A 144,179-nucleotide genomic window follows, 5' to 3' on the forward strand; every position below is an offset into this window, starting at 1 on the left:
TGAATTTATATGGACACCAAGGGACCCGTATTATGAAACGGGTTCAGGTAGAGTATTATGAAGGTAGTAAGAAGTTGCTAAAGTATTAGATCAAGGGACACGTAATCCTAATGTTGATGCTGAACTGTAAACAGATGCAGTACGCTTACAATACATATTAATTAATAATGATGGAAACGGGTAGGCGGGTCGGTTGAACCGACAATAGTTTAGCACAGGTGCATTCTGTTCTATATGGCATGAAAATGTAATTGGGCCATTCCGTCCGAAACCAGCCAGAGGTGTAGATCGACCCTCTTAGATTTCGCTGAAAAAGTACAATACATGTAGAAGGAAAGCATGACAGAACAGGTCAGGGCATGTCAGCGCATGTCTGTCAGACAAAAAGGGGTAAAAAAGCGAAGAGAAACACTTGAACAAAGCAGAAAACAACCATCAAACTATTTCTAAACATACACACTCCTCTTATTCAAAAACAGTGCTCATCATAAATCCGTCCAGGACAATGCACACCATCCTCCATTTTTCTATTGCTACACTTTTTTCCAGTAACGGTCAATGCATTGCTACAGACACCTGAAACACTGCATGACGTCATCACATCCTGACTGAAGAAGACAGCGGCAAAGACAAAGACTCCTATTATTTATTGAATCGCAAAATTATTTCTTTTGTCCTACTCTTAATGATATTCATTCTTACATTAAAATTCAACAAAAAAGCACCGTGCATATTAGTGATTTTCACCCCAAAGGCTCATCATGGTCATTAGAATCACAAGACCAGTAAACTACCACTCCTCTTTGAAATAATAATTGTGACCACTCGACGTCATCACCAGGCTTATGTAACACATGACCCTTTCTATGCTGATACATTCGTTGTCTGAGGCTACACCTGCGAGCAAAAAGGCGCGAAAGCCTGGGGGAAAAGTTCCATTCGCGCTTGACGGAGGACTAGACACAACGCCACTACGGGAACATGATTGCACTCCTACTATATGAATGATTATTGCATTGCAGTTTAGAAAGACTATCACGAAAAGTCCATACTACACTCAACTATAATTTAGGAGCCTTAAAATTCTACTTTCTATGGAAACTATAATTGCCCTGTTACCTGGATCACTATTAATCAAGCGCTCCAATTTTTTCTCTCTTCCCATTTCAGCCATGTCATGCAGTGAAGCAGTCTCACATCCAAAACAATTAATTTACACTGAGGGTGGCGTGCTAGGAATTTCTGTCCTGCGCTCAGATGCAAGCATTTCTGCACAGATACCAATAACAGCTGACTTCCTCAACACACCGTGCTCCTAATTACATCTAACAAATAAAAAACATACGAACCCTCTTCTCACGAATTCAGCTGTACCATGCGACTTTCTTCTGCGTAAAATGGGTGAAAAATGGAAAGGGCAACAAAAAATTGTTCGCACTTGTGCTTGCATTGCAATGACTTCAAAAACCGAAGCATACGCTAATAAACTAAGAAAAAGACACCAATTTCTGCTATCAGATAATTTTTGCATTATGCTACTTACACAGCCGCATTGCCCTTGCGTAAAGTAAGCGCAGGACAAGGGCACACAAATTCCTTTAAGCGAGCAGGGAAAAGGCTTAAGACCTCAGGAATAATCCCAGAGTCAACACACATCGCTACGCGGCTAACACAAGATAACAACAACAAACTACTAGCGGCGGGTAAAATTGTAACAAGAAAGACACTAATAAACAAGCCCCAACATGCCATGATGACGTCACAAACCAGGAAAAAAGCACATATGCGCGCGCACACACAGCAGCTCAGGAATGCAGGTGCAGGAGAGGTGATCTATAGGAATTTCTCCTCCACGCTCAGATACCAGCATTTCTGCAGAAATACTTATAACTGGAAACAGCTTACTCCATCAACATATCGAGCACCCAACAAAACCAAACAAACAACACCACTTCCACTGATAGAACACTATTCAGCTTTTACCAGGAGGCTTTCTTCCGCGTAAAAGTAGAAAAATAAGAAAAGAGCAGCGAAAAATTACACGCACTTTTGCTCGCACAGCTATAAGAGAAAAAATAAAGTAACGAGGCACACGCTAATAAACTGTGACAAAGACAACCATTTCTGCTATCAGATAATTATTGCATAATGCTAAATACTTAATTGCATTGTCCCTGTGTCAAGAAAGCACAGAAAAAGGACACACACTTTTTCTTGAGCGAGCAGGGAAAGTCACTTCTTCTCGGACAGCTTAATACCATAAAGTCTGAATTTTTGCAAAGAAAACAGCGCTACGAACGTGACAGACACATACTAACAAACAAACAAACACTCCTATTCATTTCTACTGATAGAATTGGAGCTAAAGGCGTGAACCACACTACAAGAACAAAGCACACTGCTTCAGGAAAGCATATCAAATGCACTGCTACGGGACCGGCGTCGGGCACACATCAAATAGCCTGCCCAAAACAAAGACTTCACCAGGTTCGCGAGGCAATTCCATTAAAAACGCTCGGCCTATCCTACAGACAGCAATACAAACGTGACTACCCTTATTTTTTACATCACTATTTCACGCAATAGTACATAAATGTATCACTCGTGCCACACGAAAAGCAAACACATAGCACTTACTTGTGAAGTGGGGTCCCTGGTTCAGAAAAGCGCGCGCGCACACACACAGACACACACTCACATTTTCACACTCACAAACACAACGTCTATTTTCACAACCACATCAATTCATATTATTCCTCAAGTCAATAATTAACCTACCATCGTGAAAAGACTGTGCAGACATGTACGCGAACGCAAAAGAATAGGTCTTAGCACGGAACGAAGAGTCTTCGTTCCGGATCTAATAGGATATCGTCACTCGGCAGGCGCGAACCAAAAAAAGAAAGGAATGCATGTTCGCTATACATCCAAGAGAAAATGGTGCCGCGCTTTTGCGCAGCAGCTATGGTACAGAAGGGAATTCACTTCTTTTCGCTTTTATTTCCTTGCACCCTTATATTTTGCAAGAATACTATAGAGTGGAACGGGTAGATGTGAACATCATTCGCTACACACTGTAGCTCTCATCATTTTTAAACCAAACCAAACAAAAATGATGAGAGCTACAGTGTGTAGCAAATGATGTTCACATTTACCCGTTCCACTCTATCGTATTCTTGCCAAATATAGGCGTATGGGTGCAAGGAAATAAAAGCAAAAAGTGAATTCCCTTCTGTACCATAACTGCTGCGCAAAAGCGCGGCACCATTTTCTCTTGGATGTATAGCGAACATGCATTCCTTTCTTTTTTTGGTTCGCGCCTGCCGAGTGACGATATCCTATTACATCCGGATCGAAGACCTATTCTTTTGCGTTCGCGTACATGTCTGTTACGTCTTTTGACGATGGTAGGATAATTATTGACCTGAGGAATAATATGGATTTACGTGGTTGTGAAAATAGACTGTGTTTGTGAGTGTGAAAATGTGAGTGTGTGTCTGTGTGTTTGCGCGCGCGCGTGCGCTTTTCTGAACCAGGGACCCCACTTGACAAGTAAGTGCTATGTGTTTGCCTTTTCGTGTGACACGAGTGATACATTTATGTACTATTGCGTGAAATAGTGGTACAAAAAAGGGGTAGTCGCGTTTGCATTGTAGGATAGGCCGAGCGTTTTTAATGGAATTGCCTCGCGAACCTGGTGAAATCTTTGTTTTGGGCAGGCTATTTTATGAGAGCCCGACGCCGGACCTGTTACGGTGCATTTGACATGCTTTCCTGAAGCAGTGTGCTTTGTTCTTGTAGTGTAGTTCGCGCCGTTAGCTCCAATTCTATCAGTGGAAACGAATAGGAGTGTTCGTTTGTTTGTTAGTATGTGTCTGTCACGTTCGTAGCGCTGTTCAAGCTTTGTTTTCTTTGCAAAAATTCAGACTTTATGGTATTAAGCTGTCCGAGTAGAAGTGACTTTCCCTTCTCGCTTACGGGATGTGTGTCCTTTTTCTGTGCTTTCTTCACGCAGGGACGATGCAATTAAGTATTTAGCATGATGCAATAATTATCTGATAGCAGAAATGTGTGTCTTTGTCACAGTTTATTAGCGTGTGCCTCGTTATTTTATTTTTTTCTCTTATAGCTCCGCGAGCAAAAGTGCGTGTAATTTTTCCCTTCTCTTTCCTTATTTTCTCTACTTTTACGCAGAAGAAAGCTTCATGGTAAAAGCTGAACAGTCTCCTATCAGAGGAAGTGAGGTTGTTTGTTTGATTTTGTTGGGTGCTCGATATGTTGATGAAGTAAGCAGTGCTTAATCTTGCAGTTATGGGTTTTTAACCCGAAATGCTGGTATCTGAGCACGGAGTAGAAATTCCTATATTTCTCTGCTCCCTAAGAAAATTTGTACGTCGTTTTCCGAGCAAACCGCGTTTAGTTTACGCATCCGACGTCGCGTGTCTGGACTTGTTTGGTAGTGTCTTTCTTGCTGCAATTTTACCCGCCGCTAGCGCCTTGTTGTTGTTATCTTGTGCTAGCAGCGTAGCGATGTGTGGTGACTCTGCTATTATTCCTGAGGTCTTAAGCCTTTTCCTTGCTCGCTTAAAGGAATCCGAATTTATGTGCCCTTGTCCTGTGCTTTCGCTACGCAAGGTCTTTTTCTTAGTTTATTAGCGTATGCTTGGGCTTTTGAAGTCATTGCAATTCAAGCACAAGTGCGCACAATTTTTTGTTGCCCTTTCCCTTTTTCACCGATTTTACGCAGAAGAAAGTCGCATGGTACAGCTGAATTCGTGAGGAGGGTTTGTATGTTTTTGTTTGTTAGATGTAATTAGGAGCGCGGCCTGTTAAGCAAGTCAGCTGTTACTGGTATTTGTGCAGAAATGCTTGCATCTGAGCGCAGGTCAGAGATTCCTAGCCCGCCAACCTCACTGTAAATTGATTATTTTGGATGTGAGACTGCTTCACTGCATGACAAGGCTGAATGGAAAGGGAGAAAAAATTGAAGCGCTCCATTAATGGTGATCCAGGTAATAGGGCAATTATAGTTTCCATAGAATTTTAGGGCTCCTAAATTATAGTTGAGTGTAGTTTTTGTGATAGTCTTTCTAAACTGCAATGCAATAATCATTAGTATAGTAGGAATGCAATCATGTTCCCGTAACGGCGTTCTGTCTAGTCCTCAGTCGAGCGCGTATGGAACTTTGCCCCCCAGGCTTTCGCGCGTTTTTGCTCGCAGGTGTCCTCAGACAATGAGTATATGAGCATAGAAAGGGTCATGTATTACATAAGCCTGGTGTTAATGTTGAGTGATCTCACTTATTATTTTAAAGAGCAGTGGTAGTTTACTGGTGTTGTGATCCTAATGACCATGATGAGCATTTGGGGTGAAAATTGCTAATATGCACGGCGCGTTTTTGTTGAATTTTAATGTAAGAATGAATATCATTAATAGTAGGACAAACGAAATAATCTTGCGATTAAATAAATAGTAGGAGTCTGCCCTACTGAAAAATCCTATATGTAGATCCTCATGTGATGTTATTGGGTATAGGACCTATAAGTGGTGTAGGTACCACAGGAGTTATAGGTTTTATAGGAGCAATATAGGTATTACAGGAGATGTAGGACCTGCGTCTCCTATATGATCTGTACACTGCGTGTATGGGGACACGGTATGAAATATGGCTGTGGCGATACATGCATACATATGCAATGAACAAAAATAATAAGAGAGGAGTACAATAAAATACCATCTACCCATTATTTATTAATACCATTCACAATTTTTTACATTCAAGGACACAGCTGTAAAGGCTTGCACTGCCGTGGAGCAGATGACGGAGTTGCATGGGTGAGGCGTATGCCTCATCTGTTTCACAGTAAACACAAATCAGTGTAGAGCTCTGCAACGTACTTTGACGCGACTTACTTGATGTCTTTCAACATTTCCGTGACGTATCTGTTCATTTTCCAACGTCGTGTGTGTGCTGGCTCATCTGCGTTGTTCACGAAAATCGACCCGTGAAAAGCATCTGAAATTCACAAATTCGTCGTAAGTAGCAGGGCCACTGGAGCATCACATGTGATATCTTCACCCTGATAAGCGTTGGAGGTTTACCAATAGGGACACTGAGCTAACACATAGAAATAAGTAATAGGAATCACAAGGGTAATATTCACACTGAGAGCATAAAGTAGGAGGAACCCACATGCTGCAAAGGATACTGAACAAAAAGCACGAAACATGACAAGCTGGCACGCAACTAACCTTTACTTCACCAAATCTAAGGGCTTCTGGACGTATCTTCCAACACGCACACAAGAAAGCACGTCCAGGCGTCACCTGTAGAGCAAAATAACACATCCACAGCAGTTCGGTGCACGAGAGGAGCCCAGAGCCACAACGAAACGCGAAAATCCGGATGCGAGCACAAACGCGTCCGACCTCAACGAACTTTGCAAGCGAAATGGACGCCAGAGCTCCAGAGCTCTGCCTGGTGGCGGCGGTGGAAGGGAAGGAAGATGCACGCTGTTCAGGCGCTCCTCGCACTATGGCATGAGAACGGAAAGTCGCGCGAAGACGGGACTAATACTATCGGAAAGAGGACGCTTTCCCCGTCAAAAAGAGACCTCAATTGCCTTTCTACGCCAACAAAAACCCGATATCGAGAAAAATGCCCCTGGTCCTATGTATAAGAGGGCCGCCGTTGCCACGGTGTCCTAACTCGGGAACAGAGAGGGATAGACAGGTGCCGCAAGTTTCTATGCGTTGCCTATGTCGAGTGCGTTTATCCATTAGAAGGAACTTCGCATCCGCCGCGGGCTTGGAACCTGAAAACGGAGACAAAGTCAGGAAATGGTGGTCGGTGTCAGGAATTTCGAGAATGACGCCTTAACCGCTGGAAATAGACTGGTGGTTTGAATGCGAAAGTTGTAGAGCAGAGAACAGAGCACATGCACACAAAATTTCGACTGAATCGGACGTCGGGTATGCGAGTTGAGATTCCGAACAGTGGGAAGCGTTTCAGAGTTGCGCTAGCCAGACTGGTCGCCTCGTCATACTCTTAAGCCGATATCGCGAGAACGGAACCTCGCGCGTCTACGGGATCAACGCTGTTCGAAAGAGCACATCGAGACTGTCACAACGAAGGGAAACACGACCATGTCGCAGCAAGAGGAACGTTTTGGGGGGAAAAAGCCGTCGGTCCCATGTACGAGAGGCCAGTAAACGCGGGAACCTGTAACTCGAGAACCGCTAAAGTCGGAAAAGTGTGGTAAATTTTACCACGTGCACCGCGTCGATAACAGTATGCTCTCCAAAGGTACATCATGTCCGACGCGAGCTTATTTCCGAAAAAGGGCCCCGAAGTTCGAAAAAACGGCGTTTCTAACGCGTCTCCTCGTACAACTTCTAAACCACTAGAGATCAGCTGCTAGTGTGATTTGAGCGATCGTAGAGCTATTCCAGACCTGTTCGGACCTAAATTAACGGGGCGAGAGGTACGGGACTTTGGAGGTGTCGGAAGCACCGGCGGCGGCCTTGAATTTCCAAATACCTCGGCAACTGTAAGGATTTCTCACAAGCCACGAGCATGCAGGCGAAGGGGGAAGAAACGGGAATTCGTCACAAAAACCCGCGTCCCGATATGACAGCTGCAGGCCGAGATATTAGACCCGGAAACCCATCGACCGACAAAGCAATATCGCTGGATGGGGTTCAAGAACCATTGGACGCCAAGTACTGTAATATGCCAAATGTATGCATGGAACGCACGCATCATTTTATGTTTGATGTTTGGTCGATCAATAATGGAATTGTATGTATGTTCCAAAAATGAATCGAACATCAGTTATTTTAAGCTCCAGCTTAAAATAACTGATGAAACACCCCCCCCATATCAGCCCTCCTAAAATCAATATAAAATTTTTACATGTAAAAATTTTATATTGATTTTAGGAGGGCTGATATGGTGTTCTTGCACGTTCTTACTTGTTTCAGGGTTTCAGGGACTTATAACTGGTCGACAAAGGATGACTCCTATGTGGCCGTATGTGACCCTGTATGACTCCTGCATGGTCTACATATAGGACCCGTGTAACTCCTACATCCTCAATGTAGGAACTTATGGGCCCTGCATGGTCCTACATGACTCCTGCATGGGCTCATTTAGGATCCCATAATGGCCTACACAGGCGTTATATAGGACCTTATGGCTCCTACATGACTCCTGCATGGACTCGTATAGGATCCCATAATGACCTACACAGGAGTTATATAGGTTCCTAAATAACCCATAAGGATCCTGTAGCATCCTATATAATTTTACACAGGACCTATATGAATTACTTATGGGTTTTTGCCGCTGCCTTCTTCAGACAGGATGTGATGACGTCACGCAGTGTTTCAGGTGTCTGTAGCAATGCATTGACCGTTACTGGAAAAAAGTGTAGCAATAGAAAAATGGAGGATGGTGTGCATTGTTCTGGATGCATTTATGATTAGCACTGTTTTTGAATAAGAGGAGTGTGTGTGTTTAGAAATAGTTGGATGCTGGCTTTCCACTTTGTTCAAGTGTTTCTCTTCGCTTTTTTCCCCTTTTTTGTCTGACGAACATGCGGTGACATGCCCTGACCTGTTCTGTCATGCTTTCCTTCTGCATGTAGTTTTTTTCTCTTTTGACAAGGAACATTCTTGTCTTGACGATAGTGCTACACTGAATGGGAGTAGTGCTAGAACGATTCTTAATAATTTTGCGATTCATTTAGTTCAGAGAGTAACCGCAAGGAGGACAGTCTCATTTAGTAAGACTTTGGAATGAAATACTTAATTCCTATAATCACCTCTCATGTGTGGTGTCTTTTCTGCAATACTTTTTCTGTTTCCTATGCAATCGTTATAGCAGAATAAAAGAAATAATCTTGGGATCGTGATTCAATAAATAACAGGTCCCCTGTCTAGAGTGTATGCGTCCTTGAGCCACGCAGGTGCATGCTTGGGTGATGACGTCGTGCCGCGGCTCTATTGTTTCAGGTGGACCTTATCCAATTGAGCATTAGTGAAAAAAAAAACAGTGTAGCACTGAGAGTGTAGGCTGACGTCACGACCAATGAGCAAGGCCTGCAGGGGGCGCAAGGATTCACTTTTCTCTTAGACATTGGCGGGTACGGTCGTGTTACTTCTCACTTGTGGTCGCCGCAGGTGGCGCTAGGAGCGCGCAGAGGGCACGCATGCGTAGCACCCGTAGAGTGGCGCCTGCATCAGGCTCCCACAGCTCCCCATAGAGCCCATAGTTTGAGATAATTCAGGCAACATTGGACATGCAACCAATGAAAATGAACTATGATGCCTACCTTTCGGCCAATCAGGAGTCTCTCAGTTTGGCTCGCCTTTCGGCCCGGTACTGGCCAGTACTGGCTACCATCGGCTTTTACTTTTACTGGTTTTCATGCCCGACGCTTGTTATTCCGTATTCCAGAACAACTAGGCAAATTTTTGACAAAATACACACTTATTTGAAACATCGTACTGATTCAATAGCTTGACACAAATATTCACCGTGCCTACAGAGTCCAAATCGTTGCGCTCGTTGACCAAGTTCGAACTCGAAAAACACACACACACTCTAGTCCCAGAAGTGAGCGACGCTCACACGATTTCACGGTGAGCATCTCCTTTCGTTGGTTGCAGTGCGAAGGTTTCAACGAAGCGGGCAATACTTGTCGCACGGACACCGAATCCTGTCTCCGTTGTGGCTGAATTTGAAAATGCGACGGCGCTCACAAGTGTTCCTCAGGCGTCAGCTCAGCACTCAATTCCAGTTCTGAATTCGAGAGAATGTTCGTACGTAGGATACTTGTGTCGGGGAAACATCACAACACGCGCTGAGTCACTTTGACAAACAAACAAATCTGGGACTTCTCTTTGAACAATGCCATCATACCGTGGTGTCAACTGACATCGTCGAGACGCGAGACGCCGCTGCCACTTCTCTCCCTTCCCTTCTCGTAACTGCCCGCCAGACAGGCAGCCCGCGAAAGAATGCTCTTTTGAAACGTTGCCAACCAATAGCGGAGCGCGCAATGTCCTTCGGCCAATGGGTATCAACTATGATGCCTGACGGAGTAATACCACGTGTTTATGACGTGCAAACATTTTTTTAGAGCCGCGAAGAGGGGGAGCTGTGGGGGCCTGCCTGCATCAGTTGGCCGCTGGCTCTCGTAGGGAGAAAACGTGGGGCCGGCCGCTCCGTCGTCCCCGCTCTGCGTCACTTGATCCCTGGCTGTCGTCGGGATCGGACGCTCCGTCGCCGCGGGGGGAAAAGGTGAGTGATTTGGCGTGCCCGATGTTTGCGCGTTGTTTTACCGCGCTCGTGTTAAGCCTTTTCTCGCATGTTCGCTGTACGCGCATGCTTAGACTCGTTTAGCAGTGACCCGTAGCGTACCAAGGCTGTTGACTCACGTTTAGCGTTGTGACCCTAGCGTTTTGTGGTTGTCGCCTTGTGTTAGCTGTTGAGCTTCGTAGGTGGTGACACTGTGGTTAGGCCTAACCGGTCGCCTTTTCCCCGATGTGTACTATTTTCTTTGTGCTGTATAGCAGTAGCGATTAGGCCTTTTGCACGCGCTCTGGCATGCCTATACTTGTTGAACAGTGTTGCCATTTTTACTTGACGCTAGTATCTTGTTGTTCTGTCTCTCTCTCTCTTACACGCTTATCCACATGACGGAGGTGCCATCTCGTGTGGTGTCTGATGCTTGCCACCTTCCTCTACAACCGTCGTGCCCAACGTTGCCCAGTCACTGCACCGGTCGTCCAGATGGCGTCGCTGATTTTCAAATAAATTATTTGCCACTGTCTGCTCCCTTTCTGTTTAGTTTTTTTTTCTACAACCCGAGTTTTACATAGAAAATCCACGACAGGTATTGCATCGAGTTAGATTTTGCACTATTTTAATTTGTTTAACTTTAATTTTAAAAAGCAAAATAATTTAAAGTAATTTTAACAATCATTCCCAGCATAATCTTCTCTGCGCATGAAACGTTACGTCTGGGAACCATAGTTTGCCCTGACCTTCCACAGCATGCCAGACATCATAGCGGTGCTTTATTCCCTCATCATCGCCTTTATGCCCACGTGCCTGTCAGTAGGCGCCTTTACATGAAGGCGACATAAGTCGACTGGGCGGGATAGGTCGATCTCCCCTCTCAATGTAAACCCGCCTCCATCGACCTAAAGGGGACGTCGACGCAGCAGAAATAAGTTGCAACGTTGGGGTAGACAACATGGCCCTTGCCATGTAAACCGGAAAAGTCGACTCTGCCGACGGTTTCCGCTACGTCACAACCGCATCTGCCACCGTGCTCCGCCCGCAACATGGTGACGGACACGGTTGACATTGGTTGGCATGCAATGCAGTCAAAACAAGACTCGTTCCAGGTGTACATTTATTGACTGGGCCGTTGGTAGAAGGCTTTAATGTTTATGGGCGCAGTAAAGGAAGTCACACACTGATAAAACAGTATGCAATTGCAAAGTGACCACTCTAGTGCCTTGGCGGCGCTGTCATTGGCTGAGTCGACTGAATTGTCCGGCGGATTAAGGCGCATCGCTTCCTGCCATGTAAACCGCCCCAAGTCGATCTTTAAGATTCCGTCGGATGAAGGCTAGGGTGTGATTAGCATTCGAGATTATTTTATCAATTTGGTTATTCCATGTTAAATCCATTGAAAGATGCACGCCGAGGTACTTGTAAGTACTAGAGGGCGTTAAGGGGGTGTTGTTAAAGGAGTACAGAGGGCCATCTAAAAAAAAATCAGATTAAAACATCTGATGAAAGTGTGTGTGTGTCATTATACCGAATAGCGCAAAAGGTTTTGATGTGTGCAATTTGTTTCCCAGAAAAAAAACTCACATAAACATAGCTCCGCTCGTTCACCCTTAACTCGCCACTCCAGCTATAACGAGGATGAGGAAGTATGATGCCACGTCACCGATGACGGTATAAGGAGAACTCGTTCTGGTTCGCCGGTCAGTGGGGTGCTAGTTGGGTTTCATAGGACAGATGCTTGCCAAAGCCGTGCTGATAGGAGAAGAAGAAGTTGTTGCACTCAAGGAAGTTAACCATGAGCGAGTAAAGTATGTTCTCGAGGACCTTACATGGAATGCTAGTTAAGGATATAGGACGATAGCTACTTGGGGATGACCGGTCACTGGACTTGTGGATAGGAATGACCCTTGCTAGCTTCCAGTCCGCAGGCAGAGTCCCTTCGTTTAATGATTGAGTAAATATGCAGGACAAAATGATGCTCGAGATTTTCTTTGTACAAGAGAGGATTTTAGCATTAATGGAGTCTGCCCCACCGCTCGTGGAGTGTTTTAAAGAGTCAATGACCTTAGTAATTTCGTTGGGCGTGATGGTTATGCTGGTCATAGGAGCATAGTTCTTTGGCGACATGCTGGGATGGATAGCTGAGCAACGTGTGGAGAAAACTGACGAGAAGAAGTTAGCAAAAGCGGAGGCACAATGCTCGGGTGGAATGAAAGCACCTGATTCGTTCCTAAGGCTAATTGAGCTTTCTTTGGGACGTTTCAAACAATTCCAAAATTTCCTAGAGTCGTTTACTAGTAAAGAAGGCAAATCAATGTTAAAGTATTTATGCTTTGCAAACTTTAATTCTGATGTATATTCACGGTTGGCTTCCGAGTATTTAGACCAAGCTTGAGTAGTTTTACTTTGTCTAGTGGTTCTAAACAGGCGTTTTTTCATGTTTAGCAGTTTGCCGAGACGTTTTGTGAACCAAGGTGCATGAGAGAAACACTTAATGCGGCCGTTAGGCATGTATAACTCCTCGAGGTGACGAAGTGTATCCCTGAACAACGCCCAGTTTTCCTCAACTGAGCGAGATGTGTACTGATTAAGAAAAGATGTATTGTACAGAGAAGTGAGGCCGCTGTTTATAGCGGAAAAGTTGGCTCTGTTATAGGCACTAATTAGTTTAGTGCTGTGTTTACGTGACAAAGGGCAATAAGAAGATATATTAAATAAAATTGCTTTGTGGTCGCTAAGGCCATCGAATACTGATAACTGAGATGTATCATCAGAGTGTGTTGTGAGCCCAAGGTCCAAGAGGGATTCAGTGTTTGATGCAACTCTACTAGGGTTCTCGACCATTGTGACAGACTAAAGGTTTGGCATACTTCAACGAAGTCTCGTGAGTCGCTGATGAGGTAATGACCGTTACAAGTAAGGCGGGTCCAGTCAATGGAAGGGTAGTCTCCATTTAAGAAAATGTGGTGTGACCGAAACCTAGCCCTGACTTCAGTCAACATTGACTGTAAGGCGACAGGAAAGCTTGTCGATTCAGTATCTGGAGGCCTATAGCAAGTACCGATAAGAACTGGTGGGAAATTTTTATCTAGCGTGATCCATATGGCTTCTAACGAGGAAGAAATGTCAACGAGTGATGGGAAAAGGTTCTCTTTGGCACATACCATGACCCCTCCCCATCGCTGATACGCCCTATCTCTGCGAAATAAGCGGTACCCCTGGAGTGGTCTGGATAGCTCATTGTCGGAGATAGCAGAGGACAACCAGGTTTCGATTAATGATAGTAGTATAGGGACGTTGTTAAATACAGACAATGTTAAACTCAGACATGGACCTCTGGGCCCTGCCCCTGAGCCCTCAGCGTATTTTCCCTGCGCGGCGCCTGTGCGGAGGGTTGTCCGCACGCTTATCGGCGAGGGGAGGGCTGCGTGCGCGTTTGCCCTCTCACATTTTTCGGCCTGGGCCAACTTCTTTCGTCATTTTTCAATCTGCTCCGACTTTTTTCGCGACTTTTTCCCGTGCGCGACAGGCGGCGCTCGCGTGGAGGGCTGCTGCGGTGGGCGGAGCGTGGCCGGAGGGTTGCGTGAGCGCTTACTCGCTCACATTTTTCAGTCTAGGCCGACTTATTACGTAATTTTTCAATCTGTGTCGATTTCAATCGTAATTTTTCCCCGCTACAACGGGTGTGCAGTAGGCTGTTTACATGCAAAGGATAGCCATACACAAAAGTACAAGTGAAAATATATTTATTAAAGTCATTAGTGTCGAGAATTATGTTATGACTCTGTGTGAAGGAGAAAAACTTAGCCAAAAAAATCTGATGCAATAACATTGAAGGGCTATCACAATTTTTCTTTATTAGTGATAATTACGCAAGTTTTCATTTAAGCAGAAGGGGTAGTACATTTTAATCAAAGAAGATATTTTTAATCAATGCGATTACAATCAAAATGAAAAGTTTTATTATAAAAACTATATCATTATTATATGTGACCACCATAGTGGAGTTTTAATTACAAAGGTCTGATATGTAACTTCAAGAACAATAGCTGGACCGATTTCTATAGTGGTTTTTTATTATTTTCTTCCAGCGCTGTGGGTGGCGCGCAGGTGAGGGGTTGTCCGGGTGCTTACAAGTAGGCCAACGGGCTCGGCGCACTTTAGGAATTAGCTAACTCTGAAATTAGCCGCAGGAATACCGCTGGTAGACTGAATAACACGGTCAGTCGGGGACATTTTTGGGGCGGGAACGGGACATTTCGGTGTGGAAGTTTCGGTGTACGGCCTTTTTTTTTCGGGGATATTGTTTCCTACAACCATTCTTCGCTGTCTCCGAAGGCAACGCCGATAGCTACTGTCACAATAATAATAATCCGAGGCTTTACGTCGCGAGACAACTGCGATCAGTTACGGTCATGAAACAGGTTCTCCGTTCATGGGCTTATCCCCTTTACTACATACTGAGCCTATACTGATATTATGACAATAACGTGAAGGTAATGACAATCCTATGAGCACGATATGGAGAAATGCAACGAAATAAAAGCAAGTTTCTCACAGACACGTAGCCGATTGACGTACTCTCACTGTGACTTCTCTGAGAGAAACATGCGACGCATATGACACGCTACTGCTATTTCCTTTTTATGTTCACTCCCAAAATCGAAAATTCTCTTTCCACACGCAAGGTCATCGAGTATGGCTTTAGAACAGGTTTGCTAGCCAATTTTAGATAGCTTTTAATTGTCACACCCAAGTACTCATAACGTTGTACTCGCGCGCTTTAGCCCGAAGAGGAAAAGCCAGTTCGCCGCGTGACTCAGAAGAGGCACCCGAACATATGTATGTATATCCAATATCTTGTACATCCTCGAAGGAGGAGCAGCAGTCGCCAAGTAAAGATGCTCCAGAGCAGTCGTGTGTTTTGAGCATCTAGACGAGTGAGAGGTTGTCTACACATTGAGCACGCGACCATTAGGATATCCCACGAAACGTTCGTCCTGAGTGTCAGCTGGATAGACGGCTTGGAGGGGACCTTGCCCCAGCATGATAAAGTTCCGAGGGGCAGTGGGGCAGACACTCAAGCCCCCACGTAGTTGTGTTAGTGTATATCACACAAACAAATGTCGTTGTCTAACAACGAAGTGTGGGGTTGGTATGACATTTCAGACGCGACGGAGCTACGGCAGACGAGGACAATGCGGAAAAGGGCGATGTGGTGCTCTTTCGTCCGTTCCGTACTGTCCTCGTCTGCCGTAGCTCTGTCGTGTCTAAATGCCGTTGATCACACATTTTCCGCGGCACCCTTTTTTTTTTCTTGTCGTGATGGGAAAGTTATGCATCAACTTGTACAACTTCAGGAAGATGAATTGCATTGTTGCATTTTTGGTGATACGATATGCCATGTAAAACAGTTGACATGGTTACAGAAATACCAAGTTTTTATTTTTATTTTACTAAGTTATTTAACTGACTAACTACTAACTCCCACGTTTTTGTGGCTTCATAAGAAGAACTATTAGCTGGGAAGCCACATATGTAAGGGCGCGTACATGTTCACTTGCAGGAGTCAAGGACGTTGGAGATGGAAGGAACTTTTCACGGAAGCTTTCCGAGATCATGCAATGCGAAAGACTGGAATACAGAAGGCTTTGGACAATAATTGCGGGAAGTTTTTTTTCAATTGAACTTCGAAAATTGCCAAGCGAACCTTACTTTTTTTTTTACAAAAATATGATGTCCTCCACAGATAACCGCAGACCCAACAAAGACTATGCACAGTATCGCAACAGAAATAGTCGAAAAAAAAAGTAAAAATGACGCTGTAGCCCCGCCTGCTTGATTTCCGCAGAGAACCGTACGTGAAATCTAAGTCTAGATGAGAAAGTGTCCCCGCCTTCATTTGTTTTGGCCCTTATGATAAGGACGGTTGTATTCTTTGTGATAAGAGGGTTGTCATCAGCATCAAGGTCAACGCGGCCAAAGGAAGGTAAAACTCTAGGTAAAACCACGGGTAAAACGAAAATCGGGAACACTTCTCCCTCTTCCCTCAAATACCGCGGGCTTTTATTTATGACAATCAAGCTGGCGGGGCTAAAGCCGAGTTTGTACTAATTTTGGGGGGTCCTGTCGTTATCCCCTGGAGAATTTCATATTTCTGTGAAAAAGTGAGGTTCACTTGGCAATTTTCAAAGTTTATTTGAAAAATAAAAATAGATTAATTATTAGATAATTAATAGAAAAAATTTGGTAACGTGTCCGATGCTGCTACCGCTACTTTCCGGCTACTTTAGTGGGCAAGACAAAAGAAGTAACTCGTATTCCACGCCATTTCACTTCGACAAGGCAGTATCCGTGTCACAATCCGGCATGACTAAAGTGATATTTTCTAATTTCTGTACGCTCTCATTCTGCCTATAATAAAGTTCAGAGCTGGTATCGACATTTTTCATGCTTGTTGTTCCTGCATAAAACAATATTTTATTGCCTAAGCGTTCTGTGGGCTCTACTCATCATGGTTACACGTTCGTCATAAAAAAATATCATACGAGGCAGCTTGGCAGTAGAGCCGGTACATATTTCCTTCCGGTAGCGGTACCGCGCTACGTTTCGGAATGAGTAGCGGCGTTTCAGAGGAGTAGCGAATAGCGGTACTCCGCTACCTAACTGCCGACCGAAGGGATAGGGTGCAGGGCACACCCAACGGAGAATAATGAAACTCCTCAGCACAAAATTCAGCCAAACGGACACAATATAACCGTACGATCAACAACAATACACGCGGCAGGAACCTGCGTATACGGAATCACGCAGGGGGCCAACGTTTCGTAAGTCAGGGAGGTCAGAGAACAACAATACACGCGGCAGGAACCTGCGTATACGGAATCACGCAGGGGGCCAACGTTTCGTAAGTCAGGGAGGTCAGAGAACCGCTACGTGATCACGTGATCAGCACATAGGAACCTGTGCCATCTTTCGGCAACCTCTTGCAACGCGAAGCTGCCGCTGGTTTCAAACGCGTACGGCAGATGGCGCTAGTCACCACATTTTCTGCGTTTCTGTGAATTTAGGTGTGCGATTTCGAACCACACTAGTTTATTTATTATTCTTTCATTTGCGATAAAACTTTGGACATCACTCCTGCTGATAATTACCCGCCCGCTGATCATATTTTCAGCCGAGAATAAGTACAGAATAGCCTTTTAGGGCAAGTGTAAAAGTAGCGTTTTTTTCTTAAATTTGATAGGCAATAATCAATTAATGACGCTTTACGCGAGTAAAAACGTTCTTGACTTTCCTTTGCATACTGTGCAACGTCACTTTGAAAAAAGATTGACAGCGCTATCTCTTTTCGTGTTCGCATCATCCTTGACTGAAAAACACCTAAAATGGAAGATATGGTCGTCCTTCTCGCTTTATAACGCCACAGCTGATCATCACATAAAAACACGAGCTCTTGGCTTAGCTTGCCCAAAGAACAAGCTTTCCAACGGTTCCAACACATTTCACGTAAGTTGCCGAGAAGCCGTGTAACCGTTGACTGAAAATGACACTTTTCGGGTGATGAGTGGGACCGTAGCCTTAACTCATAAAATAAGCTTTCACAAAATATTAATGATCCTCTTTGTAAACAAAGATTGATGTAACATGCCTCTAAATTTCTATTATCGATTCTTCTACAATTTTTTCCTTTGGGTGTCGGTGTTGTATAGAGTGTGGTCGTGTAAAAATCTCTTTGATTGCCAGCGCTGATTCCATGCGAAGATCCTTGTACGTAGTGTCTCCTTAGCAATCTTCAATCTAGTCATAAGCTGTTTTCGTTGCGCTGTGTAGAATACATTACAATGATGACAAAGAATACAATTATTATTTCAATTATATACTTGTTTCTTTCGATGAATTACAGTTCTATTCCAAACTCCGAAGTTTTCGTTTGTTGTCTTGATTGATGAATTCCGAAGACATGAAGTAATTTATTCTGATTATTGGGCACTTGAATCCAGCGTATGTTGTCGCCGTGTTTGTATTGCTTCAACAACTTGCACTTTGTTGCGACGAACTTGCGCAGTCTCTTATTGATGTTTCCTTTCTTTGTATGAAGATTCTTGAATGGCGTACAAGAGAGTATTAGATGAAAATCGTCCGGTGGTCCACCGCAATTGATATGTTTGTTGATTTTCAATAAGTGATGATACATCAGACCTTGCACAACAATATTGAACATCTGTTCATTCGACATCATTGCGCGAACTGATAGAACAAAAATAAGTGTGTAGAGGCTCTAGTGGAATATATCACGTGATAAGATTTTTTATGTACTTTCCATTTCAACCGTTAGGTGTAATTTCAACAAATCCGTAATGAATCGTGCGATATAGACTGCTTGTATATGATAATTTGATCTGATCGCTTTCTTGATTAATGTAATGCCCATTGCAATGATTACAATTGCGTTTGGTTTAGTGTATTTCAATTCTTCGTTAGCAAACCTCAAAAACTCCACCATCAATCCCAGTGGTCCTTCCGATGATGACGTGCAAATATTTTTATAACTATTGTAGATTCGGCATACAAGTTCTCGCATCTTGAATTCCATAATTTGCACCATATCTCCGAATACGACCAGGTCTGGGACGTATTGAAATGCATAGATAAATGAATCGTTTCGCTACTCCTCCTTTTCGAAGCAACTTTTTATGAGGTCCTCCCATGACCTATGGTAACGAGTACAAAATCCGTCCATCCCTTCAACGTATAGCAATTGTCTGTTCTGTTTTGTAGTGTGCCTCGACACTTAATTAAATCACATCGGTGCTAATTTTATTTATTAAAATTTTATTATCGCTTTTAGAATGTTCCACCTGTCGTGAGAATTACGAAATTCAATTTACAAAAAGATGTGATGTGTAAGGAAAAAACGTGTGCTTTCAATGATTCTACGTACAAGACAGCGCTAGAGACCCTCCTTCCCTAACTTGACTTGCGGGAGTCAGTTTTTGGCTTTGTATACCAAGATCATTGTTGGGTTCCTCTACTGCCTGCGGGTGTAACCTTAACGAATGTGTACGGGAACTCAGCTTCCCTCTCTCACTTCGTTTCCACAAGTGGGCCCTGAATGAAAAAGACATGTTTCTGTGATGTATATTTGCGCTGCGTGGTTACGAAAAATGTTTGCCTAAATTAATTACTGCTTTTGACTTTGTTTCAGATGATCACTCGATTGATATTAATAAAAATATTCTACTAGTTGGGAATGTATTTTTTAGCTGTGTGCGTTGATTTTCGCTGTAGCAAACACAATAATTTACATTTCAGATGAGTTGTTTGTGGCTTCTGCGTGTAGAACTTACTGTGCAAAGTTATCATAAAAATATGTAATTAAATTTGTTTCTCGTTTTCGAATTAGTATTGTTTCTATCACTGAATAAACTTGACTTTCACTCGATTGATATTTTGTGAGTTGAGAATAATGAATGCCTAATAGTTGTGTCTGATCTGAAATACATTAAATGCAACGTTTCTCGTTTTGGTTGAGTATTGTTTGCGCGGATAATATTTTCTCGTTTGCTTAGATAATGTTTCTCTAAAATTAGTTTGCACTGGCATAAAAGTCTATTCTTAGATTTTTTTGCGTGCTATTGTTTTTGATAGAATTCTCATTGTGTTCTTGAGAGTCGAATAATTCCAATGTCTATTTGCGATCAATAAAAATTTCGTCTCTGTACACCGGTCCTAAGAATATTTCCTTTTGGAGGAAAGAATGTGAAAAAGAGAGAGGATTTCCCCACCCCACAGATTGACAACAGGTTCTTCGCTTTGGGCTGTATAGAGGAAGAGAGTGACCCCACCGGGCTGCATAGAGGGAGAGAGTGACCCCACCGGGTCTCGAGTCTGGTTGTACTGTGTAAAGCATAGCTGTGCTGCGTGTTTGGATAGTTCTGTCAACGTAATGTTTATAGTGTCTGAGTAGGATGAAAATTCTATATTGTTAGCTCGCAAGGTTGATTTTATGATAGTTCAAAAGATATATTATTTCAATTTCAAATTGTAATGTTTGATAGTTTGTTTCGCTATTATTTTTCTGTGTGTTGTTTACATGTTGGCAGATGCATCGTTCAAAAACGTTTCTCTGCTATTCATCCGTGCATGTTTACCGTTTTGATTGATTCTTTTTCAATTATTTTCCTGCATGTGTCTGTTGTTTACCGTTGGTAGATGCACCGTTTAGAGTGTTTCTCTGCTATTCATCCGTGCGTGTTTCTTGTTTTGTTAGATTGTTCTTCAACTATTTATCCTTTGTGTACCTCTTGTTTACGTGTTGGATTTTGGCTCTCTATTAGCTCTTGATCTTGTTTCAGTAATATTTTCCTGTCTATTGTTTACACTTTGGCAGATGCGCCGTTTAGAGTGTTTCTTTGCTATTCAGCGTTAGCTCTGTGCTGTATTAAATTATTCATCATGTGCCGTTCAAAGTGTTTCTCTGCTATTCATCTGTGCATGTTGATCGTTTTGATAGATTCTTTTTCATTTATTTTCCTGCACGTGTCTGTTTTTTACATGTTGGATTGTGCATTGTTTTGGCTCTCTATTGATCGTTTTGTTTCTCATTATTTCCGTATGTCTATGCCGTTTACTTAATAAGAAATTGATTAATTGTGTAATGTTGGAACTTATCTTCCCTAATGCGCTCGAAAATGTTAATAACTGTCAGGCGTACGCCTCCCGTCTTCAACAAATCATGGCAGATATTATTAGGGCTGGTTGTTGGCTAGGAGCGTGCTATGCGGTGAAGTTCATTTTTTAATATATTTTCTGTGTTGATTTCATAAAACAAAGTAAGGTATGTAGTGTCTCTTAGAATGAAAATTGTAGGGGTTCGACTAGATTAAGTCACGAGGATGATTTTATGATAGTTAAAAATTATAGAATATTCTCCTCCTCTGTTGTTTTTGATTAAGAATATCTTCTTTGTAGTGTTATAGATTTGATTTCCTCTTGTGTTCGTGTCCCATGGTCTTCCATGTTCTCTGCTGTCCACATACATATATCGGCACTTGTAATTAAAGCTCCAGTATGGTGGTCATGTATAATAATGTTCGACTTTTTATAATAAAACTTTTAATTTTGATTGTAATCATATTGATTAAAAATATATTTTTTGATTAAATGTGTCATAGCGGAATATTAGCTGTTGTGCATGAAGTTACGTACATCTGTCAGAACTTTGTAATTAAAACTCCGCTAGAGTGCTCATGTTAGACTTTTATAATAAAACTTTAAATTTTGATACACGCACCACCTGAAAAAAATTGCGAACGAAGTCGTCCCAGAGTGAAAAAATCGCCAAAGATGTGGCCCGATGTTGTCAGTGTGCATGTCCCTACTTGCGCGCCGCATGAAAAAAATGCGAACGAATTCGGCCCAGGCTGAAAAATAGCCAAAGAAGTCGGTCCAGTGTGTACAACCATAAGTGTACGCTCAGCTCTTCAGCCAGCTGGTAAACACACGGACAGCCCCTCACCTGCGCACCGCCCACCGCGTGCTGAAAAAAAAATCGGTAGAGAAGTCGGCCCATACGGAAAAATCGCCAAAGAAGTCGCCCCAGGGCGCACCGAGCCCGTTGGCCTGCTGGTAAGCACCCGGACAACCCCTCACCTGCGCGCCACCCACCGCGCTGGAAGAAAATAATAAAAAAACACTAGAGAAATCGGTCCAGCTATTGTTTTTGAAGTTACATATCAGAACTTTGTAATTAAAACTCCACTATGGTGGTCACGTATAATAATGATATAGTTTTTATAATAAAACTTTTCATTTTGATTGTAATCGCATTGATTAAAAATATCTTCTTTGATTAAAATGTACTACCCCTTCTGCTTAAATGAAAACTTGCGTAATTATCACTAATAAAGAAAAATTGTGATAGCCCTTCAATGCTATTGCATCAGATTTTTTGGCTAAGTTTTTCTCCTTCACACAGAGTCATAACATAGTTCTCGACACTAATGACTTTATAAATACATTTTCACTTGACTTTTGTGTATGGCTATCCTTCGCATGTAAACAGCCTACTGCACAACCGTTGTAGCGGGGAGAAATTACGATTGAAATCGACACAGATTGAAAAATGACGAAAGAAGTCGGCCTAGGCTGAAAAATGTGAGCGAGTAAGCGCTCACGCAACCCTCTGGCCACGCTCCGCCCACCGCAGCAGCCCTCCACCCGAGCGCCGCCTGTCGCACACAGGAAAAAGTCGCAAAAAAAGTCGGAGCAGATTGAAAAATGACGAAAGAAGTTGGCCCAGGCCGAAAAATGTGAGAGGGCAAACGCGCACGCAGCCCTCCCCTCGCCGATAAGCGTGCGGACAACCCTCCGCAAAGACACCGCGCAGGGAAAATACGCTGAGGGCTCAGGGGCAGGGCCCAGAGATCCATGTCTGAGTTTAACATTGTCTGTATTTAACAACGTCCCTATACTACTAATGATAATACGTCACAAGACGTGGTGTGAACAAGGGCTTGTAGGTGGTCATGCTTTGGCACAATACTTCTTATGTTATTGTAGAGCACTGATATAAAAGGACGAGGTGAACCTGGTGGGGACGGTAAAATTGGATGGGGCGGTGAGAGAGCTGTTGCAGGTGAACTTTGCTGGGCTAGTTATAGGAGTTCTTTTACAGCGATAGACTGAGGCTCGAACACAAATGTCCTGCTCCCAATCAGTAACCTATCATGACGCAGTTTAAATGGGCATGATTGTGACTTTCCATATTCAACAAGGCGGCGGCGAGCTAAGCGAGTGGCTGCCGAAAAGTCATTTGCGATTTTTGGTGATTTTTGCGATTCATCATTTGCGGTCATTTGTGATTTTTTTGCGAAGAGCCTTTGAGCTTTGAGGCAGAAGTGACGACTTAATCTTTTAGTTTAAAAGAGCAGAACTTTGCAATAATAGGGCGGGGGCTAGTGTTGTTGAATTTTCCTAGGCGATGAACACGCTCGAAGTCTGCAGGGTTGCACGTGATGCCGAGATTATTATGACAGGTTTCGATCACCTTTGACTCACTTTCTGCCCATGACTCGTTGGGGGTGTCGGGTATGCCATAAAATACAGCATTCCATCGGCGAGAATTATCTTCTAGGTCGTTAATGCGGGCAGTAAGTGACTCAACACGAGAACAGTACTCGAACAGGAGGAACGAATGTCAGAAAGATCGGCTTGGATGGGGTCAACAAGAGTTGACTGGGTGGGCTGCGATCTCGCTCTCAACGGTTGTCAGTTTACTGGAAAGTACTAAGATAGCTTTATCGGTGTTTTTTTTTATTGGACTGCAAGAACTTAATGTCGGTCATAAGTGTATCTACGTTTTTGCTAAGATTTGTTAACATGTCAAGTGTACGTGACAGCTGTTCTTCCTGCGATTTGGTCATAGGGCCTGGGTTTAGTTCCACGTCACCACACTGCATGAGTAAACGTGCTAGGTAAGCTATAAATTCTAAGCACTTTGAAAAATATACATGGTGTGGGAAGGGCAGCAGCACAAGACATACATCATTGCTGCGGTAGTAGGTAACGCATGTACTCACCTGTAACATAGCGAGAAGACGGTAAGGAAACATGGTATGGCTGCTGAAACCGTTCCCACTTGCGAAGAAGATGTGGAAACAGTCTTTAGTAGAAAACGGTTGCGTTGACGTCATCGTTGTTTTGATGTACTTCGGTAGCTGGTTGGAGGACGAGTCGATGCAGATAACCGGCTCGTGTGGCTAGGTGTATGTCCTGTAGAGGGCAGTGTGGTCCGGGGGGTCACATCAGCCATCGCCAGCTAGGGTTAGAGGACATGGTCGAAGCGCATCAAACCAGGCTTTCTGTTCTTCATCATACACCTACGACTTTGTGTTGATATCCTGCGTGTACTCGATGTCTACTGCTGCTTTAGCTTACTCAATGAATGAACTAGTTAAATAACAATGCTAAGCAGGGAAAGTCTTGTGGACAATAGTTTGCAGATAAGCTGCTCGAATGAAGACACGGTTTACAGTTAGGTATTCATAGACTTGCAAATATATACATACAACTCCGATTAAGTTATCATGGCTTACCTGGTCAGAAAGGCCATTTCAACATCATCTTAAAATGCAGTATGCTTGGTAACACAAGTAGCACTGTGCTCCTTCGTGCAAACAGAGGGCATGCAAGTGAAGAGGAATGTTAAAGGAACTGTAAAGTGAAATTTGACCCCCCCCCCCTGTTTCTGTGTGCGACCTGGTAGTGTTTGCCTGTGTGATGCCTCACATAGAGCCTAAGCACTCAAAGCGGGTTAATTATTACACAACATAAATTAGAAAAATTTAATCGGACAGTAGGTTGCGCCCCGTAACAGCTAAAAAAGTCATGATGGGAGTACTCCTGTCACGTTATACCTAAGTAATACACAATGAACTTACGACCGGCTACTAATCTTCAATAAACACTACTTTTAGAATCGCAGGAATTACCGAGACAGTTATTCAAAATATCGAAGAAACAGTATACCAAAATACTGTCAGCGCGGTCAGCGCCCCCTGTCTTCTCTCCTCCCAACCATAGTGCACGGCGACGGCGTTTATTGCGGCCTTGCGAGGTTTGTGTACGCAAAAAAGTTCATTTCGTGCCGAAATTGAACAAAGCTTCACCTGAGACGATGCCAGGTATCTACTGTAATGTTCGGGGATACACCAAGTGTCCTCTTTCGACAAGGGACGTTGTGTACCACAAGATTCCAATGGAAAATGCACGGAAACGAAAGTTGTTGCAAGCGCTTGGTCAAGACATTCGGGAGCCACATCGTATTTGCTCAACCCATTTCTCTGACGACTCGTACGAAACGGTAGCAGCGGACGGTCGAAAACTACTCACACGGACGGCAGCCCCGACACCGGTGTTTCAACATGTGACGTCTGAGGATGCGAACACCAGTGCAGATGAGGTATGTATTTACCGATACACAGGAATAATACATATGTGTGGTTCACTTGAAATTCAAATCGATTTTTGTGATGCCTACGCTGCGTAATGTACCAAACGCAATATCCCCCTTCCCCTGGGGAGCCCTGAGCTCTCGCAGGAGAATATAAGTGTCAAATAAAATATGCGCTATAGATACTGACCGCATTCTTCATTCATATCAGCGACACAGGCTTCCATCGTGACTGACAAGAATGTGAAACTCAGAAGTAAAAGCGTGTCAACGCATGATTTACCGTCAACACCTCTCAACCTTTATCCAGTGATGAATTCAACACCTATTGTCCATACACACTCATGCTCACAGGTGGGTCAAGTTCTTGTTTCGTTTAACATTTTAACTTCTGCATGCCTTGCAGGTGCATGATATATGACAATATCTTCACCACTGCTGGAACCAGCCGTTGAGTCATTCTGGAAATCTGAAGACAACAGTTTTGAATGGCCTGCTGATACAAGTTTGCAGATACCAAAATCTCTTCTACTTTGCAGTGTTGTGCCCTCTGCTTCACCAGACCATTAGTAGTACATCAAATGTGCATCATATTCAGAACTTCCGGTGCATCTCACAAAGAGGCCACAGATGTTCGAGTCACGCTTATCACCACAAAAGCAGAGTGCCCAAGTGAATACAATTTAGCTTGGAAACGTCGGCCAGAAGTGAACAAGATGGCTGCAGGGAACATCCTGCTGTCCTGCACAATCCTTTTCAATGGGACCAGTGTAGCCAAGGTGTGAATTCATAGCGCCTTATGTTTTCACAGATTCAAATGACACCTTGTAGTATTTGCTGTTGACCAGTTCTGTGGTTACTCGAGCTAATTAATATTGAAGTCACCTCAACAGACCTCACCTACAACACCTACCAGAAAGGTCGCAGGCTCCATTTCGCGACACAGGTAGGATTATCAACTCACGGTCATGAGAGACTGAAACATCCAAATAACCTTACTGAATCACAAGCTTTCGAATGGAGTCTGTCCTTCAATAGGCATGATACAGACATACATGGTACATATATTTATACTGATGTACATTAGAGAAGGGGAACAAAGAAGGTAGTGAGGAGGAAATCCAAATTCTTGTTAGAAAGTATTCAGGGCATGAAAAAATAATACAAAACAAGGCACACAGGCTTTGCGTAGTTGAATTTTCTGTTACAATAATTCTATCTGCAACAATGTAAACATAACAGCATAACAACATAAAAGGTACACGTAGTAAAAGGTAAAAAGAACAAGCATGTACAATTGCAATATACAAATGTCATTCTCGGGAATGCTTAGTCGAAATGTAGTCCACATTAGGATCTTGTAACAGAGGGTTAAGAAAAAGCTTGAATCTGCGGTCAAGTTCCGTGCACTTGCTGAGCTAAACCCGTGGATGCAGCGTACTTGTAACCACCTTTACAGGTGTAGTTCCAATTCTGAGGGAAATGCAGAGCTTCTACTTAGCATGTGTCGGAGTATGAGCTTACGTATACAAATCAGCTGTCATTCAGGAAACAATGTATACAAGCTTCGAGATAATGTGTCTAGGTTTGACCTGGCACGCTTTCAACAGCCATAACAGCCATAAGGGACCATGTTTCCGTAGAAAGACCATAGGGAAGACACTTAGCCATGACCATACCTTATCTTCGCAGAGGACGAGGATCTTCGCTCGTGAGTGAAACATCAACAACTTGCAAAGATGTGAGCTACAGTGAAATACTAGCGGTCTGCAAAAGACCTGAGCCCGCACCAATGACTGCAATTGGACGGGTATAAGGGAAAACATGGGAAATTTATAATCAGAAATTGAGTAAGTGTTGCAAAGATGGATGTGCACAGACACAGAAAAGGTATAAAATTTTTGTCTACGACAGGGATGCCTCTGAAGAGAAGCCTCTCTTGATGCCATTGGCATGACCCCACCTAAGGCCTTCTTATACTGATAAAGTCATGAACACGAGATTTTTTATTTATGTATTTATTTATTTCTATTTTTCTGGTGCCCATGAACGGCCAGAGGGCCTCCCTAATGGTGCACCATACAAACAGTCAATACAAAGGAATGAGTTAAACCACCATAATTGCATAAAATAAAACAAAAACGAATACTACGACAAAGATAACACCATGTAGATGGCGAGGCAACAACTGGCCTTGCTTTGGACCCATCATGAAGAAGGCATCTAAGTTGGCGTACGACGCCAAATAAGATATCACTGGACAAATCAAAAACCCCCGAGATGGGAGTTATACACAATCTGAAGCCTCAAAGAAGGTGATCTCTCATAACTATTACCACATACCGTATTTTCACGCGTATTAGCCGCACCGCAGATAAGCCGCAGGCCTCGTTTTTGGATACATTTTGAAAATGTTTTTGCAGATAAGCCGCACTCGCAGATAAGCCGCGGGTAATACGACGAGACTGCTTTGTGCGCTAAACTAGTGATGCACAAACAAAATCAATAGAGACTCTCAACGCTCGTCGACGACGTACTCCCTGCCAGCTGCCCTGTTCTCGTACTGGTCCGCGACGTCAACGACTTTTAGTTTGAAGCCGCTGTCGTAGCTGTGCCTCCGCGTTGGAGCCATGCCTCACCTCTAACTGCCGTGCCCGTGTCCACGAATGCTGCTGCTCAGGTCAAATGAGAACTGACGCTTAGCTGACCACGTTTTATTCCGATGGCAGGTGTATTGAGCCCTTCCTGCCGACAAAGGAGACCGTAGGGAAGGCCATAAACCCTGTGGTCCACATTCCGTTGTCGGCATGATGTATAACAGAGGAGGTCAGTTCTAGTGTTCTACTAAGATCGGATTGTGCCCTTGTTGCGTGTTTTTTGCCGATTGATGAATTAGTGGTGTTCCATGAGACATTAATCACTGTTACCCCTTTTGTTAAAGCTGCGTGGGGGAATGTATTCGGAAGGTCAGACCACTCGAATGTGGACCCGCCCCTGTTCGGTATTGTTCGTGCACAAGCAGGGCGGTCCTGTTCCGAAAAAAATATGATGCACTGTCGGCCCTTTCGTGTAATCCGGGGTATGGGGAAAATACCAGGGAAAAATAGCCATCAGATAAGCCGCACCCGTGGATAAGCCGCAGAGCGTCCGCGACAAAAAAAAAATTCGCGCATAAGCCGCGGCTAATACGCGTGAAAATACGGTACATAAAATGTTTTGTGGGTTCTAGTGCTGCAATGTGGAACATAGAAATTGAGCGTTGATACGATCGCAGCTGAATCGATATATATCTATGTCGATATATAAATTGATTATAGGCAAGGTGATAGCCTATGTTCTCTTAGAGCTTATGAACTGGAACGTGTTTGTGGCAAACACCTGTGCACTGAATAGAATTAAAAAAGCATACATACATTGCGTTACTGGTTGGTGCGAAGTAGCACTTGCAAATTGATATGAACACAGTATGGAGATGTTCTCCTTCATTGTTTGCTTGTTTACTGCTATCACTTGTATGCTCATTCACAAACACAGTGATCAATAAAGCCACGTTACAAGCTTTGATGTCTGCAGAATGTATTTTACTGTGTAATGGCTGTCAGGTTATTCCAGAAGGGTATATGGCAGACCTGTATTGTTCATGAAAGGGATACTGTTATGATCAAGCAGTGTTCAAACCATCCAGTGTACTGCTGTCAAGATGGGAGGCATTCAATGCAGCGTACAAGCACCTGAAAGAAAAGTGAGAGCTTCATCTCAGTGAAAGCGAAAAAACATGCGCATGGTCAGACAGCATCTACTGCATCACACGTCAAAAAGGCAAAAACCTTTGTGTGCTTCAGAAGGAAAGTTTTACCTTATGGCATGTACAGCACATGCTTCGAGGACTTTTCTGCAGTACTTTCAGCTTTACTAATGGTCCCCAGAGCCACCTGGTAAACTGTTTGTAGGCAACGTACCGAAACTTCTTGCATGTACCATGGACAGCGTAAAATTATATGTAACTTTACTAATAACAAACCGAAGGCACACATGAGTGAACTCACTTGTTCACTTTGCTGTTCCTCTTAACAGCGTACTCGTCGCTTTCTCTCACGTAACAGTAGGATACCTGGAGCAACTCAGTCTTCAGCCACAGTATTTTAAAGTACATATTTCTTGAAATGCAACCGCTGCGCTGCTTCAGTAATGTCTCATTTCGCAGCAACAAAGGCATTCTTCTGCCGTCGGCATCGGCACGCATGTGCCACAAGGACACCTGAACCGAAACAGGAATGCCATATTTCCGCTGCGAGGTTCTCAACATTTTCATTACGCATGAAGAGTGTTTCCCACGGCGGCTGGGTGACTGCAATGACGGTAATTCATCCTCCGTCGACGATTCTGCGGATGATGTTGTGTCATACTGCGTCTACCGCGTGCACTCGTACGAAAAAACGTTTTGCGTGCGTGACTGCTGGACTATCGCAAGCTCGAGGGCATTCAAGTTTGGAAAAATCAACATCACACGACGTGGACCTCAAAGAACAAGGCGTTGCCTCAAAGCAACATGACGCATTCGTCACAGACCGGAAGGCGAACTAGAAAGGCGAGACTAGCCGTAGCCGACACGAGCCAACACAGTGTTGTGTCTGAGGGAGTACTGAGCTTTGCGCTCGAATGTAATCTTTGAAATTCGATTACTCAAAGAAAATAAAGGATTCAAAAAGAAATATTTCGTAACTGAGATGTACTCTTCTTAGGCTTTCATAAAATCATAAGGTTACCCTGGGTTGAAATTCACTTTACAGTTCCTTTAAGAAGCAAAGCAAAGAGGTGAGATAAGTTGTTGGGATCATCACCACCATCATTGTTCCAAAAGTTGTTCACCAATGTAACTGGTACAGGTGATGTGCTGGCCTTGCACTAGCCGAAGCCGAAATCTCCATTCTATCTTTCCTTAAAATCAAATCAGATCAATCAAGACCTCCCGCCGTAATCTGGACGGGAGGTCCAACGTCTCTATGACACTTACCACAGGTCAACAGGTCCCCGTCAGCCCTGCCAAACGACAACGGGTAGGGAGCCCTTCCTCTGGTGATCCCAACAACCCACAGATCGTGAATGTTCCCGATAACACCATGGACACTTCGGCACGGCCAGCTCCTCAGCAGACAGATGCGATGAACGATGGCAACCTTGCCACTTCACTTCATGACCCGTTCACCACTGTCACCTACAAGAAGAACCGAGCCGGCAGTATTCCCATACCGTTTCGACCAGCAACTACTGACTACTCCTTCTGGAAGGTGAATCCTTATGCGGTCGCTAGTGAGATACGCCTGCTAACCCAACAACAGGTTATGCACCACCGTTTCCACCGAGATGGTTCTCTCTTCGCCTCCGTACGGTCCGAAGCAGCCGCCCGCAACCTTTTGTCTGCTAAGTGCTTAGCTGGGATTCCGGTGATACCATCAATACCCCAATCATACGCCAGAAATATGGGCAAGATATATGATGTTCCAAGAGAGTATTCGAACGACGACCTCGTGCTCTACCTTAAAGGCGCAGGGGTTTTATCTGCACGGCGACAGGTTCGGCATTCCATAGCAGAACATGGCAGTGATGTGTTTACCCCGTTACGGAGCGCTATCCTGACTTTTGAACCTACAATCCGTCTTCCTCCCCGAATTGCCCTTGGGTTTCAGACCTTCACAGTGCAAGAGTACATAGAAGGCCCCATACAGTGTTATAACTGCCGACGATTTGGCCATATTGCACGAAATTGCCGAGGTTCTACACGGTGTGGCATCTGCGCCGGACCTCACCGGAGAACAGACTGCAACAATAAAAGAGAGCCAAAGTGTGCTAACTGCAAATCCAGCCATCCCGCATCATTTTCTTTATGTCCTGTCAAGACCGCCGCCACCAAAAGGCACCAAGACCGGACCCTACGACTTCCGTCTGACGCTCCTGGGGATGCTAGTGCCACAGTCCCGTCTCGTACAAACGCACAAGCATTTCCTGCACTACCCTCTCGATCTGCACCAGGTGAACGAGGGTCGCTGAACACAGTCGCGGCTACGCCTATCACAAGCCCACCGCCTCCTCGTCCATTAAGACAGATTACAAACACTTACGCCAGTGTGACGGAACCAGCACGCTCGAGGAGACAGTTACCCTCATCAGCCTCTCGATATATGCCTTCTCTGGGACTCTTCTCAGCGGTACTCGCTGCCCTTAAGGCCATTGTCTCTGCTTTCCCTGGTGCGTCGCAACTGCCCGAGGTTCAAGCGCTTCAGGCACTGGAGGCATTATCTTCGCATCAGCATGACGGAATTGTATAAAAAGGCCCTGGCTATGCAGTGGAATCCTCGAAGCCTGCGTAACAAGCTCCCAGATTTTAAATTACATCTACAACAGAACAAGATCCCTTTCATAGCTATATGCGAACACGGCATGGATTGTACACATCGTGTTAATGGATACACAATCTATCGCTCTCATCATTCCCCTGAGAGCAGAACAGCGCTACACGTTCGCAATGACCTCGTTGCTGCACCCATCGGGTCAGTTTGTCATCGCCTTATGATTACGTCACCTGCAGGATCCACCTTTGCCCCATGCTGTTAACGGTCGTCAGTATGTATATCCGTCCCGCGGTACAGGTCCCGTGGAGTGACCTCGAACGCTTACTTGGTTCTCTGGAAGCCCCAGCGCTTGTGCTGGGGGACTTCAATGCACATCACTCGGCCTGGGGAAGCCGAAGGACGGCCAGTAGGGGAAGGAGGTTGTTGGAGGCAATGGAGAATAATAACATATGCCTGCTGAACAACCGCAAGCCCACTTACATGCGATCCCCAACGTCACTTGATGTATTGGACCTCTCGTGGTGCTCAACCGACATAATTCGCCACTTGTCGTGCGCTACGGACGTCGACACTAGAGGTAGCGATCATTTTCCTCTATATATTTCGCACGACAGACTGCCCCTCTCAGCCACTGCTGGACTGATTTCTTTCACAAACTGGAGACGTTTTCGTGCGGGCCTCAGAACATCTGTGCACACCGGTATGTCCCCAGAGGCTCTCTCTCATACAATTACCCGCGGTATTCAGGACGCGGTGGTCATGTCTAAAAGGGTAACAGGCCATGTCGGCCATTCCCCAGCAATTAATCACCTTAGAGCATTACGTCGCCGAGCCGAAAGAACGGCTCGTCGGACAGGGCAACTTACGGACATTGTGGAATACCGCCGGATGAAAGCCAAAGTAACACGATAACTTAAGAACGAGGACAGGAACCGTTGGCGTAAGTTTTGCCACCACCTTTCACCGTTTGATCCGGCCACGAAGATCTGGCGGACAATCCGATCTCTGAAAGAGGCGCCCCCTCAAAAGAATCCTCTCGCGGCCTTGGCTATCGTTCAGCATGTAGACGAAAACACGCTTGCGACGGACTTCTGTGTGGTACTAACGACTCCGGCGGCTGCCTCGACCACGCCCCTACACCGCAGTGTTGTCCACTGTTTGACGGCTGAACTTCACCAAGACTGGCCCCGTCCCCCGGAAGTTATGGACCGCGACTTCACACTAATCGAGCTAAAGGCAGCGTTGAAGCTTGTGAACGCCGCCTCGTCCCCTGGGCCCGATAAAATCACCTATGCCGCCCTACGAAACCTTGACGGGCGGTCACTCCAAGCTCTCCTTCATGTCTATAATACGTCTTGGCAACAAGGATCTTTACCACATACATGCAAGGAGGCATTGGTTGTTCCCATCCTGAAACCAGGCAAGCCCCCAAATGCCTAATCCTCCTTTCGCCCGGTAAGCCTGACAAGCTGTATGGGGAAACTGATGGAGAGAATGGTTTTGCATCGCCTCGACTGGTGGCTTGAAAAACAACGTGCGTTCCCTCACGAAATGGCTGGATTTCGTCGCCACCGAAGCTCCATGGATCCAGTTCTCGACCTAGTCTCTACAGTTCAACATGCTCGAGCCCATCGACGGATCGTCCGATCGGTCTTCCTCGACATCAAGCGCGCATATGATACCGTCTCGCACATTTGTGTGCTGCACGCCTTGCGCTCGTTTGGAGTATCCGGTCGGCTCTTCATCTGGCTCCAAGGCTTCCTTACGGACCCAACTGTCGCTGTCCGTACGTCCCAAGGCCAAAGCCCTCAGCATCCTGTTCCTCAAGGAGTCCCCCAAGGAAGCATTCTCAGCCCGACACTCTTTAACGTGGTGATGGCCGGCCTACAATCAGTAATTCCTCGCAGTGTCGTTCTCCGTGTATGCAGATGACGTCGCCCTTTGGACAGTAGGAAAATCACGCCCGGCTCTCCAGCGCCGCCTGCCAGCTCGCTTTAAACAATATCCATACGTACCTCACGCACCTCGGGATGGACCTTTCACCCGAAAAGTGTGTCGAGCTCCCTTTCACGCGTAAAGCTATGGACAGTTTCCCTCTTTGGCTTGGTTTAAAGAAGCTTGAACCGGTACGCTTTCACCGCTTCCTTGGCGTGGTAATCGACTCGGACTTGCGCTGGGCTCGGCACATTAAACACCTTGAAACTGAAGTGCAGCGATGGCTCCCCGCAAATAAACATCTTTCTGGCTCAGGATGGGGCTGTGATCAGCGTTCCCTGCTCGCGGTTCACGCGGCATTGGTGAGGGCAACTGTGCTTTACAGCCTTCCTATTCTGCACAGGATATCAACAACTTCATTAAATACACTTCGGTCCCTGTTTGCTCGAAGCCTTCGTCGATGCCTCGGAGTTCCAAGAATGGCTGAAACACGGCAAGTACTGGCTGAAGCTGGTGAGCTCCCGATTGAAGTTCTCCGTGAACGGGAAACGGCTCGGCACTACCTCCGTTTGCGTGCTCACATTCCCCGCCACCCGCTACTCAGAAAAATTCGATACCGCCCTGAAAGCGACTTCTATCGAGTAGCGCAGAGGACACGCCAGACTCTCACTGGCTTCATAACTAAGGACACTATACCGCCGGACGCCCCCTGGTCTCTTCCGGTACCGCCCACTTTTGTACGCCTTCCTAACCTTCTGGAAAGAAGAGATCAGGTCCCCCCTCAAGTCCTCCGAGCCCATTTTCATGCTCTGGTAGACGAGAAGTTTTCTACGTTTACGGCAGCATATACTGACGGCGCATCCCGAAACAACAAGTCCGCCTCAGCATTCGTCATTCCACCCGAAGGCGTCGTGCACGGAAGACGCCTTTCACATCCAACCGCCTCCACAGCTGCGGAACTCTATGCCATCCTTTTCTTTCTACAACACATTGCTGATTTTACACCCCGGGAATGGGCAGTTTTACAGACTCCAAATCTGCGCTTCAAGCAATTGAAAATTTCGGCATACGAGGCACATCCGCACCCCTAGTCACAGACGTGTTAATGGCTTACCACACTATCTACGCCGCAGGCCACAGGCTAGTTCTCCAGTGGGTTCCAGCCCATTGTGGCGTCGTGGGGAACGAGCAGGCCGACCGCGCCGCAGAAGCAGCACTCTCGTATCGGAAACGGACCCGTATTGTTCTGCTGAGAGGAGACCGCCGTTCAATTCTGCGACGCCTAGTGACACCCCTCGCTTCCCGCCAACGGACAACCGACATTCTTCCCTCCTCTATGTTGAACAGAGGCACCACGAATGCACCATGAATGCACCACGCTCGCTTTCCGCATGCCACGAAACACCTCTCGTCAAGATGCTGCATTAATCCGCCGAATGCGCCTCGATGTGGCCTTTACAGCTCAGTGGCGTTACCGCTTGAGACAAGTTGAATCTCCCACCTGCTGCCACTGTGGCGCTCTTGAGGATCTGGAGCATATTCTTCTTCATTGCCCTCACTACGAACCTTCCCGAACCACACTCTCCGAGTCTCTTCGTCAGCTGGACTCTCGCCCTTTCTCCCTATCGAAATTGCTTGGTCCCTGGCCCAATCCAGCCCAGCAACGCTCTGCGCTCAAAGCTCTTCTGACATTTCTGGACACCATCGGACTTCAATCGTTATTGTGAAGGGGCTCGTTATTTTATTCCCCCCATTCCATCCAGCAATGGGGTAGAGTATCGCCTGTGGTGATGAAACTCCCCATTCTCCAAGGTCGCAAATAAAGTTGTTTTGTTGGTTGTTAATGCGTGTTATCTGGGAAGTGTCCAGTTCATTTTCTTGGAAATGGTTCACGGCTGCGGTGTGTGCGTTACTAATTATTGTCTTGCGACGTAAAGCCCCAAATTATTATTACACTTGACTGAGTTGTCATGGTGACCAGTAGTTGCACTTTGGTTTTAGTGTTGTGCTCTTGGTTAATAGCAGTTTTACTCAGATGTACTGGAGAACAGGATGAGAAAATAAAAATAGGAAAAAGCGATGTAGGAACTTACTTCTCTGGCAGCAGGAAGTAAGTAGTACTTCTGTGTCCTCTAGTACTGCGAGCTTGACAAGGTTGGAATATTCATGAACCGGAGCATTCCAGTGACTCATCGATGTTTGCTCCAGAGGAGAGGATTGCAGAACATAACAGGACATTCCCTAACGGTCTGTTCCGCACCCATGGCTGGCTATACCATGTCCTCTTTCCCCACAGACACAGGATGTAGTGGATGTAACATAGGTGCCCTTCAGAATATTCTATCTGTGTCAGTGCTCAGGCACATGGAACATTGTGAAAGCAGCTCCATCAACCAGGATTCTGCTACAATCAGCAACCGTTCGCCTCCTTTACACCTAGCAAATCAAACAAAACTTGCAGTGAACATTGAATTACTGTAGTTCTCACAAACCACCTGTACCTGTGTTTTAGCAATTAAGCATTCTGAGGACCTGAAGTTATTGTTCATTCCATAACATTCTTCTGTTTCTTAACCACATTCTTCCAGTATCAGTAATATCACGTGAATTTCTGGGCATAGGATTTTGCAAACTGTAAAGTACATTTCCCTCAGCTGTACATAACGGAATGCACCCTGCTGGAGACCTTTCGGCATACACGCCTTTTGAACTGTTAAAACGAAGTCTCCCTGTCTCTACTGAACATTTCTCAGCTGAACACGGTCAAGAACTCAGAGGGACGGAAACAGACAGCGTTAATCACTTCGCTACAGCGCTCACTACCGCCCTTTTCTGTTCTTTTGTCAGCTCTAGTCAGGAGATCGATTAGTATCCTACTCTAATAGTCTCAATCGCTCCAAGTACGTGGCCCTGCGACGTGGAATTAGTGATGTGCACCTTGCTCACGCTGTTCCGGCTGATTTCTATGTCAAAATTTGGGTAAGGACATTTCAACGCACGTGCGTGTTTCAGGGTTTGTTCACACGGAATGGCTTTTAACAAGGATTGTCTCCCACTCTGCTAACCCCTTGAAATACCATAACTAAAAAGTTAATAAAGTTTGAGTAATTAGTCATCCTGTAGCAACACACTTTTTTGAAATGGTATGTCTGTATAACTCAACTGCAAAAACGACATGTACAATGCTCCCATACCTGCTTTATAAACAACAGAGTTCGAGGTAACTCGTTACTGTAACTAAGTTTCTTTTTTTGGTAACTTGTAACTTAACTCTGTACTTTTGGTAACTTTCAGAGGAACACGTTCCTTTTTCAGGTAACTTTGCCAAAGTAACTTAAGTTAAGTTCAAAGTTACTTTTAAGTCGCTTTTCACTCGCGTCCACATATTTTCTTGCTTTGTCTCTGGTTCCTTCATGGTATTTTTTTCCATAAAACGTGATATTCAAGAAGTAAGAACCGCTGCTATTGAAATGAAGCTGAACCATTGTGCGCCCACAGGGAGTAAGATGTAAAGCGTTCGAATAGACCTCTACCAGAGAAACGTCATCATGACCTTGGTAGACAGACTGAAACCGAAACAAATCGGAAGGAGAGGGCTGGGCTCAACAAATGAGCTCTTGTTCTCTACCTCTCATTGAAAGAAAAGTAGGACCGAAGGTCGCGTCCCTTTCAGGGACCATCATAATCCCCTCAAGACCGTGGCTTTCGGGAGCGACCTTGTTCACTTCTAGCTTCGAGCGTAGTTCAATGGACCATTTCCATATTCGCGTCGCCCCTAGCGGCGGAATGTCGAACGTCGCGTCTTTCCCCCCAATAAACATGATGACGCTTTTCGGACTGGCACGTTGCGTGGGAAAGTAGCAAGAGAAGATTGGAAGATGAATGCGGAAAGAGTGCAAGCTCATTGTACTCATTACCAGTACAAAGGGTTGTCAAATGTAGACCTCAAACGTCCGCGTGACCTTGAAACCGATTATCTCTCCCCAATGAACATGACAGATGCCCGCAGGTGGGTCCATAGTGATGTTTTCCACTCAAAGATGGCGGACGCAAGGGCTGGGCATGCGCATACGGGTTGTCGGAAATTGTCTATTCTACCAAATTTATGGCGCTGTCAAACACTATGACGTCATTTGTTTACAAACAGGGAGGTCCATTGTTGGACATAAACGAAAACGATCTAAGCGTGTTGCACTCCTCCACAGGCAACTCAAGGTCTAACCCAACTGTTCACGCGCGCTGCACCTGCGTAATGCTATTTTGTGTCTTAAGTAACTTGGAAGTAACTGGTTCTTTTTCTAAGTAACTCAGTAACTGTCAGTTACATTTCAGGCTGAACAACTTCGTTATTAACGTAGTTACATTTTGCGCACGGTAACTTAACTTCTAACGAGTTCTTTTTGACGGGTAACTTCTCAATCTATGATAAAGAATCTGTACAGGATGAGAAAATGTCCAGTGATACCAGATTTCGTAAACGTTGCATGTTTCCCAGTGAACGAGAAAGAGATGTCGGGAACAATTAAAGCCTCTCCGCACTTATTTAATATTCTTTCTCTTTTTATACATTATTTGCTTTGTCGGGCACTACACTTTGAAAGTGAGTACGAATAAAGGAATACACACCGCGGTACACGGCAGTAGGTGCATTATTTTCTTATCCTCTGTCCCTGTGATAGAATGAAGAAAAAGATCGGGAACGGTGCGTGCATGAACTTCGAGTACCCAGTCGCGCATTTGTATTCGTCTCAGTAAATGCGATTTGCGGTATTTTATTTGGTGTTCAACATGGGACAAGTCATAGCGGGTAAGTTGATACCTATATATATTATATATTCGTCCCTTTGAGCTGGTGTAGAGACACATCAAAAGGACAAAGCAGAATAACAGCGTAATGATTGCGAAGTACCACTTGTTTGAGAGTATCTCCATCGGCCCCTTTCGACAGGCTTCCTGCGAGGGTGTGTTCATTAAGGTCAGCACATGAAGCACTCCATCACTTTTCTTCCGCACATCCTTCGTTTGCGTGTCCAGGATAACGTGCAGCGTGGTGACAAAAAAAAACATCGTGCGTCGTAGGCGAATGGAACTGCAGAATATTGTGCAGAATAGCATTTTCTAATCTCCTTAGTTTTTTCATGGTGACGTATTCATTAATTAGGTGTAATTAATTAGTTTCCTTTTTAATCGTTCGTCGTCGGGTCGAGATGTGAATTAGAAAGTTGTAAACTGATCTGGATTGGTCTTGTGTTGTGCTCTTTGCATGGTGTGTTCCTCAAACTCAAAGGAATGTTACCTCTTTCTAAAGTTGTACAGTTTGTTGAGAAAATAGCGTCGCAAATGTGCCTGTTCTGTTAAGCCTGTTCTGTTCTCTGGCGCTTCAACAGTGTGCTACAGCGTAGGCCTTGCATGTACCATGTGGCATGACGCGATGGCAACAAAGGCGCGCGCGTCACTTTCGTGGCTTTCAAGCGTACGGAAGATTTATTACATCCATTATATGCCGAGAAGCGACTTTCAGATCACAGCTCACCTGAGTGTTTCTCGGCACGCTCTACAACTTTCTAATTCACATCTTTATCCTACACTGCAAAAAATATTCCGTGAAAATAACGTGAAACTGCATCGCAGCTGTATTAATTGTGAGCACTGTGAAAAGAACGGGAAAGTGTTTTCGAGATATACGACACAAACTCGTGAAATTCACATGTCGCTGTATTCCTACATTACGTGTTCACCCCACCTAAAGATGAGACCATGTTCTTGTTGTTTAATGGTTCAGTGAAAAAAAAAAAACGTGAAAATGCATGGCAGCTGTATTATTTGTGAACACCGTGAAGAAGACGGGAAAGTGTTTTCGAGATATACGACACAAGCTCGTGAAATTGACATGTCGCTGTATGCCTACATCACGTGTTCACCTCATCTAAAGGATGAGACCGTGTTCTTGTTCTTTAATGGCTCCATGTAAGAAACGTAAACGCATCGCAGCTGTTTTAATTGTGAACACCGTGAAAAAGACGGGAAAGTGTTTTCGAGATATACGACACAAGCTCGTGAAATTTACATGTCGCTGTATTTCTACATCACGTGTTCGCCTCATCTGAAAGATGAGACCGTGTTCTTGCTGTTTAATGGTTCGCCGTTATTATGATGGGATACTGTACTATAGAAACATGCACCAGCCTGTAAAAATTACTGTGTATCATTTTATGGAATCGAAATGGAATGTTCGACCTGTATCATTATCACACACCACACCACACCACACCACATGTTCTGTGTTCACAAAACAATATATTCACTGAAGTGTACAGTGCAGTAGCTTTCTGAAGAACGGCAGCTTGCAACTGCTCCTGAAATCAGAACAAAAACATGAAATTAGGAACATTGAGTGTAAGGCATAAGAAGAGACAAGACATATTGATGTGTAAACTGAAGTGCCCAACACACAGTTTGAATCTGTGCACTTGAAAAAGCACGATGCACATGCGTAGACAAAGTGCGTGAAAGCACAGAAGTATGTCTGTTGTGCCTAACCCTGTAGTAGTCAGCTTATCCTAACTAACACATGTGAAAGGAGATGCAAGGAACAAGATCAAGACTCACAAATAGGGCATAGCACAATAGCAACATGGTGGCACAAATAGCAGAATGGTAAATGGTTAAGAGTATGAAATTTTGGGAAATGTGGACCAAATAGAAATAATCAGTACCAAATTGCAGACTAAGGAAGGGCTAAAGGGATACCTATCTTTCAGCTTTACCCCAGTTTGCAGAGGAGTGATAGAAGGCGAACAGGCATGCCACTTAATCTTGTTTACCATTGGGGGTGCCTTGTTCCTCTTTCATGGCTGATGTGTCCAAAACGGCTGCGAAATAAAAAGGAGGGCATTTTTTAACAATCCTAATTTTTCATGCTGTACCATGTCAGGTGCTTGACTGCCTTCCCAGCTTCATGGGCACGTCAGCCATCTGTTCATGAGTTAGATGAGCTGCTAGTTTTCTTCTGCCACCGGAACTGGCACAATAAAATTTCCAAACCTAGCTGTTCGTAAGTGAATGTATGATAAACCAGTTGCCGAATAGTGCCAGGTTGCCTACAGCAGCAGCGGGTTTTTCAGTATCTGTGAAACCACGGAATACAAAGACAGGAAAAAGAGACATTTGAAACACATGGCCGCAAAACTTATTGTCACCCCACGGTAACTATGAACAATAGAAGCATGAATACAGCAGAGTAGTTGTTGACTATGTGATAACTATTTATGATACGATGAGTGTAATACATAAGAATGCATACCATTGTAGGAATTCTAACAAACATTGGTAGCAGGTACTGCACATCGTAGTTGAAATACACTCTGAGCTGAAGCACCAATGGTTTCTCCACGCTCCTTGCAGTTAGCATTTTGGCGTTGTCCAAGGGAAGAACAATGCCTGAAAAGTGTAGCAGTGATGACCCTGTGAGAGAGAGATGTACTATAAATCTATTGGAGTGGCTGCAAATGCTTTGACAGCCCATGTTGCAGCTGCAGCACAGACTTTTGTTTTGTGACAGCATCCTTTCTTTCAGTTGCACAAAACAGAAATATGTGTTACATAAAGAAGAAGAAATGACCACTGCAAGGTGCCAATAGCAGGCAAAAAAGACTTGGAAATGGAAGCACTCATACCAATAGCAGAGGCGTGGTGTTGGGGGTGCGCAATCCACAGCTGTTGGCCCAGCTCTGTGCTATAGAGAAAGATTGTATACCTCACTCAGTATTACAAACAATTGAACAGTCATATAATAGTCATCAGACACAAGAAAATATGCAACATTAAACAGAAACTAAATATACCATAAAAACATAAACGTGAACAATCACAGTGTACTCATTACGTCCTACAAAATGTTTGTCTGCACTTTGCTATATCACTGACAGACAGGAAACAGGGACAATTGAGAAAATCGCCTGTGATTGCCTAGTTGCTGCCTTTAGAACTGCTTGTCTGAATTAAAGTTCATACACCCTGCACTGACACAACCTTCAGATGTCAATGATACTACATTGATCTTTCATATTTTCTTTTCCATGTGCGTCACCAACAAGTATGTCAATGATCACATTATCAGAGAAGAACTCTCAGAACTGTGTGGAACGAGGTGCAGACCTCGTAGTCTTTATTAAAATATGCGCAGACCAGCTTCAGCAAAAAGATATGTTGTCCTGGGCAGCCACTTTCATCATGGGTGCCGTATATATATATATATGCTGCAGCAACTTTCTTGTTTGCGGCTTCCATGCCAGTCTCCTTGGGTGCATGACACAAATATATTATGTATATATGAATGTATTTTAAAGTGCCTTTGATAATCATAAAGGTATACTTGAGGCAGTTTGCATTCACAGCACAGTACATACTCGTTTGCTGCTTGCTTCTTGTCTGTATATGCCCAGACCCTGTTTGGTAACAAAATAAAGAAAGAGATAAGGCCACAAAAGTATGAAAAAAGGGGCGTATACAAGAAGATACCTGAAAAGGACCCAAGCAGCACACTGTACTGAAAGTCGAGTGCAATCGGGGTGGACGGTATGTGTCCTATCAATGTTTCACAGGTCTGTTCAAGGCCTTTCACCTACCCGTCCACCCCCATTGCACTCGAGTTTCAGTACATTGTGTTGTCTGCGTCAGAGTAAGAGCTGTGTAGCAAAAAAAGTATTGTGTTGCTACACTGTCACTTCATCATGCAAACACCGCTCAGCTAACGAAACGCGTCACAACATTATCGCGTACCTTTCGCCAGATTTTCGTTAAACTCAGAGACGCGCGATCGTCATTCTTCCTATTCAAAGCAGGCTCTTCTTGCTGCTGTGCCATCAGTGCGATGCCGTAACTTGATACCCGTTCATGTCAGGCCGATGTCGTCGAACACTTTTGGTGCTAACAACCACTGATGGCCACTAACTACTTCTACAGTAGTTTAACTATAACTACTAACTACTTCGTGATGGAGTAGTTTAACTAGTAGTTCAACTACTTTTCAGGGGAGTAGTTAAAACTACTTCTTTAACTACTGCAATGTAGTTTAACTACACCTATAACTACTTAACGTTATCCATCAACACCAATCCCTTGTAGTGTTCTTGGACACCTAAATATGAATCACAAGCAATGATAAACTTTGGCTCAAGCCACTGCTAAGATCGTCAAATACAAAGCTTGCGGCGGGATTCTTTCTGTGCCTACGCGATAAACTAAGTTGCGTAATTATTTCAGAGCAAATGAGGCTTCACTGGACAACAGTGTTGCGGATTTAAATCCGGGGATTGAATATAAATCCATCAAAGGGCTCGTGGATTTGATTTGGAATTTGGTTTACGAGGAAAATATGGCGACGATTTGGATTTGGATTTAATCACAATTTTGGCAGATGATTTGGATTTGGATTGAATCACGTTTTTTTCGACGGAATTGGATGTGTATTTGGTCAAGCTCCTGAAGGAAAATGGTTGGATTTTGACTGCTGCGAAATTTGACGTTGACGGGCGGGCATATTCTTTGTCAGTCGTATCTGAGGCCGTCTCTGTAATTACGTTTTTACAAGACATTTGGCTGAATTGCATTTCACATATGTTTACACATGATGCAATGCAACTCTTAATGATGAGAAGGTCTAAAAAATGTTTGGATTTGAGATGGCTTGCCTTGCATCCCGCCATCTCGGTTCCCAATGTCCCGCCAAAAGTTATGTTTCGTTTAAAAAGATATCCCATGATTTTTTGATTGCGTGGAGCAGTCTACGGACACTGTTTGTAGACTGCTTCAAGTTTAAGAGCTGGTTTGTCTGTCAGACAGACCACCTCTAAGGCCTATAGCCATCTCCCCTTCCGAGCACTAAAGGTACGTCATACTCTCACACATAACCACATGGGTAGTTCAATGTCTAATTCACAACGGTATCACAGCTTTCTATAATTTCTTAGAAATGGATCGCATTGGAGAAAGCACACCACTGGTGCACTGAGCTCAGGCAATGTACGTTCGAGAAAAGGACTACCATACACGTATTTTGTCTGTTTTATTGGTTCTGAACTGCGACTGATGTCGCGTTCTGGTGTCCCAGAGATTGCTAAAATAAGTCCCGAAATGTCCACATGAGAACCAGTCGTATGAGGTCATTGTCCAGGAATGTGAATATCGGTTGCACTTTTTCATAGTGGCTTGCTTATGGTCAACTTGGTGCCACCGCAGAACTCGTACCGCAAGAACGAACGACGGAATAGTCCTCTATTTAAGCGAGTGTACAGTAAAGGATGATGTTGTTTCCCCTCTCTGCTATTGGATGTCCGCAGTGGCCCGCTACCCCTGCTTTCGGAAGTAGCGAAACATGTATTTGCAAGTTCTGGAGCAGTTGAACGAGTGCTCTCTGCAACCAGCTTGATCAAGACCGCGAAAAGAAACAAGCTGCAGCCAGCTACATTGGAGCAGCTGGTCTTTCTATACAAGAACTTGAGAGAATAAGACCGCTTACGCGTGTTGGGCGGATGTACTATTGAGTTTGTTATAACACAACTGCGGTGTGCAGCACGTAGCCGCCGCATTTAATCATATGTGCCGAGTAAGCGTATTTCACAAATATATTACTCCGATATCCACGTGAAAATAAAATGTCAGTGTCAACCTTGGCATCGCTATGTTGGCTGTTCATACTCTTCGCTGCAGGTGAGATTTATAGGTGTTTATACCATGTCACGGGTCTTATCCAGCGAATGCATGCAGTAATTGTACGACCTTGTACACATGGTCAGCTGCATGCTACAGTTATTTCGGGAACTTTAGCCCCCGGATTCGTTGACGGATTTGATGAATCCTAATTTAAAACCGGATTTGATTTAGCACACCAAAAACAAATCCGGATTTAAAATGATTTGATTTGTCGCCTCAAGTTTAAATCCGGACTTGATTTGGATTTGATTTGCGGTGTCCCGAAAAACATGGATTTGATTTAAATTCGATTTGACTCGTTAAATCTGCAACACTGCTGGACAAGCATTAAAAGTGAAGATTTAGTACACATGCACGACACAATTGCTCTGTACCTCCGTTCTCATCAAACAAGTAGCTCAAGGTAAAAGTCGAAACCACAATCGTGCCGTAAAGCTTGCCGCAAAATCGGAAGTAGTTTGCGCCTTCATTAACCTAACTACTGTTGTTAACTACTCGAAATAGTAGTTTAACTAGTAGTTGCCACTACATTTCTGCAAGTAGTTGATAACTACTTTTTAACTACAATCTGGTAGTTTAACTAGTAGTTTAACTACATGTAGTTAACTACTGACCATCACTGCTAACAACGAAGATACTCTCGCGTATACGGGACAAATGAAAATACGTCTCGCCGACGCTTTTACCAACATTTCTGCTACTGTTTTATCCACATGATTTGTTTCATGCATGCTGTATACAGTATTGATATTTGCCTCCTAAATACTACAAACACTTAAAAATTATATGAACGACGGGCGTACACAATGGCCTCATTCGATCAACGTCGGTTAAACGCGATCAAGGGTCCCTCGACTTGGAATTGCGACTACACTCTCTGTTGACAGCACTGTCACGCATTTCTAAAATAAATCTTGCGTCCCGAGTTAACCTTATTAGTACAAAGGTGTGAAGGATCCTCGATCTCGGTTGAGCGTTCAATCTCGTTAACCGGCGTTGGTGAAACCAGGCCTATTTCAAATGTCCATGCGGGTGAATGCGCACCACTTGTTCCAGAAAGTTACACATTGCTCATTTTAGTGGTTTGAGAGGGAAATTTGAATAACATGCATGGCTACGACATTGGCAGTATGACAAGTGAGAACACAGCGTAAGGCGATAGCGTTCCACTGAAGAAGGCGCCATTCACTACGTATTTGGTAGCGCACAACGGCGGCGCATGTTTCCCTTTATTATAAGAAGCTCACAGCATAAAGGGCGTAATAAGAGTTCACATACCTTCGAAATCGTCTTGCGAAAGCCCACGAGGGCAGGCACAGCATTGACTTTGACGGTTGTGACAGTCGGGGCACACATGCTTTCCTCACACGAGAGCCGGTTGCTGCGGGAGAAAGCCATGCAGATCCAGTGCGGATGCCCAGATTCCTCCTCCCCCGCGACATAACAGGAAACGCGTGCGATTTGAAAGAACGGGTTGGCGCCCATTATTTTCGCGACGATATGCACGTATTATTCACGACTATTTTTTGCAGTGTACAATGGTCAATTTAAAAGTTAACTAGTTAATTGCGCTTAATTAATTAATCGGGCACAATGAAAAAAATCAGGACATTAGAACACGCGGTTCCGCACAAGATTCTGGAGTTTTCATTCGCCTATGAAGCACCGAATGATGGAGCAATGTAACAAGCTACTCGAGACACACATCATCCTGAAGCTCTCGCGTACATTAATGCGACCGAAGCGCATCGTATCGACTTATCGTACCTCCTTGAACCTATCTCCATCGGTGGATTGGTTGACGTGACCCTGTAAGAGAGGATATGTTGCGATAAGTTGACATGATACACTTTTGTCGCTTTCATGTAAACGCAGCGCGTCATGCGTATGATGCCTGCACGTAGTATGACTCCGCGTCGGTCTCGAAGTCAGGCAATGTCATCAGTGAAACATCCAGTTGAGTTTTAACACCAAATTGCATGCGTACGTTGCAGACACATTTGTTGCGCGCGGTGTTGCAGATACACTTGACACTAAGTTTCGTCTCATACGACAAAACGCAACAACAACGTTTCCAACGACACACTGTCATCCCAGGGATATCCTAAGATCATCATGCATGGACGGAGGTGACATCCCCAGGGCGGTGAATCTGATCCTCAAATCATCCTCAGCGTGTCATTTTGGCACTATATAGCGTCCCCATGGTATCCTCAGATCATCCACAGATCCTACGTGAGGACAACTTGAGAACCGTGCTAGAGCATTCCTAGGTATTTCTTTTTTCAGTATGCAGACTTATCAAATAGCCCCCAACTCGTCAGAGAACCCATATCAGTGTTTTTTTTTTTATTGCACAGGAAACAGTTACATACTGATTCCATACATCTTGGTTAACTGCCGCAATAAAGTCGTATTGCCAACTGTAGGATGGGACAAGGGAAAGCTTGTCCATATCACACTTCAAAAATAGTACTCCCCTCGCCCTTAAAACGAAGGGCAGGGCCACCTAATGCTAGGCAGGCAGTCCCACAGAACTGCCAATGCCAAAGTCTGGCTGTTCGTTTCTAGTACATTCCATAACGGACAATAAGCGTAGCGGTTTAAAAAGAAAGCAGAGAGAAATATATCAGACACAGGAAAAAAGTCCGAGAAACCCACTCCGAAAGGTAATAGAATTCTCTTCCGAAGCAAAAACAGATGTTATTTATTGCTTATACTAAGCGACATTCCATTAATTCGACAGTCATGCTCGACTGCGACACAAAACAAAGGGTGAGCCGTCCATGTTTCCTTCGATTACGCAAAGAAAAAATACTAAAAGCGAGGAATTAATTGAAGTATTAACTCTGTATCACTGCAAAGTCTGTTTCTTACTCCTTTTGGTTTGAGACAGTCAGGTAGGACTTTTGAAAGTCAAAAGCAGTGCGACAGAATCGCGCGTTTCTGTCGTTTCCACAAGAAATGCTCCATGTATCATAGACAGTCATCCTTTTCGCAGGCAGATAATTCTACGCTGGACCACCCTTTATTTCAGGAAAATGTCAATCGGGTCCAAGGATCGGACAAAAAAAAAACTGAATGTGTTTAGGGAGTCTGAGTAGGTAAACTAAACAAAGTAATACTTGTCGTCCCGCTACCTGCCCACAGGGACGGGCACAGGACGTACCTGAATGACTGTTCACGGACAGTCCGCGAGTGTCATCCTCAGGACGTTCTGGGGATACACCTCGTAGGACGAGGACACGATGACACTGTGAGGACATCCTGAGGACCGTGTGTGCTCTTGGGGTTATTGCGAGATGATGAATGGGGAGTTTCATCGCCAGGGGCGATGCTTTACCCCATTGTTGGTAGAGTATTCCCCTGGCGATGAAACTCCGCACAGGAAAGAGCTTTCGTATCTCTGTCAGATGGAATGCAACAAACGTCGACAAAGACAGCACTAAAGCTCGGCTTCACCAACGCTGAGTTGCTATAGAACTTGGAGTTAACACTAAATTCTTATATTTTCTTTTGTTACAGACATTAGTTGGTGATGTGACGAATGTTTCATTGACAATAACTCCCTTTACTGAAGCAGAGTTAAGCGTTAAATTCAAGTGACGGGACAGCTGATCTCGGTTCAAATGTTAATCGGAATTGATTAAAGCGGGCCTTGGAGCCCTCACGACAATCGTTCAAAGAAGCAAAGCTTACAGACCTTACACGTCCCATGCGAAACAATAAATGAATCACATTCCATGAATCCATTCTAAAATAACAATCTCAAAAGAAATGCGGCACTCGCAAGACATTTTCTTGTGTCACAGACATTTTCTTGTGTCGAGAGATTTTCTCGTTTCTTGAGACGCAGATTTAGCTGCACAATTTGAATTCTTGAGAATAATATATCCTCCATTTTTCTTCGGTCTTTTGCACTCAACTGCCCTTTTATCAAATGAAGTACGGGAGAGTTCATATGGATCATATATTTTCCATTAAACACTGATAATATGAAAGATGGAAGTCACTGAAAAGGTTAGCCAGCTGTATAGGACTCGAACCCACGACTTCTGGATTTCTGGATTACCGGCCCAGGGTTCTCTAAATTGAGATAAGCTAACACACCTCCCCAGGGACTTCCAAAAGCGCGTCATCTGGAGGGACACATCAACCACTCTCTCTCACTCAACCCCCTTTCACTCTTACATTTTTCTCACTCATACACAATCATATGTCGGGATCGACGCAAGCGCCAACTGTTGAACATGAGAGAACTGACGTTCTGAGGCTGGAACATTATTATTATTTCATCATTATTATTTAACATCATTATTATTTCATCATTTCTTCATTACATCATTATTATTTGAGGCTTTGTATGTATTTGTCCTTTCTATGTTATTCCAGCCTCAGAACATCAGTTCTCTCATGTTCAACTGATAATATTCCCTGTCTCAATGTGAAGGTCGCTACTTCCGGAGTAGATATCTGGTAATATGTATCAATGTATCATATGTATCAAGTAAATCTGTAGCTATCAATTTATGCTTATTGGCTCGTCTAGTCAATGAGTGTCACACCAGATGAGATATGACTAGCAATTTATCGTGGAATATTTAAAGTGAATTTTATTGCCACGTAGCGACATGTGGCTTAAAGTAGTGGACATCTTTCTGCTTGTGTTGACACATTCGTACTGTCTGGAGTTGCTGAATCAAATGGAGCAGCGAATTTTTCAATATTGCTCTTGCTATTAGCTGCTCACCATGTGTGTTTACATTATATATTGAGCTACGTTCCACGTTTCCTTCAAAGTAATACAGTCATTTCCATATCTTCTTATTTGCTTAGACCATATGAACCGATTCATCCGGCACTATGAACCATTGCACTTTCTCAGCGAACCATCTGTGCTTGGCGAGACAGCGAGGTCTGAGGGATCCCTAGAAACCAGTAACAGCAACATTCGCTTCGCAGCATATGGGAAGTAAGTCAGTTTCAAATATCTTCAGTGCTCTTAGCTGACTCCTTGACCACAGGTGGAGGCTAATTTTTGTACCTAGTCTTGTAATAGCCTATGGAAAGCGGTGCAATCTATTGACAACTACTCCGCCACATGGTAACATGATTATTGAAACATCTGACCATCGGTACATGGGTGTTCATTTACTCAGTGCGCTGTGGATTTCAAATAACTATGTCCTTGTTCTCCTTGTTTGGGTTTTTATTTTCATTGTCACGATACTCTTCGTTCACCTAGTGTACCATGGCATCTGATGGAACAAAGTGCAATATTTTTTTTTGTCTTTCCCCTTTTTACTTTACTCACCAGCTCCCGTGTCATAGTGGTTAGGATGACCGCTTTCCACGCCGTGACTGGGAGGTGACATGGGTTCGAATCCTGTCATCGGCTGTGTTGTCTGAGGTTTTCCCTGGGTTTTCCGAAGACTTTCCAGACGAATGTCTGCACAGTTCCCCCTGAACTCGGGCCAGGATGCCTACTAACCCCCCCCCCTGTCTTCCACTCCTTCCTGCTGTCCTCTCTCCATACATCCACGTCTGTACGCTGCTCGTAGCCACAATTGCTTCGCGGCGCTAACACGGAAATAAAGTATAAAAAATAAAGAAACTTTACTCACGTCATGTGAAGCAGTGCAGTGTTTTGCCGCGAACTGGAAGCTTCGCGCTGTGGCAATGTGATATTTTTGTTCCCTCGCAGAAATGGATGGGCAGTGATACGTCATCTTATAAATTATTTCTGTAACGCTTACTAATCGCTATCCTACTATTTTATGTGTTTACGTTTGCTACAGTACTATTTCTGTTGACGAAGCTGGTGCCAACGAAAATCTTTTCCCGGGAGGATCGAGGGGGGGGGGGGGTGCATGTGCAATTCACAAACACAACGTAAGCCGAAATAATAAAAAATGTGTAGTAAACATGAATGCTGTACTTCCAAGGCCAGAGGACGGCAGCCGTCTATTTACCTTCACAGCCTGAGATTACAACGCTTTCTGTGTATCCGTATCCATTTTCCTTGTCACGTCACACTTGAGTATTCACTTTTCTGCTACGAAAAAAAAATACATAAATGACGCAATGTCATGCGAGTGTAATCAAGCACTCGCTGGCTGTTCCTATTTCTAAACGAAACAAGAGTTCGTACGAATGACAAGAAAGTACAAGCGACGTGTGCTACTAGTAGTGCCGCAAGTTACTAGTTACCGTGCCGCTAGTTACCGCAAGCTACTAGTAGTGCCGCAACCATATTGCCTAGTTTTCCCAGTACCGGAGTGGTGTTCCCGCTACGTATTCATTGCAGAAAAAGCATTTTCGCTAGAAATTGGGGTGGTGTTAATTTTCTGTGCTACAGCTGTCTTTGATAAAATGGGAAACATGGAACACTGAAAAAAAGTAGGTCCATTAAAATAAAACTAGCCATTTCAACAAGCCAACTGCATCTATTCAACATCCAGATGCGGCTCCTCGCGTAAAAAAAAAGAACTGAAAAAAACTACGACTACACGTACATAGAACACATACACAGAAAAAAAAGCCACCGACAGAAGAGGTTTTTTGACGTGAAAACGTCAAGCTTCCGGACGGAATCCGCCCGAAAGCTTGTCAAATCAAAGTATATTGATGCTTCCAACCGTTGCATTTATTTTTCGGGGCTACTCGTTTCTGGGCTTGACATGCAACGAAATTATGCCGAATTTCATGACTCGATAACTCGATGAGTAATAAACCGATAAATACTTGTATTTCTTTCACTAAAATCCCGCAAAGGGGCAAAGGAATCGGAGATCGTGACATTTTCATGTAACACACTACGGCTCGGACAGAACTGAGCTCGCCCCATTTTTTTTCTTAATGTTTGTTTTTAATTGTTTGCTATTGACGTCGACATGTCTGACGTCTTCGACTTCGATTACGACCGTAAGTTAGGTCCCACCAAATATATTAAAAATAGTTTTCTTTTAATAGTTCAGGATGTTATTTTAGTCTGTGTATGGTGTGCGTACGTGTCATTGCGAAACGCATAACATTATCTGACATTGACTAATAATACCGATGGGCTTAGTTTTTAATTGTACTAGATTTGTTTAGGACGAAGTGCTATAGGCTTCCCCGCGAGTGCCGATTACACATGTCAGCTAGTTTATTTCGGCTTTACCGTTCGCAGGAGGTAATAAAAATGCTTTGTCGTCGTGGAATAAGAACGCAGAATGCCATCGGAAACAGGAAAATGTTTCGCAAGTGCAGCATTTCCGTTGACGTTTGTCGCGGATTGTGATTCATTTATCGTTTCGCTTGGGACCTGTTAGGTCCGCGTAGTGAGCTTTGCTTCTTTCAACGATTGCCATGTTTAGATGGTTTAGATGTTCTGTTGCGTGAGCGCTCCAAGGTCCGCTTTTGACCAACTCTGATTTACATTTGAACCAAGACCAGCTGTCCCTTCACTTGAATTTAACGCTTAACTCTGCTTCAGTACAGGGAGTTATTGTCTATAAAACATATATGTTGTATATATACATAAATTGTAAATATTGGAACAGTTTGGTATAATTTCGATTTTAATTTCGCCAATTTAAATATATTAGAGATAAAAGCCATGAAGGTAGTTTGAAATGAACTTGTGGTAGCTGTATTAGTGCTCTTCGGTTGTGCGGTTCCAGTTTCCCCAAATTTCCACTGTGGTCGCGTGTGAGGAGAGAAGTGAATACCGGAGGGCACCTCACTTTTGGTATGTGGAGGCTGAATTTGTTGAGTGACCTATTCAGTTGTCCCTTTTCTGCGCGTTTTTCGTCACAGAACCTTCCACTTGTTGCTACGGAGAGACGCGTCGCTGTTTGCGGAAGATTTCGCCGTCCTCACACCCACTGGAAAAGTTAACTCGAGTATTGACCATTTGCACTCTGGGACGCTGCTGGGTAAGGTTTCTTTTACCACGATTATTTTTTCTCCATCCAGGGCAGGTGACTGTGCAGTCACTGGGCAGAAGCGTCAGGTGGTGGCTTAAACCTCATGCCCATTTACGTAATCATTGAACGTTAATATGGATTTGACAATGACATGTCTCTTTTCCCCTAATTTAACTGGTTTCGTTTCGCGGATACCTGTGAGCGGTGATTTCCTGAAAAACTGCACTTGGGGGTTCTTCAAGTTTGGCAAGAGAGAGGCCTTCATTTCAATCCTTGATTTATATTTTATTTTCTCGAATATGTTTATACCATACACGACACAGTCTCATTAGCATTTTCAAGGCAACGAAATTTGCTAAAATATTCTTCTATACGTGGCCGTGTCTCGACTAGAAAAAGTGAACAGAAAGCATTGAATGGCTGGACACGGGACAACTGCTATAAACTGTAAACACCGTGGACCTTGCTGGGTGACAACGATTAGGACATTGCCCAGGAGGCTCTCTGCTTACAGAATACCAAATTTGAGCAGTGAACGTTACAAGACATAACAGTTCCGTAACAGTAGTAGTCGTCTCGTCGAAAAAGACGTGGTTATTGGAAGCCAAAATACTAACAGTTGTGCAGATCTACGGCAACCAGTATTGGCGTTCTACCCGTAATGTGTATTGGTCAGAGCGTGATCATGATACTCAATGCGTAACTAAGCCTCTAACTTGATGTTTTAATTTCTGTAACGGTCATGCAGCTGCAGCTGTAATTATTTTTTCTGAGTAACCTACGCAGGTCTGGTAGTGGCACAATAACCACGTAGGTTTCCTCCACAAGGTTACTCCATGAGCCGTGTATTTGGCTCAGTGAAAGGCGGTGTTTTCGAAGGCTACATCAACACTGGGGACGGAACCGAGTATTACGTGGAACCTGGTTGGAAGTATTTCGGGAGTAACGTCAGTCAATATATCATCTATTCAGCGGCAGATGTTTTGATGCCGCCTGACGTCACAGGCACTGTAAGCTGCGGTGTGGACGGCATGAGAAATCTGGCTCCGGAACCACGCCAGGTAAGTCCTGTTCGGATGAACTATAGCGATGAAACACCTAGTAAGAGTGTCGACCAAATGGCATGATACGAAATAAACATGGTCATCAGACAGCTTTAGATGAGCAGATAAGCGACAGAACAATAGCACCACCTGCTGTATAATTGGATGAGGATCAGTAGAATACAGCAAGTGCTGTCTTATTGATGAAATATGCAAAACTGTATTGTAAATGTCTTGTTATTACTTATCTTTGCGAATTGGTATCACTGAGATGAAATATTTCTTAGGAAGCTGTTCTATATTTTGTGTAGAAATTATCATCCTTTCAAAGTACATTAGAAAGCGCAGCGCAACGCGCGATTAAACCACTGAGAAGTGAAAATATATGCACGTTGCCTTACTGGTCTTGGTGTCGGATGAGTATTTGAGTATTGGAATCAAGGGACGTATTCTCTACGACTACAGGCGATGTACGAACTCAAATTCCAATTAAGCTCCGTATTATCAACGATGACCTATGTGTGTCTTAATCTTAGACTTGGTCTTACTGCTTGGGAAAATATATATATATATGTAGTGGGCAGAAGACGAAGAGGTTGCGAAGGAGGAACAATAAAGTTACGTTCCAGTGTTCTAGGCTTGAGGCAAGGGGTCTTCCGTGTGGAACATTACAATATTCTACTAGCTTACAAGTGCCTTAGACCTACGTCAGTTACATCTTATGTGTAACATACCTGTATTATAATAAACCCAATAATAATTCCACGGCTTCTAGTAGCAGCTTCCATATGCTATTAAGCAATGTAACTCTAAAAATTTTACATGTGTTACAAGTCAGAATATGGTTGACTGAATAATCAAACATATCACTTTACCATGAAGCCCTTCATCAATAATTTTAGAAATGTCATTTACTGGTCATTAAAACAGTGGCAGTCAAATAAGGGGGCACTCGATGAATGGGCTACCTTATAATTAAGCTAATATCTACAAAACTGCCGCTACTATTTCGTCTGTCTGCTCTAATATCTACACTTCATGAACTGCTTATCTTGCGAAAGAACTATACTCTCGTAAATTATTATTAGCATTACCTTCTTGATCCTTTGCGAAGCCGTTCTGAACACCAATAAAAATGTGCTATTTCTTAGCTGTCTTTTCTCCACTATTATTCAATATTTGCATGCTAACCAATTCACTCCAGAGACGACGCATGCATATTCGAAATTCGAATATGTTCGAATTCGAGTATGTTCGAATATGTTCCGTTTGTAAGGGACATCTCACTTGAAATTCGAGTCCCGCACTTTACATTCTTCAGGTTCATTAATTGATTCAGAATTGCTGTACATATGAACGTCCATGTATGTAATTGTAGACATGTAAATATACTGTCTATTATGCCATACGAATTATAATTAATCATTATAATTCGTACTACACATACATGAATGCTCGCTTATTATTTGTTGATTAAGTCAGGACTCTACGCGACCTCTATCAGACAAAACTGACCAGGCGGCGAGCTGGTGTAGATGCATCAGGATAAAACCTTGAGCCTGAGGACGGAGAGGACAAACACACACAGGCAGGGCTCAAACTCTAGGGTTCTATCAGACCTTAGATCGTTGTGCCTTTTGCTCCAAACCTTGCAAGATTTAGAGTTAGATTCAGTGGCCAACCTCTGTGCTGAGCTCTCAGTGCTGAGCTCTCACGGGTGCACAAGGCGGGCTTGTCTGTGGTGGGTAGATCTCAAATCTCAGGGGTTGGCACACCTGTCCCTCTCCTGTGTCACCATCATTTCTCCCTTTCCTCTTTCACCCTCCCCTTTTCTCCCTCCCCTGGCTGCGCCGAGCCGCCACTCCAGAGCAGGCTGACCGCACATTCCCCCCGCATCACTTCCTGCCTCCCCGCACACACACCACCACTACCACAGAAAACCTGCTCTCCTCGCCTGCCAGTCAGCAAGTCATGTGCATCGCCAACTCTGTGGCGAGCAAATTCTTTCTTCATTCTTTCTTGTTTCCGTCGCTTTTTGCGCCGCCTCTAGCGCGTCACGACTGGTCGCTCTCGCTAGCAGATGATTCTTGGTGGCCAGTGAACTGTCCTCTGCCACCTGACGTCACGAGCCTCGAGGAGCCGCTGGGCGAGGTCGTCGCCACTGCGGGCTCTCTGGCAAAGCATTTTTTTTCAGTAAATTCGCACTTCCCAAAGAAAATATTTTGCGTGACGGTTCCTGAAAGTAGTATGATCATATGATGATGTAAAAAATATATGTTTCAAGTCCTTTCCCTACTACTTTAAAATTCATATATAATATGCTTCATCTATGCACATGTGGCCAACATGGCAATGTGCCCAACATAAACTTATGAGGTTGCTCATTTTCTCGTCCTTCTGGTATCCCGCAAAACAAAAAGAAAAAGAAAACGCAAAGCAAACCAAGTGTCTTAGGGGTAACTTGCAAAATGAGTACAAGTTACTGTCAGAAAACATGCAATTTAGAATACTAAATACTCCGTCTTAAGAGCATTTATAAATTGTTAATTCCCAAAGTTAATTCCCAAAGCAATTTAGGGTAGACTAACTTGAGTAGAGTATTTGATTTGTGTATACGTCTGGCACAAGGCAAGCGCGGTGACCTCGACATTATATCAGCTAAAGTGTGGCAATAAGATCTACTGTCTGTGCCGAGGCTGGTGCCGTTCGATGGGGTGTTTGCTAGCTGCTTGTCATCAATAAATTTGTGCCCCAACAATGCTCTGGCGTAGTTCGGCCTAAAATAAAAAATAAAGAGACGAACGTTTCGGGACTATTTCTGGGTCCCCTTTTTGTTTCAATACAATAATTGAATACTTTGAATGGTGGCGCCTTCTGACCAAATTTGTGCAGGGGCTACAGAGACACAAACGTCAGGTGGACTACATCCACTTCACCGGATCTCCGATTGACGATAAGCACACCAAGAAGCCAAGGTAATCCAACGGATTAACATGACGTGTAAATATGTAACGTGTTATACTATTTCTCCAACACGTTAGTAGCTGAAGTGTAGGGGCCTATTAGTACCATCAGCCCTCTCATGTGGTCAGGACATCAAAGAAAATTGGAAGCAATAAATATAAATTCGGACGTCCCTATACCGTGTGTTCACACGTGTGACATTCCCCAGAAGCGGAAGATGCGGAAAACGTCATAGCTTTCTGCTATCACGTGAGCGCGAGCGCTCAACGTCGTGCCTTCTCGTGCAACGCAAACCGTGGTGAATATCATGCGACACAGCCACAACATATTCCCTAAAGCGCGGACCCCATAACAAGCGACACGCGACGCGCTGCAGAATTTGTCGCTGTAGCGTCTGGTCATGGCGCGACTTCCTGGTCCATTTGAGCAGCGACATTTCGTCACCGAGAAATGATGTTTTTGGAGAAGCAATGCTTATTTTATTCGAGCTAAGTTGTAAATTGCCATAAATATACCAAAAATAGTATTTCATTCGTCAAAACGAGGGGAAATTGTAATGAAGTAGCTATGTAATATTCGCCGTAACGCAGTGGCGCTGCGGTTGAAGTACCCAACGCCCCGCCCACTTCTTCGTCTGCTAGTTTTGTTGGTTGCCCTCTCCACCCTCTCCCTTGCCCACGCGTTCAGTTCCTGTTTCACGCCGCCAAATCTAGCTGGTTTTGTCAAACAACAGGCAACGAACTCAGCGACATGCTACAAATATCTACTGGGAGTAGATGCAGAAATATTGAGCCGCGACAAAGCTTTTTTGACGCTCGTGTGGCGGCAGTGACGTCGATTTTGTCGCTTCTCGCGTGTATCTGCCGCGTGTCGCTTGTTATGGGATTCGGGCTTAACAGACGACAGGAAAGGACGCTGACGGTGTCGTCTCCTAAGTGCGCATTACGCCACTCCCGATATTCCGCACCGTGTGCGTTGCAAAAAGCCGTTGCCGGAATCGAAAGCTTTGCCGAAATCGTCAAAATGGAAGAGATAGGGATGAGCGTGACGGGTGAGATATCGAGTATATACTCCAAGGGTATCGGCATCACGCAGAAGGGGAACAGACGTCTCGCATACTTCAGCACGAGTACAGTAAAAGCCGGCCCGCAAAGTGCGTATCCCTTGCGCGAAAGTCGCGTTTTTACGCACAACCCAAAATATCGTACGTCCCAGCTGCTCGTATCACATGATTCAGTGCGTCAGAGCAGATTTGATATTTCACGTAACAGTCAGTTCATGGGCACATATAGCAACCGATCAGAGTGCAGAAATACATTTCTGCCTCTGGTCAACCGTCCTAGAAGAAGCGACCTACATACCTCTTAGCAATGGCTGCTCTCACGAAAAAGCTGCAGAAGGCACAGAAAAACGAGTAAATAATTTCTGATGTGGAGCAGATATCTGTTTTGTCGGACATGCAGCGTTCTGACAACAAAAATGTGCATGTGAACGCCATGCTGTGGGAAGAGGTAGCGGCAGCGGTGAATTGTTTCTGTTACCGTATACACATACAGCTTTCTGCTGTCACGTGAGCGCTGAACGTCGTGTCTTCACGAACACTGCTAACCGTCGGAAATATCCTGTGAGACGACAGGAAAGGACGCTGACGGTGTCGTCTGCAAAGTGTCGTCTGCTATGTGCGCAGTATGCCAGTCCCGATACCGCACCGTGTGAATGCTCAACATAACACGGGACGGAACTTGGGCTCTGTGCGCAGTGTTTTCGCTTTTTCTTCCACTATAATCTTCCGTGAGGATGTTGGTGGTGTGAATACACAGATAGGGTTTTCTCAAAATTGAGCGTGCAGAAACTTTATTGTGGTTAACGTGACTTTCTGCTGACATCGTTTTCGCGCTAATCGTCAGATGCAGACTTCTCGATCATAACATCTTTCTGAATCACATAGGCAACTTTGACATGATTGACGTGTCTGTCGTGCAGTGTTTAACCCTAAAGGATGCCAGTTGTACGGGACCGTAGAAACAAAGTGTTTGCGCAGTGCATCTCTTTCTGGCTGATTGATCATTTTCAAACTATGCAGGAAAGCAACAAAAGAAAGTATGGCCTACCGAATGTGCAATCTGTTGATAACCATCGATCATACACTGTACGCGCACCATAGCTATGGATCAGCCACTGACGAAGAGATCCGGGATCGCATTGTGACAGTGGTAGCATCCCACGTAGACGCCGCCTCTCACATCTTCTCCAGCACCAATTTCCAAGGCGTTTCCGGCATCATGTTTCGTGTGGAAACTCTCAAGGTACGTGCTCTGGGTGGCGGCCAACGTCAATTACTTCAATGCCATGAGTTGTCGATTACCATGTACCGATAATATTATCCAATAACCATTTCATCCATAACGAAGTGCTTTGGTCCACATCGTTTAGTCCAAACGCGTGTATGATTATACATAGTCTCGAACATATGTTGTTCAAACATCGGTCACACTGGTTATACAACTTGACTGGAGGAACAGTGGGAGTGGCTTAAACCGTGATGTATGGCACACGTCAGTGTCACAGTAACCAACCGATGAGTTTATATAGCTTCCATTCGCGGACATCGCTGTTCAAAATGTACGAAGACGACGAAGACGGGGCTGCACTTGCTGATTTTCGATTGTTCTCTCCATGTCCGCAGGCAAAGTGGTCGCCATTTTGAACGTACGTGCAACACAATGTCGCGAACACTGACTTACAACTTACTCGTGTAAAATAACTCACGCGCATCACGATGTTGTTGACACTGACTCGTGCGAACGAAAACTGTAGGGCGAATACGCCTGTTTCTCCAACTTGTCCATCACCGTTTTTCGGCAGTGCCCAAATACATCTTCGTGTGTTCGACAACATCTTGTCAAACAGGAGCGCTTGCTTGTATGACGGCACGGTCACACTGGTTATACACACGTGCTTTCAAACATGTTTTGCCGGTATATAAGCAGTGTGACCAGCACTGTATGATCATACATGCTTAAGGGATGTTTGTTATACACGTTCGTCATACATGTATGACGGGATGTTCGTGTATAATGTATATAATGTATAACCAGTCCATACGATGTCCGGCCTTACGATGCTTTAGTCGCTATTATGCATGGCGGTATTTTAAAGGTTCAGGTGTAATTGCGAAGATCCGTATATGAGATTTAGTGGCCAGTTTTAATAGATCGGAAGCTGCTCACAATAATGGTTCCGAAAGCATGTGATCAGCCCATCGCCCTGTTCCTTTGAAGCTAGGTGATATCACATTGCTATGCTTGGGTTTGCTAATTTCCTTCATCGCAGCGTCTTCGTAGCGTTCTTCCGGTGTGCTAAAACTCGCTATAATACCTATCGGTAAGAAGGTAAGGAAACATAATGATATAAACAGAAGTGGAGATACCGAAAAGCATGTTGGGTCATTCCATCTCAAACTTCCCAGAGGTGACGCTAGACCAGGGTGTCGAACCGAAACGTTTTTCGTTCCGGTTTTCGTTCCGGTTACATCATAAACGATCCGGTACCGGTTCTGCTCCGGAGCAAAAAAATAACGGTTCATATCGGTTTTTAACGGGTTCCGCTTCTGCTGGGAATATTCATCTCCACACACAAAAAAAAATGTTACAAAAAGTAAACCTGTTTATTCCGCATACACGGTATTTAATATCAATAGACAGCTGTGAAATTGGTAGCTCCTGGTTCTTGTAGGTTACTGCCTGTTCAAATGGGCTTTCTCCTTTATTGAAGCGCATGCTACAAACGGACTTGTTTGTTGTGATGTCATACGTAAAGTACTTTCTTGCTGGGTTGGAGCGATTGCGTCCCATCCGAATATCTGTTGCTACTGTCTAGCCAGCAAGCACCACCGCACGAGTACGACGCAAATCGAGGAACACTTTCATTCACAAACGCGCTCAACGGCTCCGTTTTATTTTCTTCGTGTCCTGTCCACAAGAGAGTTGCACGGGCTTGCCCTCGCGGATACGTAAATGTATTCAACTTAGCTGCTCTCAAACAAGGGACGCGTTGCGCGACATTACCGATAAAGAAGCCGTTATGCGGCCCCTTTGGGTCGCTGTTTAGTTGAGGAGAGTTTGGGGGGATCAAATTGAAACGAACACTACGGCACATTGCTAGAGAGTCACATGTACCTCGAAGTCTGTGTGCGTGCGCGAACTATAAACCATTACAAAGGGAGCCTTAGGGTGATACTATACCGACATACATTCCACCGTAACCATAACCCTCGTATAGTATCCATGACATGACTTCAGAGCACACGACGTTTGTTTCGTTCGCCTATATCCGTAGTCCAAACTGGCGAAGTTTTTTCTTGTACCGAAAACCGTTAAATATATTTTTCGGTTTCCCTCCTGAGCAAAAAAAACGTATACGGTTTCGATACCGTTCCGGTTCGCACCAAAATAGCGTTTTCTTTTTCGGTTTTCGGTTCGCTCCGACACCCTGTGCTCGACCCTCGTCGATTTTGTTATAAAAAATCATAGGAACTTATTTCTTGGAGAAAACCACTAAAACAAAGGTTTTAGCCGCCATCGCAAAATAGTTGTCCCTAGGTGTCTGTTTACGGGGTTAGCCCCTGACCACCCTTGCACTCTACGCATGCTGCCGCCAAAATTATGGAGATACCGCAACTGTTTTAGTGCAGCGGTAAGGAAGAAGTCATCTACCTATCTGAGGGTCGCAAATATTCTGGCTACTCGCCATATGTATCCTAAAGGGGGTGCGAAAAATGTTTCGAGAAGCAAACTCTCGCATTTTTTCTAGGTTACATCGCTCAGAAGCAAAGAGACAAAACTATTTATAACGTTGAGATACGAATGGGTACTACAAGCCAAAAAAGTATCGTTGAGATGTTAAACACAATGAGACGAGAAAAAATTACGCGAAGATGCGACTCTTGCGAAAATACAACAACTTTAACCTGAAATAAGAAAAATGGGGCGCAGAAAGAAGTATAGTGAGAGCTGGAAGAAAGTATAATGCCCAAGCAACACAAGGAGTAAGTTTTAAAACGTATATTTTTTATAGCGGAGAAAAGAATTTTCGAAGTTCGGGGCCGGCGCAGATAGTGCACGCAACAGTAACTATACGCTCTCATGCTCTCTGCGGCACCGCGTCGAAGGTGCACCAGGGGCGCACCTGTCATCCTACCCGCCACAGCCTGTCATCCTACGGGTTCGAATCCTGTGACCGGCAGTGCTGTCTGTGGTTTTCTCTGGGTTTTCCGAAGGCTTTCCAGACGAATGTCGGCACAGTTCTCAATGAAGTCGGCCCAGGACGCATACTAACCCCCCTGTCCCCTCTCCTTCCTGCTGTTCTCTCTCCATCTGTTCTCGTCTGTACGCAGCTCATAGCCACAGTTGTTTCGCGACGCTAACACGGAATAAAACAAATAACGAAAACAACTGATCCATCTGGTTGAGCGGCACTGAATGTGTGGACCTAAGAGGTTTATAGTGCGGGCAATTGAGAAGGGTGTGCTTTACATTTTCCAGATCACTGCACAGTTCCAGATCGCGCTGACACTGTACATGCGATAAGATATTTACGTATATTTACGACGAGCACCAGAGTTACGCAAAATAAATCATCATTTTATTGTGAAGTGCCATTATACTTGCAGTGTACGAAGGCGCTTTTGAAAGCACTCTCGAAAATGACAGTATTCTCCTGTCAGCTCAATACGTATTTACGCAATATTGCTATGATATACAGACGGCAGGATGGCCCTTTTTAGGTTGGTTGGTTTCTGGCACGTTATTGCCGAGCCCTCTGTCTGCCCTTGTGGTGGCATGTTGTGAAGGCGTCGTGCGTCCAGGAGCGAATTCACAGGGATCTGTGCCGATATTCATGAAGAAAAAAACAGTAGTGTCGAGAGACGAGCCGGTGTCGAGATTCGAACGTGGATCCTTTTAAGTGCACTGCCCAAACCGAGAAAGCGCGCAAACAGCATTACAAATTAATTTTCCGAATTTCCCTCACTGTGTGTCTTATCGGTCTGATTGCCAGCCTTTAAAAGCCCTGTCGTAAAGTAGGTCTATAAGATCTTAAATTATATGTTAACGTGTAGTGTCGACTATATCAACTGCTTTAACCGTTCAATCCTAAACTTGGACTGTTTGCATTTGTTCATATACAATGGTCATTCAACGTTGACCGATCCTTACTTTACGTTATATACAATGAAACATTAGGGAAACACCAAACTACGTAAGTTTTTCGAATTATCCAACGTGCACATCTCCACATCTGTGCCATCGCTGTGGCAACTCTCTTATGCCTTCGGCGTGTCGTAGCCACTGCTGGACATCTTTCTGGAGAGCTTCATCTGTGTGAATCGTCTTTCCTCCAAGGTGTAAGGGATCCAAACAAGTGGTAATCACAAGGGGCTAAACCTGAACTCTCAAGGGCATTTCGGCCAGGTTGCTGCCGTCAAATTCGTCGTTTGAGACAGGGCATTGTCATGAAGAATTACCCTTCCGGGCAAGATCCCAGGCTTTTTTTTTGCAAATTGGGTTTCGTGCGGCACCCTCTATATCAACGTGGAGTAGCAGTGGGCATTCATTGTGACTTCTTGCTCCAAGAAGTCCTGATGGGTGACACCCCGCATGTCCCAGAGGACAGAACCCATGGACTTCCCAGAATACTGCTGCATCTTGCTTTCCTTTGGTGTCGGGGAAGCCTTATGTCGCCATTCCACGCTGCTTCTGTGTCTGGGTGAAATGATGCATCCAGGTTTCATCACACCATCACACATGATGACTGACTCGAAGAACTCGTTCCCCTAGGATTGATTCCGGTCTTCTAGACACAAGTTGAGGTAGCGGGGAACCCATCTTGTACGGACTTTGCGGAACAGTTAGTGCTCGTGAATGATTGTCTCCGCACTGCCAACACTAATATTGTCTCGAACTGTTACGCGCCCGTTCTCCAGGATGACTTGATCAACGCCTGTGATGTTCACTGGTGTTACTGCAGTTAGACGAGCGTGTCCTTGTCGTTCATTCGTCACCACATCCCGTCCATCGTCAAACTTTCTACACAATTCTTACACTCTTCCCCCTGACAACGTTTTTCCCCATACTGTGCATGTAGTTGTAAAATCTCAGCTGGATAGACGTTCTTCTTCACAAGAAGAAAGTTTATTTTCCAGATACTTGCTCAGGTGATTTATCACAGTTATGATTAAGTGGCTTCCAACATTGGTTTCGTTTACATCGTGTCGCGGTATTAGTAATGCCTTACACTTTTTCGCTCTGCGCGATGTTAGTTTAGTCACGCCTTGAACGCTCATAGTTATGCATGTATAGACACGTTGTGGTTATACTGTACTCAGTTAACTCAAGTAGAACCGTTATCAATTGACAGCTTAGAACAGAGATGGCCTATTTAAAATCTAGGCACGGTTCCATCTGTATTACGCATTAAACTCAGTTACTGCAAACTTGATATCCGTCTCCGGACAATGACCACCGGGAACTTCTTATATGTTCTGAACGCATGCTGACCCCTAATTGGGACTTGTGCAACTTTTCGGCAGCCTAATGGCCAAAGCTTACTACGTTTTGTTCGCTGTCTTGTCTGTGTCGCAGCAGTGTCAAATGCCTCTAACACTAAAAAGTCAACAACAATCCAGTCCCAGTTGATAATATCGTAGCAAGATTCAGTAAAAATACGCGATCGCGATTGTTTTAAGCAGCTTAGGAAATTTTGAACAATAGGACATCACGCGAATTTTGCTTGGACGGCTACGTAAATTATGGTAAATTATGCGCATGGAATATACAGCAATAACTTGAGGGTGATAATTGAGGAATTTACATCACCAGGGGCGATACCCTACCCCATTGCGCATGGAATATACATAAGAAATAGGCAAAACACAAAATGCACGACTGGACTAGAAGAAAAAAGTGAAACTTGTCTACAGGCGTTCGTGTCGTTTCTGCCTAACTTCTGGAGCCGTTCCTGTGCGGCAGTGCTTTATTTTTTATATTTTCGCAGTTTTTATTAACTCGCAGCTGAGGCTCACTTCGCAGGATCAGGCTAGCTGCTGCTCTCGCCTCTTTAAACAGACAGTCCCCGCTTAATTATGTGTCTACGGAAATTACACTGTTCATTGCGATCTCCCTGACAGTGTTGCGCATTGAGACAGTCCATCCACACCTATGCACTCATTGAGAGGTGTAAAGCACAAAATTCACATCCTATTCGTTATGCCGAGATGAACCAATCAGGACAGACCTGTACTGCTGCATTTCGATGCGTTAAACAGGTATATGTCCGTCTGCGAACCCGTCGGTTGGAACCAACGGACGGGTTCGCAGACGCAAGGGGTGAGAGCGGATCGCAAACGCAATTGGGCTCAACGAGATCAGCTTTTGAGCGACGCAATCACTAGCACCTGAAGATATGGGAATGACAAACATATCTACTGCGCAATGACGTCATAATCGATCCGTGAGAACTGGTCTCGTGAATGGCTCCACATTCCGCTTTCGCCTGTTTACGATAATCTAGACAAAAATGTAGAGAACTCCGACTTGACATATCAAAATAACAAGGGTTACTCAGTTTGGCACTGATGATGTCCGTCGCATGAAGGACGAAACGTCTGAGTAAACCTTGTTATTTTGTTATGTTAAGTCGGAGTTCTCTACTTTTCTGTCCCGTTATGTCTTCTCCCGGCTTTTGGAGTATTTTTACGATAATCTAGCAAGCAATGATGCGAAACGGAATGCGATGTCGATGTGGGCATGACACGTGGACGCTGCTGAACCAGCGCATTGGAATGCAGCACAAGCTGCAGATCTGGCTTTAGCAAAATAATTACATAATTGATCCCGCACAGTGGTTGGGATGACCGCTTTCCACGGCCAGATTGGGAGGTGAGGCGGGTTCGGATCGCCACACCCGCTGTGCTGTCTGGGGTTTTCCCTGGGTTTTCCGGCAGATTTCCCAGACGAATGTCGGCACAGTTCCTCAAGCTTTTAGCCCGCATAGGACACATACTAACCGCCTGTCTCCCCCTCCTTCCTGCTGTCCTCTCTCCATCGGTTCACGTCTGTCGCCGCTCATAGCCACGGTTGCTCCGCGGCGCCAATGTGGAAGTGAAAAAAAAAATCAGCCCGCGCCCAATGCGGGTGGATGTATCGTGACATAAGGCCTCCAATTATTATGAGCATCTAAAGGAAAGCCTGAGGGCGAATTAGTGGAATGGTGCATAATTGCTGCATTGAAAATTGCGTGGTTAATTGACTGACCTGATGCTTGATGTATTGCAGGTGAACACTCCGAAGGGTTGCGAAGGAAAGGCGAGGTTAGGGAATCCATTCTGCGCAGAAGACTTGGACGCCAATTTAATTCTGGAACATTTCTCCAACGCAAACTACGACCTTTACTGCTCAGCGTTCATTTGGACATTCCGAGATTTCGCCAACGGTGTCCTAGGGCTGGCGTACGTCGGAACTCCAAGCAGTCAGTTCTTCGCTATATTACGCAGTAGCAGTTAATTCGCGTTGCATAGCAGAAGCACGGCCACTGGACCACTAGATCCACCTTCGGCTGTCCAACATAGCATAAACTTTTCTGGTTTAACTTCGCGAGGGTCCTGTGAACTGCAAAAGCATCCGGGACGAATTTATTTTCGGATCTACACATATTTCTATGGCACATACCATCCACCAGCGGTTGCGTTACCAGACTCTTTTTTTTTTCGAGCGTCCACTACACACGCGAGCTCGAGAGTGAAAACCTTCAGTTATGGTGGTCCTATGTTTGCTATTCCTCAGTGCTTTGTAGCAGTCGGTCCATTCAGACGGTCGCGATGGCTTGGTAGGAGAACTTGAAACACAGTGAGAAGGAAAGAGTGCGTCTTTGGTTTCTATCTTTGTAAATGAAACTTTACATTTTTAATTCCGCTAGCTAGAACAAGTCTCGTTTTATACCAGTCATACAACATCAACACTAGTTTGGAAGAGATACTCCTGCAAATTGCAAAAATTATAAGCAGCTAGATCTCGCGACTGTGCCTGCGCTGGGCTGAATGTTACAACCAGTGTGGGAGGCAAGAGTATACAACGAATTAATTGATGCAAAATTAACTTCGGACGTGTAGTAAGGCTCGTTGCGTTTGCGGATGGGGGAGCACAACGTGGGGAAGCCAAGACGCCAGAAATATGACTCTCATTCAGCAGTGTCAAATCAGAAACGGCGGGGTCGACATACGATATCGATCTTTTCTCACTCTGGCTCAGAAAACTAGCTTCCTATTCCACCGCGGCATTCTTTCCTCCCCGAAACCTGACTTTACGTAGAAGCCGAATTTCACCATCCTGGCCCTATGCGCTGTGGTAACACCAGTGATGGGCAAAGTACCAGGAAAAGTACTTTCGGTAAAGTATTAAGTACTCTGCAAAACTATGTGCTTTAAATACTGTAAGAATTAATGTATGTGCTAAATACGTAAACTATAAAGTAGTGAGAAATGTATTTCAGGTACACAACATGCTCTTTTTATGCCACGTCTTTTAGTTCTTTACGGAGACTAATACTCACATACATACATTCAAATGCAACCTCTCAGACAAACCACAGACGGACGCTTTCTGCATGAGCAAACAACGCAGAACAGCATGCTGAGACGTACCAATTTACCAGCTCCGATAGTACTGAGCACTGTCCCATATAGTCGGAGGCGCAGTGCTTTGACTGATTCTGAATAATTTAGCTTGATCTGCTACAGTCAGAACGCTTAGGATTCAATTCACTCTTGCTGTACACTACGAAGATATATCGTGAAAGTGTTTTTTGTCGCCGGGAAATTGCCCACAAACACGATTTGCACGGCAGGTACGTGACGGATCGTGGACTACGACGAGGTAGCCTTGCTGCCACGCGCTGGCTCACTAGTTCTAACGTCACCATCCTAACTTTAGGCCGCGAACATCTGCGTCCTGGGACATTCCATCCCGCCGGACAGGACTCACGTAGAGGAAGACCACCTCCTCAGCATTTCATGATCAGAAATAACTGAAGCAAACAGAAACTGACAGAGTATAACGAATCAACTGTGCCCGAAATTCGTCAGCACATTCTTATGATGGAGAGAATATTATCTATTGGAAACGACGACGACGACCCTCATCTCAGTTTGCATCTCGTGATCACGTGCATCTTCTGTCATCTGACTCATGCCCCTTAAAGGAGCATAGAAGTGGCTCCCAAATTTTTTTTTTCTCTGACACGTCTTCTGCAACGAATAAAATGAGTTCTTCCGAAAGAGCGATGAGCGCAGGTGCCCTACAAAGCACGCGCAAGGCTCTGTTCCGCGCATCTTCTCGGCGAACGAGAAGACGTCGTGATGTATCAGGGGCTCCGGCAAGTGACCAGTGACCTCCCACGGCACAACTCAAGCATGTATAGGCGGCGCCTGAGCCGAGAAGAAAAAAAACAAAGAAATAAGGCACTGAGCAGTTTCTACGTCACGCGGGGCTCGTGTATCTCGTCCGCGACTGCTTTCACCCAACTGTCTTTTTTTAGTTATTTTTTATTATGTCTAAATTTGATTGCGCAGTGACAGTACGCAGCAGAGCGAAAATATTTTGCATGGTAACTCCTGGTGGGCAGCTTCACAGATGAAGCAGGGTTTCGAGGCATATTAAATGTGATTTCCATGCTCCTTTAACCCGTTCATATCTACAAAAAGCAGTCGTCATATTCCTTACATTTTGGTGCCCAAACCCGGGAAACTCAAGATTTGGCAATAGCTTCAAGCAGCTCAGTGAACCTGTCCGCGAGAAGTTCATTCAGCGTACCTCGGAGATCACAGCAATCTTCCATGAAACTCCTTCAGTCAAGATCCTGGAGCTGAAGGTCGCGCTCCTAAGTCGTCATGCCGGCTTTTGAAATATCTTGACGGACAGATTTCTGCGATCATGAACTTCGACGAGATAGACAGCTAAGTAGAACGCTGCGACGTTTACCTGGAGATCGTAGTAACAGACATCTCTCTGTTTGTGAACAAATGACGTTATAGTGTTCGACAGCGCCACCAATTTGGTAGAGTTGAACTACGCCCAAAGCTAGGGACGAACAAGGTCGCTCCCGAAAGCCACGGTCTTGAGGGGATTGCGATGGTCTCTGAAAGGTACACTACCTTCGGTCCTACTTTTCTTTCAGTAGCAGGCAGCGAACAAGTGCCCATTCGTTGAACCCAGCCCTCCCCTTCCGATTTCTTTCAGTTTCAATCTGCCTACCAACTTCATGACGACGTTTTTCGTATAGAGAGCTATTGCTGAAGTGCGCGCTAACAGATTTTTGGAACGTCCCGGAGGAACTTCGATGATTGCGACATGGCCTACCTTGAACACTACACGAGTTGCGCTGGACGAGGCTCAATTATTCACAGCTTAAACCACCCAGGAATCGCTTCAACGCACGAGCGATGGAACAGAAAAAAAAAAAAAAACGGCAAGAAAGAGTTGACTGCATGACCGTCAGTTGACAGCTCCACTGTTCAGGCCAAAGTGTCAAACGCTGCTAGTGCATGGAACGAAAGCCACCAGTGCAGCGTTGCGCCAGATTCATCACGGGGAAACTCTTCAGATATCCGCTTATGACACGGTAACTGGCAATGGAAGCACTAAAAGAATACGAAGATATGAGACAACGAGTAAATCATGAAGGTTCCTGTTCCGCATCCTAGAAGCAGACGTTGGCTCTAACCCTGACTTTGATAAGCCCTCGCGACCAGTACAATGCGGATATCCTACGCCCTGTTGCGACGATATTACTGATGAGCCTGGTCATGGGCAACAGGAAAGACAAGGAAATAACATACGTGTAGTTTGTGTTCATGCTATACGTGTAGTTAGTGTTTGTTCGTGTTGTCTGTGCTTAAGCTTGTTTCGTCATGGGTTTCGTCCACCAGCTAGCCAGCGTTTACGCTATTTTATCAATTACGAACGCAAAGCCTTCAGCTCCATGATTTATATCTGTGTGATGCATAAGAAAGGCGGGTTTATTTTACCGTGTCGTTCCTAACAAAATTTATTTTACCGTGTCGTTCCTAAGAAAATACTCACTTTTTTTTAAGTAGGCATTTGGTGCACTACTTTTGTACCAAGAACAATGTAAAACATTGCCTATATTGATGATTTTTACTGCACGTTTCGAATATTTTCAGTGTATAATTGCGTGCATATTTCGGAGTTTCTCACATATTTTTCCGTGCTTTACTGATAAGGCTGTAATAGGTACCAACCAGTATGCTTTGCACGGCTGCGTTACGTAATCGATGACGTGGCGGCTTAGGTGGTCTATTGATTCGGATTCAGTGACGTCATCGAGATTAGGCGTCTTCCTTCTTAGCAACAGAGCGAGCGGCTCCGCTTTTCACCAAGTGCTGTAAGATAGCCAGCAGCTGTGGGGAAGAGACGGAAATGGACTTTTGAGGAGCAATGATGTCAGACATGTGGTTAGATTAGGTACCATAAGACGTCATAGTTCCGAAAATGTGAAATCCATTTTACCCTACTTCCGTTTTGCATAGAGAAACAACACTGCGTGAGAATACAGTGTGAGACACGTGAATTGCAATGAGATAATTTTAGAAAATTAAAATAAAGATACCGAAGATGAGCGGTACCGTGCGGAATGGCGTTTTAATTGTTTTCTTCTCTCATAACTTCATGGTGGCACAATATCAATGCGGTACGGAAGGAAAAGCAGAACTCGGGCTCGAATCCTTCCTGTTTTGGCACCGTTCTCAGTGCTACGCTGCTGCAATTTAGAAACGTTATTTCGCAGCTAGAGTTTCTGGGGGAATATGCCAGAAATATGCGAAGCTTAACTTCGGCGGCTACCATCGATCTGTGACCCTGAACACGGGCGTCGTCACCTTCGTCAATCACGGGAGAGCAGTTCCACTGAGAACCAGCCAGCTGACCTTCGCCCACGAACTAGGGCACTCTTTCGGAGCCAATGTAAGCTTGTCTACAGAGAGATTATGTTGTGATTTAACGGGATAGTACAAGGGAAGGAAGCAAAATATGTGTACCTTAGACCGGGTGACCATCATAACAAACTGATGCGAGACAGGAAGCGAGATATATCAGTGCACTTGTTTGGTACCTGGTCGAACACATTCTTTTAAACGCGGTAGCCCACGTTACAGACGAGACACCAGCAGAAGTCGTCGATCCAATGTTCAAAAATCGGTAAACAGGAGCATTGTAACGACTGCGATCAAGTCTACGCAATGCAAGACCATATCACCGTGCTCGGGTTGAAAGGCTATTAAGCGCAGGTATGACTGACTTTAGAGGTGTTTGCTGTTAAATATCTTCGGAAATTGGCAAGCAGAAAGGAGCATCAGCAGATACAGTGTGCCCCAGCTAAGTATATACAGATTTTTTTTGAAATATATATAACACTTTTTCCAAAATGAAATAAATTGCAATATAGCATATGCTGAAGGGCACTCCCTAGGAATGCAATAGCAAAGTCCAAAGGCAATGTTAATTATAAAAGCTACAAAGTTGTCCCAATGAGAACATCTGTTCCTTTCGGTTATCTGATATCGTAGCCGTGTTCAGAACAAAAATCCGTTCCATAGATCGCCCGCAAAAGAATTGGTGAAGGAACGGCATTTTTTCTTTATTTTGTTCATTGCGCATCTTCGCAGACGCGTATTTCCTTCATCCCCAACGTGAGAAGGGGAAGGAACACAGTGCCCCCTCATGCGTCGAAGATGAGCCTTAACTTGCGGAAACAAAACAAAAACAAATGTATCGGGTGACTCTATCGGAACTGGCCTTATCTTGGGTTGCATGTTCTGTTTCCTTTTAATCTTTTTCCAGGACGCGAGAGGCGATAGTGTGCTCTTTCTCCCTCCCATGGCCAGCTCTCACTTGGCGACGCCCGACGCGGCGTCGTGAGCGGGCGGCGGAAGTAGAGGCGCATTTCCGCCGCCCCGTCAGCGCTCACAATTTTCATGTTCCCACCACACTGGCCTTCCGTAGTCCAAAGCAGACGAAAAATCAGGGGGCGTGGCCTTTCTGTGTCACCTAATTGGTCGCCAGCTGTCGTTCTCGGCAGCTCTCGCCGACGTCGTGAAAGAAGTTCGACATGGCAGTTTTTTGGCTCGACGTCTCTCCTCTCCCGATTCCGGAAACGCGCGTCTATTTCCGCCGCCCGCTCACGCCGCCGCGTTGGGCGTCGCCAAGTGAGAACTGGCCCTCACATTGGGGATGAAGGAAAGCGGAAGCAATGGCGACAACCAAGCCATGAGCGCGCGACAAAGCTGCTGTCGCTACCGTCTGCGCGGAACAGACTTTCACGCCCTCGCTTTTTTCTCTGACGTGGGAATCTTCCAGCATTTTCGTGTTTGTTGCAGCTCTACAACTTGAAACAGAGTCAGAAACAGAAACGTCATTGCCATTGCAGCGAAGGCTCTTCGTGCTTTCGAAATCACTATCGGAAAGAGCCAACTGTTATGAAAATGTCTGAAGCGACTTATGAGGCTACTGGTGGTTCCTTTTCGGCTTACCTTCAAAAACACCACTGGCTCTCAGTAGAGGTACTTGCTTGAGCGCGATACTGTGTACTCACACGAGCGACATCCTCACGGAAGTTTCTAGTGGAAGAAAGAGCGAAAACACTGCTCACAGAGACGAAGTTCCGTCCCGTGTTATGTTGAGCAATTCACACTCTGCGGAATATTGGGAGTCGCGTACTGCGCACTTAGCAGACGACACCGTCAGCGTCTTTCCCGTCGTCCGCTACGAAATATGTTGTGGCTATGTCGCATGATGTTTCCCACGGTTAGCAGCGTACGTGAACACTGAACGTTGAGTGCTCGCGCTCAGAAAGCTATGATGTTTCTCGCGTCTTCCGCATCTGCGGGAAATGTCGCTCGTGTGAATATACGGATACGAACCCGCTATGGAGGTAACGAACCGCACCAAGAGGAAATAGGACGCCCAATGTGGCCAGGACGAACACTAAACTACTGTCTGAAGTCAATATTTAGTTTCAAAGAGGTAAAATGGTAATATTTCATCAAGCTTGTACGCGTTTGCAGGAAAGTGCTGGAACGTAGGACCTGTCTCGTCGTAGCATGCTTGGGAACCGTTGATACGGGAAAACGGGTGGCAGCGACAGCGAGGCCTAAACTACAAGGTCGCGTCGATTCACTCTTCGCTCTCATCCTTCGCACACGCTCTCACAAATCGCGCGCTTGGGAACGCTGCTTTATGGTATCTTTTTCGTCGTCTGTTCTCGTCTTTCCTTCTCGTTTCTCGTGATGTCCGCACACCGACACTGCCGTTTTTCCTTTGACATGAGCCCTGTAATGTTACCGCATTGATAATCACTGAATTCTTGCTTAGAGACAGTGTGGTTGCTACTTTACACCAATGGCTACTTTGTGTCGAAAATATCGAGAAATTATCAGCGTCTTGCCACATTCAAGCTTCGAATTACTACCATAACACACAGATGCACAATGTCAACAAACATAACTACCTTTGACGTTGCTGCAGTAAAATATGTCCTCCATAGGCTAAAGAAATACCTAGAAGGCATGCGAAAAAAATCAATGTGACGTAGACTTGATGGCATAGTATGCGGATCCACAACGTGAAATAATTTTTATGTACCACTGTTTTGATGAAAATGTGCGCAAAATATTGCACTGTCAATGCTATTGTTTCGAAATCTGGCCTCCCGGGCACGCGAGCGCCGCGCCGCGGCCGCAAATTATGCGGCGTATTAGGGACCATCTCGTTTCTCTTGTTGGAGCTGCGGAGGTGGAACTCCTCCTTTCTTGTTCATGGTCCAGATTCGCCTGGTGCTCCCTGGAAAAGTAGAAGCAATCTGGACTCTCGCGTCACCAGCTCCTGTAGCCTAGTAGTCACGGTGTTGGCATTCCACGCCGAGGCTACAAGGTGACCCGGGTTGGAATCCGTGCGCTGGCTGTGCTTCCCTAGGTCCTCCTCAAACGCTTTAAAACAAATGTCGGCAGAGCTCCCTGTAAATTCCGCCCAGGACGCACGGTCCCTGCGCCCTGCGATAGTCGTGACGTTACCCGCACACATGTGCCGACAACGGCAAGCAGTTCCATCATGACCACCACCGCCATCAACTCTCGCGTCGCGGCTTTTGACACCTTAGCTGCCTCCGCGGGATTTACGGGTTTGTCTCCGAACGTGACATATTGACAGGCGTCTCTGTATTTCACGACTTTCGCGGCGTTGGCTGCTGTAGTGTGAATGTAGCATTAAACCCTTAAAAGAATGTGTTCGGCAAGGCCAGAGCAGTGAATTCCCGGGAACAAAACACTGATTACCAATGCTGCAACGGCAGGTGGTGCTGTGCGCTGACTGAGCAGCATAATTGTCAACGCGGCAAGCTTCTCAGAATATCAGTCTTCTACCGGGCAGCACCGCCTTCTGGAGACTCTTCTGCGGTACTATGACTAAGGTCATAGCTATCCTAAGCAGAGAGCTTCCTCGAGATGCGGTGGGCATATGCTCTTTGCACAGGGTGTCTATCAGGAAGTGTGCAAGATTTCGCTAAAATGATTGAGCCCTACGATTATCACTACTCTAAAATATTTAAGGTGAGGCTGGAGTGCACACGTCAGTATCTTGTGCCAAGGTCCCGGCAATTGTCTTATACCAGAGCAATACACCAATCCAACTAACACGCGATGCTTGGTTGTGTTTTGAGCCCCCCCAACATCCGCAATTTTCCCGCCTCCCCCCGGCACTGCAGTAAGTGGTGCGTCGAAGCTACGCATGGGTAGTATTATTCGTAGTCAAATGATCAGAACTCTGTTATAAGAGTGCTTAATATATGCATGTCAATGTTTACAGCACGACAAGGATAAAATATGCGCTCCTGGCGGACATGACGGCAACTACATTATGTATCCAACATCTAACCCAGGAACGCTTGCAAACAACCTCAAATTCTCTTCCTGTAGCATAAAAGATATTGGTGCCGTTCTTGACTCTATACTTCACGAGAGAGGTGGGAGAGGCAACTGTTTCCTTCGTAAGTAGCCTTTCCTATTTGTGTATTTAAGAAAGCTGCCATTACAGAGTTACGACTTTCTGAATGCCCAAGGCACGCCACAACATATAAGGGCCGAGAGATAGGCTCCATTCGGAGTAACCCAGTGTCGTAAGGTATGAAACATGTGGCGAAATCTGTAGTGCACGATTTGCCTCCAGGGCATCTAACGGCGAACGAGATATCAATAATGGAATAAAAATATCAGAGGTTGCCTGCCCTGGAATACGAGATCATGTAGCGCTTCACGTACGAACACACATGGTACACGGAGTAGCACATCCGCGCATGTGAGAGGTATACGTGCTGTTCTTACAGAGGCATGTCAACAATTTGCTCGTAGCGGACATGACTGCTGCTTGGGCCACTGCATACAATGTAGGGAACTGGAGAGGCTATATATAAAGAGCTGAGTTGGAGTTACTGCAATTTCACCGAAAGAAAAATCACACACCAATCTTACTGCACACTAAAATTTTGAGAGAAATGTCGGCTTACCTGCAACCTTTCAGAGCGACACGACGCCACAACCCTGGCAATTAAAGCCTTTTCCAACATAAAATGACTGTTTTAAATATTCCTTCCCTCCCAGACTATTACAGAGTGGAATGAACTGCCACAGGTTGTAGTTGACTCTCCTACAGTAGTATCTGTAAAATAAATAAATAAATTTTGTAACGGCTCGCAATAGCTCGATGCATCGAGAAAAGTAAGTGGAAGCCGCCTATTGGTGGTAGCGGTAATGCTGAAAGAGCTCGCCGTGCTATCGCTCTACGGAGACTGTGCGTCCTTGTCCAACTCCTAAGGGAACTGTGCCGACATACGTCGAACAGCGTCTGAAGAAATCCCAGAAAAGACCCCAAAACAACATCGCGAGCACGGGATTCAAAACCGGGTACCTCCCAATACCGACGTGACATGGCAAGCACGCTAACGACTGAGCCACGCGAGCTGGTAGGCGCTTATTGCGACGATGCCCAATAGTCACACTCTGCTTCCTTTTCTAGACGCATCAAGTTATCTCGAGAATCGGCGACCGTAGCTTCCCTGCTTAAATACTTAGCTGGTTCCTTTATTATTTCTTTACTAGCAAAAAAAGAAAAAAGAGAAAACGCTAAGGATCTATCTTTGATGTCGACATTCGGTGCATTCAACATAAAATTTTTCGTACTCATCGCCTCCGAATCCCACCCAGGGGCAGGACCCGCCTCTTGGCGGGTCCTGGTACGCCCAAGTACGTCCACCTCTGGTACGCCTGGTCCACCTCTGGTACGTCCACGCCTGGTACGTCCACCTCTTGGTACGCCCAAGAACCCAGACATCCAGGGTGTCGAACCGAAACGGTTTTCGTTCCGGTTACATCATAAACGATCCGGTACCGGTTCTGCTCCTGAGCAAAAAAATAACGGTTCATACCGGTTTTTAATCGGTTCCGCTTCTGCTGGGAATATTTATCCCCACAAAAAAAAATCAATGTTACAAAATGTAAACCAGTTTATTCCGCATACATGGTATTTAATATTAATAGACAGCTGTGAAATTGGTAGCTCCTGGTTGCTGTAGGTTGCTGTCTGTTCAAATAGGCTTTCTCTTTCCTTGAAGCACATGCTACAAACGGACTTGTTTGTCGTGATGTCATACGTAAAGTACTTTCTTGCTGGGTTGGAGCGATCGCGTCCCATCCGAATGTCTGTTGCTACTGTCTAGCCAGCAAGGACCACCGCACGAGTACGACGCAAATCGAGGAACACCTTCACTCACAAACGCGCTCGACGGCTCCGTTTTATTTTCTTTGTGTCCTGTCCACAAAAGAGTTGCCACTTCGCACGGGCTTGCCCTCGTGTATACGTAAATGTATTCAACTTAGCTGCCCCCAAACAAGGGACGCGTTGCACGACATTACATATAAAGAAGTCGTTATGCAGCCCCCTTGGATCGCTATTTAGTTGAGGAGAGTTTGCGGGGATCAAATTAGAACGAACAGTACGGCACATTGCTAGAGAGTCACATGTACCTCTAAGCCTGTGTGCGTGCGCGAACGATAAACCATTACAAAGGGAGCCTTAGGGTCATAGTATACCGACATACATTCCACCGTAACCGTAACCCTCGTATGGTACCCATGACATGACTTCAGAGCACACGACGTCTGTTTCATTCGCCTATCCGTAGTCCGAACCGGCGAAGTTTTATTTTGGACCGAAAACCGTGAAATAGATTTTTCGGTTTCCCTCCTGAGCGAAAAAAACGTATACGGTTTCGATTCCGTTCCCGTTCGCACCAAAATAGCGTTTTTTTTTTCGGTTTTCGGTTCGCTCCGACACCCTGCAGACATCGATACATGCCATAGTAACACTGTTTAATTAATGGGAAAGACAATGCAATACACTTGCATCACAACGGGGTCGATCAGCACCCCAAGGCACAATACGATCAGCATTAACAGTTCCATGCGGCTGTGCATCATGTACCAAGCACCTACGCCCACAGCCAGAGTTCAAACTCCGAAGTACACCGCACTCTGCGTGTCTCGCCTCGCATTTTCCCCCTCTTATCAGCTCCATCACCAGCCATAAGGTCGTGCGTGTGCCGTCGCGCCTCCAGCGGGATGCATCCCCCCCCCCCACACACACACTCTTGCAGGATCTGTCCACCAAAGAGTCACACATCAGGAATATCAGGAAGATCCAAAATACCCTCATCCGCCGAGCAGCTGTGTCCGGAGGAACCTACCACCAGATGCGACTGATAGCAATGGATAACCAAGAGGGCGGGCTAGATATCTTTCGTGTCTAAGGGAACGGAAGCAGGATGGACGACTTGTTGCTGAACACGAGCAAGGTGGAGGTTACCAAGGCGGTGGGTTTCCTGGTGTGTTTCAAGAGTACCGCAGGCGGGACAGAGGTGGGACCTTTACTTTCGGGGTGTATACATGGGTGGGGGACTAGAGGGGTGGAAAATGTCACCTCGGCTGCCTACGTCGGCGAAGGTTCGAACGGGTAAACCCGGGAACCCCGCCCTGACCAGTAGTCTCCTCAAGGGATTGATGGCCAAGTCACGGTGGACTTGAGGAAGGGATGCTGGATCGGGATCCTCTTCCCACCTGCCGCTGTCCGAGATGCGTTGACGGAAGTCCTTCAGGTCTTGTACGTGGACAGGGCCAGTCTCCTCGTTGTCACCGCAACGTTCGAGACTGTAAGTGACCGGAGAGAGCTGCGCGCCGCAAGACATCCTGTCTCCTGCCAGGTCAAATTGCCATACGACACAACCTACAATGAGTCTTGCTGCCGCTACCGACCCGACATTGCAGATCATGGAAGTATTTGAGGAATATCTTACGTTGCTTCCTTGGGACTACTATCCGAAAGGGGCTATCACCAACCTCCTCCTCGTCCGCATGCGGAATATACCGAACCAGGAGACCCCCTTCTCAGCTCTCCCGCTCAGCTCTTAGCTCACTCCGCTCATAGGACGTATAGGAGTCCATAGGACTCGCTCAGCTGATAGGAGTCGTACCTCTCCTCAGGGTCTTCAGTATCAACCGGGTATGCAGTCTCCAGCCACCTTGACACACGCTGACAAAGGCCGTCGGCCCTCTGCGTTTCCAGGATGTCGTCCCTGCTTACAAGCTGGTCCCACTCGAGCTCCTACTCGGACCTAGACGGTCTCCACCACCGCCGCCACACGCTCCTGAGAAATTACGACGTCCTGAAGGGGTAACGGTGCTCGACATAGCGCGTCTCCCGGCTTGTTCGAGATTCCCTCAAGGTATTCCACCGAGAAGTGCTAACGCTGCACGTAAAACTCCAACCTGCGAGCCCTGGATTTTTCAACTGCTTTAGCCAGGACAGTGCCTGATGGTCAGTTTGAATACTGAACTTCGCACAATCCAAATACATGTCGATCTTATGTAGTGCGAGCATGATTGCCCGGCGCTCGTTTTTCGTCATGCTATAATTGCGCTCTAGAGGCGTCAGCGTACTGCTTGCAAACGCCACGAACTGGAGTTCACCGTCGTGCTCTTGTAACAAGACTACACCAAGGCCGTAATCGCTCGCATCTGTTTGGAGTACAAATGGGCGATGCAGCTCTGGGAGATACAAGCGAGTCATTTCCGCAATTGCTTTAGGGAGAGAGGTAAACGCCTGCTACTGCGCTTCACCCCACGACCATCGTGCTCCCTTCCGCAAAAGATCCCTGGGGTTCCGGGACCTCGTCCATCACTCGCTGAAAACGAGCCGGGGAATTACAGTCCCAAGGGTCTTTATCGTTTTCTTACACTGGCTTCTACAACGATAACGGGTGTTTCGACGCCTATGCGGGCGTCCTCGTCAGCTTGAGACACGCAGTAAAAACTGTTCATGAGAAAGGAAGACCTTTTAAACTCTTGTAGCATGTAGAGGCCTCTTGTGGCCGTTACAAGCATTCTATGAGTGTGCCATTACTCAAGGTATTTTCTAACTCCCCGTCTGTGTTCAGTGGGTAACCGCCACAAGGGGCCTCTACCGGAATGCTACAACGGTTTAGCACGGTTTCCTTTCTCATGAACACTTTTTATTACGTGTTGCAAGCTGATGAGGGCGCCCGCGTAGGCTTCGAAACGTCCCTTTTGCTATCGTTGAATTTTGTTGATGCCAGTGTAACAAAACGAAAAACATAATGTCTCCTGGCTTTTGGTCTAATTTGAAGCCTAAAGGGTAGCGGGACAAATTCAAACAACCCCCATGTCACCGGTTGAGCGAAGAGACGGGTCGGGCTCCACGTTGGACACCATTCTGTGGGATCCGCACCCACGAATCCCACGCAGGTGTAGGACACGATCCGTCTCTTCGCTCAACCGCACGTCGGAGGACCCAGACATGCCATACACTTACATCACAACGGGGTCCAGAAGCACCGTAAGGCACAACACGACCAGCATTAACAGTTCCAAGCGACTGCATCATCCTCCAGGCACGCACGCCCACAGCCAGAGTTCGCACTTCGAAGTACACCCACACTCTGCATGTCCCGTCTCGCATTTTCACCTTTTATCAGTTTCATCTCCCGCCACAAGCTCATGCGCGCACTGTCGCGCCCCCAGCGGATAGCATCCCCCACAAAGTACAAGAAGAGGTACTTTCATTGCGCAGGTAGTACTTTCGTCCAGCACTGTATATACGTATGTTGTGTATGCAAGCAGCAATACCACAGGGGGATGATTTATCTATTTATTTACCATGATAACAACAAATAAAGGCAAATAATTCTAAACTCTATCACCTAAATGTGCGTTCCCAATCAGTTCATCACACTTTAATAGTAAAAGGTGGCGAGCACAAGAAAGCAATAAGCTGACACGCAAACGCAGTCGGGGTGCGCTGCAATGGCTAAGCATGATCCACTCCATTACGCTCTGGAGGTTTTGTTGTCCATCACAAGTTGAATTTCTCGTTGCTTTTCAGCAAGCAAAGACGGTTTCTGTGGAAATAATATACGTGAGCAAAAAGAAGAATGCGACTGTGGCAATACCGACAGCGATTGTGACGACAAGTGCTGTTACGCGAATCACAACAAAGAACAAAAGATGGGATGCACGCTGCGTCCTAACGCTGTCTGTAGGTACGTGGGTTTGCGATCCACTTTGCCATTCCTTTTTCTATATAATTAGTTATTGGAAAATAGTGGTGGTGGCAGCAGTGATTCTGCATTCACACGCCGAAGCTCATAAATCCCAGGTCTTTTCCACAACGATAAGTCATGTGGCAGAACCCGCATATTGGGCACGTGAAGCAACTGTCATGAAGTGTAGGAGCTTTTTGGAGCAAAAGACTCTATGGTACGTATAGTAATGTCAAATATTTTACTTCCACTATTTCTGCCGATGCAGCCCAACTTCAGGAGCATGCTGCACAACAAACTGCAGGTTCCGGAGCCATAGCCACGTCTGTTCACCAGAAGACGAATGCAACTTCGCTTCAAAATGCGAATATCCTCCGTACCACTGCGCAATTTGTAGCCCACTATGTTTCAAAACCATCGGCTAATGCGTTCCCTTAAACGCACTTGGCAGAACTTAGTTTAACGCAGCGCCACAAGGTAAGCCAGGGAGCGTAGGAGTTAGCACGGGACTTTCTGTTAATATTCCGAGAATTCGTGATTAAGGTAATTCATATATCTGTCACCAACGGTCCGTCCTGTCCTGTCCAAGACCCTTGAATGCCGCTTAAACACTGGTCGAAGTCTGTTACCCACCCTATAATGCCCTCCTCTTCAACGAGTGCAATATCGTGAGTGATACGCAAAGAAAACGCGCGTCTAACTGTCCAGTCAACACGTTGCAGCCGTCCCACGTAGCAAGTGCTTTTATTTATTTATTTATCTATCAATTACAAAAAAAGAGACATGCGCAGCACAAGGTACCACTCGAATATAACAAATTAATCAGTGAACAAAAGAAAACAATACAATAAATGATCAGGAAAATACAAATATCACTGAGAATGAAGGAAGGACAGCCTATTTATATATATATCACTAGTCGTTGACGAAACGAAGGTCCCAAGGTAGGCATCCCCTATATGATGGTAGTGGTTGGCAGCAAACTTATTACTAACTTCCACGTTATTCCAAGCTTTTTTAAACTGCTTAGTGGGTGTGACCCTTAACTGAAAGACAGTGGGGCGTCGGTTCTGTGTCCACCTCGGGTGCCTAAGGTCAACCTTACGACGTGCAACAAGAACACACAGGTGTGCCTCAGTGGCACCTGTGAGAGCTCCATCTGCAAGAAATACGGCTACGATGACTGCCAACTTTTAGCGAGCGATGGCTACAACTCTGGTCAGATGTGCGAGATTCGCTGTCGGTCACCCGGTAAGTTGGATGCATTGCAGGAGAGGTGGAAGGGTGGTGAATCCCGAGCCACTTTTGCAGTCCAGGGATTTCGGGATCTTTCCAGACTAATCTCGGGATCCCTGGACGGAATTTCGAAATTGTTGTAAAACCGAAACAGCACGCGTGCACAGCCTTCGTGTAGTAACTTGAATGATTCTTGTGGGCGTTTGGTGTCTGTCTCCTCGGCATTCTGTCACTGCGTGCTAATCAAAACATTCGTTTTTAATATCCGCCACGTTTTATTCAAAAACTGATAAGGTGTGTTTTATGGTCTACTGAAATAAAAGGCTCGTTTTTTATTCGCAGTGGCCACGTATAGCCCCAACAGATTTATTTCATAGTGGCGCTGAATACGAAACAAGAACTTCAGAAAACTTTTTATTTCCAACGTTTTTCAGCGAGTACCAAAACTTTATTGATACGAGCAGTTCAGTGGGCACACTAAAGCGACCGTTAAGTGGCAACTAGACCTTGCTCATACCATCTTATATTTGCACTTTTTCTTGCACCATGTGCTGATTTTTGTTTGTTTTGTGAATTTTTGTATTTATATGTCGTATTGCTGTGTACCTTGTTTATTTATTATTGTAACGTTATTCGCTGCCCTGCCTAGGCGGAGGTTTGATCGGTACCTCTTTCCTAGGGAAATGCACAAAAAAAATACTCAATCGCTGAACACAAGGACACACAGTATGTTGGTTAGTATGAACCATGGTAAGGAACGCGACAGAGATACAAATACGTCAGTTTTAAAACTTGCCCAGCAACATGTGAATGTCTCCACCTGCTCCAGGAGAAGGCCGGTTTCCAAAAGCACTTGCTTTTCCCCCTTCTTTGCGCTGTTTTTCACGCGCGATCCCTATAATGGTCTGATGGCTTAGAGGTTAGGCGCGAAGGTGTCGTCAGAATCCAGGAAGCAATTATGAGGTCTCTCCGGGCTTTGTAGTTGTCGCTTGCGATTGAGAAAGTGTCCGCGACGGTGTTGACTCATCAGGATGCAAGAGAGCTGCCATAAGCTCTAGCCTGGGAAGTCTCCGACGCATCAGAGGGCCGACGCGCGGCTTAGCAGTGACGAAGGTGACACGGCAAGTGTACCTATTGCGAAGGTAAACAGCCGCGCCATACGCCTGTGGGATGGCATCGCAAAGGCATGCAGCGAGAAACTTGTGAAAAGAGCGTGCTTGTGCAGGTCGAGCAGACGTGGGACCGAAAAAGACACAAGTTCGGTGAGCTCCGAGCACCAGGTGTTCCATACGGTTGAGCTTTTAATCGATAGGGCAGCGCCGCCAGGACTTTTCCGGGGGGGGGGGGGGCGCTGGGCAGGGCAGAACGTTTGTGGTGGTGATGCGTCAACTGCGCCCGCATCTACATTGTCTTGGCTAAAAAACCCTACGTTTTTGGAAGCCAGTGTTCATAATCACGCTGCACTGTTCATGCTTGTTTTGGGCGTTTTTGAAAATTTAGTAGCGCGGTGACAAGGCAACAGCGGCAATGCTGTGCCAGATTCTATGGACTCCTCCCTGTTTACAAACAAAAAACGTCAGATGTTGCAAACGCCGCCAACTTTTTAGACTTGAACCATTATATCAAAAAATCAATAGGTCACAAGAAAGTCACGTTGAAATGTGGCTTCACATATTGCTCGCGCAGTGTTCTACCCCATACAGCGCAATGAGAAAATTGCTCTCCCGATGGAATCCGTCGTAAGTGTCATTCCCTTGCTCCTCTCAAGAGGCGCTAAAGAGTAAAAAGGTCTCGTCACGCTATGAAAGATGTCGTTGCCTTGATACGAACACAAAAGGAACAGGATTCATCCGTTGCATCGTTGGTTATTTATGGGCGAACGGAACCGCAATGTACTCCCTTTCCCTCTTCTCCTCCAGAAGCTCGATGACGAGGAGAGGCCTCGGATTGGTCTCCTCGAACGATCTCTCGCGATGATTTGACAACTGGTTAGCGAAGACCAATGAGAGCGGTCACCGCATTGTAGGCCTTATTAAGAGAGAGAGAGAGCGTAAATTGCAGGGTTCTTTCAGTCGTAAATCGAAGGATGCGATAGACCTTTCATTCACAGGAAGAGAAAGCTTTGCACTTCAGTTCCACTTTAACATGAAACAAGCTCAACATGCAGCTGGCATTTTGTCGGAAGAGGCGACCTAAAGGAGCGTCACACTGCTGGGTAGGAACACGCATGTTTACATGTTCAGCATTAGTCGCATCGGGTAGCTTTAGTGGTCTTATGGACTGTAGGGGACGAGACGCCTTTGTTGAAGGAGTCGAGTATTGATACCTAACACTAAACATTCATACTGCATTTCTGTTTGTCTGTATTCAACATATCTTTGAGGACAAGGGACATAGACGAAAACAAGTGAACACACATGGAAGGCTCAAAAACCAGCAACTAAATAATAATAATTGGGTGTTTACGTCGTGAGACATCTGAGATCATGAGCGACGCCACAGCGATCGGTCTCTGGATTGCTTTTGCCCACCTGAGGGTTCTTTAACGTGCGATGAAAGCTCACCACGCGGCTACCCGTATTTAACGTCCCTCGCGGAAGACGGCGTGTCTCAGCAACTTGTACTTTACCACCACGTTGCTGGCGTCCTCGGCCGGGTTCGAACCCGAGTTCTCGGGATCAGAAGGCGAACAGGCTACCGACTGAGCCACCGAGGCGGGAAAGCCAGCAACAATATGTATAAATCCCTCTGTGTGCATTAATGTTGAATTGCAATGGCAGATTCGGAGCGCTTCCGAAGCAAGTCTGTTCTATAGACCTCTCCCTGTTCGTAAACAAATGACGTCATTGTGTTCGACAGCGCCACCAAGAGGTGGAGGATTGGTAGAGGATTGGATTACGATGACGGTCATTCAGGTGCGGTCGTTCTTTTCTTTCAATAGAGGCAGCGAACAAGTGCCCATTCGTGGAACCCAGCCCTCCCCTTCCGACTTCTTTCGGTTTCAATTTGTATACCAGCGTCATGATGACGTTTCTCGGGTAGAGGTCCATTGGCAGATTGGGAACAGTGCCGAAGTCTTCCAGTGGGAGCTTTGGAGCGGCATTCCGCCAAAATAGGCAGATTCAAACGGAAGTCTCCGTGATATATCACTTGTCGCTCGCGCTTCCTGTTTGCTGTATCTGCTTTGCTAACATGACCGCTTCGCCGCGACTGGTATTTCGCGTCGGTCGTACGTTGACGACTATCTTTCTTGAAGAAAGCGATGAGTCAGGCGTTACCAGGGCAACGTTGGGAGATCAGGAGAACCTTCATGTTGCAAAACATGGTGTTGTAGTGGAACATGAGTACCCTCTTCTTCCTCCATCTCTGGCCGCCATACATCTAGAGAGGTTGGCCATGGCTAAACTCCAAGTTCGGTGCAAGTGTTCCAGTCGCAGTTTCGCATCACTTGCTCTAGACCAGCGTTTCCCAAACTTTTGGTGGTGACGGACGCCTGGAAGCGATGAGAACCAATTCACGGACCCCCACCCCATCCCCCCACTCCCAGCCCCACCACCACCAGTAGTAGTGTATTGCTACCATCGCTGCAAGAGGTCCGCAGGCTGCCAAATATAAAATGCGCTAAACAGAGGAACACTATCACTCAGTTCGAACTCGAAGCAAAACGATATGACGCACTGTATTTCCCATGCTAGCCACTGCATACCCTGCAACCTCGTCAGCTGCTGCGTGCTTTCGATACAGCTTCAGAAACGATTCCGGACTGGTTTCTTCTTCTTGTTTGTATGTGTATGACGCGGACAAACGTGCATTGCAGGACTTTTCTATCAGAAATTAGAAGCTAGCCGTTGAAGCATTCTTGTAGCAATTTTGGAAGTTCTGGGTGTTTGGAAATCGTGCAGCATGTACGAGCGCGTGTTTGTGGGGACGAAAATCCTCACTGAAATGTGAGAGACGGTCGCGGACCCCCACGGACACCCTCGCGGACCCCCAGGGGTCCGCGGACCACACTTTGGGAAACACTGCTCTAGACCAGATCAAGCCGCTCCATTGCTGAGTCTGCCACTTGCTCCGACTCTGCCATTGGAATTCAACATAAGATCGTCGTTGCTGGTTTGTGAGCCTTCTACGTGCGTTTACTTGTTTTCGTCTCTATCCGTTCTACTCAAGCTCAAGGATATGTTGCCTTCTTCGACCACACACCAGCTTGATTGCATCTTGCTACTCTGTTCAACCATTACTCTGTTCATTGTGTGCATGTGTGTGTCTTCTAGATTCCAACGGAGGTTGCGTGAATCCTTGTCATGTGCCGCAGCTGAGACCCGTGTGCGGTGTGCGAAAAGAACCGGGTTCGGCATGCAATAACAACAATGGATACTGCGATATCTTTCACAAGTGTCGTGGCATCAACGAGGAAGGCCCACTCTCCCGCCTGCATGGGCTGCTCTTCAACCAATCCGGGATCAGAATGTGGATCGAGGTCAGCTTATAAAAATGTTTGCCTATGTTTGCTGCGTTCTAAGCAGGTGGGTAACAGCAAAAATTATCACACATGTTTCAATGGCGGAGGTTCAAAACATATTATGGAAGCGCTTTGAAGGTGAGGTTTCTTGTTTATGCAGCTTTCGCTGTCTCCACGTTTGCAACGCCTTCGAAGAATAGTCATTTAATAGTGAGTTAAGCATTAACCATACCACACCATAACTAACCATAACCCAAACAACGCCACTTCATTTGTGTTGCTCCGACGCGACCACCATGCTAGGCAAAACGTGGCTAAAGCGTGGCTTTGATTCGCCGAAACGACGTCGGCCAACACCGAAAATGTTCGAATTTCATATATGATAATTAGTTGACCTGTGACGTGTAAGCTTTGATTTTCAAATCTGGAATCACGCTTGGACATCGCTGCATCCCATTTGCAACGATAGAAATTTTACAAGGAAACGCGGATAGGATGATCGCAGGAGAGCAAAGGAGTTGAACGGACGCACGGAGGAGGAGTAACGAGACCGATCTTGCCCGGCGCCGCTCGGAGAAACTATGGTCCCTAATTTCTCGAATCGTTTGTGGCTGCGCCGTGGCGCTCGCGTGCCGTGGGGGGCTAGACTCCGCTGCCCCTCACCTTGGCAATGCACTTTTCTACCCGTATTCACCAGGCGACTTAAATCATTGGTTTAGTGACGTCAGGTTTAAATCGATCACGTGATCTCTCCGGCTCTGAAGCGCTGTCCAAAGGGTTGACCACGACGCATGCGCATTATTCACATTGTCACGAGATGGTTGAGGGGAGGGAGAAAGTAGCAGACGATAGGACTCCGAAGAGGAAGGCTCTCGTTTGTTTGTTTTTTATTATGAGGCTGTTAACGGAAGAAAAGTTCAGGTGGCGCTGGTGCTGCTGCAGGTGGTTGCGGATCAGGGTGTTTGTAATCGGCGGTTGGGCCTGCCTTAGCATTTGTTAACGAAAAGCTATGCGACTTATGGTTGATATGGTCGCTAAAAAAGTGTACAGAGAGAGCGTATGCCATGTTATTTCAAAGGCAGCAGTACTTTTGTCGGTATTCGGTCGTCGATTGTGGTTGCGTATAATAACTTCATCCGCATCGACCATCGCTTGTTGATCGTCTGTTGTGCGACCTGTATGGTGAACTGCAACGATCAAGATAGCCTCTCGATTGCTAGGGCATTCCAGGTGTCTTTTATACGCGTTCGAGCTGATATCATGTTCGCAACGTGTGTGCAAGTGCTTGATCACTGTAGGCTATGTAAACAGAAAGCCTAGGCAGCACAAACCCTCGGGAAAAGAATGGGAACTCAATGGGGGCTTCGGCTCCTGAACGGGCGATAGTGCCCGACTGGTTCCCAGCGGTGTGGGGACTGAGGAGGTAGAACATAAGAGAAGATAAGGTAAGAGATAAGAGAAAGGTGATAGTGCCATAAACTCTGTATTTAATTGTCACAGAGAAGTCTCCATATCACGCCTAAAAAAGAATCCTGTACAGTTTTGCCAGCAACAAGAGCTAAAAAACGTTTTGAAGAGTATTTCGAACGCATCGAAAGACTTTTTGGATGTATTTTTTAGTGCCAAGACTCACAAGCCCGAGATGCCGTTTAGGGTAATACTATCAGAGAGGGGTACTTGGCAGAAAGCTCTTGGCTTGTTTCTCCAGGAGAAGCTAAAACTTCTTGATATCGAGGATCCTTTTCTTGTTAAAAACTCGGAAGGAGTTCTTGATTTTGCTCGCTCTCAGTCTGAGGGTAAGCTTTATGCCTTTTCTGTAGACATCAAAGATTTGTATTACTCCCTGCCCCATGACATGTTGATTTCTTGTGTTGAAGCTAACATTGACCGCTTTGGGATTGTCGCTTTTCAGAACACAGCTGGCTTATCTGCTTCAGGCTTTGTACAGCTTCTAATTATGTATCTTAAATCTACATACATTCACTGGGATGGGAAACCGTTTCTACAGAAGAAAGGAGTTTGTATCGGATCTTGCATAGCCCCAGTGCTCAGTGATCTCTTGTTGGCAGATGTAGATAAGTCCATGTCAAGTATTCTACATAGTGAGGGTGTCATAAAAACGTTCCGTTTTGTAGATGACTATCTGTTAGTCATCAGAGGGAATGTTACCAACCCTGAGTCCCAAGCACTGAACACCATATCCAAGGTTCAAACTTTCTTAAGCCCATTAGAGCTTACACATGAGTTGCCAGTTAACAGTTCTATCAAGTTTTTGGACATTACTCTCACCTTCAATCAAGACCATATGTGTTGGGCCTACTGCCCGCGAGCAAACAAACCACTCCTTCCTTACGAGTCTGCGCATTCAAAGTTAGTTAAAAGAGGGATTGTCAAGTACTGCCTACGTAATGTGTTGCAGAAGTCTTGCCCGCATCAAATGGCAGAGTGTCTTCAACGACAAACCGAAAGGTTGCATAGAGCAGGTTACCCAACGCATGTTGTGGTATCTGTAGCTGAAGCCTTGCTCAGGCAAATTCGAGCTCATGGCCCTAATCAACTGACGGCACCCGACCCCGACAGAGGGAGAGTAGTTGTCATTCCCTACCTGCATAACATCTCGCACCGCCTAAAAAAGATTGGTGAAAGGGCAGGAGCAAGGGCTGTCTTCTCGGCCCCAGAAAAGCTAAGTAAGCTCAGTAAGTTGAGTTGTCCCCAGGCTACGCACACATGCAGTACCAAGCACAGAAATCCCTTTGTTCCCTGTGATGAAGGAGTGGTGTATAAGTTACCACTCACTTGTGGAAAATGTTATATAGGCCAAACAGGGCGATGTATCAATGATCGCTTGCGCGAACACCGGAACCATGTAAACAACAAGAAAAAAGAAGGGTGGTTGGCTTATCATTGTAACACTCATGGATGTGAACCCATCTATCGAGATTGCCATATCATCGCAAGAAGCAAGACTAAACTAACAAGGGAAATAATAGAAGCAGAAAAGATAAATAACCATCAAGATGTATGCGTTAGCACACCTTCTGTATCTCTAACCGAAAAGGAACTGATCTTCCTCAGAACCGGTGTGCTCAGAACCGGTGCGCCCAGAATGTGACACGTGTGCTGTGAAGGGTTTATGCTTTCTTACTCCTTTTCTTCAATAAACTTAGTTGGAAGTTAGCGCCCGTCCTGTCTGTTTCTCCGTTCTTTGTCCGTGTAACTTGCGCTCTCAGTTCAGAAGATAAGGTAGCCCCCCGACGGTGCCCTGATCATTTCCTGCTATGGTCTCCTTTTGGTCATGTAAACAATAATATAGGATCGCTCCCCGATGCTGCTCTGATCACTTCACTATAATCCGTCGCATGACTGCGGTGCAGCAACGGATTTCTCTTCCCAGATTGTCAGGCGCCGAGTGATGCAATCACGTAACCGACAGTTTCAAATCTGGCCAATGATGTTCCTCTATCATTCAGCCGTGTTTGCACTGTCAGAGTGCCCGTCGCTCTTGCTGCGAGAAACGAATGTATCCGGCCGTGCTCCCGAAACTTTCGAGGAATTCCAACATTTTTAAGCGATTCATCGAGCGGTAAGTGCTATTTCTTTTTGTGGTATTCCTCGCATTGATAAACGTTACTCATAGATGCTTTTCAATATGAGTGACACCGTTCTAGAAGGCTTCTCTCGAAACATAGCAGCGCAGCACCGCATAGTTTCGATTTCTGTGATCCATTGTGGTTTATGCGCTGCTTTTAGGATAATGAACTCCGTTTTGGTGAAAATATGGTTCAGTAAAGTGTGGAATCGTATGTATTGTGTATTTGACATCAAACGAAATATAACCATTTCTCAGAACGACTGCGTGCTGCAGCTGTGCTTTCCATCTCCTGCGTGCGTACAAAACTGGAATGCTGGAAGACTTCAGCTCAAGGTTCGTTTTTGTAGTCATTCTAAATAAAAAGAAAAGGAAAAAGGAACCTCCGAAGTGAATAAATTATTCCGCTTTAATCCGTTTGCGTAGTGTGATCGACGCATGATGTGTCAATTTCTTTGAAACGGTGAGTGAATGAAAGTTATCCTGATCTTTCATTCAGAATCTCATGCTGGACCACTATCAGAGCGTGTTTAAAGAAATAATGCCTTGATGAAGGTATCACCGAAGTGCGCACCACCAGATGTCTGCCTCAGAGCCAGTGATGATGGTCAAGATTTTTCTAGCGGATCTTGTGATGTAATGCTGAAAACTGTATGTTTAGCTATTTGGTCTGTATTCAATAACGTGTGCAGCTTGTGGTGTGGTGTACTTTTCTCAGTGTTACCCTGACCTCAAGCTATCTTCCTCTTCCAGAATCCACCCCGCACTTCGGTTACAACACTATGAACCTATCGCGCTGTGATGCTTGCTTGAAAGGAACACAATCTGGTATGCTGTGTTGTTTTTCTTTTAAAAGGACTTCAGGTATCCATTATAAGAGGCTTTGAAGCAAGAAAGCCACAAGAAAGGCATCTTCTTGATATTATTAATATTTCTCCTAAAGACAAGGGTACGAGTCACACTACATGTGCCGTACTGCACTCTCAGAATAAAGGGTGGAGCAAATAGACCTTTTAGGAGGTAATAGTTGTCGCATATGTTGTGCCTAAAAGGTTGCAACGTTCTACCTGCTGCCTTACTCTCTGCCACGAATAATAGGGTTACCGCTTCTGATTCGGTGAGTGAGGGGGGTGTACACCTTTTTGTTGTAATTTGGATGGATGATAATTTCTTTTACCACCTTTTTACACCCCTTATCAGACGCTATGCTGGCTTAGGGGGTAACTAAGGAAGTTACCACCTACTCACACCTTTTTTCTTAGTTTGTGGTTCCCAAATTGTGTGTATGTTGCCCTCGTATTAGCAAAGATGCGCAAATATTTCTTCTGTTTTCTTAAAGAATGTATAGAACGATCATGACACATGTAGTACGGATTCTGAAGTTGTTCACGTGTTCCATGTTGTTGGGCGTAACTCGTTACGAGTAACTCGATACTGTAACTAGGCTACCCGGCTTAGCTATTTTTAGCAACTTTTTGCATAGCTCTTTGCTTTTGAGTTCCAGTAACTTCTTGAGGAGCTCGTTCCTTTCCCTGTTCGTCAAAGTAACTTGAAGAAAGTTCAAAGTTCCTTTTGTTCGATACTGATAAATTGATACTGATATTGATACTGATAGAGGGCATTGAGTAGCAGGGTTAAAACTTGGCACGGTTCTACGATATGTATGTAGGGGACAACTCGTAAGGCATAAACTTGCTTTGTGCTCCTTTTTCATGTGCCTTATTACGAGATCGAAACCATCAAATCCCACCCTAAAGAAGCCCATAAATGTAGGCTTCTTCTGTCGTAGCAGATATTGATATCATTTTTGTATATCAAGACTATTTTGAAGCGTCTTGAGTCGCCCATTGTGACAGCAAGGTCTGAATTAACCATATAGACAGGTGAATAACTGAAAAGTATATATATTGAGTAGAAAACAACTTGAAAGTAACCTGTTACATTTCCAAAGTAGCTTAGGAACTTCACGTCAATTTTCATTACGTTTTATTACGTGTAACTGCGTTTGAAATTTAGTTACGGGCCGGTTTCACGTCAGTTCAGTCAGGGAGGTCCCATCGACCTCCAGGTTCTTCAGTATTTTTTTATATTTATAAGCTCATCGTATATTATGATCAACATTTTTGCCGAATAGCTTTCGTGCAAAAAAAAATCGAGAAAATCCGGCCCTGAATTTGGAACTTTCAGTTTTTCCGTGTTTGCACGCGTATACCTCCCGAGTGTTAAGAGATATTGTTGTGAAATTTTTTGATACTGCTTTGTTATGCCTACAGGCCAGCTGTCAGAGAGCAAATTTTAGCGCGCAGGTGCAACGCTGTGTGCTATAAAGAATGGCGAACATGCCCTCTCGCGCACTTTTGTCCTACTTTCGACGCCTGATATCTCTGGCTATAGATGTCCCTGATCCCAATACTTGGTATCAGCTCACTGAGCTTTTAATGCTTTTCCATCTGATATATCTATCCTGCATATACTTCTTAGCAACATGTACTGAAATAGGCAAATGTTTAGGCATATTTCGAAATAAACATGGATTTTGCCCGTGTATTTCTCAAAAAGGTCCCACTTGATTTCATATATATATTCTGGTAGGATATGGCTCGATGTTAGGCATTTCATCTAACTTCTCCAAAGGCGTATACTGCTGATGAGCGCGTTAAAACGCGGCCCCACTGCGTACGAACGTGTCGGAGATATCTACAGCCAGAGCAAGAAGCCTCGAAGCTTGAACAAAACTGCGTGACAGAGCATGTTCGCCGCTTTTTATACGATACAGTGTTGCACCTGTGCGCCTAAATTTGCGCTCGGAGTGCTGGCAGGTAGGTATACTAAAGCACAAAACAATTGCACTCCGATACCCTTTAGAACTCAGGATGTATACACGTGCAAACACGGCAAAATTGCAACGATCGAATTCAGGGCTGGATTTCTTGATTTTTTGCACGGAAAGTATTCGAATGTTTAATTTTACCAATGTTGATCGTCGTCTGCGATGAGCGTATATATAAAATATCCATGGGGCCTCCCTGTCTGAGCTAACGTGGAACCGGCCTACTATTATGTTCTGGCTAACCTTTTCAGTGAGTTCCATCTTTCAACAGTCTAACTTAAATGGCAACTAGTTCCAACTTCTATCTCTGTTCCATATAGCCCGTGTTAAGTGAATATTTGTGAAGTAAATAGTACATATGCGGGACTGGTGGTTATATACTTTCAATGTAACACTCTTTTTTTTTTTCATTGCTGGTGAAGGGATGCATTAAAGAACCCATGTATCTTGTGACTATGACGCAATAAAGAGTTTTCTACAATGACATATTGATTTTGTTTTTAAAAATCGCGCAAATTAACTCTTGTTTGGGGGGTAGGAGGTACCCGTAAGTGTACATCGGCTGCACCTCGGGAAATCGTTGGGGTACGATACAGGCTGCCGATAACGGACCATTAACGTCCCCATGTTGCAAAACGTATGCCGGACCACGGCCCCTCGATCGCTCTCTCTGCTTCGCTTGGTACCAGCGGAGCAGAGAGGAGCGATCCAGAGGCCGTGGCCGGACCATGGTCGGGAGCCGACCCGGTCGGGTCGGTCGCGGCCGGCGCACCGAAGTTGAGTTGTCGAGTGTGCCTGGGAGAACATTGATGCTAAGGGTGGCCTTATCCTCCCACAAGGATTATTTTTACGGTGTTATACCTTTAAAAAATCGATGTGGTACTTTCAACGTGTCACAAATCTGGAACGAGAGCATCTCTTTGCTGGATTTGTTTCTGCGGAGCGCGACTCATACGAAAAACATACTCAGGGTGCTGTCTTGTTTACGTCCTCGTCTTGTGTGTGTGCGTGTGTGTGCGGCTTTTTTTTTTTTTGTTTAACGCCGTTTTCGTCATGTTGCCCAGGGCGTCCTTGCGTGTGAGCGTGGAAGTTGCCAGTGTCGTAAACCCCTGTCAGTGCGGTGCTGTGCTTACCTCTGACCTCTTTGATTTCTGTGTTTCAGCATCTAAGATTATTGTACAAAATGATTACACACTAAATTGATTGTTCTGTTCATCCAACAAAGATTCATCATTACGATGTGATTGTGTCTTGCTCAGATGAAATGTTACAAGATGGGAACACACCTAACGTAAAAATTTGTCATTAGTTATTAAGCGTACTTGTCATCCGATATTATGCACTTGACATCAGAGACGTCATAACTGCTAAAATAAACGTCCACAGTTTAATGTCATTACACTACATCCGAGCCATTCAGAATTTGCAGCTTATTAAGACCGTGTACACAAAATATAGATGTTAAAATGAACCAAATATCTAATAAAGGTCTTATATCGTTTCAATAGTTGTGTTTCAATGGTGGAGCAAACAGGAATGGCCCAAAGAGAACACACACAACAACAGCTGCAACATCAGCTACAAAAAAACCTATGCTGCTATTTTGTTCAATAATTGCAGTGTGCTTATTTGTTCAAAGCTGTATATTATTGAAGAAACACTTTTACACACTTGGTTGGGGACTTATCCATGCTCATTCATTATAAGCTTCTCTCTTGACTTCATACTGGCATTGTAAACAATTTCACTAGCATTATCATCGCACCGTTACATGCCAACCACCACCAATGCCACCACCAATGCACATCATACGCTAAAAAAGCGTACTATGAGGGCGGTGTAGTTGGTACGAATTATGGTGTGTAAACAGCAAAAAGACGCGGACAGAAGAACGACAACATGGATGACTGCACCATGCACTACGCTCTGTGAAACCGTTTGTAGGCCTTCTGTGTCCGTGTCTCTCGGTCTTCTTCATAAGTCACTCCTTATTCGTGTCTTTATTCATAATTTAAAAACCCGAGACCAGGGGACAAAAAACGACAACACAGGCAAGCTCTCAAACATGTTTTTAATTTTATTTTATTTCTTGTTCAGAAAGAATTTGCATAGTGATGCAGTTACAGCTCTCCACTCTGACACACATCACTCAACTCTAAAATGACGTAAGAGGCCTGTGTGATGCCATGAGAAGGATAATCACCGCTGTACAATTGTGTAAACTTGTTCAGTGAATTTTTATTTCAGCAGCTCTTCACCACTCTCTTGACTTTTTGTTTTAGTTTTCCAGTCATGCAATAGTTCTTGGACTATTTCCGGTTTTCCGTGCTTTACTGAATTGCAGATATCGTGAAATACAGACGATAATTCAAGCAACTCAGCAACTGGGCATTCGAGGCTTACATGCTTGTATCGTCCATGTTTGTGGCCTGCCTCGACTAATTTTCATTGTTTACACCATCGATCAAGCTCTGAAAAGTTCTTGCACAGGCTGCATTTCTGCACTGTGTGGTTATGCAGTTTGACTGTACAACTTTGTACTGAGAGATCGTGCTATTTTTTGAGAAACAATGCAGCAGAATATCACAGCAAGGCACACCTAGAGGTGCTCATTCAAGATGAAATATCTGTGGTACACTAAGCAGCGGCGCTGATCATTGTCTGCTCGCTTTCTGTATTGATCTATAGCACACAGTAAGAGGAAGTCCGCAATGAACAAATGGATGCAACTCAAATAAGCTCATACAAAGGAAAGAATGCAACTTCAGGTGCATCTTCGCTACATGTGCTGTATTATTTTTATTAAAATTTAGATTATTATATATCTTTCTTCTACAATTTCAGTTATTTTTTTTGCCACTTTGGTAATTGTCACTTTGCAGAAGCCGACATATTCATCCAGTTGTGTCAGCAGAAATCTATGCAACTGGACAGTTTAATGTAGTGAGCATGGTGTAGTGCACCATCAGGGACAAAGTCTGTGAGCAGGTGTATGGGACACAGTGCTGAATATGTAGTAAAATAAAATAGATGCCACTGCATGACTAACCACCTAACCTCAGTAACGAGTAATGAACATGCACTGTCTTCAGGCAACCTCTGGAAATTAATACATGATGTATGGGGAGATGGTTTGCAACATACCAGCACCCAAAGCAACAGTTTCACAGATTCTGGGCAAATGCGTTACGTTGGCACACAAGAACCGCATGTAATTATTCGTTCCACTTTAGTGCAATTTATGCACCTGTAAGTGCAATAGAAAATGTGCGAGGAGAGGTGGGTTCTAAAAAGAGACAGAAGTAGTCTGAATTTCCCGTTAAAAAGAAATGAAAAATTCCACACACACAACCACAAGATTTCTGAACCTACAGTGAAACTAACTCCAGCACCACAACCACAACTCTCCGCAACATCGCTGAGTCACCCCGAGAAAACGCTGACGCAAGCACCGTAATAGATATATCACGCTCACTAACCAGCGACGAACTACAAGTCCTCTCTAGGGGGTTAACATTCTGCCCTACACTCAATTCTGTTAACGAATACGAAATCCACAGAGACATATCAGACTTTGCGAGACGGCTACGCCTTAGAGAATTCTTCGCTCATACAACACAAGAAAACAACAACGACCTCCGACTACCATCAACCTGGACACCAAATCACGGCCGAGAACCCGCATTAGACCTGTACATTAAACAAGTAAGGAACGACATCCTTCGCGGTATTTCCCAAAGCTCGCGTGGTCACAACCTCACTAAAACACAGCGTGACATCATCAAAGCGCTAGCTGACAGAGATGATATCATTATCAAGCCCGCAGATAAGGGTGGGAGTATCGTCATCTGGCCCACAGATAAATATGTTTCTGAAGCTCAGAGGCAACTCAACAATACGCAACACTACCTCAAACTGGACCATGACCCAACAAAGGAGTACACGGCGCTAATAACCCATACCATACAGGACCTCCACGAACGAAAGCTCATCACACGTGATGACCTCAGATATCTCACCCCATCAAACACAGGCGCAGGTCGTTTCTATTTACTGCCCAAAATCCACAAGGTACACGCCAACGAGCTCTATACGGCTGACATCCCCGGTACGCCAATTGTATCTAATAAGAACACACCAACAGAAAGACTCTCGAAATTCCTGGACCACTATTTAAACCATATTCCGACAACACTGCCATCGCATGTACAAGACACACCCCACCTCCTCAGAATAATCAGAGATATAAACAACACTCGTACATTAGGGACACAATACTAGCCACGCTTGATGTGACATCACTGTATACTAACATCCCACACAACGACGGAATCACAGCCCTCTGCAATACCCTTTCTACAACAAACACCAGAAAAGACACGGAAACCATACTCGCTCTAATGGACTTGGTCCTTAAACTGAACTACTTCGAGTTCAATGGCGAACACTACCTACAAGTACACGGTACAAGTATGGGCACACCTGTTGCACCCACATACGCAAATATCTTCATGGGGTTCTTAGAAAACAAAGTTCTCAGCGCCCTCTCATTGAAACCCACGGTGTACCTTCGATACATCGATGATATACTGATAATATGGGAACACGGGGAACATGAATTTCAAAAGTTCATAGATCTACTGAACACCGCGCATAGCAACATAAAGTTCACATCACAACAGTCAACTCACTTAATTAACTTCCTCGACACCACAATATCACTAGACAACGGCAACCTCATCACAACCCTGTACAAAAAGCCAACTGACAAACAACAATACCTTCACTTCAAGAGTCACCACCCGCGTCACTGTAAGGTTGGAATTCCTAATGGGCAGAGTGTAAGACTACGCAGAATTTGTTCAAACGACACAGATTACGCTGAGAAGCTTGACGAACTCTGCAGTACACTTGCCCAAAGGGACTATCCAGACTCCCTCCTAACCGAATTCCGTCGCAAGGCACTTACACTCGATCGAGACGAGGTTCTGGAAAACCGAAAAAATCCTGACGCGTGCCAAATAAGCTTCATCACAAGATATTCCAACGCACTTCCAAACATCAAAGCCATTCTACAGAAGCACGAGCCCCTCCTCCAAAGCAGTGACCGACATAGCAATATATTCACAAATCCTATACAGGTGACATACCGACGTGCAAAAAACCTGGCAGACTCCTTGGTCAATGCCAAAATCAGCAAAACAAGCACCCCGTACACGGGAACACGACCCTGCAACCTCCCGCGCTGCAAAACATGCAAGCACGTTCAACACGCTAACCCCATCAAAAGCACTGCGAGCAATTACACCCACCCCGTTAACCACGCATTCGCATGCACAAGCTCCAATGTCATATACTGCATTGAATGCGGCGACTGCTCTATGCAATACATTGGTGAAACCGGCCAACAAATGAACAACCGCCTTACCGGACACAGAACCGACACGTCCAACAAACTCCCCAAAGCAGTCGCCGAACACTTTAACGTTCCTGGTCACAATTTTGACAACATTAAACTATATATTCTAGAAACCGGGTTTAGATCCACACGTGACAGACGTGTTAGGGAGTCTAATCTCATATACAAGTTCAACGCTCTTCACCCGTCCTGTATCAACAAATCACAAGGCACCCTAGAAACACTTCACAAATAAAATATGCTTTTCCCTTCTACCTCCATTATCATCTGCTATGTTATGCATGGCCACTGCTTTCTACTTTCTTTATTGCATGCCACAACTTTGCATTACAAATATTAAAAAAAAAAAAAAAACCTTTGCTGGTTCTGGAATTTTCCCCACGTAACCACTAACCTCCTTATCTTTCGCTATGCTTGCCAATTCTTGCCTGTTGTCCCGTTTCGTCCACGTGTTCGTGAACCTTCGATTTTTCTGTAACCGGTCTGTAGCCTAGATCACTACGTTCACATAATCCCCTCCACACTCTAACAAAGCAGCCATTCACTCCGGCCGTAAAAACCCGTACGGAACCTTTCTTCCCTCCGGGCTGTTGACCCACAATTCGCATGAACCTTTAAACACGTCACACCTAACCCTTTAAATACCATGCCAATGATGAGGACGGTGCCCAGAAGAAGAACAGTCTCTGTTCGAAATATCGGCGGCTTCTGTCCTGAGGCAACTCCCTTCCTACATTCTACCGGTTCGCTGTATTTCTACCCATCTATCTTACACAGAAATGTTTTTCGTGTGTTTCATCAGGGTTAGTTTTGTTGGGGATAGCACGGTATGTCACAAGCCTAAGCTAATTCCAGCCACATATTTGTATAGCAAAACATTTTCTTCACATATGGCATTGAAGAACTGCTTACCTGAAGCAAAATAAATAACAAGGTGTGACACATACACAATCACACGTCACAGGCATTTGGTGCCAGTAACACAGTGAAAGCAGTGTTCACGAGATGCCACATATTCTCCTGGGGATGAGTAGGAGGGAGGAAGGAGCTTTCCCGCAATTAATGTGTGTCATGGTGTCTCGTATTGCAACAGCATTCAGGCACTGTTTCGAAAGACAGATCCATAGATGTTAGAATCATTTGTCATGACTCTGATGACACACTCTTAGTTACGTCAGAACTTTGTTACCGTTGTATGCCCATATTCTGTTCATCTTCCATTCACTGCTTTAGTGGTGGGGTGCGAGTCAAGGCAAAGAAGAGCTAGTGTGAAATGAGAGTACCCGTTCTCCGTAGGAAATGTACAGGACATGTCATATAGGAAAAACCGTGGACACTTAGCAGGCACCTGAGCTGGTGTAAGGAGAACAAGTTGTAAACATAATTGAAAGTACAGTGCAGTACGGCACATATGCATATTAGAAGTGGAGATTGGTTTGGTTCACTACTTTGGAACTTCAAATTGGAATGGCTATTCAAAACATGTTGAAAACAGGCACAACACGATCTGCGATAAATAGAAGCATGATTGACATGTGGATGCGGGAGTATATTACAAATCATGTGACATGATTCCATAGAGGTGTGTTTTTCCATTGTTAAGATTTACCTGTACAGGATATGAGGCTACACAACAAGAGTGCACAGATCACACCAGTGTAAAGCTGCAGTGTCGTCGAGCAATTTTTAAGTCTTGCTCACAAAAATGACGCAGAACAGCATTCATACATTTTTGCTTGAAAGAAAAGCCTTGAGCTTCAGGAGACACAAAAGGGACACTGTTTTTCGTTTTTGTTTAGTGCTATATTCACGCTCAATACCTGAGCACATGGATAAATTCTGTGGCCATATGTCAGCTATCAACAACATAAAAGGAGAGCTAGTGTATTATGGGTGCGTGTTTACCCTGCTTTACAGCTATAGTCTATATCCACACTGAACACATGCGTACAGAAATTAACTATGCGGTCATATGGCAGCTGTCAATAACGTAAAAGAACGATAGGTACTGTTAACATGGGTTCATGCTCTTCCTCGTGCTTGTGTGCTCAGTGTAGACATAAACGGCTGCACTTGCAGGACAAATCTACCCATGTTAACGCAAGCTAACTTTCTCTTAAGTAGTTGACAACAGTCTGGCCATGTAGAATTTATCCATGCGCTCATGCTACAGTTATGGCAGAAACACATTTCCATTAAAATAATATTATACTACGATTACCATTATACCATTACGCTACTACTATAATTGTCAATGCCATCTATTGATGAGTCTCTAGCCTACGTTTTGTTATATTCATCTGGAAGGTGCCATATGCAGTAATTGCCGTTGATCGAATTTTTAACTTTATGTGCCGTGCAACGGGAGCAAGGGAGCTCCAAATTTCTGTACACACTGCCTTTTATTCCTGTGCGATTCAGCTCTATTGCAACACGACGCCTCATATATATTAGTGGAGTCAGTATGTGGAATGTAACAAGGATTTTTGTCCCTTGTGCGCCGTTGCTCACTTATGCTGACCTTGGTAACTAATCGAGCAGGGTATCGAGAGTGCATGTCTCTATGAAAAAAGTCATCATTGTGGAACTACGTAATCGCCTTTATTGTCTGAACATAAACAAAAAGCTCACAAATACAAGGTTGTTGTGGTGAATGGGTACATAACAGATAATTTTTGAGAAATGATCTCAACAATATCTGTGCTTATACAATGCACAAAGGCTGTCAGTGATTGGTCATGGTTATGTACTTGCAATAGTTAAGCTCCAAAAATAATGATGCTTCCAAAAGGTTTGCAGCCTTCTTTAGCACATTGCTATGTAGTGTCTTTTGCCAGGCAGCCCTACAGAAGCAGATCTACTGTTACCAGACGATAAATTAAAATAGAAGTGAGCAGCTGCCTTTTTGAATGTTTTCTAATGTAGCAGTAATAAGACGATACCTGCAGAACTGTTTTTCATTGGTCTCTCCTGCTGTGGCATGCAAAAACACGTAAAGCGCACATCTCAGTTTCATCTATGCTTGTATGTGAATCCAGGGAAAATGGGGACCTGGTTCGATTTTGCTCCGGTATTTTCATAATTTGGGAACGCAAAACCTCCTCAAATTTTATGTTCAGTGCAGTGCAACAACATGCAATATCTCCATGCCTCGATAGTATCCACACAACAGCCGCAAGACGCTAAAGCACTTTATTACCAGTCCTATTGCACGGTTAAATGTCTCTGGAGGGTAGACACGCTGCGAAGAGATGTTAGATACTGGGATGGCTGATAAACATGCCAGTGGATAACGCCCCTCAATTTCTCCATCGGGGCTCTCAACAGCCATCTAGCATGTTATTGCTCTTACTGTACAATGACGGGGGTGCTTTCAGTGTGAGTAGTAATAGGTGGGGCCCAGTACGGACCCTAGGAGCCCGGTTCGAACCCTCACAGCGTCTGGGCCGACTTCGCTCCACATATTTTTTGCCGCGCGTGGGGGGCTGCGCGAGGGTGGAGGCGAGGTGGAGGGTGGAGGGGTGGAGGGCGGGCGGCGCGTGTGCGGAGGGTTGTCCGCGCGCTTACCGGCTGGGGGAAGGCTGCGTGTGCGCTTACCCTCGCACATTTTTCAGCCTGGGCCGACTTCGCTCGTGTATTTTTTCCCGCGCCCAGCGGACGGCGCTCGGGTGGAGGGTTGTCCGTGCGCTTATCGGTGGGGGGAGGGATGCGTGCGCGCTTACCCTCGCACATTTTTCAGCCTGGGCCGACTTCTTCTGTCATTCTTCAGCGTGGGCCGACCTCAATCGCAATTTTTATTCTGCTACAACAGGTGTGCAGTATGCGGTTTACATGCAAATATAGACATGCAAAGGATAGCCATACACAAAAATACAAGTTGAAATATATTTATTAATGCCAATAGCGCTGGAAACTGTAATGCCAATGGTTGTGCCAATTATGATGCCAATTGTGATGCCAATCAGGTGAAGGACAAAAACCCATCCGAAAAACCTTCACAACCTGAAACACAAGAAATAAAACACAAGACAGTACATGTGAAGAATTCGTCCTTAGTCCTTAGATTCGTAACTTTTAGACATAGAGAATTCACATTATGTTATAGTGTATATAGAAAATATCAATCCATTCGATTAAATTCTCTGTCATTATGAAAGAGTGCTCGTCAAATTGAGCAAGTTAAAGCTTGCGTATTGCGAAATTACACATGCTACAACACTGATCGTAAATCGCAGCACCTGTTCAGATTTTAATTCAATTCTTACTGATGTGTGGTAGTCACCACTTCTCCCGAAGAATGAATCGATAAATTTTAGCATTTAAGCCACAATCAAATATCTTGTATAGTATGCGTGGCTATATGCACAACTTTTTAATCTGTATCTTTAAAAAAATGCAAGAAATGACGTGCAGTTTTAACTTAGAAAATGAAGAAGAAAATGATCTTTGGTGTGGAGTTTGCATTTTGCAACGTTATGACTTATAAGACTAACTTATCAAATTAAAGTATGGCCCTTCCATTTGTAGCGCCCGGACGCTATGACACTAAAATAATGTGATAGTTTTTCTGTATGGCTACGGGAAATCTCGAGTATATTTTGTGAATTGGATCTACGTTTACGTGTGACCTGCGCTGATCTGCTTATTATAATTAATATATCTATAATCTAATAACATATCTTCAATTGTGTTTATGCATAACGCTCATCGTCATTGTATATTGGTTAAGCATTTCTGATGGCGGTTGTGTGATCCGCTTCTCAGAAAATCTGATTGCCACTTGGAAATTATTTCATATACGTTTGTGTGCCGTGTGTTACGAAGACTACGCGACTAGAAATGTAGACTTCGCCTGCACATCATGCTTGTAAAATCCTCCATTTGCATCCCGGCATTTGATAATAGATTCACTTTTCGCGAAGGCTTCGTATAATCTCGCAGGCACTGAACCCGAATGCAATTGTAAAAGTTGATGACACTGTGTCGCGAACGCTCTGACTTATCCCGCCGCAATCAGTTATCTTGCCTTATTTCCCGTTTTGCCCTATTTTGGACGGCTCATTTTTTCTACTCAGTCATACAAACGGACAACTGTGTTGACGAAAATATTTATTCCGCACTCCATTCCGCAAAGACGCCTGCTTGTCAAAGATGCCTTTTCTTCTTCTTTTACTACGTCTGGGCTAGTGCAACTGCTTCAGAAATATATGTGCACTGTGGAATTTAATTCATGAAATATGATAAGTTTTCACAAAAGCCATCCATGCAATTTCTGAAATCGTCTATTGTTCACTCGATTGACGATGGGAATGCCTCATACCTCTGAGTTGCACTTCACATTTGATATTTCTGTGTGGTTCATCTATATTGAACTTTCTGTTGCAAGATATTACAAAAATTTATGTAATTAAATTTGTTTCTCGTTTTTGATTGAGTGTTGTTGCTACTATTTAATAATTTGGACTTTCTCTACATGTTCAATAACAATATCGCATCTGTACAAACTTACTCGACTTGTCAACCACTTTGACGAAAGATTTCCGTTTCAAGGAAAGGATACGAAAAAATAGTGATCCCCACGAATAATAGCGGCATCTATTCGCGCTGCACAATAAAATATATCGCCTTTGAACTATCTTAACTCACATCTAGAACGCACTGTTTGCTGGACGAATGAATATAGCCCCCAACCCTTTGAATGATAAAGCATGGGAGCTGCTTCGTTTTGGTGATATAGATAGAGACATAAAGTCTCCCGGTTTTGAGGAAAAGAGTGATAACCGAGATGAAAACAGTGCATATTTTCTATGTCTTGGATATCTCCATTAAAGGTTTGTAGTGTTTGTTAGAATGAAAATTTTATATTGTTCGATTTTTTGATGGTTGAATGATAGATTATTTTCCTTTGTTGTTGTTTACGTGTCGCCGCTTCGAGGGTTCCCCTGTTCTTCAGCGTTAAGTCTGTGCTATAGTGTTAAATTTGTAATATTTCTTCTTTTGATAGATTGATTAGCTATTATTTCTCTATGTGTTGGATGGTGCGCAGGTTTGGCTCTCTATTAATTGTAGCTGTTGACTGTGTTGTTTCTCGTTATTTCCTTACGTCTACGCTGTTCACTTATTAAGAAATTGATTAACTAAAAGTTGTGTAATGTTGGAATAATCAACTTATCTTCCCTATTGCACTCGAAATGTTCATAATCGTCACAAAACAGGCGTACGCCTCCAGTCTTCAACAAATCATGGCAGATATTATTAGAGCTGGTTGTTGGCTAGGAGTGTGCTATGCAGTGAAGTTCATTTTTTAATATATCTATCTTCTGTGTTGGATTCATAAAATAAAGTAAGGTTTGTAGTGTCTTTTAGAACAAAAATTTTATTAAAACGAAAAATGTTCGACTAGATTAAGTAAAGACAATGACTTTATGATAGTTAAATGATAAATTATTCTCCTCTGTTGTTTGGTTTGTTTGGTAATGCTATTGCAATGATGGTTCTCACGTATAGGAATATTGGACTTTTTATAATACAACTTGTAATTTTGATTGTAATCATACTGATTAAGAATACCTTCATTGTAGTGGTATAGATTTTATTTCCTCTTGTGTCTGTGTCGTTCTTGTTGTTCGTGTCCCATGATCTTCCAGGGTCTCTGCTGTTCTAAATTAATTACATACATCTATCAATACTTGTAATTAAAGCTGCACTACGGTGGTCACGTATAGGAATATTAGACTTTTTATAATAAAATTTGTAATTTTGATTGTAATCGTATTGATTAAGAATATCTTCTTTGATTAAATGTAATGTTATAAATTTTATTTCCTCTTGTGTTTGTGTCGTTCTTGTCGTTCGTGTCCCATGGTCTTCCAGGGTCTCTGCTGTTCGCAATTAATTACATACATCTATCAAAACTTGTAATTAAAGCTGCACTACAGTGGTCACGTATAGGAATATTAGACTTTTTATAATAAAATTTGTAATTTTGATAGTAATCGTATTGATTAAGAATATCTTCTTTGATTAAATGTAATGTTATAAATTTTATTTCCTCTTGTGTTTGTGTCGTTCTCGTCGTTCGTATCCCATGGTCTTCCAGGGTCTCTGCTGTTCGCAATTAATTACATACATCTATCAAAACTTGTAATTAAAGCTGCACTATGGTGGTCACATATAGGAATATTAGACTTTTTATAATAAAATTTGTAATTTTGATTGTAATCGTATTGATTAAGAATATCTTCTTTGATTAAATGTAATGTTATAAATTGTATTTCCTCTTGTGTTTGTGCCGTTCTTGTCGTTCGTGTCCCATGGTCTTCCAGGGTCTCGGCTGTTCACAATTAATTACATTACATTAATTACATTAATTAAGTACCTGTTGGCACTTTTAGTTATAAGCCCACAATCGCAATGACGTTGGTCACGTCTCATACTTTTTGTAATACAACTTGTAATTTTGATTGTAGTCATATTGGTTAAGAATATCTTCTTTGATTAAATGTAGTGTTATAGATTTTATTACCTCTTGTGTTCGTGTCATTCTTGTCGTTCATGTCCCTGGTCTTCCATGGATTCAAGTATGGTTAGTGATATTAAAATGTACCTTTTTCAGATTAACCAATGTGTCCCCAGTATTGTATGTATTAATGAAAGTACAGTATGATAAGAAGATTCTCTTTCAGATTATTGTTGCTGTAATTGGAGTATCATTGTTGAGATTAAAATGTATCTTTTTTAAAATTATCGAGTTTGGTACAACTGGTAAGCAATGTGATGAATGTTGATATTATGTTTTCTTTCAGAATCTAAGGACTAAGGACGAATTCTTCATATGTACTGTCTTGTGTTTTATTTCTTGTGTTTCAGGTTGTGAAGGTTTTTCGGCTGGGTTTTTCTCCTTCACCTGATTCGCATCACAATTGGCACAACGATTGGCATTACAATTCGCAGCACTATTGGCATTAATAAATATTTTTCAACTTACTTTTGTGTATGGCTATTTTTTGCATGTCTATATTTGCATGTAAATCGCATACTGCACACCTGTTGTAGCGAAAAAAAATTGCGATTGAAGTCGGCCCAGGCTGAAGAATGACGGAAGAAGTTGGCCCAGCCTGAAAAATGTGCGAGGGTAAGCGCGCACGCATCCCTCCCCCACCGATAAGCACACAGACAACCCTCCACCCCAGCGCCGTCCGCCGGGCGCGGGAAAAAATACACGAGCGAAGTCGGCCCCCGGCTGAAAAATGTGTGAGGGTAAGCGCACGCGCAGCCTTCCCTCCCGCCGGTAAGCGCGCGGACAACCCTCCACACACGCGCCGCCCGCCGATAAGCGCCTCCACCCTTGCGCCGCCCGCCACGCGCGGCAAAAAATTTGCGAGCGAAGTCGGCCCAGACGCTGTGAAGGTTCGAAACAGGCACCTAGGTCCCTACTGGACCCCACCTATTACTACTAGTGTGTATCACAGGAGATGACACTCATAATAAGCGCCAGCACTATTTATACTTTGTTTTTGAAGATGCACATTGACGTTCGGTCATCCGCACGCTCTCGGTCCATTGGATTGGTACCTGGATTTTGTCCAGTGGCATATGTCGATGTCACTCGCTTTGACCACACTTTGACGGTGTTTTTTACGTTTACCATGCAAGGGTTCGCAATAGCGCCTTCTAAAAACAACTGCAGCATTTCGTGCTCCCGGCCAGCGTTACGCCGCTTTTCTTTACTAACCGTGCATCTACAACGATTCTGCTGAATTTTTACAGCAGTCAGACTTCGAATTCGTGCAACATCACCTACCGCAACCACTCTATGATTGTTTTTTCAACACGTTAGACCGATGTTAAACTAGCCCCTTCCCTAGTTTAAAATACGTCCCATTCAAATGCATGGGCCTTAAACCATCGGTTTAAGTAGCTTGGGTGGATGATCGAAATAAAATATTAGAAGCAAATATTCGTCCTATTGCGATAAAATCCGTCTTCTGTGCGTTTCTAGTAACTATATCAATCAAAACTTACCCAAGATTTGATGAAAAATTATTCGTGAACTGGGGATTAGGCCTACCAGTCACCACCGCTTCTGGTAGACTCTGCGAAATGCGCATGCGCCGTGCAGGAAGCTCGCTATGTGCGGTGCCATAGGCTTCACAGCAGCAAATGTTAGAGCATGTGGTGGTGATCCAGGATTGGCGAACGAAATTGTCACGTGATCGATTTAAACACGACGTCACTAAACCAATGGTTTAAGGAAGTTTGTGAATACGGGTATTCAAGTTCATCTCTGCGGTACATACGTACACAGGACAATAACTTGATAAGTAAACGCTATCGTCGCATGCTCAGGAAACTTCTCTTTTCTTGTTTTTTTTTTCTTCTGCTTCACGTTTTCGCTCAAAACTACACGCTCCTTCAGCACAGCCTGACCAGAGCAGGTAAGCCTCCACACAGGGGATTACCTTTCAGCGCCGTGCAGAGAAACAGTGTGGCGAAGACACGAAATACAGGCTGGCAGGCTGGTTCTCTCGAGATTCTCATGTAGTCCGTATGTGTTCCTACGTGTTTAGAGGACGTGTGACCAGCCGCATGGCCGAGTGGACTAAGGCGTGCGCTCGTTGGCGGTAACCAAGGTCGTGCTGAAGACTGGGAGGTGGTGTGTTCGAATCCTGCCGCCGGATGTGCTGTCTGAGGTTTTCGCTGGGTTTTCCGAAGACTTTCCAGACGAATGTCGGCACAGTTCCCCCTGGAGTCTGCCCAGGACGCATACTAACCCCCACTCCTTCCTGCTGTCCTCTCTCCGTCTGTCCACATCTGTACGTCGCTGATAGCCACAGTAGCTTCGCGGCGCTAACACGCAATCAAAAAAAAGAAAAGAAAAGAGGGGGCGTGTGTCAAGCGTGGACGAGTTAGTAAGTCCGGCAAAGGTCAGAAACATGGATAGCTTGATTGTATTTCGCCACAAAAAAGCCCACGAAAATTCACAAACACTGCAGTAACTGTTACTTTGTATTCAACGGTGAACTGAGCTCCAGAGAAAACTATATCGAAAGAGTATACAAGATGAGTACGAATGAGAAAATATGTACAACTAGAATTATTTCGCACAATATCTTGCAGCTGGCGTCCATCATGACCCAAAGTCAACGCCGAGGCGAACGTTGAAGTAATATCGCAGCCAAGTACAAAAAGTTGAATGGGTGTTTACACAATCGTAGCGCGATGTCAGCAGTGTGTGAATCAATGTTTAAAGGGGCAATAAACACGTATACGAGGTGCACTTTTTCTAAATGCATTGTGATACGTTGCCGACGGTGAACGTTTTCCAAAAATTGTTCTCGCAAAAGAGTAAATAACGGCTCCAAATCGACTGGATATTCATTGCACTCGTTCGCGCTCATGCCCCGCTCTGCGATGCTCTCATCACAATGGCCACACGTCATTTTGACGTCGCGCACCATCAACCATTCAAAGTGCGGGACTATTATCCATTAATTTTGTCTTAATATCGAGAAGTGAGGTCAATTCTAAACATATTCTGGCTTGTGAACCCCGATATAGCCAGTTCAAACCGCACCAAAAGCCCGCAATGTTCCATTTCATGTACGCGCTGTGTTTTCAGCGCTGTGTTTTCAACGCTGTGTTGATCCGCGACATCACCGCGATGTTCTTGCATCCGGTTCCCTCGCGACCTGCAGCTTGTCTCAGTGGGGCCCGTCATTGGCTAGAAGAGCCAAATCTCCCCACCGTCAAGCGCCTGAGTGCGACGTTGCTATACGTTGGAACGTGATGACGTGACCCGGTCCTAAGGACGAAGGAGAGAGACACACGGATTATGCTCTGTGAATGGTATTGTTTCGTCGTAATGACACTCGGTCGAAGCATAAGAATTTCATATTTGGATATCGTGAGCCACGTTCTTTCATGAAGCATAATACTTGGAGAATAATCGTCGGCCTGTCTAGCGCCCCTTTAATAGCTCTTATAATGCAATTATTGAAATTGTTCATCATCATACGATGACTGTCAGTCCAGTCGTAAGTGACGCTGTACAATGACACTCGCGTCCAGATTTCGAACGATAGATCCCACACAAATTGAGATAGGCCCGTGTTCAAATTTTAAGACACGGTAGAGGAATAATTTTTTTTATCGTTTGTCGTCAAGATCCCGTTTGTCGACCGCTTGACCACCAACAATTCGTGCATTTTCATAACACGTCGTGCCGTTCACAATAAGCGTAGCACGTCAATGGCGATCGACGGGGCTAGAGACAGGTGTTTTTCCAATCTCCGTGCCAAGGTTCATCAACCTACAGCAAGAAGCGAGCGAGAAATGGCAGTTCAGCGTACTGGGCGGTACAGTGAATTTTCGTTGAGAACGCCTGGAACACGTTCTGCAGGGACACGTGGCGCGCGTTATCTGCGACCGATCATGATATGGCTCGCTTGCCTTTTGCCTCTATGTGTATAGATGTCTGCCCTGGTCTGCCCTTAACAGCTGCTGATGTAAAATTCATTGCCAAGCACACGAAGTGCATGTTTATTGTTCAAACTCACTCTGTGTAGTCACCTTCGCAGAGTATTTGGGTTACATGCCAAGCATTGCCAAAACATGTGTCTTCGTGAGCCAGCCTACCAGAGAACGTGAGCACCGTCCCCCGTCGGCAAAGGGTTCCAGGAGTCAGGGGCGTCACATCCCGGCAAAGTTCGTTCTTCTTAGGGTCAGTTCTCATTTGGTGACGCCCGACGCCACGTCGTGAGCAGGCCGCAGAAATAGACGCGCATTTCCGGTATTGGGAGAGGAGAGAGTCCCTCCAAAAAAATCCACATGCCGAACTTCTTTCACGGTGTCGACGAGAGCTGCCGAGAACGATATACTGGCGACCAATAAGGTGACACTGAAAGGCCTCGCCTTCTGATTTTTTGTCTGCTTTGGACGACTGAATGCCACTGTGGTGGGAACATAAAAATGGTACGCTCTGACGGGGCGGCTGAAATGCGCCTCTACTTCCGCAGCCCGCTGACGAAGTCGCGTCTCGCGTCGCCCAGTGAGAGCTGACCCTTACTTCTCCTCTGTTCACCGGCGCCAGGAGGAAGACATATTGAACCAGTCAAAGGAACGTTGCGTACAGGTGCAATTTCGCAAACTGCTAGCCACATTTGCTTCGCGGCTTCTGTTCGCTAGGGCTTTTGTCATCGCCCTCTCCTATCGAGGCTTGTTCTTGGTCGAGGCACGAAGGTGGTGTGGTGTGGGCTGGCCATATTGTTGTCGAACGTGGTGATGGCGTCCCCACATAGCATCCGCGTCGTGTCTGTGTTTCTTCGTGTCTGTGTTTTTTCCCCAATCTCAGGGTTTCAGTAATCTATTACTGTTGTGTGTTGCTGCTCAAAATAACATTTTTTGCGTTATATATGTTGTATGCCTACTTTTTTTTATTTTTTGCATGCGGTACGTATGCCTTCTCGACTCCCTATACAACTGTTATGCGCAATGTACATGGACGTCTAGTGTGTGTACCGGTTATGTGTTTCATCTGTGAGCACAGGCTTTCTAGTAATGTGTGTGTACATATACAAGTTAGTGGCATAGCGGAATGCTGCCGCGGCTATTCTGGCTGATTCAATATGACGCTCCCCTCGCCCTTACGTCCCAGTTTCGGAGTTTCCTTGTAGCATACTCCTTAAGACTTCTATGGTTGCAACACAAATTACCCTGTGATTACAAGACTTAAGGGGAAAACAATTTGACAAAGCGTCGCGTGTGTGATACGCGTGTCAGAAAACTCGCGATAGCTAATTCCTGCGTATCGCGCCGCCATGTTGTCAAGCGCCTATCTGTTGGGAAGAAACGTTCAACCTCATAGGAGCTCGAATGTGTGTAATTATTTTTCTCTTCATTTTCAATGAACTTTAAAGAGATTCCGATTTTGCATGCCCTTAGTGACGCTAAATGCTTAAGATTTGAGTCCGTCTTTACTAGTGGAACATCATACCTTTGTTGAAGGTTGTTGACATGTACTCTTCTGTCGCAGAACCATATCATACTTTCGATCTTGATAAGCGTCTTCGCTGTGCTCGGTTTGATCATCTTTATCCGATGCTGTGCCGTCTTCACGCCCAGCAGCAACCCTGTGCTTCGACCTGCGAAGCCGTTCACGGAAGGCATAATGAGTCCGGTCGAAACCCTCATTCACGGGTAATACATCGACTTTGTCAATTTTGCATAAATAGCGTACGTCTTGCTGCAACGTTAGAAGGGTTCTGACACCGTCTAGAGTTATACCGGAGGAACGTAAAATTTAATTATTTGCATAGGCGTGAACCTGCATTCCTAGTTTTATAGCCGTGGGGGTAATGGACGCAAAAGAAACTGGCACTGCGAATACCGAAACTGATGCGGCTCTGACGTCACGGCAGATGTCTCCGCTAGTGAGAAAGTGGATGGAAAGTCACGTGCTTTCGACTACCAATGGGAATGGCCGGAGCTCTGATGGCTGGCTTGACGAGTGTGTCTGTTCAAGAGCACGTATCTCTCAATGTACAACACATGGAAAAATAGATTTTTTCCTCCATATTCTAGTGTGTAATACAATACGTGCATGATGTAATGAACCAATCTATCAAACTGTCATAACCCCTTTACTTGACCCATTATGATCATAATGGGTTAAGGTAATGAGGTTATGAAAGTTTGATAGATGGAAAAACTACAGCAGGGATCTTCGTGGCATTGAATTCCCTTAGTTAGAATACGATGAGCATGCCATGTTCGAAATTTTAGTAAAAAGTATTCACCTGTTCATGAGTTATAGAGGTGTACTTTATCAAGTACAATGGGCGCTTGTGGTGTGTTTTCTTTATATTTACTCCGTGAGGTGTTCAGTGCGGTTTGCTTGAAAATTTTGAAACATACATGCTCAATGCATTTGTTTCTTCATGCTTGGTTCACACTGTTGCATTCTAATGCGTTACGGATGCGGAGCGGCACGGTTGTCATGCCAACGAAGCACGTCGAAGCGAAATGCACACGCACCGCAAGAGTTGAGCTCGACCGAACTAAATGCGGTATGGGTTACCTCCGGCTATGCAACTGACCACTGAGCGACGGCGCACCGCGCAAGCGCATCACTGCTGCGGTGTCGTCGTTGCTTTTCCAATATGGCTTTGTCGAGGCTAGGAGGCAAAGAGCAGACAAGAACTTGGGTTCGTGCCAGAAGCTCGACTGTTTATTCTCCTGCGGCGCGCTATGCCCGAGATGACCGGGATGGTCGATGACAATGACGGTGTCGCTACATGGACCCCCCCCCCCCCCTAGCGAAGCGATATCAGTGGTGAGTGGTGCTGAGGGGACGAGCCCAATGAACATGGCGGCGGGGAACTGGCTGCGGGGTGTCTTCTGGAAGAAATTGATGAGGAGGCAAACTGGGAGGCGTGGTGGCAGGAGACACGTCAACGGGGCTTTCGATGAAGGCCGGCTTCAGCCTGTCAACAGATACCGTGTCCTGGCGGCCAGCGAGCTGAAGCGTGAAATGTTTCGGTGACCGCTGCAGGACCTTGTAGGAACCGTCATATGTGGGCTGCAAAGGCTTTCGGGGCGCGTCATGGCGAATGAAGACGTGAGAAGCCGTTTCAAGAAGGGGGTGGCGATAGGTGAAGGGCTGCGCGGGTGAGCGGGGTCGGACGGCTGGTAGGGCTTGCATGACCGTGCGCAGGCGTTCAGGATAGGTTGTCGGGTCGGTATGGACGATTGGCGAGGGATGCGCTAAGAATTCGCCCGGCAGGCGTAAAGTAGTCCCGTAAACCATCTGGGCGGGTGAGCACTGCAGGTCCTCCTTGACGGTGGCCCTAAGGGACAGCAGGATGAGGGGGAGGGCGTCGGTCCAGGAAGCGGGGGATACAGACTTGAGGGCTGTTTTAATCCGGCGGTGTAAGCGTTCAACCATCCCGTTGGCTGCAGGGTGGTAAGCCGTTGTTCTTGTACGGGATGTGCCAAGCAAGTTTGTCAGTTGAGTGAAAGGGGCGGACTCAAATTGCCTTCCGCGGTCCGTTGTGAACGACTGAGGGCACGCCAAAGCGGGCGACCCAAGCTTGTACGAAGGAAACGGCGACGGTGGCGGCTGTGATGTCGGGGAGACAGACGACTTCGGGCCAGCGCGTAAAGCGATCGATCATTGTGAGGAGGTATCGATGGCCGTTAGATGAAGGCAGGGGACCGACAATGTCCAGGTGGATATGGTCAAATCGAGAGTCTGTTGGTAGGAACTGAGCTGGTGCGGTCTTGGTGTGCCTGGAAACTTTGCTTCGCTGGCACGGTATGCAGGAACGGACCCAACGCTTGATATCAGCTTGCATACGTGGCCACACATACCGCGAAGAGATCAACTTCTGGGAGGCGCGGATCCCGGGGTGTGCCATGGAGTGCAGCTGATCAAATACGGGTCGGCGAGCGGCCCGAGGAAGAAATGGGCGTGGGCTGCCGGTTGAAAAGTCGCAGCAAATGCTACCTCCAACACCTGGGAGGAGTTGAAGGCTGGTCTGAGAGGAGGAACGGTAAAACTGGAACTCATCGTCCGTGCGCTGCAGGTCAGCTATGGCGGCGAAGGTTAACGGTGCGGACGAATCGCGGTTCAGTCCGGCAATACTGACACGGCTGAGGGCGTCAGCAACAGGGTTCCGAATGCCGGGTAGATGTCTGATGGCCGTTGTAAATTCAGACACGAATGAGAGGTGCCGCTGCTCTCTTGATGATTGATTCGTGCTCGGAGATTGGAAAGCGTAGACGAGCGGCTTGTGATCAGTGAAGATCGTGAAAGTTCGTCCTTCAAGAAAATGGCGAAAATGCTTCGTGCTCAGGTCGATGGCAAGCAGCTCACGGCCAAAAGTGCCGTAGCGCGTTTCAGGGGGTCTCAACTTCCGGGAAAAGAAGCCAATGGGTTGCCAATCGGTATTGTCATCAGACATGTTCTGCTGCAGGACGGCTCCAACTGCGGTTGAAGATGCGTCCACCATAAGACAGGTTGGCGCATCTGGGCGGGGGTGGGCGAGGAGCGTGGCGTTAGCTAAAGCCTGCTTAATGTTGTCGAAAGCTGCTATGGCGTCATCCGTCCAAGTTAGAGGTCGAGAAGATTGCGATTTGGTCGAGAGGAACTTCTCGAGGGGCAGGATGGTCTCAGCACAGCGTGGGACAAATCGCCGGTAGAAGTTAACGAGTCCGAGAAAATTGCGGAGCTTGCTGAGAGAAGCAGGACGGGGAAAATCGGAAATGACCTGGACTTTCGATGGAAGAGGCTTGACGCCTTGAGAAGAGATATGGTGGCCCAGGAACTCAAGAGACGGAGCGCCAAATTGACTCTTGCTGGCGTTGATGATAATGCCATGGGCGGAAAGCCTGGAGAACAGTGCACGTAGGTGATCGGCGTGTTCCTCGATGGATGAGCTGGCGACAAGAATGTCATCGATGTAAGCATACGCGAAAGGTAGACCACGGATGACCGAATCAATGAAGCGCTGAAAGGATTGTGAGGCATTTCGCAGCCCAAACGGCATCCTGAGAAACTCGAATAGACCAAACGGGGTGGTAATGGCAGTTTTCGGTATATCCTCCTCAGCGACGGGTATCTGATGATAAGCCCGGACTAGGTCTACCTTCGAAAAGATGGTGGCGCCATGAAGGAAGGCTGTAAAGTCGTGGACGTGGGGCACCGGGTATTGGTCGGGGATGGTAACTCGATTGAGAGCCCGATAGTCCCCACAGGGACGCCAATCACCTGTCTTTTTCGGCACCATGTGTAGCGCCGATGCTCAGCTGCTAGAAGAGGGACGAATAGTTCCCATGTCAAGCATGTGGTTAAATTCTTCACGAGCGATCTTCAGCTTTTCCGGGGGCAGTCGGCGTGGTCGAGTAAACACAGGTGGTCCTTTAGTCTCGATGTGATGGACTACACGATGCATTACTGGCTTCGACCATTCGGGTGGCCGGGTGAGTTCGGGGAAGTCCTTAAGAATGGCGCTGAAGGCATTGCTGGTGTCGTGGTAAAAGGCAACACGTAGAGATGATAAGGAAGAACGTATGCCAGTGACAGCTAGGTTAGTATTGGAGTCAATGAGCTTGCGAGTGCGGATGTCGACCAAGAGGTGGTAGTTGTTCAAGAAGTCCGCGCCCAAAATTGGTTGGTTGACGTGGGCGACCAGAAACATCCAGCGGAATTCGCGTCGCGGAATTCGCGCCACCATATAAGGTGGTACAGGGGGGATTGCCGACGGTCAGTGCTGGTCGCTGGGATAACGCTGACCTCTGCGCCAGTATCAACTAGGAAACGTCGGGTGGAGTTACGGTCGCGGATGTAGAAGAGGCGACTGGATGAGTGGCTTGGACCATTTGTCGCCATTAATGGTCCGCCGGAGAGTTTTCCGCATTCCATGAGCACGGCAAGAGACAGTGGTACGCGTCTGCGCCGAACCGACGATGGTACCAGCAAATGGACGAGACTGGGCTCCGGTCTCTGCTGGTAGAACGGCCGTTGGAAGGTCGACGTGGACTACTGCTTGGTCTTCGGCGTCGGGAGGCGCGGGGGTGACGAGGCTGTGCTTGGGAAGCGGCAATAATGCTCGCGAGGCTCCGAAATTCGCGGCAGAGGTCGTCAACCTGAGAATGGGAGGTGATTGGCGCGCTCTGCGAAGCAGCATTGTTGTGTCTGGGGACAGCAGGTGGAAGTAGTGACACCGCAGTTATGGCGGGAGATGGACTCGCCACCTCAACAACGGCATCAGCGAGTGTAGCCAATTGGTCCAGTGTCATGTTGGAAGCTGTGGCCAGGACCATCTGCACATTTTGTGGCAGGCGTTGAAGAAAAAGCTCACGGAGCAGAGTGTCATCCATGGAGACAGAATTGTCTCCGAGCAATTGCCGCATGCGCCGTAAAAGCTGGGTGGGGCGTCGATCTCCCAGCTCCTCGGCCGAGAGGAGCTGTTGTAAACGGGAGCGGCTGGAAGCTGTTGTGCGCTGGAGGAGGGCTTTCTTGAGTTGGTCGTACGGTGTTGTAGGGGACGGGTTAGCTAGAACGTCATATACCTCGTCTGCTGCGGTTGGAGTAAGGGCAGAGATGACGTGGTAGAATTTTGTTTGCTGGGGTGTGACGCCGGCGAGGCTGAATTGGGCTTCCGCCTGGATGAACCATACCCCGGGGTTTCGGTCGAAGTATTGCGGAAGTTTGACAGCAACAGCGGACAGCGAAGGCTGTGGGACTGAACTGGCTGAGGGTTCGTCGTGGGACATGGCTTCGCAAGGTCGGCGAACGTAGAAGTTCGGGTCACCAGATTGTCGAGGCTAGGAGGCAAAGAGCAGACAAGAACTCGGGTTCGTGCCAGAAGCTCGACTGTTTATTCTCCTGCGGCGCGCTATGCTCGAGATGACCGGGATGGTCGATGACGATGACGGTGCCGCTACAGCTGCATCTGTTGAAAGCACGTTGGCGAAAGAAGCAGCTCTCATTACTCCGTATGCCGCAGATACGCTTCAAAACAACTCAGTTTCGGCGACCACATCACTGTTGCCCTTTCATGGAATGGAGGCGTGGCGGAGTGTAGGCATGATTGGTCAAACACAAGCGTTTTCCGTTTCAAGAACGCATGTGTCTGAACAGCGTGTCGTACAAGAACCGCCTCCGCACTGGATCCGTACCGTAACCGCAACGGAGAGAAGTTAGTGTGAACCAAACAGCATTCAGTGGTCCATTTTCTATCCAGCTACATAATCTAATAATAGACATAATCTAACAGCTAAACAGCTACATAAACATAATCTAATTGAATTTTTATTTTTGTAGTGGAAATAACAAGTGGAAACAAGATTTGTGGTTATTGCCGCAACGTTGCTGTCTCGCGAATTTTCAAGTAATTCATTTTGAACGATAAAAAAGATTGACAAAGTTTTGTCTTTCGGTTCCCCTATTTCTGTCTTATTCAGGAATACAGCACCCTTCAGGCGATTTTTACCTTCTACTTTCACCCTGATTTATGCCAGCCTCATTCAGACAGCAGTTCAGGTGTTTCCCAGCTTCATCCTGAGAAGCGAGGCAAGAAACACCCTAGAGGCGTATACGTGAAATAAAGAAGTAGAAAGATGGGAGTGGGATATAGCCCAAACCTTATCTCCCTTTATTTCTCACATGCGCCGCTAAGTGCATGTAGCGTTTCACGATGACCACAGTCGACTCGCGTCTGTTGGGTTTCAGCGTCTAAGCTGCATTCAAGTGAACGTTGCAGCACTAATTATTTGTATGTGAAAAACACAACGGTGATTACTCAAAAGGATGAAGCCTTTTAAGTCGATGAGGTGCGCAGTCCCAGTGCTGACAACTCTGTCTTTATTCGAGGGTCCTGGTCTTTACCACAAATCGGTTGCAAGAGCAAATACTGAAATTCAGTTTAAATTTCATATATTTCAAGGTAACATACAAGGTTTACGCCGTTTTACTCCAAGTATACAACTAGCTATAGCTGGGAGTTCGTTTACGTATTTTAGCTCGTAATATTTCGAGAAATCCAAGTCGGGAAATGTGTGTATTTAACACGGCTTATTGATATTTCTTGTACTCATGGAGCAATACCTTCTGCAATACACGAACAACTCGCAGAGCCGTGTTATTGCACAGCCGTTGAGGGAATCGCAAGCGCGCTCCGATTTGACTCCCTATCGCTATGAGCCAAGACCACCTAGATAGAGAAAGCCTGTTTACTCGTCGACGTGACGTAACAGCTAAGAGTAAGCCAATCAGGATAGGTGTTTCGAACGGCTTAAGCCAATCGCGAACGTGCTTTCAGCGGTATTGTAGCCATGGAGACGAACCACCGTCTTCAGCGAGCAGTGATTGAATGTCCCCGCGTATTAAATGGGAAGACTTTAAAGTAAAGCGCAAAACCGTTCCATATCTTTCTTAGGACTCATTTTCTGGAACGCGTGTTGCACTTTTTGGATTTTGTCTACAGATTCAGGTCTACAGTTTATAAGTTCGCTGCAATCGTTTACGAGTTCTTGAATTCGCGGAACGGTGAATCACAGTAGCATACCGAGTATGACTTTACATGTCCACGTACAGAAGGAGGCAGAGGAGGCAATAAGCAGGCCATCTATATCTAGGTGGCGTTGTCTGAGCCCACGGCTGATGCCTTTTACGGGCCAACGTGTCCCTAAGTGTGAAAGGGAACCCCTTTCCGAATCCGTGTCGTGCAACCAATTTGGTTAATCGAAGAGGCTTTTCTGTTTCGGGAACCTCACGAAATCCATGCAAGGTGACTAACGGTGGAAGGGTATGTATTCCTCACTTGTGGAGTGCTTAATAGACGAAAGCATGAGGTCAAAGAGATTGCACAGCAGCAGACTTGTACGTAACATAGCACACGTGTTACTTTCTGAGTAACTGTTCGAGTAATCAATTTCATTATTGAGCAAGTAATCTGATCACAATTTCGAGTAACCAATTCCTCTCGAAGTCGAGTCTGATCCATAATATCAATGTCTCGCGACAAATTTCATGTGCCTCAGTTGGGCTATTCCACTATAGGAAGCGTCGTAAGTATGCATCGTTCTGGAATTTAAGGGTCTCTATCCCAAGTTTCTCCCTACATTTCATGCCTAGGAATTTTAGTAAGCTGTAGGGGAAGCTCCAAGTCTAATCCTCCGTCCCTAAAGTTTTTCCTTTTTTTAGCCCTCAAATGGTCAACGTCTTTACAATTGATGGTCAATAAATAGTTGTAGAATCGACGGGACTATATGTGTATGTTAGTTGGAATTCTTCTTCACGCGACACTGCCATCCCTGTGGTCGAACACAGTGGAAATGCTGCTGTTCTCTTGAATCTCGACCACTTATAAAGATTAAATAGCATCATTGTATGGTCGACCTTTCGAGAAAATTGTCTGCTTCTCACGCGCGAGTTTTTCGTGTTATTTATTTTTTTTAGCTGTTGAAATTACTGGGAGTTCGACTTCTTTCTTTTTTTAGGGCACACATAGGCTTAAATGTGTGCATGAAAGTGACAACCCGAGCACGCGTCACCTTAAAACTTGTTGCTCAATTGCACTTCGAGTCGACTTGTTTGTAACGGTAATTATTTTTTTTTACAAGCTGGCATAAGTTGGCACAGTGGTTACACAAAACAGCTATGCGGACGGAACGTCATAAGTGACCGATTGAATTCATGCTATCGCTCATAGGTGCCGCCACGTTGGCGCTACCGTGTGGAGGCGTCCATTTCACTTCAAAGGCGCTCCGTATCTCATTCACACAGCGTAGACGGAGGCGGTGACAGGGTGGCCTTTCGATTCTCCAAAACTCTGTAATACGTAGCGCTGTCGTATCGTAATTCATGCCATAACTAAACAGCCGTGTTTTCCATAAATGGCACTCAATGCGTCATAGTACGGGACTTCCGTACTGCATAGAAGAGGTCTGTATCCATTCGAGGGACATTCCTTCAGTCAGAAAAAATAAACAGGAACGAACAAAACGCAAGACACTCACTGAAATGCTCCCTTCGTGAGTTCTCACACCAGATAGTTTGCTTCATATACCGCACTTGATTATTCACAATTAATCCCAATGAGTTAAATGCACCTCGCTACACCTTCACAATAGGTCGCGAATGACCACCAGCCTTCTGACTCAGACTCCAAACAGTTTACCAGTGAAAGATATTGCTGGACCAACTTGTTTTTCTCACGCAGTCTACGCACACCACACTGTCATGACTCAATGCGACTTTCTCTTTCAGGTGAGATGGCAGCCGGCTCCAACCCGGTTCAATTTGCTCACAAAAGGAGAGCGCAGGATTATTGAAAGAAGCGTTTCCTACATTTGTTTGCTTTACTGACTCTCAGATAATTCGAGGATATTGTTTTAACATGAAAACACTTTCGCTTTTATTCTTCGAAACAATGCTGCTCCATTTTCATTATATAATTATCACAGAAGGTAACGAAACTAAACGATACTTCTGAAGTTGCCTGGTTTCACTGCCTAGACTTCACTAAATGAGACCTGTATCACCATACGGGCATGATACCGCAATAAGCTGCAAAACTTCTCGTTTACACAGACGCAGTTTAAATAACCTAAATTGTTTAACAATAAATCAATGAAAATCTTCCAGACTGTGTAAGATAGTCAGTAGCACCTGTGATGCATACATTCATTTTGCAACAAATAAGCCGGTATCATAAAGACCAAAAGGTATTAAACTATTTTTAAAAATGTCGCTTTTTGTCGTCCTGATTATCTCGTTGAATTATGTCCCTGAAACAGCGACACATCTTCCGTTGTGAACAGGACCTGTCTTCAATAGTGGTTCGCCTAGTAAATTAGGTATACCAGGTAAGTTCCACGAATGAACACTACGTGTCACTGTTTTGTGGGTGTGATATGTGCATGTGAGATAACACCGTTTGTGTTCTAGTTTGATAGAAAGTATTCAATTACGTTATTTTTTTTTACAATTGTGCCGTGTGTGGCGCGTACTACACGCGCACTACAAAACGTATAAGAGCACGGGGTGTCGGCAGTTATAACTGACACGCGAGAAGGCGTTTCGTAAGCTGCATCCCTAATGTAACCTGCAGCGCAAACCTTCTGCTGTGCATCACACCGCGGAGTTGACTAAGGACTGTTGATCCTTGTGTAACAGCAAGACCAAAATCGTATGCCCCAGGCGTTATGAACAGCAGTGTGTTTCACCTTGCCTATGCATTGAAACGCAGGAGCTTCTCATCACCAGTAGGTAACGCAATGTGCAGAACTCCGCAAAATTCCCTAGCATTTCATAAGTTGAGCCGTCATTCAACAATTCAACTTTCTTCCGCCAAGTACAAATCGCATAAAATCGAACCTCGTACATTTGCGATGGGTCAATCCACGACGTAAATTTTGAGCCGCCATTAGGCCAGCATGCATTGGTCTTCCTCGAATCGCGGTCTGGGCACCGGGCCAGCAAAAATTTAACGAGAGGATAGAGAATTGGCAAGCGAGCTGGTGGTATAGATCCATCACTTAAGAACTGGATACCGCGGGATAAACGACAACAGACAGACAAGGTCTCAAAAGCCTTGAGACCTTGTCTGTGTTGTCGTTTTTTCTCACCCAGTCTCGTGTTTCTAAGTTATGGACCAAAATTTAGGATGGCTTACATTTGGTTTTTCCGTATTCCTAACAAGTTTAGGCCCCCAATATTTATTTATGGTACTACCTCAAGCGCCCTCCCGGGGTGTATACATAAGGGTGCATGAGGCCTAAGATTATAAAGGTACATAGGGGGGCAAACAACGCAAAACACTTATAGATTAAATATGTATAGAGGAACAGATTTTTCATAAACTAAGGGCTATAGATATCCGGCGGACGTTCTTGGCCATTTGTTGCTCAACCGTCGAATGTCTAATTACCTAAAAATCGTTAATTAACTTTATTATAAGACCTACGAAGTTGTCCGAATGAGAACATCTGTTCCTTTCGGTCACCTAATCTCGTAACCGTTTCCAGCACAAAAATCCGTTCGGTAGATCGTCCGCAAATAATTCGTTAAGGAACGCCATTTTTTCTTTATTTTGTTCATTTCGCATTTTCGGAGACGCGTCTTTGTGGGAGGGTGAAGGGGAGTGTGAAGGGTGAAGGGGAGTAATCAGAGTGTGAGGGTGGGAGGGGACCCATTGTGGGAGGGTGAAGGTGGGAGGGTGAAGCACAGTGCCGCCTCATGCGTCGAAAATGAGCTCGAACTTGCGGAAACAAAGGAAACACACATGTATCAGGTGTCGCTATCGGAACTGCCCATATCTTTGGTTGCATTTTCTGTTTTTTTATCTTTTTCCAGGACGCCGGAGGCGGTAGTGTGGTCTTTCATCCTCTCATGTTGGTGGTGAAGGAAAGACGCGTCTGCGAAGATGCGTCACGAACAAAATAAAGAAAAAAATGGTGTTCTGCAAACGGCAACGGTGGGACGTCCCTCGCCGTAGCCGTAAGGGGGACGGAGCACAAAATTACCGAAGAAAGGGGGATACACTCAACGCGTGGGCACCCGCAGAGGCGAGAAGGAATAACAACCACACACTTCGTCAACTACAACAAGACATGATTTAATGAATAAAAGTAAGCACTGCACCATTATTCAGTTCGTATGATGGATAATACAAATCGCAGCAACAACACACATGATATCAAGCGATCATGGTATACTTTAAAAGAACGGTTATACAAAACGCGCGGTTAATCAACACGTGAATCGTGTGCAAACGTAGGAGACACAACAAGGCGGCAAGAGTGACTGACCCTGACTTTGCGCATCCCGACGACACCACATCTTCACCAGGTCATGGACGATGGCGTGGCAGACGAGCTCTGAAGATGACTTCAGCAGTGACCTACACGGCCGCCTTTCCATGCTGTGGCTTTCGGTTGCTGCTTCCGTCGATCTTCATCCGCTCTGGTCTCCACTCTTGGTCCACGGCCGGGTCAAACAATAGCGAAGACTGCGAATTGGCGGCAGGCCTACCGTCCCACTTGGAGGGTCGGTCCCAGGAGCTCGGCTGCCGCCCTCGTCGATCCGTCTCTTCGCTCGCCACATCGTCGTCGGGTGCACCTCTTTCCGGTCAGTCACCGCCAGCTGGGCCTCCTGTTCGTAACTTCGGTTGCCCGGACGTCAGCGCTGGTGGAAGGAGACTTCGGGGACGAACCCTCAGGTCGAAGGTGGGTTCCAGGCATCAAGGCGCCGCCGTCGTCCATCTCCCTCCGGGCATCCGTCCGGGCTCCCGCTCTGGATCACATCTCGACGACTCTTTTCCGGTTCTGACCCTCGACGCAAACTACCACTGACTGCTTAGGCGACTGTCCCACTCTCTCTCTCTCGCTCGAAGTCACCCATGGTTTATATAACCTTCCCGCGCCATGACATAGCCCGGGCCAGTCACGTACGCCAAACCAAAAACACATGTGCGTCCGAGACTGCATTCGAAGAACGCTGTAATTGCCACTGCTTCCGTTAACATACAGTTATGCTGCCTTCTACACAAAGCCGCCTCTAGGGGAAAACAACACCGTCTAAGGGGGAGCAGATGTCACCCTTCCCACGGAGAGACACTGCGCACATGCCAACTAAAGTTTTATGGTTTTCAACTGTGGGGGAACACGAGCTCTCGCAACCGTTTGGAAGTAACAGGGCGCGCTGTCCCTTTGGTGCTAGATAATTGGAAAAAGTCTGTGAAACCGATTTTGTCAAGAAACTCGGACCGTCACAACGGTATCAGGTGACCGAAGGGACCAGATGTTCTCATTGGGACGACCTTGTAGCTTTTATAATTAAAAATTTCTAGAAATATATATAAAGAAAGCGAAGAAAGTGTGAAGCGAGTGACACCACAGTGGTGAATCTCTCGTAAAATCTGACTACCCGCTCCCAACACACACCTTAGCCACAAAGGAGCAACTGACTTGACATATCGTATCACCAAAAAGGCAATAATGGAACTCACCTTCCTGAAGTTTTACAAGTTCACAGTACTTTCTCATCAAAACAATTGGAGGGGGTGGCGTTTTTAGTTCATAAAGTGTGGAGTTGGGGGGTCAACCCCGAGATGCTATGGGGTTGACCAAGTAGACTGCGCCACATGGTGGTAGGTAGTACCCCTTCGTCCCTCCATCTTTGTTTTGTTTTTTTCGTGTTCACAACAAATATATTACACTGGGTTGCATAACAAAATAAAGAAAAATACGAGGACGTTTCGACGCCTATACGGGCGTCCTCTTCAGCTCGGATACACATTATTCGTTTTCATTTCATTTGTTTTCTACAAAAACAACTACGTTGCTGCTCAACGTGTCTAATGCTGCCCATAAACTTTACGTGATAATGTGGAAAATAGGCGACATAAGACGGACGAAAAACCTCTCTTTCGCAGGTAGACCAGTCGCCAGGCCATAAATAATATGCAGCCTAGCCTACTAAATTGTTTTACGCGTTGTGCACCACTCACACAAAGTGTTTCAGTAACAATGTCAAAAGCATAAGAGAAGGAAGGCACGTTACGGAACATGTGTGACCAATGACATTTGACTGGGGGAAATATAATAGGGAAACATGCCGAGTCAACATGTTATTCTCTTCTTTTTCACTTCCATCCGGCCTCATTCCACCAAAATTCGGTGCCCGGACATCTCGGTGCACGGACACTTTGTTGTATGCGAGTGTTACAGCGTCGCCTGTTTAGTGCAGACCCAACATCAGATTTCCATCTCGTTCAGTGTGTGTATGTTTCAGTTGCTGTGTCACTTTACTAAAAAATGAAGACTATCGACATTACGACCTTAAGACGATTCGTTACGTTTCAGGAGACGAAATTGAAATACCTGATGTAACCTTGACGTTGGACCACCACCAATTCGGAGAAGGGGAACGTGGCAGGAGATGGGCAAATTATGAAATAAGCACGAGACGAAATGGTGATAGGCGAAGTGGGAAGACACGTTTCATAATTTCTGACTGGTGGCAAAGCCGGGAGAAGTGAATTTCAAAAGTTGGAATGTTTCTCAATGAGGCTACAGCACTTGACAAAATGAGTGACCAGTTGTTCGCCGATTCCTCAAGGACTCCCAGGCAGCGTCGGCCGTTTCTGAGTTATTCAACAGGGGGATTCGCGTGTGACATCCCGTATACAAGGTGACTCATGCATCTAACCAGGTGGAACAAGGGTTAAAAAACGAGGCGCCCTACGTGATGAAATTTGCTGGGTGTTATTACCAGTCTCGTGTCCTAACTTGCAGTTTTTATTAATTTTAATTTTTTAATGGTATTAGTTTAATTTTTTAATCGCGCTATATTAATTATTCGGGCATCCCAATTGTTTCCAAGCAAAGTACGCCTCTCGTGGGCTTTTACCTTTGGTGCAAGAAAAAAAAGAAAACGCGCAAAACACAAAACGTACCAGAGAGGGCTCCGTCTCTTCCTTTTTCCTTTTTCACGCAGATCACCTTTTTTTTTTTTTTTTTAAAGACGCGGTTTAAAGACACTTTTTTTAAGACACGGTTTAGGGACACTTTAAAAGGCACGAGTACATTAAAATAAACAAAATATCGACGTAAACCGTCAAGTTCGGCCTGTTGGTAAGCCGTGACGAATATGATGCGCTAAAATCAAGACGAAGTACGACACACACAGGTAGCGGTGCTTGTGTGTGTCGTCCTTCGTCTTGGTATTAGCGCTTTTACACGTCATAATATCGAGTCCGAGTGTGCACATTTTACAAATGTACTAAACTTGCCGCATAATTCTCTTTATGCTTGCAATGTATGTTGCCGGTACATAAATAATTATTTGCTGGAGATACCACCAATAAGTCACACTAATAAATCTCAGGAAATCGTCAAGCTCAGCCCTGTCGACACAGCCTATTTACGAACACCATTTTCGTCTTTTTCTTCCCTGTTGCTCGTGCACCGACATGTCCGTACACCGAGAGGTCCGTGCACATATCCGAAATGTCCGTACACCGAGATGTCCGCAGCGAGATGTCCTACACCGAATTGTCCTGCACCGAAATGTCCGTCGCCCAACTGAACTATCTTATTTTCAACGGAGAACAGGCTTGCTTATGCATTGGAGACACCAAGTTTACGATACCGAACGCGAAGACAACTTCCCGATTATTGGTCAAGTTACTTGATTAAGTTTTCAGTACAAAGCAAATCATTGTGTACTATGGGCAATGTGGCTCAAGTTTGATCCATGTAATAGGAGGTCTGCGTTCGATGTCACCCGTCTTTTTCGACCAAATCCAGAAGAACACACACGGTCCTCAGGACATCCCCATGGTGTCATCCTGTCGTTGTCCTTCTATATATATCTTCAGAACGTCCTGAGGATGAACAATCATTGAGGTACATCCTATGACCGTCCATGTGGGCAGCTGGAGGAATGAGACATCTTAATTTGTTTAATTTTTCTGGTAAGACTCCCCGAATATTGATTCACACACTTCTTTTCTTTCTTTTTGTTGCTTTTCGGGGCTGAATGCCATTTGTCAGAATTAGTATATGATCACTTCAAGTAACCCACAACTCACACAGTAGCCTGGACACCATTAATTAGCAATTAAAGCAATTTGAAGCCCCCCACAGTAATTAGGATCATTCAGTGAGTCATTACACTAATTGGGGAGCATCTAAGACGTGTCCAGACCACTGTGTGAGTTGTGGGCTACTTGAGCTGATAAAAAATAAAAAAACAGGTAGGAATAGAGTGGAGAGAACGAGTTTAGTTGAAGATAAATGACGCCATCTTGAAGAAAGCGGTCTCGAACGGCCGCTGACCATCGCTGGGCGACGGAGCACAAAGGCAAGTTGCAAAGCATCACAGCTGTGACCACCAGTTCTGGACATCCTGTGACGTCATCATGACATGTCTGGGCAGGTTAAGGCAGCTCTGGACATGCGAGGAGAAAAACACTCGTAATACAGAGGCTGTGAAAGCAAGAGTAAATATGCTAACCATCAATAGCTAACAACAAAAACAATCAGATACAGAAGCAAAGCAGCCCACCACAACAGCACTCACGGGGAGCGCAGAACGATGCCACTGCTCCATCCGACAGCCAGGCAGAGAACTGACTGGTAATGCCTTTTTCTCCTGTATAAAGTCCCGCATCAGCACCCCCTAGCGCTTACTTTCTCAACTAATCTCATCACAAAATTATTAAGAATCACGCCAGCACTACTCTCGTTTCCAAGGCAGGAGAAGATAGAAAATGACGGGAATACCTCGACACCTGACATGCACGGACATGAAAATCGCAAAAAGGGGGACAAAGTTATCACGTGCGAAAGAATTAGTTACACCACCAATCAGCCCACCACAACAGGAGTCACTGGGAGCGGAGAACGATGCGTCTGCTCCATCCGACAGCCAGACACGGAACTGAATCGTAATGCTTTTTTCGCCTCTAAAAAGTCATGCATATGTCCCTCTGGCGGTTACTTTCTGAACTAATTTACTTGCAAAATTATTAAGAATCGCTCTGGCATTATTCCCATTTAAATCAAGGGTGCAGCAGCACTAGCGTCATCGTCAAGACAAGAACGATCAACATGAACCTTTCGTGTCCATAAAACAAAAAATTACAGAGCGTCAACAAAGGAAAGCATGCAGGTCAGGACATGTCAGGAGTGCTGTTAAACGAGGAAAAATCACACGACTGCCGGGCAACAGAGGAAAGCAAACACAGAAAAACATTTGAACAGAGAGAAAAAGACACCATCAACGGACACGTACACTGCATTCCCTCATTGTAAATCCCCTCGACACAAAATCCACTAGAATCGTCGCACACCATACACCAGTGACGAACCACACAACCGTACCCCATCAGAGGCAAACTGAATCCCAGCGAAGCTATGCTTTTCCACTAACGGTCAACGCAATTGCTAGGAACAGAATTAATGCGTCCGCACCCGTCATTGTCCAAGAGAGAAGTAAATCCTTGCGCCCTTATTGGTCGTGACGTCAGCCTATTGTCTCAGGGCTACACTGTTTTTCCACTAATGCTCAACTGGACAAGGTCCACCTGAAACAATACCCCGCGGGATGACGTCATCACCCAGGCATGCACCTGCACGGTTCAAGGGCGCGTACGCTGTAGACAGGGGACCTGTTACTTATTGAATCCCTTTCCCAAGATTATTTCTTATTTCCTTTATTCTTCTATAACGATTGCATAAGAAGCAGAAAAACTATGGCAGAAAAGCACCATGCATGAAAGCTGATCGTAGGAATTAAAGGTACTGTAAAGCAGCACCGATCGAATGTCATTTAGTGTGGCTATTCGATAGCCCAAGCCACCAGGACAAAAACTGTGCAAGTTTCATTCCAATCGACGGTGCAATTAATTAGAAAATTAAAATTAAAGATTACGGGACAAACTGTACGAAGTATTCGAAATGAATCCGTACTCCTGACACATACGGCGGCAACCGCATTCCATGCGTATAACACTGGGCCCGACATAACAATCCACCACAAAATCCGCCCCTGCAGTCCACACAACGATCCACGTCTGAGGATAAACGATAAGCGAATTGAAATGAAATGCTGAGCCTTTGAAAAAAATGTGTCAGTCGTTCAAGAAGCACGCAGCGTCGGGACTTGTTTGTTCACACAGGTTCACAGAGAGAGCTTGTTCGTTCAAAAGAGGCCGCAAATAGAAGGAGCGCGCCGGCGCAGCAGAGAAGTAGGGAGAGCCTCCATCGAACAGCGATGGGTTACTTCGCAAAAAACACTGTTAACAGGGGGTTTCAGAATGCATAGGTAAACAGGAAAACTAATAATATGTTTACTAAAATAACGAAGTTCCGGTGTGTAATAGCAATTTTCAGTGTTGCCCGCTGTACAGGGGGTTGTTTGACACCAGGCGTCGCAGCGCTCCGCTATGCCGCATCTTAAATGGCAAATTAAAAATATTTATAGCGCGTTGTCGGTCGTATGGTTCCGCATATGGTATTTAGAAACAAAGTCTCTAGTCACATCACCGGCATTTCATGCTTGTCTACTGCTTTACAGTACCTTTAAGCATTTCAATCCCAAAGTCTTACTAAATGAGACTCGCAAAAGAACAAAATATCCTAACACCATCAATGGCTAAATACGACGAGCTCAGAAAAGACGTATGTCTCATCCGAGAGCCAGGGAGATAATTCAATAATGACGCTTTCTTCCTCCTGGATAAAGCCATGCACCTGTCCCCCTTGCGGTTACTCTCTGAACTAACTGAAACGCAAAAATATTAAGAATCATTCTAGCACTACTCCCATTCAGGGCAGCACTATCGTCAAGACAAGAATGTTTCTTTTCAAAAAAAAAAAAAAAACTACATGTGGAAGGAAAGCATGACTGAACAGGTCTGGGCATGTCAGGAAACGTCAGGAAAAACTGCATGTTTGTCAGACAACAAGGGGAACAAAAGCACAGAGAAACACTTGAACAAAGTGGAAAACCGGCATCCAACTATTTCTAAGCACGCAGACTCCTCTTATTCGAAGAACAGTGCTCATCATAAATCCGTCCAGAAGAATGCACACCATCGACCATTTTTCTATTGCTACACTTTTTCCCAGTAACGGTCAATGCATTGCTACAGACACCTGAAAGAGTTCATGACGTCATCACATCCTGTCTGAAAAAGGCAGTGGCAAAGAGAAACACTCCTATTATTTATTGAATCGCAGGATTATTTCTTTTTTCCCACTCTTAATGATATTCATTCTTACATTAAAATTAAAAAAGTATCGTGCATGAACGCTGACCTTAGCGATTTTCACTGTAAAGGCTTATCATTGTCATTAGAATCACAATAGGCAGTAAACTACCACTGCTCTTTGAAATAATAATTGTGACCCTGGAACAATCAACATCATCATCAGGCTTATGTAATACATGACATTCAACCTTTTCTATGCTCATACATTTGTTGTCTGAGGCTACACCTGCGAGCAAAAACGCGCGAAAGCCTGGGGGCAAAGTTCCATTCGCGCTCGACGGAGGACTAGACAGAACGCTATTATGGGAACACGATTGCACTCCTACTATATTCATTATTATTGCATTGCAGTTTAGAAAGACTATCACAAAAAATCCGTACTACGCTCAACTATGATTTAGGAGCCTTAAAATTGTACTTTCTATAGAAACTATAATTGCCCTGTTACTTGGATCACTACTAATAAAGCGCTTCAATTTTTTTCTCTTTTCCCATTTCAGCCTTGTCATGCAGTGAAGCACAACTCACATCCAAAATAATTAATTTACACTGAGGGAGGCGTGCTAGGAATTTCTGTCCTCCGCTCAGATGCAAGCATTTCTGCACAAATACCTATAACAGCTGACTTCCTCAACACATCGTGCTCCTAATGTCATCTAACAAACAAAAAACATACAAACCCTCTTCTCACCAATTCAGCTTTACCATGCGACTTTCTTCTGCGTAAAATCGGTGAAAAAGGGAAAGGGCAACACAAAACTGTGGGCACTTGTGCTTGAATTGCAATGACTTGAAAAACCGAAGCATACGCTAATAAACTAAGAAAAAGACACCCATTTCTGCTATCAGATAATTCTTGCATAATGGCGCATACACAGCCGCATTGCCCTTGCGTAAAGTAAGCGCAGGACAAGGGCACACAAATTCCTTTAAGCGAGCAGGGAAAAGGCTATAAGACCTCAGGAATAATCGCAGAGCCACCACACATCACTACGCGGCTAACACAAGACGACAACAACAAGGTACTAGCGGCAGGTAAAATTGTAACAAGAAAGACACTCCTAAACAAGCCCCAACATGCCATGATGACGGCACAAACCAGGAAAAAAGCACACATGCGTGCGCAAACTCAGGAGCTCAGGAATGTACAGGGAGAGGTGCTTTATAGGAATTTCTCCTCCACGCTCAGATACCAGCACTTCTCCACAAATACTTATAAATGCAAATGCAGCCTACTCCATCAACATATCAAGCAAAGTGAATACCCACTCAACAACATGTAACAAAAAACAAAGAAATTAATGAACTAATTCCGAATGCCAAGCGACTTTTTTCTGCTCTACCTGGATGCTGACTGTTTCCCCTCAGTTACATTCTGAGTAAAAACAGTGAAAGAGCCGTGAAAAATTACACGCACTTGCGCTCCAATAGGTGTAACTGAGAGAAACAGTAGCGCACGTTAATAAACTGAGAATAAGGCACTCACTTCTGCTATCAGAAAATTTTTGCATAATGCGATACGCACAGCTGCGTTGTCCCTGCGTAAAGAAAGCACAAGACAAAGGTATATACAAATTACCATACGCGATCATGGAAAATCACTTCTACTCGGGGAGCATAATACGATATACGCCGAATTTTTACGGGTGGAAATTGCAAGCGACTGCTGAGCAATTACACACACACACACACACACACACACACACACACACACACACACACACACACACACACACACAGGACAACGCATACAACACACGACGGGGAAAAGGCTTAACACGGAGCGCTCAGGAATAATCGCAGCGTTAGCCCTCTTCGCTACGAAGCTCAACGGCTAACACAACACGACAACAACAAGATATTAGCGAAGGGTAAAAATTGCAGCAAGAAAGACACTACTGAACAAGTCCAGACATGCGACATCGCATACAAAATACTGCTAATCGGGGAAAAGGCCTAAGCCTGTGACAGAACATCATAGAGCATACAAAACTTCATTTTTCTATTTCGCGTAAATTAAATGCGGTTTGCTCGGAAAACGACGTACAAATTTTCATAGGGAGCAGAGAAATATAGGAATTTCTACTCTGTGCTCAGATACCAGCATTTCTGCGAAAAGAACCCATAACTGCAAGATTAAGCACTGCTTACTTAATCAACATATCGAGCACCCAACAAAATCAAACAAACAACCCCACTTCCACTGATAGAACACTATTCAGCTTTTACCAGGAGGCTTTCTTCTGCGTAAAAGTACAGAAAATAAGAAAAGAGCAGCAAAAAATTACACGCTCTTTTGCTCGCATAGCTATAAGAGAAAAAAATAAAATAACGAGGCACACGCTAATAAACTGTGACAAAGACACCCATTTCTGCCATCCGATAATTATTGCATAATGCTAAATACTCAATTGCATTGTCCCTGCGTGAAGAAAGCACAGCAAAAGACACACTATTTATCTTAAGCGAGCAGGGAAAGTCACTTCTACTCGGACAGCTTAATACCATAAAGTCTGAATTTTTGCAAAGAAAATAAAGCGCTACGAACAAACAAACACTCCTATTCATTTCGACCGATAGAATTGGAGCTAAATGCGTGAACCACACTACATGATCAAAGCTCACTGCTTCAGGAAAGAATATCAAATGCACCGCAACAGGACCGGCGTCGGGCACTGATAAAATAGCCTGCCCAACACAAGGACTTCACCAGGTTCGCGAGGCAATTCCATTTATTTTTTAACCCAATATTTCACGCAATAGTGCATAAATTTATCGCTCGTGCAACCCGAAAAGGCACACACAAAGAACTTACTTGACGAGTGGGGTCCCAGTTTCACAAACGAGCAGGCGCAGTGTCACATTTTTGTAGCCACATCAAGTGTAAACCCAAAGTCAATTCACAACCACATAAATCCATATTATTCATCAGGTCAATAATTATCCTACCATCGTCAAAACGCGGTACAGACATATATGTATACGAATGCCAAACAATAGGTCTTCGTTCCGGATGTAATAGGATGTCGCCAGTCGATAAATCTTTTATTCCAGCGACAGCAGAATGTATTCAAAAGGGCTTCGGGTGTGTAAGGTCAGCCCAAGGCGTGTTGATGGAAGCGCACTGCTCTGTTGGGTACCCAAACTTGCAGTCAGCGATGCTGGAATGATTATTTTATTTTATTTTATTTTGAGTTATTAGAGGCTCACCTATGTAGTGAAGGCCTGTGAACACATGTTAAGTGGTTTGGTTTAAAAATGATGAGAGCTACAGTGTGTAGCGAATGATGTTCACATTTACCCGTTCCACTCTATGGTATTATTGCAAAATATATGTGTGCAAGGAAATAAAAACAAAAAGAAGCGAATTCCCTTCTGTATCATAATTATGTATCATAATGTAGCGAATTCTGTATCATAATTGCTGCGCAAAAGCACGCACCATTTTCTCTTGGATGTACAGCTTTTATCTTCGTATATTTTCTTTTTTGGTTCGCGACGGCCGACTGGCGATATTACATCCTATTACATCCAGAACGAAGACCTATTGTATCGCATTCGTATACGTATATGTCTGTACCGCGTTTTGACGATGGTATTGACCTCAGGAATAATATGGATTTATGTGGTTGTGAATTGACTTTGGGTTTACGCTCGATGTGGCTACAAAAAAATGTGACAGTGGGCGTGCTCGTTTGTGAAGCTGGGACCCCACTTGACAAGTAAGTTCTTTGTGTGTGTGCCTTTTCGGGTGGCACGAGCGGTAAATCTATGCACTATTGCGTGAAATATTGGGTTAAAAAATATAAGGGTAATCGCGTTTGCATTGTTATCTGTAGGATAGGGCGAGCGTTTTTAATGGAATTGCTTCGCGAACCTGGTGAAGTCAATGTGTTGGGCAGGCTATTTTATGAGTGTCCGACGCCGGTCCTGTTGCGGTGCATTTGATATTATTTCCTGAAGCAGTGAGCTTTGTTCTTGTAGTGTGGTTCACGCATTTAGCTCCGATTCTATCGGTAGAAATGAATAGGAGTGTTTGTTTGTTCGTAGCGCTATTCAAGCTTCGTTTTCTTTACAAAAAATTCATATTTAATGGTATCAAGCTGTCCGAGTAGAAGTGACTTTCCCTGCTCGCTTAAGATAAATCGTGTGTCCTTTTTCTGTGCTTTCTTCACGCAGGGACAATGCAATTGAGTATTTAGCATTATGCAATAATTATCAGAGAGCAGAAATTGGTGTCTTGGTCACAGTTTATTAGCGTGTGCCTCAGTATTTTATTTATTTTTTCTCTTATAGCTATGCGAGCAAAAATGCGTGTAATTTTTCGGTGCACTATTCCCTTTTTCTCTACTTTTACGCAGAAGAAAGCCTCCTGGTAAAAGCTGAATAGTGTTCTATCAGTGGAAGTGGGGTTGTTTGTTTGATTTTGTTGGGTGCTCGATATGTTGATGGAGTAAGGAGTGCTCAATCTTGCAGCTATGGGTTCTTGAGCAGAAATGCTGGTATCTGAGCACGGAGTAGAAATTCCTATATTTCTCTGCTCCCTAAGAAAATTTGTACGTCGTTTTCCGAGCAAACCGCATTTAATTTACGCGAAATAGAAAAATGAAGTTTTGTATGCTCTATGATGTTCTGTCACAGGCTTAGGTCTTTTCCCCGATGAGCAGTATTTTGTATGAGATGGAGTGTGTGAAGGCGGGGTAGTTGGTGTACATTCATCGTGATAAAGCAGCACAAAGACGCCGACAAAGAAGGAAGACAGGACGACTGCTAACTCTCAACTGGCAGTTTTTACTAAACAGAACATGTTTATATACACAAAAGAAAATGGGGGGAGCCTGCTCCTAGTCACATGACACCATCGGGTTACACTGCAACGTGTTCCCGAGATAACTTATCTCCGCGGGGGAGAGGCTCAGTGACGGAGCGCTTACGCATTGATCATCGTCGTGTTTTGTAATGAAAAATGCCTCTACTATTTCCCTTGTTAGCTGCTCATTGTGTACTGATAGTACATCTGTTCGCGCGAGGTCTGGTTTGCACCCACAGTCACGACAGTGCAAAGCGAGGTGCCCGGATGGTGTTTTCTTAATGGATGCCCCATGTTCTTGAAGTCTGACGTTAAGACATCTTCCGGTTTGCCCTATATAAACGCGTCCGCACTGCAGTGGGATCCGGTAGACCACTCGTTGTTGGCATTCTACATGTGGGTTCCTATGTTGGATGGCACACCCTTGTTTTTTCTTCGATCGGTTGACCTTGGCGCACAGGGAACTAAACTTGACGGGTGCTGACATGACGACGGGAACGCCATGCCTACTGGCGACGTTTTTTATATTGTGGGCTATGGCGTGAACGTAGGGGATACACACGGGTCGACCCGGGGGTCGCGGTCTCACTGGCTTCGCGCTCCCTTTGATCTTCTTCAGCAATTTCTCGGCCACTTTTATTATCATCACCTCTGGGTAGCCACCCTTTCGTATCTTTGCTACCTGTGCGTGAAAACTGTCCGTAACACAGTGCTCGCATGACCTGGATACCGGATCCCACTGCAGTGCGGACGCGTTTATATAGGGCAAACCGGAAGATGTCTTAACGTCAGACTTCAAGAACATGGGGCATCCATTAAGAAAACACCATCCGGGCACCTCGCTTTGCACTGTCGTGACTGTGGGTGCAAACCAGACCTCGCGCGAACAGATGTACTATCAGTACACAATGAGCAGCTAACAAGGGAAATAGTAGAGGCATTTTTCATTACAAAACACGACGATGATCAATGCGTAAGCGCTCCGTCACTGAGCCTCTCCCCCGCGGAGATAAGTTATCTCGGGAACACGTTGCAGTGTAACCCGATGGTGTCATGTGACTACGAGCAGGCTCCCCCCTTTTCTTTTGTGTATATAAACATGTTCTGTTTAGTAAAAACTGCCAGTTGAGAGTTAGCAGTCGTCCTGTCTTCCTTCTTTGTCCGCGTCTTTGTGCTGCTTTTGTATGAGATGTCGCATGTCTAGACTTGTTCAGTAGTGTCTTTCTTGCTGCAATTTTTACCCTTCGCTAATATCTTGTTGTCGTGTTGTGTTAGCCGTTGCGCTTCGTAGCGATGTGCGGGAACGCTGCGATTATTCCTGAGCATTCCGTGTTAAGCCTTTTCCCCGTCGTGTGTTGTATGCGCTGTCCTGTGTGTGTGTGTAATTGATCAGCAGTGGTTTGCAATTTCCACCCGTAAAAATTCGGCGTATATCATAATATGCTGCCCGAGTAGAAGTGATTTTCCATGATCGCGTAAGGTAATTTGTGTATACCTTTGTCTGTTGCTTTCTTTACGCAGGTGCAACGCAGCTGTGTGTACCACATTATGCAATAATTTTCTGAAAGCAGAAGTGAGTGCCTTTTTCTCAGTTTATTAACGTGCGCTACTGTTTCTTGCAGTTACAGCTATTGGAGCGCAACTTGCGCCGTGAAAAATTACACGCACGGCGCGTGTAATTTTTCCATTATATAAAGCCAATAAAGCACAAATAGTCCGCACTATGGCGTTTCAGTACGTTCGTCCGTCAGCGTCTCTGAGTGACGGACGCATAGGTTTCCAATTCGCGTCCGCACTTTTGCGACGATACTGTACAAGAAACGACTTACAGCCAACAGCTCCCGTGGCTCAGTGGTTAGCGTGCTGGCCATGTCTCGTCGAGGCTGGGAGGTACCCGGGTTGGAATCCCAGTGCCGGCTGTGCTGTCTGGGGTTTTTCCATGGTTTTCGTCAGACGCTTTCATACACTTTCACCACTACCACAGCCGACTCGTGAAGTGAAGTAGAAGAAGACAAGAGCCCGCGGAGGCACGGTTACCGGGGCAACGACAGACATTTCTTGCACCGCTCCGACCTTGAAAAATTGAACTTTGTAAGCGTCCGTCGCTTTCTTCCCGTTCTTTCCGTCCCCAAACAGACGCAACGCTTATCGAGGCATTGAAACGGGGACCAGGACGGCATCTCACGCGAACTATGCAAGCGCAGAGATTCTCCCGATTCACAAAGACTGTCGCCGTCACTAGAAGGTGAACCTGACATGTGAACACGGGCGACATGCACGAAAAAACAAAGCAGCCCCAGACTCGAGGGCAGACGAGAGCGTCCTTGACCGCGGATTAGCTAGATTCCACCTGGCGTCACATGATGTTGTTGGCGCTGGCGCTTTCGAGGATCAAAACGAAACCCGGTCTTTTAAATTCGACTTCTCATTACCCGGCCAGTTTTGGGGGAGAAAATTTGGCAGATATCCCGTGGGAGTTTGTTGAACAAATTGTATTGGATTCGTAACCATGGATCTGGATGCTACAGTCCCTTTAAGAAGGTCACACTCTAGAATAACGAGTCTTTATGCAATTCTGTGTAGTATTCAGCATGTATCTCTCAATTATTCCTTAATTTAATTAAGTTATAGGCGTAAATAACTACGCGTATGAATACTAGGAAAACAACGCTTCAGCGGTTCGGCCGTTCGGCTACCATTGGGAACGAGGCTATCTGAGAAAATGAAGTAACGATGGATCCGGTATGTTTGGTATGGTGTTGCTGATGTGCCGCATAAAAAGATAATCACTGCAAGCTCTAATAAAGCATATGTTTCCTCTGCCGATTTCGTCAGGTATTTTGCAGAAGTGTAACGACTTGGTGTGCTAACGCGCGTGCAACTCATGAAGGAATTCATGGGTGAAGTGTCATTGATGCAGTCGTAGCTGTTTTGGACAGAAAATCGGGTAGTGAAAAATGTCCAGAATGAGCAACATATAAAACGTACCGCAAAACTGCTGTGTCATCACTTCTCACGACGGTAATCACGTAAACATCATGTAAACTTCTCTTGATTTACCTCGGCCTCAGCCTACGAAGAACCGCTAATGTTATGTTTGATAAGAGCCGTGAAAAGGGATTGAGCAAGGTAAAACTGTGCCAGGGACACCGTCATAAGAGGGAGGTGTTTAATTAGATCACAGTGAAAGATATCGAAGGACCGTTACTGGTTATCTAGAAAGCAGATCTCGTTGACCAACAGATCAATGGATAGTACAAATTGTCTTCCTGGCAATGGACAACTGACATTTTCCTCCCGTCTATACTGAGAAATGTTGATCCGGAGCTTGGTTTTTGGATGCCACAAAACACTTCTCGGAAAGATGGTACACTGTGACATTTACAGCTCAGTGCCATTACTACCTGAGGAAAGTTGACTGTCTCAGATGCTGTCACTGCAGTGCTGTAGAAGACACAGAACGTATTCTTCGTCATTGCCCGCACTACCAAGCTTTCCAAACTGCCATTTTCGGATCTCTTAATAATCTGGACTCCTGCCCCTCTCTCTAAAATTGCTTGGCGTATGACTAAACCGGGCCCACGAATGCCTGCCCTCAAAGCTGTTTTGACAATTTTGAACTCCATGGGACATTATTTCCTTCCTCACACCACCAGCAGTTATGGGGTAGAGTATGGCTCCTGGCGACGAAACTCCCTATCCTTCTCAAAATAAAGTTGATGTTGGAACGATTAACTCCATTTCTTGTAACGTTACTGAACAGCATCTGCAACTTCTGCAAGGTGGTTTAAACCACTCTTATTTATAACTCCATAGATGGGTAAAAATCCAGCGAACCGGTAGAGTTCTCGGTAGAGAACTCCATGTTCTGTGTAACCTAGAAATGCTGGTATGTTTGTGAAGTGGCTAGTTTGCCACAGTACCACAAATAGGAACGCAAATGGCTGATAAATCTGCTACGAATCTGGGCCAAGAGGATGAACACTTGGAATGATCACAGTTTTTATTATCATGCAGAGGAAGATAGAGGAGAGTATCTTCAAATTATGTACTACTTTTTCTGAATTAGTTGTAATTATGCCGCAGCTAGATAGGCAGCAGTTAAAATGCTACTCACAATTGCCAAAACTTCATGCTAGCACTCAATTCTTTTTACAAACTTTGGTTTGTGATGTGATGAATGTTTCGGTGACTTCCATAGGCCTGGTTTCACCAACTCTGCTTAACTGAACCAAGATCAAGGGTTGCCAATCCTTTAACTTAACACACACGTCTCTTTTTCCATTGGTGATGTGGTGAATGTTTCAGTAATAATAACTCCTTTAGTGAAGCAGAGAGTTTAATGACCGTTTATCATAGTTCAGATACTGAAAAGGTTGGTGAAACTAGGTCATAATGTAGCCTTTGTGTTCTGGTGTTGTGCAATGTTTTTTCAATGAATTCAAAAGGTTAATAAAAAAAATTCTTGGCATAACCATTTATACCTACCCACACACATGTCGCGGACAACACGTAAGAAGCTCAAGGGAATAAAAATGTCATCATGAGGTTGGCAGACAGACTGAAGCTGAAACAAATCGGAAGGGGAGGGCTGGGTTCCACGAATGGGCACTTGCTCGCTGCCTCCTCTTGAAAGAAAAGTGGGACCGAAAGTCCCACTGCCGACCGCTGCAGACCGACTGCATATGGATCATAGTGCTGCCTGCATCATGCAATTGAACTATTATAACAGATGCATCGAGTTGTTTGCATCGAATGAACTGCGCATGTTGACGGTACTTGGCACAGAGCTCTGTAGGTCGATGTGCGATATCACAATCTGCCGTGATTCAGGCAGAATAGGTATTCGAATGCACGAAGTAGAGGGAAACGTGTAGGTGAATGAGAGAGCAACACACCACTTTGTTGCAACAAAGAAAATCTGTTTATTAATGCGAGTCACGATTTCATTAGAGCACAGTACAGTAAAATTAAGCTGTTTCACGGGGTAGTCAACAGACATGTAGCTGCTGCTGCCAAGGAGCATGTAAAAACGTAGTTGTGGATGGGATGCTGTTCTACAGCGCTACGTCTGAGCAAACTATAGGGACCGTGCGACACCTAAAGAGGACGCGCTGCTCCGTCGCGACAGCGCCGCCAGTGGTGGTCTTAGAAGTATCCGACGTGATACCACGCCGCCCGTTCTAAGCATTCTCAAGTGGAACCGTAGCTTGCGTGGCGACCGCCGTAATTAGAAGGGCTAATTTTCGAAGTGCAAATAATGTGGAACTTTTCTGGGGCGCGAACGAAGAGAATGGAGACAAACTGCACAGAAGCAACCACCGTATTTATAATGTATCTAACAGTGCGGAAGGAGAACAGCCACTGGCGTCTGTCTGGCCAAAACACCTGCAAGTGATACGTCGAGAGAATGGTTATATGACGCCTCACAAAATCCTGGCTTGCTAGCGAAGACTATATACGTGTATTTCTCTGACTCCAGCAATTTGTAATATCGTGTTGTTGAGAGTCTTGCATTCCCTTCGTCCTCTTTGCACACACATACCTTCGTCACTGAAATCTACATCGTGCGTCCGTTTTATCCATACAAATAATAAACTTGTAAGGTCACAACTTATTGTCTGAACTTGTACTGCAGTTTTTCCAGTATCTTCAAATAACGCTAAAGAGATCCTCAAAGAAGATTACCTCGGCTACCGCCGTAGGCTTGCGGCACGACAGCTGTGAAATGGTCGGTGCGTAAATACTAAACCTTTTGGACAACGTAGAACTCCCGTTCTCACTGTGGGACTCGTCAACCAGATTACCGGGAGCCATATCAGCTCTGGGCACTGGCGATGAAGCACCTCAATCATTATCTCGAAATAGGTTGGCGTTTGGACGGTGCATTTGACGGTGATACAGTATCCAGCGGGTTTCACCGTCACGAAAGTGGCAACTGTAAATCATTGATCATTTTGCAGGTCCTCATTCAATTTCATTGAAACTAGAACAATAGAAATAGAATATATTCGCTCATGTTGTGCACACCTCATGCAATGGCCGAACGCGCGTCACAAACGCTATTCGCTGCCAGTCTAGTGCCCTCGGTGGTATTGGAAGCATGGAAATCACGAGAAATGAAACATCTGGTCCCTAATGAAGAGTTCTTTTAGGTGCTGACACAGTTAGCGATGCAACAGTTCCAGTGTGGCAAAAAAAAAAAAAAAGACGCCCGCACTTCACATGTAAACAAAGCTGGCTACCCGGCGGCTATCACGCAAGGTACTTTCTCCGGAGGTCGCATCGCGGCGCCACCAGTTTGTCGCACAGTCCCTATACTTGCGTCTGTCTTTTTTTTTTAAGTATGCATGCTCCCTCGAAAAGGGAAGAAAAATGTGTAGGTACGGTTTTTCAGTTTCCCATCTGTAAATCAGGATGACATCAGGTGCTCCTGATGCATTTGGGTGATATAAGCTTCGTAATTTTTCTCTTTTCTCTGTGCAACTGGGCCTCAGGTAAAGGCAGTCAAATATACAGCTGTCACAACTAATGGTCACAAATGCTGAATGTTGTGATATCAAACGTGCCTGGCATAATTTATTTTTGCACTAAAATAATTTTACATCATACATATGCATTCATATTGCCACTAATTAGTAGATATGATACATGATTGCAGTTCAGACAGAGATCATGTTCAACCAAAATTGGGGCTCAACTGATTCGAGGTATTAATCAGTAGGAGATGAGCTTAACTTGAAAAAGTCAGACCGTAAATATAATGTTGTAGGTACACAGGCTGTTCGACACAGGTACAGCTCTATATTAAAAGAATGGATGGTGATCATGAGTGGTCTACTTTACTGTATCGAATACAATTAACACACAATTTATGAATGGTCAATATTCCTGCAAAATATTATAATTAATTGAGATTCATAAATCGAGGCTTGTAATTTTGCAATAAATAAGGAAATGGGTTTTGTTTGAGGGGGCACTGTTAATAAAATAAAGGAACTTGTGATTCTATTTTGTTTCAGTGAAAATACAATTGCATTGACTTTCTCTGTAACAAGCTGTGACTGTATTACACAGGAGCATTCACCACGCCACGCTGCACTGTCAGTGTCGGTACTCCACATATAAAAGAGATGATCGACTGAGCTGCCACGATGTAGAACATGTTGTAGCACATATATGCTTGATGTAGACAGTTGTAGTGCCCGCAAACTTAGCTGGAGATTCTTCCTTGGTTTTGGTATAATTGAACAAAAATTTAAGCCATAGTTTTGTGGTTAGTGCATGAATTTTAGTCATGTAACATGTGCTAGATGAATATGCCTCACACAAACTATCTGGCCACCCGTTTTTTGGCTTTTCTGGCTTTTAAAAATTACATTTATGCAGCAATCATGCACTTTTAATTAATACTTCACTTTTTAAATGATTTGAAAAACCCTTGCTCAAGCAAAAAGTACGCCGCAAGCAGACTTTCAACTGAATGGCCCAAGTGAAGCCGTTCCTGTGTCATGGCTTCATGGCAAATGCTTGAAGGGGTTTGCATATGAGACATACTTTGCTGTTGGTATACTTTTGCATGACCTGCACAGAAGCACAAGCAGGATAAAATTGAGAAAATTTACAGAGAAGTACAGTGGCACACTGACACTAAAAGGAATGAAACAGTGTAAGCTCCATCACCTGAACATGTATACTTTGTTGACCTGGTGCCGGAACGCCAGGACATGCACCAGGCTTCAGCACAGCTCGACTGTGTCCACCATAAGAGGAGCATTGCTGAAAATGAGTGGAGCACATGAGGTCGTGTTTGCAGTCAGTGTAGGATTTCACATTCAGTTCCTGAAGTCGCTGAACCCATTTCGAATATCGTTCCGTATGTTGTTGTGGGAGCCTGTGAGGGCGACAAATTTTCATTAACAATGTTGCAGAAACAGCAGAAGTAGTGTCCTCTTTATCTTCATGTAGCACACGCATAATGCACCTTCAAATGTGTCGGAAAAAGCTATTGGGTCTCTAGCTGCAGGTGCATGCATCCCCATCGCAACAGAGCCTTCTCGAGTGGAGCTGTTAACGGGATTGTACAGCATCTGCTTGGCATATTCCTAGAGTGAAAATATCTGAGTGCTTGTATTATCTTGAGGAAAATACAAGGTGCTCCTATATCTGTGTATACTTGTATCTGAAACGCAATTATTTTCTTTGTAACTTGCACTGGTTTTAGTACCTTTTCTCGGATGGTTGAACAAATACATGGCAGATGGGATCAAACAAATATAAGTAACTGGGATAAGGTTGGTGCTAAGCGGAATGCTACCTTGCGGCATGCGCCCTCTAGTCAATGCTGTGTTAGTAAAATATTTCTGATGTTGAAATTTATAGGTTTGGGTAAATGTTACGAAAATAAAGCTATGTTTGTATATATTGGCACTCTGATGTACAAAGCTGCACGGAGAGTGAAAGACAAACTTAATTCACTCAAAAACATAGTGGAATAATTTAACACGCATGAAAGAAGGAAAAGCAGGCTACTTACTTTAGGAAAGTACCCCTGAACCACCCTCTCTGCACTGCTTGCAGTTCTCTTTTATGCATTTATTGGGCAACAACAATAACAACTTTATTTTAAGATTATTAATGGGGAGTTCCATCGCCAGAGGCCAATGGGGAGTTTCATGTTATGTTGCTGACTTCCGAAATAGAGCGTCGAAGCTCTCGGATTTCGGCTCCATTTAAAGGCATCGGAAACCACGATATCTTTGAAATCGCCAATAAACTCACTAATTAAAGACACGTTCACGCGTTTTATGGCTTGACAGGTTTGACAACGACGGAATAGAAATCGAAATCTAAGTAGGCTCGATTTAGAAAGGTCAGAGGTGGAGGCCAGTCTAAAAGAATACATCGGAACAATAAAACACACAAGATATGACCCCACTCTAGATTTAATCGCTTGTTATCACGTTTCACACGTCTTTGTTTGGTACACACAGTGACAAAACGACAAACATGAACCAAAACCATTGTTCAGATTCCATCCGCCAAAACTAGCGGGCTCCGCCAGTTGTGGCTTGGCAACACGGGGACGCTTAATGGCGGCTTCCTTAGTTTGAGGGCACTTTTGGATGAGCTCCGGTGACCTGGTCGCGTGCACTTTCGGCGACCACCGTAATCCCCTCAAGACCGTGCCGTTTATGGTGACACTGTCTGCCTCTAGCTTTGAGCGTAGCCCAACTGTACCAAATTGGTGGTGCTGTTGAACAGTATCATGTCATATCTTTAGAAACCGGAAGAGATATAATGGTGCAACAGGATATAAAGTCCACATACTTCTGTGCAGTTCTGTTCATTTTCTCAAGCTCTCTGTGTTTCCCCTGCTACTTCTGCAGCTGTCCTGGGGCACGTTCTACCCACAATCTGGGAAACAGTACTCATTTCGTGCCCATTCACCATACCCAAACCACAATATGACAATATGTGTTGCCTGTTTGTTCAGCCTTCTGTAAACTTATTTATACATACTGCAACCATTATGGCTATGGCAGGAGCGAGCAGTCTGCGAAGATTTGTTCAAAGTATGTTCCCTGTTTCCACCACCAATAGCATTCTGCTTGGCAATCGTAGAAGGCAAAAAGCTGTACTTAGAAACGTTGATACCTGAACAGAACGCACAATATTCCGATGTGCACAGCCTAGTGAAGAGGATCCAGGGAGGAGAAAGTATGGGTCCTCTAAGCTGATCCTCAGTATACTGTGTAGTGATAAACCTAACAGCCTTCAAATGAACCATTTCCAAACCGTTTCCAAAGTACTTTGTACAAGGGCCTTGTATGCCAGCGGCGTAGTGTCTGCGAAAGGTAGTTTTCGTGTGCCCTTCAAGAAGACAATCATTTTAAGAGCCTTAGAAGACATGTAACTAATGTGTGATTTCCTCTAAAGATCGGATGAGAAGTGCGCACCTACATACCTGAAACCCTCAACTCAATTAATAGTGGGACCAAAATTACAAAGGAATATATTGAGGTTTGTCTTGTTCGGAAAAGACATCATTGCACACTCTCCAAAGTTCATCTGTAGTTTCCATGGCTTACATCAATCATAAACACCGCAAACGACTCATTCAACATAGTCGGTCTGCGGTACGGAAAGCGAAATACGTCATTGCCCATTGTGAAAATGGCCATGCAACATGCTTGCGGCTTTGCATTCCTCACTAGTTTCTTTCATCACTTGAGATGACTAATGTTTTGCCAATTCAACATGAACATAATTATACATTGGAAGAACTTGTCTGCAAAGTATACAGGGTGTCCCAGAAAACGTGTCATTGAATTATAATAAAAAAACTACGCCACCTGGAATCATGCGGACAACAGCATTTGTTCTTATTAGGTTTTTGCCACCTCCTATTGTGAATGTCATGTACTCCAAGTTTAATTGTGTAAATATTTGCGAACTGAAATCGGAAATTTGCCAAGTAAAGGTCACTTTTTTACCCCATTAATATGAAGAGAGTGCCGAATTTACTCAAATTCATGATAATTCACAGGGATATTCACGAGCTATCCCATCGGAAAAAATAGCCGAATATCATGCTTTTCGGAGCACCGGACCATAGCGCGCGATGACTTTTTGAGCG

The 144,179-nt window shown here is 45.0% G+C and overlaps 4 protein-coding genes across 7 annotated transcripts; 2 read left to right on the forward strand and 2 right to left on the reverse strand.

Moving 5' to 3' along the window:
• The first annotated feature begins 38,262 nt into the window (after positions 1-38,262).
• On the forward strand, positions 38,263-80,527 carry LOC135378592 (disintegrin and metalloproteinase domain-containing protein 10-like). Its single transcript, XM_064611653.1, has 11 exons — positions 38,263-38,358; positions 49,101-49,236; positions 52,065-52,183; positions 53,003-53,235; positions 56,110-56,192; positions 58,265-58,487; positions 65,514-65,706; positions 70,039-70,214; positions 74,109-74,289; positions 79,752-79,908; positions 80,177-80,527. The coding sequence occupies exons 1-11, from the start codon at positions 38,307-38,309 to the stop codon at positions 80,331-80,333; spliced, it is 1,710 nt and encodes a 569-aa protein (XP_064467723.1). The 5' UTR covers positions 38,263-38,306; the 3' UTR covers positions 80,334-80,527.
• LOC135368814 (uncharacterized) lies at positions 39,829-45,654 on the reverse strand. 4 transcript variants are annotated; one of them, XM_064602349.1, is made up of 6 exons: positions 45,543-45,654; positions 41,960-41,998; positions 41,228-41,286; positions 40,855-41,015; positions 40,376-40,423; positions 39,829-39,907 (listed from the first exon to the last, which is right to left on the reverse strand). In XM_064602349.1, exons 1-5 carry the CDS (start codon positions 45,584-45,586, stop codon positions 40,400-40,402), a joined length of 327 nt encoding a protein of 108 aa, XP_064458419.1. In that variant the 5' UTR covers positions 45,587-45,654; the 3' UTR covers positions 39,829-39,907; positions 40,376-40,399. The 4 variants fall into 4 exon arrangements, 3 of the variants coding, with proteins under 3 accessions (XP_064458419.1, XP_064458428.1, XP_064458406.1); XR_010414877.1 differs by having other exon boundaries at positions 39,856-39,907; positions 40,302-40,423; XM_064602358.1 differs by lacking the exon at positions 39,829-39,907 and having other exon boundaries at positions 39,944-40,423; positions 40,855-40,991.
• Positions 80,528-80,547: 20 nt separating the features above from the next.
• Positions 80,548-109,205, forward strand: LOC135379006 (uncharacterized). The gene is made up of 5 exons (XM_064612235.1): positions 80,548-80,576; positions 80,966-81,159; positions 85,419-85,624; positions 87,147-88,302; positions 109,012-109,205. Exons 1-5 carry the CDS (start codon positions 80,548-80,550, stop codon positions 109,203-109,205), a joined length of 1,779 nt encoding a protein of 592 aa, XP_064468305.1.
• A 5,496-nt stretch (positions 109,206-114,701) lies between these two features.
• LOC135368832 (uncharacterized) lies at positions 114,702-115,820 on the reverse strand. The gene has a single exon (XM_064602370.1). The coding sequence runs from the start codon at positions 115,718-115,720 to the stop codon at positions 114,833-114,835; it is 888 nt and encodes a 295-aa protein (XP_064458440.1). The 5' UTR covers positions 115,721-115,820; the 3' UTR covers positions 114,702-114,832.
• Between the last annotated feature and the right edge of the window lie 28,359 nt (positions 115,821-144,179).

This window comes from Ornithodoros turicata, chromosome 1 (genome assembly GCF_037126465.1).
Source record: "Ornithodoros turicata isolate Travis chromosome 1, ASM3712646v1, whole genome shotgun sequence".
Lineage (NCBI taxonomy): Eukaryota > Metazoa > Arthropoda > Arachnida > Ixodida > Argasidae > Ornithodoros > Ornithodoros turicata.

Coding starts and splice junctions, on each gene's coding strand:
- LOC135378592 (XM_064611653.1), top strand. CDS start 38,307: ATGCGATTTGCGGTATTTTATTTGGTGTTCAACATGGGACAAGTCATA. Junction 49,237..52,064: donor CGCTTCGCAGCATATGGGAA/GTAAGTCAGTTT, acceptor TTTTCGTCACAG/AACCTTCCACTTGTTGCTAC. Junction 58,488..65,513: donor TTCGTGTGGAAACTCTCAAG/GTACGTGCTCTG, acceptor GATGTATTGCAG/GTGAACACTCCGAAGGGTTG.
- LOC135368814 (XM_064602349.1), bottom strand. CDS start 45,586: ATGCTGTGCCTGCCCTCGTGGGCTTTCGCAAGACGATTTCGAAG. Junction 41,999..45,542: donor TTCGCAAGACGATTTCGAAG/GTATGTGAACTC, acceptor GTTACCAAACAG/GGTCTGGGCATATACAGACA. Junction 41,287..41,959: donor AAGAAGCAAGCAGCAAACGA/GTATGTACTGTG, acceptor CTTTCTCTATAG/CACAGAGCTGGGCCAACAGC.
- LOC135379006 (XM_064612235.1), top strand. CDS start 80,548: ATGCCCTCCTCTTCAACGAGTGCAATATC. Junction 80,577..80,965: donor TCTTCAACGAGTGCAATATC/GTGAGTGATACG, acceptor ACTGAAAGACAG/TGGGGCGTCGGTTCTGTGTC. Junction 85,625..87,146: donor GGATCAGAATGTGGATCGAG/GTCAGCTTATAA, acceptor AATCCTGTACAG/TTTTGCCAGCAACAAGAGCT.
- LOC135368832 (XM_064602370.1), bottom strand. CDS start 115,720: ATGTCCCACGACGAACCCTCAGCCAGTTCAGTCCCACAGCCTTCGCTG.